Raw genomic sequence first — 144179 nt, 5'->3', positions numbered from 1 at the left:
TGCAAACTACCCGTCTGACAAGGGATTAATAATTAGAATATATAAGGGGCTGCAATAACTCAGTAAGAAAAAAAATAAAATAATCTGATTAAAAATGGGCAAAGAATCTGAATGGACATTTCTCAAAAGAAGAAATACAAATGGCCAATAGATATATGAAAAAATACTCAACATCATTAGTAATCAGATAAATGCAAGTCAAAACTACAATGAGATATCATCTCACCCAGTTAAAATGGCCTATATCCAAAAGACAGGCAACAATGAATGCTGGCAAGGATGTGGAGAAAGTAGAGCCCTCATATACTGTTGGTGGGAATGTAAATTAGTGCAATCACTATGGAGGTTCCTCAAAAAATTAAAAATAGAACTACCATATGACCCAGCAATCCCACTGCTGGGTATATATACAAAGGAGGTGATATCAGTACATTGAAAAGATATCTGCATCCCCATGTTTACTGCAGCACTATTCACAGTAGCCAAGATTTGGAATCCACTAAGTGTCCATCAATGAATGAATGGATAAAGAAATTTTGGTACATATACACAACGGAATATTATATAACCACAAGAAAGAATGAAATCCTGCCATTTGCAACAACATGGATGGAACTGGAGAACATCATGTTAAGTGAAATAAGCCAAGCACAGAAAGACAAATCTCACATATTCTCACTCATATGTGGGAGGTAAATATTAAAAACAACTGATCTCATGGAGACGGAGAGTAGAATGATGGTTACCAGAGGCTGGGAAGGGTAGTGGAGAGAGGGAGATAAAGTGGGGATATTTAATGGGTGTAAAAATATAATTAGATTTGCTGGGTGTGGTGGCTCATGCCTGTAATCCTAGCACTCTGGGAGGCCAAGGCGGGAGGATTGCTTGAGGTCAGGAGTTCGAGACCAGCCTGAGCAAGAGCGAGACCCCGTGTCTACTAAAAAATATAGAAAGAAATTAGCCAGACAACTAAAAATATACAGAAAAAATTAGCCAAGCATGGTGGGGCATGCCTGTAGTCCGAGCTACTTTGGAGGCTGAGGCAGAAAGATTGCTTGAGCCCAGGAGTTTGAGGTTGCTATGAGCTAGCCTGATGCCATGGCACTCTAGCCTGGGCAACAGAGCCAGACTCTGTCTCAAAAAAAAATATATATATATAGTTAGATAGAGTGAACAATATTTGATAGCCCAACAAAGTGACTATAAATCAATAATAAGTTAGGGTGTACTTTAAAATAACTAAAAGGGTGGAATTAGAATATTCCTAACACAAAGAAATGATAAATGACTGAGGTGTTGGATACCCAAATTACTCTGATTTGATTAATTCATGTTGTATGCCTGTATCAAAGCATCAAATGTACCTTATAGACATATACAGCTATTATGTACCCATAGCAATTAAAAATAAAAATTAAAAAAGAACAAAAAATTGTCTTGGCTATTTAGAGGTGGTGGTGGTGGTATTGACTCCATTTCTTCCTTTTCTTTTTCAAAAAACATATAATAGCTTTATTGAGATTTAATTCACATGCTATACAATTAACCCATTTAAAGCGTACAACTCAGGGTTTTTAGTATATTCACAAGCCTGTGCCACCATGACTGCAATCAATTTTAGGATCCCCATACCTAATAACATTCTAAAAAGAAACTCTGTACCTAATAACATTCACTCCCTGTTCTTTCCCTGACCCTTAGCAACCACTAATCTACTTTCTGACTCTAAGGATTTGCTAGAGTCATATAGTATGTGATCTTCTGTGTCTGTCTTTTTAACGTAATGGTTTCAGGATTCGTCTATGATGTAGCATGTGTCAGTACTTTATTCATTTTTATGATTAAGTAATATTCTATTGTAACATTTCATTTACCCATTAATCAGGTAATGGACATTTAGGTTGTTTGCACTTTTTGGTATTATGAATAATGCTACTATAAACTTTCATGCACAGTCCAAAAATATATCCATATTAACACAGACATTTGATTTTTGACAAAAGTGCCAGAACAATTCAATAGAAAAAGATAGCCTTTTCAAAAAATGATATTGGAACAATTGAAGATCCATATACAAAAAAACACCTTAAACTAAACTTCACATCTTATACAAAAATTAATTCAAAATGTATCATTGATAAATATAAAACAGAAAACTCTAAAACTTTGAGAAAATTCATAGGAGAGAATGTTTAGGATCTTAGGATGAGGCAGAGTTCTTAGATTTGACAACAAATATGTGATCCATAAAAGGAAAAATTGTCAAAGTGGACCTGATCAAAATTAAGAACTTTTGCTCAGCAAAAGCTTGTGTGAAGAGGATGAAAAGAGAAACTACACACTGGGAGAAAATATTTGCAAACCCCATGTCTGACAAGTCCATAAAGAACTCTCAAAACTCAACAGTAAGAAAACAATTCTACTAAAAAAAATGAGCAAAATATATAAACAGACATTTCACTGAAGAGGAGGCTATCCAGATGGCAAATGAGCACATGAAAAGATGTTCCACATTATTAGCCATCAGGTAAATGGAAATTAGAGTTATAATGAGATATCACACATATATCAGAATGGCTAAAATAAAAAAGAGTGACACCACCAAATGCTGGCAGGGATTTGGAGAAACTGGATCACTTGTACATTGCTGGTGGGAATGTAAGATGATACAGTCACACTGGAAAGAAGTGTGATGGTTTCTTACACACCTAAACATACAACTATCACATGACTTAGTCATTGCACATTTGGGCATTTATCTCAGAGAAATGAAAACCTATGTCCACACAAAATCCTGTACATGAATGTTTGTACCTGCTTACTCATGGCCAAAAGCTAAAAACAATGCGTATGTCCTTCCCTGGGTGAAGAGTTCAATCAAATGTGGTACAATCCATACTACGGAATACTACTCAACAATAAAAAGGAATGAACTATTGATACCTGCTTTTTCAACAATCCTGTGACTTACTCAATATTCAGTCAATGAACTTCATTTCTAAATAACTGTCCAGAGTCATCTCCTCTTGCTTGCAACTAAGAAAACTGATTGACAACCTGGGCAACACAGCAAGACCCTGTCTGTAAAAAAAAAATAAGAAAAGTTAGCTGGGCGTGGTGGCACATACTTGCGGTCATAGCTACTCAGGAGGGTAAGAGCTGGGAGGATGTCTTGAGGCCAGGAGTTTAAGAACAGTCTGGGCAACACCGTGAGATCCTGTATCTACAAAAAGAGAAGAAAAATTAGCTGAGAAAGCTGGTGTGTGCCTGTAGTCCTAGCTACTTGAGAGGCTGAGGTGGGAGGATCACTTGAGGCCAGGAGTTCAAGGCTGCAGTGAGCTATGATCGTGCCACTGCACCCCACCCTGGGCAATGGAGGGAGACCCTGTCTCTGAAAAAATAAAACAAAATAAAACTGTCAAACAGTTTTCCAAAGTGGTTGCATCATCTTACAGTACTATTAACATATATGAAAGTTCCACATCTTTGCCAACATTTGGTGTTGTCACTCTTTTTCCTTTTAGCTATTCTTGTGAGTTTGTAGTGGTATCTCATAGTAGTTTTAATTTTGATTTCTCTTTTGACTACCAATGTTCAACAGAGAACATGTTCAACATGTTCTTTCATGTGTTTATTGGATTTTAATTTCTCTGTTGGCTAAAATGTTCAACACTTTTTCATGTGTTTATTGGCCATTCATATATCTTCTATGTGAAACTTGTTTAAGTGCTTTGCCCCTTTAAAAAATTGATTTCTAGGCCGGGCGCGGTGGCTCGTGCCTGTCATCCTAGCACTCTGGGAGGCTGAGGAGGGAGGATGCTTGAGCTCAGGATTTCGAGACAAGCCTAAGCAAGAGCGAGACCTCATCTCTACTAAAAATAGAAAGAAATTATATGGACAGCTAAAAAATATATATATAGAAAAAATTAGCCAGGCATGGTGGCGCATGCCTGTAGTCCCAGCTACTCAAGAGGCTGAGGCAGGAGGATCGCTTGAGCCCAGGAGTTTGAGGTTGCTGTGAGCGAGGCTGACGTCACGGCACTCACTCTAGCCCGGGCAACAGAGCGAGACTCTGTCTCAAAAAGTAAATAAATAAATAAACAAATAATTGATTTCTGTTTTAATTATTGAATTATAGAAGGTCTTTATGTATTCTGGATACAAAACCTTTGCCAGATACATGTGAAACAAATATTTTTCCCAGTCTTTTGCTTGCCTATAAAAGGTATCTTTTGATGAGCACTAGTTTCTTTGTTTTAATGAAGTTCAATTTATCAGTTATTTCCTTGTACAATTAGTGCTTTCTGTGTCCTCTCTAGGTAGTCATTGACTATCCCAAGGTCATAAAGAAATTTTTCTGCTTTCTTCCAGGAGCCTTATAGCTTTAGTTTTTACCTTTAAGTATATGATCCCTTTCAAATTTATTTTGTGTATTGTGTTGAGTAGAGAGGTCAAAGTTCTTTTTTTTTTTAACTTCCATATAGATATCCAGTTTTTCCAATACCATCTGTTGAAAAGACTTTCCTTTCTCTCGTTGAATTACTTTGGGTTGCACACATTCTTAATTTCACTAGGCACTACTAGACTATTCTTCAGAATGGCTGCACAGGTTTAACCTCCCACCAGCAGAGTATGAGGATTTGCTCTCATCCTCCCATATTTTCAGAATCACTTGATTATTTAACTTTCTTTCTTTCTTTCTTTCTTTTTTTTTTTTTGAGACAGAGTCTCACTCTGTTGCCCGGGCTAGAGTGAGTGCCGTGGCGTCAGCCTAGCTCACAGCAACCTCAAACTCCTGGGCTCAAGCAATCCTTCTGCCTCAGCCTCCCGAGTAGCTGGGACTACAGGCATGTGCCACCATGCCCGGCTAATTTTTTCTATATATATTTTTAGCTGTCCATATAATTTCTTTCTATTTTTAGTAGAGACGGGGTCTCACTCTTGCTCAGGCTGGTCTCGAACTCCTGACCTTGAGTGATCCTCCTGCCTTGGCTTCCCAGAGTGCTAGGATTACAGGCGTGAGCCACTGCGCCCAGACGATTATTTAACTTTCTAACTTTTGACAATGTGATGTGTCCAGAATTATATCTCATTGTTGTTTTCATTTGCATTTCTCTGATTACTTGTGAGGTAGAGTCTCTTCAGACAGTTTTAGTCATTTTGGTTTCCCCTTATGTGATTTGCTTATTCAAGTCCTTTGACCATCTTTTTATGGTGTTGCCTATCTTCTCAAGTTGTTTAGGAAAAATTCCTTTTAAATTTTGAATATTAGTTTTTTACCAATTTTATACATCGAAAAGATCTCTCAGCCTATCATCTGACTATTAGTTTTATCTATGGTATCTTTTTTAGCTTTGGTTATTAAGGCTATAGTAAAAATTAAGGTATTTACTCAGTCCCATTTCCCATATTTCATAGTTTCTTCTGGTATTTATTTCTCTTTGTATCAGTCAGTTTTCTTTTCTTTTCTTTTCTTTTTTTCTTTTTCTTTTTTTTTGACAGGGTCTCGCTCTGTCATCCAGGCTGTAGTGCAGTGACACGTCATAGCTCACTGCAGCCTTGAACTCCTGGGCTCAAGTGATCCTCCAGACTCGGCCTCCACACCTGGCTAATTAAAAAATTTTTTTTGGAGCCGGGTGCGGTGGCTCACGCCTGTAGTCCTAGCCCTCTGGGAGGCCGAGGCGGGTGGATCGCTCGAGGTCAGGAGTTCGAGACCAGCCTGAGCGAGACCCTGTCTCTACTAAAAATAGAAAGAAATTATCTGGCCAACTAAAAATATATATAGAAAAAATTAGCCGGGCATGGTGGCGCATGCCTGTAGTCCCAGCTACTCGGGAGGCTGAGGCAGTAGGATTGCTTAAGCCCAGGAGTTTGAGGTTGCTGTGAGCTAGGCTGATGCCACGGCACTCACTCTAGCCCGGGCAACAGAGTGAGACTCTGTCTCAAAAAAAAAAAAATTTTTTTTAGAGATGGGGTCTTGCTATGTCACCCAGGCTGGTCTCCAGCTCCTGGCCTCAAGTGATCCTCCCACCTGGGCCCCCCAAAGCATTGGAATTACAGGTGTGAGCCACTGTGTCTGGTCTGACAGTCTCTTAAAAAGTTAAACATGTACATATGTTATGGCCTAGCAATTCTACTTCTAAATATATTTATTCAGTAGAAATAAAAGCTAACGTTTACAAAAAGTTTTGTATAAGCATGATTGTAGCAGCTTTATTCATAACAGCCCCAAACTAGAAACAGAGCAGGTGTCCATCACCAGAAAGATAAACTATGTTTTTTTTCATACAAATAGGACTCAGCAATAAAAAGGAATTAACTACTGATGCATGCAACATGTATGAATCTCAAAAACATCATGCTGAGTGAAAAAAGCCAGATAAAAGAAATACATATTATCAATTCCCATTTATCTGAAGTTGTACAATGGGCAAAACCTATGTACAACTACCTATGAAAGTAAAAATCAGATCAGTGGTTACCTCAGGGAGGAGAGCATGGGATTCACTGGGACGGGGCATGAGGAAACTCTCTGTGGTGATGGAAATGTTCATATCTTGATGGAGGTGTGGGTTACCTGAGCGATTGCATTTGTGAAAACTGGTCAAATCATACTCTCAGATCTGTGAATTTTCCCTTATGTAACTTATATCTCATTTTTTTTAAATATGAAAGTAAAACCTACTATTAGAATATAGACTATACCAAAACTTCACAGCAGTGGTTACTTGAGGAAAGGAAGAGAGGTAGAATGAGCTAAAGAGAGTGCTTTACCTGCATTCATAACTTGAAATGATATATACATATGTGCGTGTGTGTGTGTGTGTATATATATATATATGTATGTGTGTGTGTGTATATATATATATATATATATATATAGAGAGAGAGAGAGAGAGAGAGAGAGAGAGAGAGAGAAAATGCATGTTCATCCCCGGGGATTAGTACTACTAATATACTGTTTTTATTTTGTATTAAAGGATAACTTCCATACTGTAAATCTCAATGAATTTCTACATATGAATATACTTGCTTAATCACCACCCAGATCAAAATATAAAGCATTGCCATTAAGCTAGATGGTGCCCTCATGCCCCTCCATAGTCTATATCATTCACCAGAGGCAACTGCTATTCTGATTTCTATCACTATACATTAGTTTTACCTGGTCTTTAACTTTAATACCTGGAATAATACACTATTTACTCTTTAATGTCTGGCTTCTTTTGTTTGAAATTATGACTGTGGGCATAGTTCGCATTGTTGTATCAGTAGTTCATAACTATCAACAGTTTGATATGTATCCTTTCAGAAGTTTTTCTGTATACACTCAGTCACAACTAACTATAAACATGAGATCATACTATTTTATTATCTTTTTCTCCTTTTCATATCAGTATAGGTCTACATCATCTTAAAATTGTTTTGTTCTAGTTACAAAAGTAATACATGCTTACTGTATAAAATGAAATATTACTGAAATACATAACTAAGAAAGAAAAAGTCTCCCATAATTTCCCTAGCCAGCTACAATAGCACGAACTTAAAGGAGGTCCTGGAACTTTTGACTACCATTTATTCATTCATTCAAGAAGCATTTATTAAATGCCTTCTATGTGCCAGGCATTTTTCTTGACACCAAGAGTATAGCAGTGAACAAAGCAAAGCCGCTGATATCATGGAACTTACATATAGTGGGAGATACTAACAAATAAATAAATATGTAATATAGGCTGGGCGTGGTGGCTCACACCTGTAATCCTAGCACTCTGGGAGGCTGAGGCGGGTGGATTGTTTGAGCTCAGGAGTTAGAAAGCAGCCTGAGCAAGAGCCAGACCCTGTCTCTACTAAAAATAGAAAGAAATTATATGGACAGCTAAAATATATATAGAGAGAAAAATTAGCCAGACACGGTGGTACATATCTGTAGTCCCAGCTACTCGGGAGGCTGAGGCAGGAGGATCGCTTGAGCCCAGGAGTTTGAGGTTGCTGTGAGCTAGGCTGACGCCACGGCACTCTAGCCTGGGCAGCAGAGTGAGACTCTGTCTCAAAAAAAAATATGTAATATAATATCAAGTTAATGATAAATGCTGTGATAATAAGTAAAGAAACGTAAAGAGAGAGAGTGATGGGAAGATTTTCAATAGTATGTTCAAAATGTCTTTTAGAAGAAATGATATTTGTTAACAGAAAGAAAAGCAAGTGCAAAGGCCCTGAGTTTGGGACCTGTTTGGTGTTCAAGGAAGCCAGGGGGGCTAGAGTAGACCAAGCAAGGAAAAGTGTAGTAAGAAATGAGGTTTGAAAGTAGGCAGGGGGCAGATCATGTAGGGCCTAGTAGTCCATCCAGGTCCTTTGGATTTTATTCTAAATATGATGGAAAGCCGCTGGAGGATTGAGAGCAGGTAAAGGAGCTGACCTCATTTATGTTTTAAAAGAATCTCTGGCTCCTGTGTAGAGAGTAGCCTGTATAAAGAAAAGAACAGAAGTGGGAACCCTTGGTGAGGAGCTGTTGGCAGTGATCCAGGTGAGAGACAATGTCTCCTTAGACCAGGGTGGTAGCAGGGGAGGAGTTGAGAAGAGGATGGGTTCTGGACTTGTGTAGAGCTGACAGGACTTGGTTGCCTGGATACCAGATGTAAGAGAAGGAGGAAGTTAGGCATGACTCCAAGGTTTTTGGACTTGATGGTTTCAATATTCATATAGATCAGTCCAGCCCCTTTTCCTCTCAGTTCCTTTTTTTTTTTTTCCACTTTTTTTTTTTTGAGACAGAGTCTTGCTTTGTTGCCCGGGCTAGAGTGAGTGCCGTGGCGTCAGCCTAGCTCACAGCAACCTCAAACTCCTGGGCTTAAGCGATCCTACTGCCTCAGCCTCCCGAGTAGCTGGGACTACAGGCATGCGCCACCATGCCCGGCTAATTTTTTCTATATATATTTTAGTTGGCCAGATAATTTCTTTCTATTTTTAGTAGAGACGAGGTCTCGCTCCTGCTCAGGCTGGTCTCGAACTCCTGACCTCGAGCGATCCACCTGCCTTGGCCTCCCAGAGTGCTAGGATTACAGGTGTGAGCCACCGTGCCCGGCCACCTCTCAGTTCCTTTAGGAAGAACTGGCTTAATGTGTGCGTGGGAAGAAAAGGTTAGTTGCTTTATGTGAGTCATGTTGAGTTTGAGGTCATCTAAGTGGAGATGGTGAGTAGGCAGTTGAAATACAAGTCTGGAGTTCAAAGTAGAGGTCAGGGCTGGGGATTTACAGCGATGAAATTGGATGAAATCACCTGGGGAGTGAATGTAGATAGAAAGGAGAAGCTGCCCAAGGCCTTGAGCCCTAGGGCATTCCAATATTTAATAGTCTGAAAGAAGAGGAGGCATTGGTAAAAGAGGCAAACTTAAACCAGTGAGATCAAAGGAAAAGTGTGTGGAATCACAGAAGCCAAATAAAAAATCTGTCTCAAATATAGCCACTGCTAGGCCGTATTATTCCTTTGTGAAGACAAAACAAAACAAACAAAAAGCCCTATCTCTTCCTCAAGTAAAAATTTAATTTTCTATTTATTTTCCAATAAGAATGATTACAAAACCATAAATTCTTCCTGTATAGATTATACAAATCAAATATTGAACACATATAGACAACTGAAATATTTAATCACAATTAGGAACTCAAAGCCATTAGGATGTAATAGGATATGACAACTTATTATAAAATAGTTTCCCATATTGCCTTCATAAAAACAAACATCTATATGACAGCTTCAATGCTTACTTCCTCTATTTCTATTGAGTGGTCACTATATACGACAGTCTTTCTTTTGACTTAGATGTTAAGTAGTTCTTAATAAATTTTAATTTGGGGAAGCTACATTCTCTACTGGTGGCCAGTACTGACAAAATTAAATATATCCTGAGAGCTCCTGAACTATTCAGAAATGTACCTGGTAAATTATTGCTGCAAATATATGGTAGTTCCTAAATATGAGTCTTACTAGATTTTAGTAACCATCTTTTTAGTTCTAGATTTTAGTTTCTCACACATCAAAAACCATCAATATCACATTTATTTTATTTTATTTGTATAATTTTAAGCAGTACAAGTGCAGTTTTGTTACATGGATATATTGCAGTAGTGATGAAGTCTGGGCTTTTAGTGTAACCATCACCTGAATAATGTACATTGTACCCATTAAGTAATTTCTCATCCCTCTCCCTCCCCCTACTGTCCCACCTCTGAGTCTGCAATGTCTATTATTCCACACTTCATGTTGATGTGTACACATTATTTAACTTCCACTTATAAGTGAGAACATGTAGTATCACTTGATCCAGCAATCCCACTACTGGGTATCTACCCAAAAGAAAAGAAATCACTATATCAAAAACATATCTACACTCATATGTTTATTGTGGTGCTATTCACAATAGCAAAGATTGGGATTCAAGCTAAGTGTCCACAAACTCTTCTGTTGGATAAAGAAAATGTGGTATGTAAACACAATGGAATACTATTCAGCTATAAAAAGAATGAAATCATGTCTTTTGCGGCAACATGAATGGAACTGGAGGCAATTATCTTAAATATCACATTCTAAATATATTTTCATCAGTCATTTCAATTGTAAAGTTTCCATAGATGTATTAGCTTACTTTTATTATTTTATATTTATATTATTTTATAATAATTTTTATTTTTTTAGAACACTGAAAGGGCAACTGTACTAGGCTGAATAACGGTCAACCAAAGACATCAGTTCTTAATCCCTGGAACCTGTAAATGTAATATTTGCAAAGTGGATCTTTGTAGATGTGATTAAGTTGAGGATCTTGAGCTAAGGAAGTTATCCTGGATTATCAAAGTGGGACATGATGCCATCACAAATGTCTTTATAAGAAAGAGGCAGGCCAGGTGCGGTGGCTCATGCCTGTAATCCTAGCACTCTGGGAGGCCCAGGCAGGCGAATTGTTTGAGCTCTGGAGTTCGAGACGAGCCTGAGCAAGAGCAAGACCCTGTCTCTACTAAAAATAGAAAGAAATTATATGGACAGCTAAAAATATATATAGAAAAAATTAGCCGGGCATGGTGGCGCATGCCTGTAGTCCCAGCTACTCGGGAAGCTGAGGCAGAAGGATCACTTGAGCCCAGGAGTTTGAGGTTGCTGTGAGCTAGGCTGACACCACGGCACTCTAGCCAGGGCAACAGAGTGAGACTCTGTCTCAAAAAAAAAAAAAAAAAAAAAAAAGGAAGAGGCAGAGGGAGGTTACAGACACATGCAGAGGAGGTGATGTGAAGACAGAGGCACAGAATTGTGATTACAAGCCAAGGAATAAGGAATGCTGGCAGCCACCAGAAGCTGGAAGAAGGAAGGAATGTCTTCTCTCCTAGGATCTCTGAAGAGAGCATGGCCTACCAACACCCTGATTTCAGACTTCTGGCCTCTAGGACTGTGAGAGAATAAATTTCTGTTGTTTTAAGCCATTAAGTTTGTGGTAATTTGTTATAGCAGCCATAGGAAACTAATATAGCCCTATATTTTTTAATTACCATAAATCTTTCCTTTAAATATGCTATTTTATACAATATAGAAAAAAGTTGAATTTGAAATTGATCAAAGATGGACTCATCACAGATATACAGTTGAAATGCATGGTCTTTTTAGTTTTTCTAGTGTGTCTCCAATTAAAGAAGTTGGTGTCAATTTTGAGAGAACCTACAATTTGTTTAGCATCATTAATACATTTTTCTTAAACATCATTGTTCAGTTTTTGTCAAATAATTCTAATTTCCTTTAATGTTTTCAAAGGCACCTGTACTTAGATGACAAATAGGCTTTTCAATTGTGATGCTAAAAACTGAGCTCCTGATACTTCCTAAACTCACTTTTCAGAGAACCAAGAAAATAGGGTGTTGAACTGATCATGTACATGGAGATTGAAATCACCAGCCTAAATTCCTTGGGTTCTTAGAGTCTTTGGATTGTAAAAGTATGAAAATTTTCCAAATAATTAAGATGTCTATGATTGTGATTAGCACTCCCTTAGATGTGAAGCTCTTTTGCAGTGGACAACATGAACAACCTTATACAGTGACCTGAGTTTCAAGAAGGAGGGAATACAGTCAGCCCTGGTATCCACTGGACATTAGTTCCAGGATCCCCTGAGGATACCAAAATTTATGGATGCTCAAGTCCCTTACATGATATAGTATTTGCAAATAACCCACACACATCCTCATGTATACTTTATTTTATTTGATTTGATTTTTTTGAGACAGAGTCTCACTGTGTTACCCGGGCTAGAGTGCAGTGGCATCAGCCTAGCTCACAGTAACCTCAAACCCCTGGGCTCAAGCGATCCTCCTGCCTCAGCCTCCCAAGTAGCTGGGACTACAGGCAGGCGCCACCATGCCTGGCTAATTTTTTTTTTTTTTTTTGAGTCAGAGTCTCACTTTGTTGCCCGGGCTAGAGTGAGTGCCGTGGCGTCAGCCTAGCTCACAGCAACCTCAAAGTCCTGGGCTCAAGCAATCCTACTGCCTCAGCCTCCCGAGTAGCTGGGACTACAGGCATGTGCCACCATGCCCAGCTAATTTTTTCTATATATATTTTAGTTGGCCAGATAATTTCTTTCTATTTTTAGTAGAGACGGGGTCTCGCTCAGGCTGGTCTCGAACTCCTGACCTTGAGCAATCCACCCGCCTCGGCCTCCCAGAGTGCTAGGATTACAGGCGTGAGCCACCGCGCCCGGCCAGCGGCTAATTTTTTATATATATATTTTTAGTTGTCCACCTAATTTCTTTCTATTTTTTTTAGTAGAGATGGGGTCTCGCTCTTGCTCAGGGTGGTCTCAAACTCCTGAGCTCAAGCAATCCTCCCGCCTCGGCCTCACATCCTCATGTATACTTTAAATCATCCTGAGATTATTTATAATACCTAATGCAATGTAAATGTTATTAATATATGAATAATTGTTATACTGTAATGTTTTAAAGTTCATATTATTTTATTGTTGTACTGTTGTTTTTCTTTTCTTCCTGAATATTTTTGATCTGCAGTTAGTTGAATCCACAATGTGGAACTCACAGATACAGAAGGCTAACTGTAATCAAGTGTTGCAAATGCTGCTGAGAGGTCTAGTAAGGTGTCTTATAATTGACCACTAAATATGGTAACATGGAAGTTATGGGCTGAATTGTGTGCCCTCAAAATTCAAATGCTGAAGTCTTAATCCACACTACCTCAGAATGTAACCATGTTTGGAGATAAGGTCTTTAAAGAGGTGATTATGTTATAATGAGAGATTTAAGGTGGGCCCTAATCCAATATGACTGGTGTTCTAAGGAAGAGGAAATTTAGACACAGACAGCCACTAGACATGTACGCACAGAGATGACCATGTGAAGAAATAGTGAGAAGGCAGCCTTCTGCAAGCTGAAGGAGGCCTCAGGAGAAAACAAACCTAGTGACACCTAGACTCATAGCCCCTAGAACTGTGGGAAAATAAATTTTTGTTGTTTAAGCCACCCAGTCCGTGATATTTTGTTAGGGCAATCTGAGCAAACTAATATAGAGGTGTTGCAAGAAATATGGGGGATAATTGCAGAAGCAGAGTTCTTGTGTAGGTGAGATTGATATTAGATAGGAGCACAGACTGCATTATGATAGGAGGGAGGGCAGAGTAGATGCAGATAGGGTGGTTGATTTGGAAATGGAGAGATGAATGATTCTATTTTCTCAGTTAAATAAGAAGCAAAATCATCAGCTGAGAGTGAATAGGGTAGAGAGAAAATTGTAGATTCGATGGGAAAGGACTGTTTTTTTCTGTGCCAACCATAAGTCTGAAAATAAAGAAAGAAAAAAAGAGGGAGAACTGTTTTAATAATCATCTGGTTAAGTGAGTACTATAGTCTGAATGTTTGTGCCCTCCTAAAATTTGTAGGACAAAATCCTCACCCTTGAGGTGATGATATTAGGAGATGGGGCCTTCGAGAGGTGATTAGTTCATGGGGGTGTGCTCTCATCTCATGAATGGGAATAGTGCCCTTATAAAAGAAGCCTGAGGGAGCTAGTATGCCACTTCCACCATGTGAGGACCCAGTGAGAAGGTCCCATCTGTAAACCAGTAAGCAAGCCCTCACCAGACACTGAATTTGTTGGTGTCTTGATCATGGACTTCTAGCCTCCAGAACTGTGGGCAATAAATTTCTGTTGTTTATAATTTCTGTTGTTATAAGCTATATGTATTTTGTTATAGCAGCCTGAATGGACTAAGATGTCCGGAAGTAAATGAACTGAGGAGATGTAGTAAGATTGCTAGGCAGTGCTAAGGGCCTGATTGAGGTGTGAGGCAAAAAAATTAAAGTAAATCCAGTCACCACCAGTCATGTTCGGCTAGTGGAAAGTTGAATTTAGCTAGGGCTGGGATTTTGACAGATGAATATGATGGAGGGAGAGGAGAGCAAGAAAGGTGAAGAAATGTGCAAGGAAATTGTTATAACAATGGGCAATGGAATCTAAGCTGGTTAAGAAGGAAAGTGATGCTATGTGATGCTATAAAAGCAGTGATGGATAGTGACGAGGTGTTGGGTCAAGTGGGATCAAAGAATTGCTGGAATAGGGGTACTAAGGGAAATGAGCTGGAAAGATAAGAGATTGCATTTAGAGTATGGGATGTTTGAGATTTCAGGGGTAGTGCATTTTATTGATAATGATGTGAATATGGCTATGCCTATGAGAGTGGGTGGGTACATTCAAAGTCAAGAGAATTGGAAGTCAGAAAGTGAAAGAAGTCTGAGGCCAGGCTGTTGGACTGATCATCCATGTGGATATAGAAGTTACCAAGAATTATGGCAGGAGTAGTGGTGAAAAGAAAGATAGCAAACTTGATGCTAAGGATTATTAGGTTAAATAAAAAAAAGAGTAAGCGAAAAGGCCGGGCGCGGTGGCTCACGCCTGTAATCCTAGCACTCTGGGAGGCCGAGGCGGGTGGATTGCTCAAGGTCAGGAGTTCGAGACCAGCCTGAGCAAGAGCGAGACCCCGTCTCTACTAAAAATAGAAATAAATTAGCTGGCCAACTAAAAATATATATAGAAAAAATTAGCCGGGCATGGTGGCACATGCCTGTAGTCCCAGCTACTGGGGAGGCTGAGGCAGAAGGATTGCTTGAGCCCAGGAGTGTGAGGTTGCTGTGAGCTAGGCTGATGCCATAGCACTCTAGCCTGGGCAACACAGTGAGACTGTCTCAAAAAAAAAACAAAAGAGTAAGAGAGCGAATAAGATTTATAGCACAATATCATTTATGTAAATAAAGAATACACACAAAAGCACACTACATACGTTATGAGAAAACATGTATGCTTGATGACATTTATTGTGCATATTAGAATGGCACTGATGAGGGGAGTATGTTTGTGAATGAAGAAAAGTGTAGGAGGTGAAGTGGTGAGGAGGCGCCAGCACCCGCAGGGCTCCACTGGGCGGTTGCGATGCCTGCCTGCTGCAACTGGGGCGATCCACGGGAAGACGCTGTGGGGTCAGCTGGGGCCCCTGCTGAAGGTCCAAAGCCAGCTTGGAAAAGGCCCATGCGCATCCCCCCCCCACTCCGTGCCCGTTCCCCGCCCGGGCAACCGCCACACGGTGAGAGGGGCTGGGGAGGGCGTGGCTGGCTTCAGTCCCATGCCCACTGGGTTATGACTTGGAGGAGGGAATGGTCTCTCCTTCTAAAACCTGGCCGGAACTTAATTTGGCCAGAGGGAACATAGCTAGGGCAGGGCAATTTCCAGGACTCAGATGAGGAAGGAGGGCCCCTGGGGCCACCTGCCTCACTAGTGGCTCCAATCCAAACATCCCCACAGGAGCCCTGGGTGAAATTGACAGTAGGGATTCCATTGGTGCTGCTGAAGCCTACAGGAGACTGCCACTGCACGCATTTGAGTGGCAGGATCCTGGGACTAGGGTAGCCTTGTGGTGCTGCTGGACTGTGTTGCCTCGGGGGCTTAGAAAGGGCTCTCCTGTCGTTTGATGGGAGCTTAGCAGGGGACTTGTGAAACCTGCAATTGGAGAGATTTGTAAACAGCAGATTACTCTACTATCTGGGATTTCAAATTATTAAGGGAGCCCGTGGCAACTGTGCTGGTTCCTAGGAATGGCAGGGTTCTGTCACATCCAGATCCCAACCTTTTACTAATAGCAAAGCCCTTGTAATGGCCCTTAAATGGACAGATGTGGAGCCCCTGATCTGGACCACACACTGTCTAAGTGCCGCTGAAAAACTGAAGCAGAGTCTTATGACTGCCCCTGCTTTGGGGTTGCCTGACTTACAGAAAGTAATTAAATTATATGTTCATGAAAAACAAGGAATGAGCCTTGGAGTCGTAGTACAGGTGCTGGGAGACATCCCATAGCCAGTGGCATACTTGTCAAAGCCACTGGACAATGTTGTGAGAGGATGGCCTCCTTGCCTCCAGGCAGTAGCAGCTACTTGTGAGTTATTATTAAAGACTGTGGGTACTCTTGATCCTCCCACCCTGTTACTAGCTGAAGAGAATGAGCCTTTGCAGCATGACTGTTTAGAGGTTCTGGAGGCTGTCTATTCTCGCAGGATGGATCTGTCAGATCAGCTGATGCCAGAGCCAGATTGGGATCTTTTCACCGACGGGAGCAGCTTTCTGGACACTGAAGGGCTAGATATGTGGCAGTCACGAAATGTACTGCTGCCTGGGACTTCAGCCCAGGAAGATGAGCTGATTGCTTTAACCAGAGTTCTTCAGTTATCCAGAGGAAAAAAAAGGTAAGTATTTATATGGAATCTAAATAAGCTTTTATAATTGTGCGTGCTCATGGTGCCATTTGGAAGGAGAGGGGGCTCCTGACGGCAGGAAATAAGGATATTAAGTATGCCACTGAAATAATGGCCCTGATACAGGCTGTGGCTGAGCCCGAGAGGGTGACCATCATGCACAGTCCTGATCATCTAAGAGGGAGACACTTGTGTTGCAAAAAGAAATCAGGCCACTGGCAGAGTTGCTAAGAAGGCCACTAAAAGTGATCTGTTCCTCGGGACCTTGATACCCTGGCTAGATTTAGATTCCCTTTAAAATTAAAGACTGGGGCTCTGACATTTGGGATGCCACAGCTAAATGGAGACAAATTCTCATGGACTCATTCTCCTACCCGAAGCATTGGTTCAGCCTCTTATGAGGCACCTACATGAACGTACACACTGGGGGCATGATTACTTAATGGATTTGGTGGGACCTCATTTAAGAGGACCCCATTTGCAGCAAACTATTTATGTGCTTGAAACAATCCAAACACAGAAAAGTAACCTGCTGACCCAACATGTGGGGACCCATCCTTTCAGTGATTGGCAATTTCACTCAGATGCTTACACTTGTGTTAGTAGATACCTTTTCAGGCTGGGTAGAAGCTTATCCTACCCAAATGGAGAGAATGTCTGAAGTTACCAGAATCCTTCTGAAGGAACTCACTCCAAGATGGGCTCCTACCAGCTGCTGGCCCGGGTTGGGGCCTTCCCTGAGTTCCTGCACGTGTATGCCAGTGCAGAGCAGGAATAGGCCTCGGAGGATGCTGGGATGATGGATGTCAGCAGTCCAGGGAAAGAGGCCAAGCAGATGGAGAATGACATGCTGGTGATGGACATGAGGGGCAGGCAGCTACAGAGTCAGCTCAGCAGCTCCTTCTCCTATGGTGAGGACGTCAACAGGCCAAGCTGCAGAAAGCCAGGGCCAAGAAGGTAGAGACCTGGAAGCTGACGGAGGCAGACAAGGCTCAGACAGGGAAGGTCAAGCTGTCTGTGCCCTGGGTGGGACTACATGAAAGCCATCGGACTGTTCATCTCCTTCCTGAGCATCTTCCTCTTCTTGTGTAACCATGTTGCCACCCTGGCTTCTAACTATTGGCTCAATCTCTGGACCGATGACCCCATTGTATACAGGACCCAGGATCACACTCCACAGAGCCCTGGGCATTTTGCAAGGTATCACAATGTTTGGCTACTTCCTGGCAGTGCCCAGTGTCTTTGCTTCCCACCATCTGCACATGGATCTGCTGCACAATGTCTTGCAGTCACCCATAAGCTTCTCTGAGCAGACCCCCAGTGGGAACCTGGTGAATCGCTTCTCCAAGGAGCTGGACATGGTGAACTGAATAATCCTGCAGGTCATCAAGATGTTCATAGGCTACTTTGCTCCATATAGAATGATAATGGACCCTCCTTTGTAGCGGAGGTAACCCAGCAAGTAAGCAAAGCCCTACATCTAGAATGGAAATTGCATGGAACCTATCTAAAGTGGGATAGGGTGTTGCCGCTTGCCCTCCTCCGGATAAGGGTAGCACCTAGAAACAGGCTTAAGTTAAGCCCCTAAGATAATAGATCTGTAGTTATGTTGAAAATGTCCTTAATTTTAGGACAGACATGCTGAAGTATTCAGGGTGAACTGGTATGATATCTGCAACATACTTTCTTTGTTTTTTTGAGACAGGGTCTTGCTCTCTTGCCCAGGTTAGAATGTAGTGGCATCATCATAGCTCACTGCAACCTCAAATTCCTGGGCTCAAGCGATACTCCTACCTCAGCCTCCCGGGTAGCTGGGACTACAGGCATGCACCACCATGCCCGGCTAATTTTTCTATTTTTTGTAGAGGTGGGGTCTTGCTATGTTGAACTCCTGGCCTCAAGTGATCCTTCTGCCTCAGCCTCCCAAAGTGCTAGGATTACTGGTGTCAGCCCCGGTGCCCAGCCTGCAACTTATTTTTAAATAGTTTGTTTTAAAAATATAGCCACTGTACCTATGTAGGCAAACAAAACACAGCAGAATGTTACCAATTGTTGAATCTGGATGATAGGTATGGTAGAGATCGTCATACCATTCCTTCAATTTTTTAGTATGTTACAAAAATTTCCTAATAAACTGTGGGGGGAAGGGAAGGGGTGTCATTCATTTTCACCCTTCCTCCTTCCTGCTGGCTGGAATGCAGATATGATAGCTCAAGCAGTCATTTTTTTAAACTCACAATTGCCTTTCAAAAATAACAGGTTTATTGAGACATAATTGAGATAGTATATAACTCACCTATTTAAAGTGTACAATTCAATGGCTTTTTGTTCTTTTTCACAGATTTGTATAACCATCACCAAATCTATTTTGGAACATTCTTATCACCACTCCCCACCTCCAAAAAAAAAAAAAAAAAAACCAGAACCTCACACCCACGAGCAGTCATTCCCCATTTTCCCTTAACCCCAACCCTTGCCCTAGGCAATTGCTATTCTACTTTGTGTCTCTATGGATTTACCTATTTTGAATATTTCATATAAGTGGAATCATATAATATACGACCTTTCATGTATGGCTTCTTTAATGTAGCGTAATGTTTTCAAGGTTCATTCATCATGTAGCATGTATTAATACTTCATTCATTTTTCCCCCTTCATTCATTTTTATGACTAATATTTCATTGTAACATATTATTTATTCATTTATCAGGTGACAGACATCTGAGTTGTTTTGAATTTTTGCTATTATGAATAATGTTACTTTGAATATTTGTATGTAATTTTTTGTGTGGACACTTGTTTTTATTTCTGTTGGAGTGGAATTACTGGCCCATATGGTAACTATGCTTAACATTTTGAGGAAGTGCAAAACTGTTTTCCACAGCAGCCCCATCATTTTACATTCCCACTAGCAATGGATGAGGGTTCCAATTTCTCCACAATCTTACCAACACTAGTTATACCTGTCCTTTTGATTATAGCCATCCTAATGGGTATGAAGTAGAATCCCATTGTGGTTTTGATTTGCATTTCCCTAATTGCTAATGATGCTGAACATTTCATATGCTTTTTGGCCATTTGTATATCTTTTTTGGAGAAATGTAGATTTAGACAATTTGTCTGTTTTTAGTTATTTGCCTTTTTATTATTGGGTTATAAGCATTCTTTATATATTCTAGATGCAAGTCCCTTATCATATATATAATTTAAGATATATAAAATATTTTCCTCCCATTCTGTGGGTTGTCTTTTCATTTTCTTGATGGTGTCTTTTGAAACACAAAATTTTTTAATTTTGATGAACACCAATTTATCAATTTGTTTCTTTTGTTGCTTGTGGCATTGGTGTGATATCTATGAAAACACTGCCTAATCCAAGTTCATATAAACAGGCATTTTGAACTATGAGGTGACAGGCTAAGTGTGGCAAAGTAGCAGGAGAGTAGAATCCTGGTTCTCTGATGACTATGAAGCTGCATGGTAGCCTTAGACTGCCAAATTCTGGATTTATTTTACGTAAGAGTGAGATAAAGTATCTTATTTTTTAAAAATCAAGAGCTTTTAATTCCTTAAAATATACCGTAGAATGAAAAACAAGGGTATAAGAAGATATTTGCAAACACATAAAACTGACATAAGTTCAGTATCCATAATGTATTACGAACTTTCACAAATCAGTAACAAAAAGACAAACAACCCAGTAGAAAAATGGGCAACAGAAATGAGCAAGTATTTCACAGAATAGGAAACATATGTGGCTCATAAACATATTAAAAACACTCAACCTTATTAGTAATCATAGAAATATAAATTTCACACCCACAAAATAACAAAAATTTAAAAGTCTGAAATATCAGGTGTTACCTATGGTATAGAAAAATGGGAAATCATATCCTGCTTGTGAAAATGTAGATTTTTATAATCATCACTGTTTTATAATTTTTAGAAAACAGTGGTTTGGAGATGCCTATGAGGTCAAGGAATTATAGTGGGAGTAACAAGAAAGCTGGACAGCAAGGCGGAAAGATGGTAGGTTGTTTAGAAAATGTAATGTTTGAATTCATGATTTAGGAGTCAGAGAAGTTTGTGTTATGACAAAGTACGAGATGTAACTTTCCAAGTAGTTAGCTAAAGTGGAGAGGAAGTGTTCATTTAAGATAACAAAGTGTATCAGTTTGGGCAGTTTGGGTCCAATCAGGACAGAAAAACCGCACAGTAATATGAACAAGAAAAGTTTAACATAAAGAACTAACAATAACAGGGGATGAGAATTTTGAAGGATTGACTAGTAAGAAGTAAAGGAAACTCTAAGAGAATATAGGAGAGCAGATATATTAATATATTAGCAGACAATGCAAATAATGTATAATAACCAATACCCCTAGAGCTGTGATAATCTTCCTTTCCACCTACGGCTGAGATGCAGGCCTTGTTGAAGAAGTTGGTATGGTGTTGATTCAGTGGAACTTGCTGGACATCCGCTCTCTATAGCTTGTTGGTTCACATAGGAGGTGTCTCATCAGAGATGCTTTGCTACAGAACCACCCAAGAACAGTGCCAGGAGAAGCTTCTACCCACCGTGCATTGAGGAAACCAGTACTGCAGCAGGTGGGCACTAGGGAAGCTGGAAGCTCGGCAGGAGCCTGTGGAGTAAACACATAGGGAACAGGAAGTAAAACCCCTTCTTCCTGCAATGTCTCTTCACCACTGCCTCCTAATAAAACTCAATATCATGCCAGCTGGCAAAGTAAAAAATATTTTAAGGCCCCAGGTCCGTTTTCAAAAACAGATATAAAGGGGGATTGAGAGGTAATAAACTGATAACTGGTGGAGGAGGTCAAGGAACTGAGTAGCCATGATGTTGGATTGTTGTTCCTGTGGATATTAGAATGATTTAGATGTTTGCAGAAATTGACTTGATGTAGAAGGTTATAAACCAATTTGTTTCTCCAAGTGTGACCTTGGTCTATCTGTATCAGAATCAAATGGGGAACTTTAATAATACAGATTCCTTTGCCCCATTGTGGATCTTCTGAACAAGAGTATCTGGGAATAGGGCCCCCAAATCTTTTTAACAAGTGCCCCAGTAGATTTGAAATAAAAAAGTTACCAATATTTCAAACATGTGAAAGAAAAGAAAATAGTAAAATAGTTACCAGTGTTCCCAGCATCCAGTTTTAACAAATGTTCACATTTGCTTTATTTCCTGCAGATGTTTTTATTTTTTTATTTTTTATTTATTTATTTTTTTTTTGAGACAGAGTCTCGCTCTGTTGCCCAGGCTAGAGTGCCTTGGCGGCAGCCTAGTTCACAGTAACCTCAAACTCCTGGGCTCAAGCAATCCTCCTGCCTCAGCCTCCCGAGTAGCTGGGACTACAGGCATGCGCCACCATGCTCGGTTAATTTATATATATATATATATATATATATATTTTAGCTGTCCATATAATTTCTTTCTATTTTTAGAAGAGACAGGGTCTCGCTGTTGCTCAGGCTGGTCTTGAATTCCTGACCTCGAGCGATCCACCCGGAGTGCTAGGCCTCCCAGAGTGCTAGGATTACAGGTGTGAGCCACTGTGCCTGGCCTTTATTTTTCATAAAATGTTACCTAGGTTAGCTCAAGTTCCACTCTCATTCGTTTCTCCTTCATCCCTCACAGGAGGTGATTATTATGGACATTGTTGTTTGTCAGTCACTACTTTAGGCAATGGAGAGTCTTTGAGGGTTTTTGAGCAGGGGTATTAACACTAGAGGTGTTTTTGGAAAATCAACCAAACTGCTCTCCTAGAGAGTTCATTAGGATGAGAGGATGAAGATGGGAAAGCCCTCGAGGAAGGAGGTTCAGTGGCCCAGGGAATGTGTTACCAAGGATCTGAAGTAGAGTAAGAGACCTTTGCTTTTTTTCCCTCATGCTCTTGTGTGAAGCTCTTTGTGTCACTGTGACCCCCGGTCTTTCAACCCACTCCCCTCACTCCTTCAGTTCATCAGCTCTTTCCCATCTTCTCTGGCTGTCTCAGCCAGCCTGGGATCTATGGGTAGTCATTTCACCTATGTGCTTGCCACTGCCCCGGAATTCCTTGCTTTCTTGATATTGCACCATACCAGCTGTAACTTCCCATCTTTATACTAATAGAACTGTTTCTTCTGCCTTGACTTTTTGATTTTACTTTATTACTTACAGTAATATTTGCTATAGCCAGTGTCCAAAATGAGGCAGATTTTCATCCAGATGACCTCAGTGGGCTCAAGCTTATTTTGGACTAGGCCAGGTCCCTGAAATTATTCAGGCTTCGTTCTTCATCAGAAAATGTAAGTAATACCTCAATAATACTGCCAGATTTTGTTTGTCTATAGAGTAAAATTTGGATGAGCAATTGTGAAAACAATTGTTCAAATGAAAAATAAAAATGTGTTTCAGTAGGTCAGATTTGGAAATTTAATTTATCAACAAATAGATTCTATTTTTATTTTCATTACATAGATTTGGCCATCGGTCAGAGTCAATGAAAACTTTTGGTTGATTATACTTATTTTGCTTAAAGTATAAGTACATCAAACCAAAACACATGAAGGTCAAATCCTTGTGATAGAACTATGGATAGACACAACAATATGGATGAATCTCAAAATGATGGTACTGAGTTAAAGAATCCAGACAAAAGAAAGTACTATACTGTCTACTTCCATTTATAGAAGATTCTTAAAAATGCAAATTAATCTATAGAGACTGAAAACAGATTAGTGGTTGCCTGGGATTTGTGGGGGAGGGGAGGAAGAAGGAATTGAAAGGTACAAGGACATTTTTGGGGTTATGAAAAGGTTCATCTGGATTGTATTTGTGTGACTGTATCAAGGTGTATTCATGTGAAAATTCATTAAATCATACACCTTAAATATGTGTAGTTTACTATGTGTCAATTATATCTCAATAATATTTTAAAAAATCATTAGCAAGAAAATATATTTGTTTTAAACCATTAAAACAAACAAAAAAATCCTTGTTATAATCAGGTACTGTCTATACCAGGGACATCATCTGAGTTCATTCATTCATTCAGCATTTTTGAACATCCCCGGTGTATAACAGGCACTCTGTTGGCAGCGCAGTGTTAAACAAGATCAACAAGACCCCTACTCTAGGGAGCTTACATTCTGGTGGAGGAGACAGATCAACAAGTGATGATAGTAAAATGTGTCAGGTGCAGTGGCTCCTGCCTATAATCCCAGCACTTAGGAAGGCTGAAGCAGGAGGATCACTTGAGCCCAGGAGTTCAAATCCAGCCTGGGCAACACAGAGAGACCCCACCTCTACAAAAAAATTAGTCAGGTGTGGTGGCGTGTGTATGTAGTCCCAGCCACTTGGGAGACTGGGTCAGGAGGATCGCTTGAGCCCCGGAGTCTGAGGTTGCTGTGAGCTACGATCATACCACTGCGGTCCAATCTGGGTGACAGAGTGAGACCTTGTTGATAATACATAAATAAATAAATAAATAGTAAAGTGTAATAAGTATTGTGATAGGGCAAGAAAGAGTAGCTTTAAAATGCCTTAGTAGGTTTATCTAAGCTGATTATTTGGTAGTAGATGACTGAAGCTGTGTTGAAAAGGATTCTGAGGCTTAGCAGGAAAGAGCAATGATTGATCAGATATCTCCCATGCGTGAGGAGAGGTAACGATGGTGAGTGTCATACATTTGCCAACATAGGGCTATACAATTAAAGTTGGCTTTATCATAAACTTCCCAACAGTATGACTATTTCAACTGATTCTGAAAATGTTTGAGAATAATGAAGATCTCTTGTTATAGATGACGTTTTTTTTTTTTTTTTTTCAGAGCAGTATTTTAAATGCAAAATGTTTCTTGTTGGGGAAACATGAAACTTCCAGACTGTAGTGTAGACAGAAGACAAGTGCTCTTTTGTTCTCAAACATTCTGTTTTCAAGTGTATTTTACCCTCTTATGTGACTGTGTCTGAGCCTTTGCTAAGGGTACTGCAGCTGGATTGTGTAGTGGAACCAGGTCCAGAAAAAGAATTGCTAAAGAATGCAAGTAAACAGGATGTCAGATGTTATCCTTAGCCTATTTCCCTAAACATAGCTTTTTGGCTGCAAAGTAAAATGCCATTCTTCTAGCTTCTGCTTATACACAGTGATGGCTGACAGCAGGCACAATCTTCATTTGCTTGGCACGTTGTCACCACGCAACTCAACATGTTTTGCAAGGAACGATCGTGACACATCATCTCTGTGAGATAGTATGAGGACATTCGGCCATTTCTTGGAAGAATTTTCTCAGCGTACCTTCTTTGAGCCCTGTTGTGCCAGCACAGCGCCCCATGAGGCTCAGATCTGTCTGACCTAAGCGCCAGTTGGCATCTTCCTCCTAACAGAAGCCAGATTTTCACTGGGGCTAGACTATTTATTGACAGCGTTTTCCCAGACTGGCCCATGAGTGTCTCATTTCCAAGGTCCCCTGAAGTGCTGGCTCACCTCTGTTTTCCAAGAGCACTTGCTTCCTTCTCTCTCCCCACTCCCCAGCATCTTCCTCGCTTTCTTCCCTTAGAGCTTCTTGCATTATTTGAATGTGTGTGTATGTGTGTGTGTGTGTTCTTTTTTTATCCTAATGAATTTGTTTTGCAGGTTTTGAAAAAGAAAACCGGTGTTATCCAGGATTTTTACATTAATTCTTATCTGTTTCCACATCTTTGAGTGCGATCTTTGTGGTTTTAAAATCCCATATTTTGAGTGGGTTCCACTGTTGTCTAAGGAAAGTTGTTTTAAACCTTTGCTCTGCAAGCACCAGAAGAGAACTCAGAAAAAGGAAGACAACAGCAGATGCAATCACGGATGTGGCTTAGTCCTTGCAGCTGCCCCAGAGAGCTGTTCAGAGTGTACCGTCCTCAGTAATGAATCCAGAAGAGCGAATCGTGACATGGCTTATATCTTTGGGAGTTTTGGATTCCCCCAAAAAGACCATCTGTGATCCGGAGGAGTTTTTGAAGTCCTCACTGAAAAATGGGGTAGTGCTGTGTAAACTGATCAGCCGACTTATGCCTGGCTCTGTGGAAAAGGTAAGGTACATTCACAGTATCTGGGATTGCTTACCACCAGAGAGCTGCAATAATGTAACTCTTGCCATTTCTCTATTGCCCAGGTCATGGGAATCTCCTACATTAATATCTTTCAAAGAGTTAGACATTCTTACTGTTTTTCTTTTAGTTTGAAAAGTCAGAAAATGAAATGTTATCCTTTAGTAATTGGCCTCCAAATATTAGTATAGGGAAAACCTGTTACACCACTGGCAATAGGGGACAAGGAGAACACCCACATTGCAAGCTTGTTCTGTCATGGAGATGCATGTTATACTCCCTGTGTACTGAGGACATGTTTTGAACTTGGGGCACATATGAGTCTGTGGAATAATAGAATGATTTATAATAAAGCTTGATAGTGTTTTATGACAGTTTGACTAAAATCAATGCAGATTTCCTTTCAAAAAAATATCTATTAAAGGAGAGACTATTCAGCAACTAAAAGAAATAATTCAAAATGTCACATAAAGGTTGTAAAAACAATAGAAACCAGTTATACGTTTCGAATGCAATGTGGGTTCAAAGTGAAACTAACTTGACTCTCTTTAAAAAAAAAATCCAAGATTTTAAATGTTGGAAAGCCATGATCACGAGAATAGATAATTTCTAAAGTAGATACTTTAAGTAAGCTTAAAGTTATAGTTTTACAATTATTTTCTTAAAGCCGTCATGGAATGTGACTGTGAATATTGCTGTTTTGCCTTCTTGAACCAGTTTATATTTTTATTGAGCAAATAGATTTACTTGTAATTTCTTAAACTTGAGACAGAGTGATAAAATGGTGATAAAACGTAGAAAAATGTGATCAAATGTACAGAACAGCAAGGGGAAATATAACTTTAATAAATTATCATGGGGAAGGGCGAGGAAGGTAATAGCTATTGCTTTTTTTTCTTGAAAGCAAGAACCAAGCTTTAAAAAACTGTGTTACTGTCTCAAATTGGCTATCAGCACACTTGAGCAGAAGGCATAAGAAAAAGTTTGTAAGTAGACATGGCTTGGGACTAAAGGTTTGGTGACAATTTGAAACAAAGACCGACCGTTTGGATTTTTGCATCACTTCCTTCAGTGGTTATTTTTCTTCCTGGATTGATATCAATGTTGCCCCATGCCTTAAAAAAGCCTACTTTCTCTAGTTATCAGCGAATGACAAATATGGTTTGCTTGGCATGGGATGACAATCTCCAAGTGACATTTTGCTATGTTTCTCTAGTATTGCCTGGAGCCCCAAACCGAAGCCGACTGCATTAACAACATTAATGACTTCCTGAAAGGATGTGCAACCCTTCAAGTGGAGGTAAGCCTACCCAGGGTGCCTTCTTCGTTGTCATCATTTTTTGCTCTGCTAATCGAGATTGGTGGCAAAATTACTTTATTTTCACTGTCATTAGCCACTGAGTTAAACAGAGGTAACATTTTATGGAAACTGGAGTTGAGATTGGTAGTCCTCAGTAGTGGATTGCTAGTCTGTCTTTTCCAGAAACCAGTTGCAAACAAAACAAAACAAAACAAAATTAAGACTTAAAAAATGATTCCTTTTATATGCAGCATCCAAGGCCTGAAAACAGGCTTCAAGTGACAGAGCTTGTGCGGATGTGCTTCCCTACTAAAGGGAACCAAAAGTGGGCCACACTGGTTGTTGCAGAGGGTCATTGTAATCCCCCCCTCAAGCTGGGAAGACAGGAAAGGTCACTGTCACTCTTTCTCATTAACACTTTAGAACAAGCCGGGTGCGGTGGCTCACGCCTGTAATCCTAGCACTCTGGGAGGCCGAGGAGGGAGGATCGCTCGAGGTCAGAAGTTCGAGACCAGCCTGAGCAAGAGCAAGACCCTGTCTCTACTAAAAATAGAAACAAATGATCTGGACAGCTAAAAATATATATATATATATATATAAAATTAGCTGAGCATGGTGGCACATGCCTATAGTCCCAGCTACTTGGGAGGCTGAGGCAGTAGGATTGCTTAAGCCCAGGAGTTTGAGGTTGCTGTGAGCTAGGCTGACGCCACGACACTCTAGCCCAGCAACAGACCGAGACTCTGTCTCCAAAAAAACACAACAAACAAACAAACACTTTAGAACAGAGGTTTTGAAAACCTGAGAGAACCTATTTGTGAGGTAGAAATTGTATATTAAATTATGTGGCATCATTTTTAAAATTATTTATTTTAGAGACAGGGTCTCACTCTGTTGCCCAGGCTGGAGTGCAGTTGCTGGATCATAGCTCATTGCACCCTTGAACTCCTGGGCTCAAGCAATCCTCCCACCTCAGCCTCCTGAGTAGTTGGGACTGTAAGCGCACTATACCACACTTGGCTGATTTTTAAAATTTTTTGTAGAGACGGATTCTCACTATGTTGCCCAGGCTGGTCGTGAACTCTTGACCTTAAGAGATCTTCCTGCCTTGGCCTCCCAAAGTGCTGGGATTACAGGCAGAAGCCACTGTACCCAGCTGCATTATTTTATATTATATGGACCCCTACCATATAATACAGGTATACAACATGTTACTGAAAGAGTGGCGATACTTCCACCTGTGTGTCAAGTTATTTAACTTCTCTGGGCCTCTAGTGTTTTTATCTGTAAAATGGACACAGTAATAACTACCTCGTGGGGTGGTTTTAAGAATCAAATAAGATAGTACATAATAATTTAGAGTTAAGAGCTCCAATCTTGTAAGATCTATGAGATAACTTATGTGGATTCCCCAGCAAAGGGCCAGGGTCAGAAGAATTGCTCTATATTAGTAAATAAGCATTAATAGTATTATCTGTGGACAAGTAGTTGAGATTGGAGTATGTGCTGTGGTGCTAGACTTCTTGAAGTTCAAATCTCAGTTCTCTCTCACTAGTAGCTTTGTGACTTTGAGCATGTTACTTAACTATGCCTCTAGGCCTCAATCTCCCCACCTATAAAGTGGGAATAATAGAGGCACCTATCTCACGTGATTGGTGTGAGATTTCAATGAATTCCTACATGTAAAGCCCCCAGAAGAGTACCTGGCATGTAGTAAGTATTCTCCACAGACTAGCTATTATTATTATTAGCAGTACTAGTAGCTTTGCCCCAGATAAACTTTGCTTCTTTCACATTTTTTCCTGAGGTTAACCCTAACATCATGTTACACCTGTCTCTGAATATTTTATTCCAGTTTTCCCTATTGCCCAATTTGAGCATGCTCTGTCTCTGCCTCAGTTTCTCTCTTTCTCTCTCTCACTCTCTCTCTCTTTCTGTGTGTGGCTTTGAAGATAGGTGTGGCATGAGACCACCTCATATCCCTTATAGAATAATGTCTACTATGGAAACAAACATATCCTGGTATTTTCTTTATTTTTCAAATAAAAACACAGTGAAGTTGCTGATGATTTCTGCACTCTGAGGTTGCCAGAAGGTATACTGAGCTTCTTTGCATTTCTAAGAATACTAGATGACACAGAAACATCTCCTGAGTCTGGCATTGTTGGTGAGGTTTCTGATTACTAGTGCTTACTCCTTTAAGTACCAATGCTTCAAATTTTTTTTTCCACTTTGCATAGAAACCTTTCTTAAAATTACATCATAATTTTCTATCTTCTTAAATAAAAGGCATTGGGAATATTTTTTATCTCTTTGTGATAATTCAGGCTGACCCGAACATTGTATGAACATTGTAATGAGGCAGTATCTGGCATCGTGGTTAAGCACATATCTTCTCTAGTTTGATAGACCTATGTTAGAGTCCTGGCTTGGTCAGTTACTGACTGCGTGACTATGGAAACAGTTACTTGACCTTTCTATGCTCCTGTTTTCTCATCTGTATAATGGAGACATTAATAATGTCTACAGCATAGGATTGTTTTAAGGATCAGATGAGATAACACATCTAAGGCATTTAATATATCACTGCACATAAGACACGCACAATAGCTTTTTGCTGTCACATTATTACTAGGTAGTGCTCTTTGCATTGTTGTGTGGAAAATTCTGCCTGTAAGGCATATTTAGGAGCAATGTGGAAGCACCTCCAGAACCCTGAGGGAAGAGTAGTAACATTGATACATAAGGAATGAGAGACTGAAAGCTGAGCTGGGGAGCACCAAGCAGCCAAGAAGGCTGACCATCCAGTTTCAAGCTTCCAGGTAGCTAGGAGACAGACCTAAATACAAATATTTGCAAATGCCACTGTATAGAGTAATCTCTCAGGCCGAAAGTACCCAGCACAGTGCCTGGCATAAGACATGCCTAACAGAATTTTTGCTGACTCTATAAAGCTGTAAATGTATGAAAAGCAAGAAGAGCAGGGCTTGCTTGACTATTGCCCAGAACACACTGTTACTTACGTAAAGAACGAGTGCCAGCTTGAAACAGTCAGCTTGGAAATGCAGAAAAATGGAGCCAGAGATGCAGCGCAGCACTGATAAATTGAATATTGGGTTCTGGGGCATGGTGACCACATTAAAAATCTGCCATCTTCTGGCTCCCTGGGTGGCCACTTGGCCTCTCCAAGTGACCTCCATGTTTGTGTTTTCATATGGCTACCATGTCTTAGGGTCTCTAGAGGATCACACAGCTCATAACTGATCAGGGAAGTGTGCTGAGTCACCTGGGGGACAAAGTGCTCTCTGAGGTATCTCCCCAACTTTGATGGTGTCCTTTGAAATAAAAAAGTTTTTTTTTTCTTTTTTCTTTTTTCTTTTTTTTATTATTATTTCAGCATATTGTGGGGGTATAAAAGTTTAGGTTATGTATAGTGCCCTTGCCCCCCCACCCCCCTGGGGTCAGAGCTTCAAACGTGTCCATCCCCTAGACAGTGCGCATCACACTCATTATGTATATATACACCCATCCCCTCGCCCACCCACATTTGCCCGACACCCGATCAATGTTATTCCTGAATGTGTGCTTAGTTGATGATCAGTGAAACCAATTTGATGGTGAGTACATGTGGTGCTTATTTTTCCATTCTTGGGATACTTCCTTTAGGAGAATGGGTTCCAGCTTTATCCAGGAAAATACAAGAGGTGCTATATCACCATTGTTTCTTATAGCTGAGCAGTACTCCATCGTATACATATATTGCATTTTATTAATCCACTCATGTATTGATGGGCACTTGGATTGTTTCCACATCTTTGCAATTGTGAATTGTGCTGCTATAAACATTCGGGTGCAGATGTCTTTGTCATAGAATGACTTTTGTTCTTTGGGTGGATGCCCAGTAATGGGATTGCTGGATCAAATGGTAGGTCTACTTGTATCTGTTTAAGGTATCTCCATATTGCTTTCCACAGAGGTTGCACTAGTTTGCAGTCCCACCAGCAGTGTATGAGTGAAACACAAAAGTTTTAAAAATTTTTGAAATATTTTTTTCTTTTTTTTTTTTTTTTTTGAGACAGAGTGTCACTTTGTTGCCCGGGCTAGAGTGAGTGCCGTGGCATCAGCCTAGCTCACAGCAACCTCAAACTCCTGGGCTTAAGCGATCCTACTGCCTCAGCCTCCCTAGTAGCTGGGACTACAGGCATGAGCCACCATGCCCGGCTAATTTTTTTGTATATATATTTTTTAGTTGGCCAGATAATTTCTTTCTATTTTTAGTAGAGACGGGGTCTCACTCTTGCTCAGGCTGGTCTCGAACTCCTGACCTCGAGCGATCCACCCGCCTCGGCCTCCCAGAGCTAGGATTACAGGCGTGAGCCACCGCGCCCGGCCTATTTTTTTCTTTATTTACATCACAGGAGTACAAATTGCATAACGTTTTTAATTTTTTTTTTTTTTTGAGACAGAGTCTCACTTTGTTGCCCAGGCTAGAGTGCCATGGTGTCAGCCTAGCTCACACCAACCTCAATCAAACTCCTGGGCTTAAGCGATCCTATTGCCTCAGCCTCCCGAATAGCTGGGACTACAGGCATGCGCCACCATGCCCAGCTAATTTTTTCTCTATATATTTTTAGTTGGCCAGATAATTTTTATTTCTATTTTTAGTAGAGACGGGATCTCGCTCAGGCTGGTCTCGAACTCCTGACCTCGAGCGATCCACCCGCCTCGGCCTCCCAGAGGGCTAGGATTACAGGCATGAGCCACCGCACCTGGCCCATTTTAAAAATTTTGATAAAGTCAAATTCACCTATTTTTTCTTTTGTTGTTTGTGCTTTTGGTATCATGTCTAAGAAACTCTTGCCTAGTCAAATGTCATGAAGATTTACTCCTGTTTTCTTCTAAGAGTGTTATAGTTTTACCTCTTACATTAAGGTCTTTGATCCATTTAGAGTTAATTTTTGAATATGGTGGGAAGCAGGGGTCCAATTTATTGTTTTGTATGTATACATCTAGTTGTCTCAGCACCATTTGTTGAAAAGACTATTCTTTCCCCTATTGAATTGTTTAATGATTGTTTAATGTAGCTCTTTTTTTTTTTTTTGAGACAGAGTCTTGCTCTGTTGCCCCAGCTAGAGTGCCGTGGCATCAGCCTAGCTCACAGCAACCTCAAACTCCTGGGCTCCAGTGATCCTCCTGCCTCAGCCTCCCGAGTACCTGGAATTACAGGCATGCGCCACCATGCCCGGCTAATCGGCTAATTTTTTCTGTATATATTTTTAGTTGTCCATATAATTTCTTTCTATTTTTAGTAGAGACGAGGTCTCACTCTTGCCCAGGCTGGTCTCGAACTCCTGAGCTCAAACAATCCGCCCACCTTGGCCTTCCAGAGTGCTAGGATTACAGGCCTGAGCCACCGCGCCTGGCCTTTAATGTAGCTTTGTAATAAGTTTTAAAATCAGAAGTTATGTGTACTCCAACTTTTTTCTTTGTTTTCAAAATCATGTTAGCTGTTCTGGATCCCTTGCATGTCCATATATATATTTTTTCAATTCATGTTATTGATTTCTTTTATTTATTTTTTCTCCCTTTTAAATTTCAAAATATTAAGGAGGTACAATGTTTTTGGTTACATGGATCCCTTTTGTAATGCTTGAGTCATGGCTATAGGTGTGTCCATCACCCAAATAGTGTTCATTGTACCCATTAGGTACGTTTTTATCCCTCTTCTCCTCCACCCTCCCCTCTGCTTGAGTTTCACTGAGTTTTACTTCCCTCTGTGCACGAATTTTAGGATCAGCTTGTCCATTTCTGCCAAAAAAGCCAGCTGAGATTTTGATAAGGATCGTGTTCAATCTGTAGATCACTTTGGGGAGTATTGCCATCTTAATAATATTAAGCCTTTGAATCCATGAACATTGGATTTCTTTGCATTTATTTAGGCTTTCTTTAATTTCATTCAACAATGCTTTGTAGTTTTCAGTGTACTTATACTATTATTGTAAATGGGATTTTTTTTGTTGATTCAGTATTTGAATTGCTCATTGCAAGTATGAGTATGGAAATAGAATTGATGTTTTATATTCATCTTGTATGGTTCACCTTTGCTGAACTTATTCATTAGTTCTAATCATTTTTTGGTGGATTCCCTTATGGTTTTCCTATACAAGATTATGTCATCTGTGAATAGAGATATTTTTACTTCTTTCTTTCCAATCTGGATGCCTTTTATTTAATTTTCTTCCTTAATCTACCTGGCTAGAACCTCCGGTACAATATTGACTAGAAGTGGTGAGAGCAGACATCCTTGTCTTATTTCTGATCTTATGGGGGAAGGGAAGGTTTTCAGTCTTTCACCATTTTTTTTTTTAGAGACAGAGTGTTGTTCTGTTGCCCAGGCTGGAGTGCAGTGGTGCAATCATAGTTCACTGCAGCCTCCAACTCTTGGTCTTGAGTGTTCCTCCCACCTCAGCCTCCCAAAGCACTGGGATTACAGGTGTGAGCCACTGTGACTGGCTCAGTCTTTCACCATTGAGTATGTATGATATTAGTTGTAGGTTTTTGGTAATTTCCCTTAATAAGGTTGAGAAGTTTCCTTTATATTCTTGTTTGTTATTTTTTATTTGTTATCATGAATGGGTGCTGGATTTTGTCAAATTCTTTTCCTGCATCTGTTAAGATGACTATTGGTTTTTGTACTTTATTATGTTGATATGTTGTATTATACTGACTGATTTGCATATATTAAATCAATCTTGAATTCCTGGGATGTACCCCAGTGGGTCATGTTGTATATGCACATAGATATTTGTGCACATCTGTGATTCTTCCTTTTTTTTTTTTTTTGAGACAGAGTCTTGCTCTGTTGCCTGGGCTGGAGTGCCCTGGCGTCAGCCTAGCTCACAGCAACCTCAAATTCCTGGGCTCAAGCAATCCTTCTGCCTCAGCCTGCTGAGTAGCTGGGACTACAGGCACGGTGCCACCATGCCCGGCTAAGTTTTTCTATATATTTTTAGTTGTCCAGCTAATTGTTTTCTATTTTTTTTTTTTTAGTAGAGACAGGGTCTCACTCTTGCTCAGCCTGGTCTTGAACTCCTGACCTTGAGCGATCCACCCGCCTCGGCCTCCCAAAATGCCAGGATTACAGGCGTGAGCTACCATGCCCAGCCTGTGATTATTCTTGAAGCATCTTTCTTCATAGAAATGGAATTATTGTGTCAAATTTTGCTAAATAATGTCAAATTCCTCTACAAAAATGCTATACCAAGTCACACTCCCACCAATAATGTAGAACGTGTCTTGTTCCTCGTATCTCTGGCAACACTGGATATTATTTATCTTTAATGTTTGCTAAACTGATGGACGAAAATGGTATTTCATTTATTGCTGTATTTTTTTTTTTTTTTGAAACAGAGTCTCACTCTGTTGCCCAGGCTAGAGTGCTGTGGTATCAGCCTAGCTCACAGCAACCTCAGACTCCTGGGCTCAAGCAATCCTTCTGCCTCAGCCTCCCCAGTAGCTGGGACTACAGGCATGCGCCACCATGCCCGGCTAATTTTTTCTATATATTTTTAGCTGTCCAGATCATTTCTTTCTATTTTTTAGTAGAGATGGGGTCTCACTCTTGCTCAGGCTGGTCTCAAACTCCTGAGCTCAAACGATCCTCCCGCCTCAGCTTCCCAGAGTGCTAGGATTACAGGCGTGAGCCCCCTCGCCTGGCCTATTGCTGTATTTTGTATTTCATGATTCCTAATGAATTTGTACACCCTCTCACCCTTTTGTAGTTCATTTGTATATCTTTTTTTGTGAACCAAATATATCTTTCTTATTTTCTTACAGAGTGGAGAAGGCAGGGAAAATACTCAGGCCTCAAGTGAAAACTTCCCAGAACATAAAGGAAAATCCTCATGTCTAGGTAGAGTGTCACTAATATGACCAGGAAATCCCTTGACAACACAAGTTCTAGCAATGGTAGTTTTATTTTTGTGTTGCCTTTGAAGTTGATGGAAGTCAAGGGCACATACAATTTTTCTGATCAGTCAAGAATGGCCTTGGTGGTACCTCTCTGACTGCGTTGTCCTGGCTACAGCCACATGACCGACTGGTCTGTGAAAGCTCTGGCCCTGTGGTTTTCCTTCAGTCAGGCCTTTCCCCTGGTTCAGCCCCAGGAGGTACTCAGGCTTCATCCTCTGTCACCGTTGCTACCAACCCATGGCCAGGGATACACTATCACCTCCTATTCATCTCCTGGGCCAAGTTTATTTTTTTATTTTCTACCTGGGACAAGTTTGCTTTGTAAAAAGATATTTTATTCTTGAAGGATTTCATTGAATGTGTATGAGGTTCAGTTAGTACTTCTTTCACTTTCTTCCTCCCTCCCTCCCTCCCTCCCTTCTTCTCTTCCTCCTCTTTCTTCCTCTCTCTCCTCTCTCTCTCTTTCTTTCTTTCCAGTACCAGCTGGTAGCAGTATGGTTTTTTCCTCTGCCCCCACCCCCTCATTCCCTCCTGTCTCCCTGAGTCACTCCATCTGCCTTGTCACTGGAACAGCATGGGTGCTCTCCCCAAAGTGAGGCCTGTGGGACAGACGATTTGCCATTTCCCAGGGGCTGCTCTGCAGGGAAGAAGTTCTGGAAGTAAGACAGCTCTACTAATGATCAGGAGTCAAGGCTGAATCTTCAGGAGAGCAGCTCCTCCCTGGAGGACTTAGACACAAGACCAGGTAACTAACCAGCAGCTGTAATGGGTTATCAGCAGACCTTCCTTAGAGCCCTGACCCTGCCACCCAAGGGCTGTAATGGTTGTAATGTCTGTTTTTAACTGGCCCATTTCCCTCAGTTTCCGCTGGGCAAAACTTTGCATATTTAGCTGCTCAATTTGAGCTAGTGGGAAGACCAAAGAGGATCTTGGCAAGTTCTTTTTTTCCTGTTAAGCAAATCTGACACACCTAATGGAATTTCCAAGAGTCATATTAAATATCACCCATAACTCTGGCCATCCCGATCTTTTACTGACTACATTGTGTTTGTGTTTCTGCAAAAATAAGACTTTGAGTAAGGTTATACATACTTCCCATCTATCACGAACCTTTCCATTCCCTCCCAAAGAGACTATTTGATTTGGGGCCTGTTACCAGAGAGCCTAAGGAAAGACATCCAGGATAGTCCGGGGAAGGGAGGTATGTGAAGGGCCGCTGAAGAGGCTTCTCTGCCCGAGTGGCTCAGTGGCTCACCATAGAGCTTCTGGGTTCCGAGTTGCATCTGGGGATGAGGAAGGAGGTGGGCCACCAGGAAGGGCTAACTCGTGAGTCTAGGATTCCCGCCCGAGGCTTTGGGAGGGACCCGCGCAGGCCAGGAGCCGGCAGCCCTGGGCTGGGGGCTGAAGCAAACAGCAGCAGCATGCGCAGTGTGGCCGCCGCCGCTACACCGCGTCTTTTGCTGCTGCCACGGCTACCCGGGCTGCTGGTGCTGCTGGTGCTGCTGCTCTGCCCTGCGCCGCTGTCACTTCCAGTTCCTACTTCTGCGATCCAGGTCCGGGTCACTGCTTCCCCGCCGCTGGCCCAGTCCCTCAAGGCCGCTCTCCCTCCGGGGCTCTGGCTCCGGGCAGGAGGGGGCCAGCGCGGGCAGCTGAGCGGGGTCCGGAGGAGCCTGTCCGGCTGGCTCCCCGGGCAGCCGCTCCCCTCCCGCTGCCGCCCCGCGCGCCCTCGCCCGGCTCGCAGCCTGCGCGCCCAGCGAGGCGAGCCTCCCGCACCCCCCATTCGGCCCCGCGATCCTCCACCCGCCGAGCGGCGCGGCACTGGCAGCAAGAACTTGAGGGCAAGAATCTGACTTCCCTTTAGATTAAAAAACAATCCCTGGGCTGGAGAGGTTGCCGGCGCCGCACAGAGTTTGGAGACGGGCGCCCCCTCCTCGCCCGCGTCCAGGCGCAAAGTTGCAGCCGCCCCTCCCCGCTGGGGCGAGCCGAGCCCAGCTCTCCAGTTTCGCCCTGGTGGCGGCCGCGCTCAGGGCAGGGTCCCAGCTCCGGCTGGGTTGAACGGTTCCCGCAGCCTTGGCACAGGCTTGCCCGCCGCTCGTTGGCCCCGTGACTCGGGAGGGCGAGCCGCTTCCAGGAGGCGGCGGCGGCGCAGCTGGAGTGAGCGAGCAGCCGGAGGACAGGCGGGCAGCGGCCGAGCCAGGTGACCTGCCTGGGGGCAGGGGGTCAGGGGAAGGGGAGCACTCGAGGGCCTGAGGGTGGGTTCCGAAGGACATCCATGAGAGAGGAGCCGCCCTTCCTCCTCACTGCCGCGGATAGCCGCCCCAGCCGCGGGGTCCATTCTCTTCCAGGGCCTCGCCGTGCGCTGAGACCCAGGGTGCGGGGATGGGGGGGTGCGGGGGCTGAGGGCGCAGATCGAGGACGCGCCAAACTTAGGGGCTAGTTGTCCAGCTCTGGCAGAAGCTTTGCATCAGACCGATTCTTTCCCCCGGAACCAGAGCAGGAATCAACAGTAGTATTTTTGATACTCATTTGATGCCCTCCCAACCCTGGGCATCCGTACATTTGAGGATGTTTTCTACGTTGAGTACACAGGTCTGTCGCAGGAATGGTTTGTGGATGGGAAAGACCTGTCTGTACGAGCCTTTTCCAAGTGCCCATTGTTAATTTCAACTTTTCATTTTGCAGTCATTTAGGAACCCAACAGGTATTTGAGCTATTTCGTTTCTTAGTTCTAGACTGGAGAGCCCTCAAGTTTGCCTCTGTTCCCTCAAAGGTCTTATATTTTCATTTTTGGTTTCTTATTGTTTTTTGATATTGGGGTGACCGACACAATTTTTCCCCCTTAATGTGCAGTGGGAGTAAAACTACAGTAAAGGAATATATTTTTCTATACAAGTATGTATATTTTTGTCAATAAAAGCTTCACATAAACCAAAAAACCTTACAGAGTAGGATAAATTTCAGCTGATGTACTGTAAAATATTAATAATTTTTAAGGCAGAATTCAAAGGTCCAAACTGTTTTTTAAACTTATATTTGCCTGGAAAACCCATAGTTTGTCCTTGAACTTCCTATCCTTAATTTTGACATTGACCATGGTAAGAGGATCTCTGATGACATCATTTGCTTCAGCCACAATTCTGGTGTTCCGTAACTGAGAGCACCTCTCTCCAAAATGTGAGGCCTGGGCCTGCCCTTGTACTTCAGCTGAGGCATTTCCAAGGATTTCTCTTCAGAAAAGTATTATGCTACATTCCAGGCAGTGCTGCAGTCCCTTCTTACATAAGCCAGCTTCAGGCCGGTGTAGGCTCTGGGTGTGCTTTGAGCAGTTAAAACAAGGGAGTGTTCTGTCTCAGTCTGGGGAGATGATTGGGGTTTTGAACAAAGTAAATTTCCAGCTAGTAATCTCATCTTGCATTTCTTTGGTGCTTAATTTTTTTAGAATGCCTTCTACTTAATCTTTTCTGAAACTCACCGTGCCCTTGTAAAAGATGTAGGCGAGATGGCATAACTTTCATTTGACAAAGAAACAAAAGTTTAGTTAACCAAAGTCATACAGCTTACCAGTGGTAGGATCAAAACTCTAACCAGGATCTCTTGCTTTCAACCTAGGTTTTGTTTTGTTCGTTTGTTTTTACTCAAACGTGACATTTTATACAAAAAAATGTTTCATTCGGTACATTTTATGGGTGATATGTTTTCCAAGCTACTAATTTTTTCTATTCTTTTTGCCAACTCACATCTTGGCATGTGTCCTTTGCTCACGAATGGCTGGCACTGTTCTTAGAGGTGAGGGCAGGAGTAACATTTTCCAAAGGAGAGTCTGTGGTTTGTATTTACCTATAGCTCACTGCCTCCTCTCCATTCACATTCAGTGCTAGCAGGTGCTGAATAGAGTGAGAGGCCAGGGCCCAGAAATTTCTGATATTCATATGACATCATTAGTTCAAGTATAGTATTACTTCGGTCTTTACAAAGAAACTCATTCAGGAGGAGAAATTGGAGAGTGTGAGTTTTGTTCCTTTGCAGCAATTGGCTCATCACTGTGCTTAGGAACTTAGATGCAAAAGAGGAAAAGGAGTTGAGTATCTACCATTTTTCAAGCACCTACTATGTTCCAGGTACTAGGCTAAGTGCTTTAAGTATATTATCATTTTCAATCCTCACAATAATCCCGAGAGGTAGGTGGCATTGTACCCATTATACTATGGTGGAAAGTGAGGTTTGGAGATGATCCAGACAAACACTTCATGCTGCCAGTGCAAAGCAGAGCCAGAATGTAATCACTGATGAACTTTATTCCAGAACTCATTCCCTTTTCCCTGAGCCTGACTGTTGCCCCCAAGGAGCTATTGATAAATACAGGAACACCCAACCCTTTGGTTTTCAGACATGGCTATACATTAGAGTCACCTGGGGTGCTTTTAAGGAATACAAATGTTGGGGTCCCATAACACAGAGATTCTGGGTTAATTGGTCTGCAATGAGGCCTAGGCATTGGTATTTCTCTCTCTTTTTTTTTCTTGAGACAGAGTCTCGCTCTGTTGCCTGGACTAGAGTGAGTGCCGTGGTGTCAGCCTAGCTCACAGCAACCTCAAACTCCTGGACTTAAGCGATCCTCCTGCCTCAGCCTCCCGAGTAGCTGGGACTACAGGCATGCGCCACCATGCCTGGCTAATTTTTTCTATATATATTTTTAGTTGGCCGGATAATTTCTTTCTATTTTTAGTAGAGATGAGGGTCTCACTCTTGCTCAGGCTGGTCTCGAACTCCTGACCTCGAGCGATCCACCCGCCTCGGCCTCCCAGAGTGCTAGGATTACAGGCATGAGCCACCGCCCCTGGCCCAGTATTTCTCTTTTTAAAAAATGTTTAAGTGAACTTTATATTGAAGTATAATGTACATTCAGAAAATTGCACAAATCGCAAGTATATAGTTTGGTGAATTTGTACAAACTGAACACACCCATATGATCAGCACCCTGAATAAGAAACAGAACAGTATCAACACCCAGAATCCACCTTGTTCCCCCTCCCAGTCACTACCCTTCATTAAGAGGCACCATTACTCTGACTTCTAAGATAATAGATTCACTTTTTTTCCATTTTGGTACTTTCTATGAGTGGAATCATACAGTATGTACTCATCTGTATAAGGTTTCTCTCACTGAGCTTAATATTAGTGCAGGTCATCCATGTTGTTGCAGGTACTACTGGTTTGCTCTTTTTTATTGCTGTGTAGTATTTCATCGTGTGGATGTACCATATTTTGTTTTTCTATTTACTTGCTTTCTATTTACTTGTTTCCAGTTTTTGGTTGCTATAAACAATGCTGCTATGAATATCCTTCTCAGTGTCTTCTGGAGAACATACATGCACATTTCTGTTGGTTTATATGTAGCAGTGGAACTACTAGGTCATAAGTTGTGTGTATGTTCAGCTTTAGCAGGTACTGCCCAACAGTCTTCCAAAGTGGCCAAGCCTTGTGATTATTTTTTTTGGAAAGCTCTGCAAGTGTTCTGATGTGTATCCACAGTTGAGAACTATTTCCCTGGTTTATCCAGAGTTCAGCAGTCTAGCGACCTCAAGCGTCTACTACCAAGCTGAGAACTACAAAGAAGGAGATACTGGCCTCCTTCTCAGCTTTGGATATTCTACTTTTTTTTTTTTTTTTGAGACAGACTCTCGCTGTGTTGCCCAGGCTAGAGTGAGTGCCATGGCGTCAGCCTAGCTCACAGCAACCTCAAACTGCTGGGCTTAAGCGATCCTCCTGCCTCAGCCTCCCAAGTAGCTGGGACTACAGGCATGTGCCACCATGCCCGGCTAATTTTTTCTATATATATTTTTAGTTGGCCAGCTAATTTCTTTCTATTTTTAGTAGAGACGGGGTCTCACTCTTGCTCAGGCTGGTCTCGAACTCCTGACCTCCAGCGATCCACCTGCCTCGGCCTCCCAGAGTGCTAGGATTACAGGCGTGAGCCACCGCGCCCGGCCTGGATATTCTAAATAGTCTTTTCTGCTGAACTGAGCAGCTTGCATCCATTTTCCCATAATCCCTTGTGCTGAGCTACCTTTACGCTGCTCTTCCACTCTTGCTATGGTTTATCTGTGAACACATCTGCTAGTTTTGGAGCTTCTCAAAGGCAGGAACCATAGCCTGACCATTCTTATAACCCTGGCACCCAGTGTAGAACATGGCACACAGCAGGTGCTCATAAGTGTTTGTTAGATGAATGACTGATAGAATGACACAGTGGTCAGAGAAGATCTGGGCTGCAAAAGAGATGTGCCATCTTTGCACAAAGACTTGTGCACTTTACTCATAGGACACTGCCTCAGGCTGTCGCTCAGAGCCTAATTGCTTTTACTTACCTAAGCATGTTACCACTATGGGTAATCTGGTTGTTCACCCCAAAAACTGAGTAGAAATAGCAAATTAAATGAGAGGTACGTTGAAGCACTTTGTAAACTGGAAAATGGCATCTAAATAGAACATTGTGATAAAGGGAAAAGAGGGGCTACTGTAGATTAGATACTCTGGCAGTGGCAGAAAGTTTACATGTCCATGTATACCATGAAATCATAGCATGTCAGCAAATGGCACAGAAAAACTGTAAAAAGTAGACCGCAAACACATAACTAGCTGGGGACTTTGGGTGTGGGGTGGGGCAACCTAACACATACTGTGTGTTCTAGTGACTGGAATTTGTTCCTTTTTCTGCCTTGGTCTGGGTTTGATTCCTGGTCAGGGAAACCTTTTTTTCCTTGAGAAGTAGTATAGTAAGTAGTTCAGGGGCTAAGAGCTTGAGCTTTGGACTTGGACTGACCCGGGCTGGCCACTTATTAGGTATATGCTACCTCCTAGGGTTAAATGACAGAAAGCAAGTAAAGCACTTAGCACAGTGTGGGCACCGAGTAAACTCTCAATAAAAGCTAGTTCCTAATTGGAGTTTTTTTTTTGTTTGTTTGTTTTGTTTTTTTTTTTTTGAGACAAGAGTCTCACTCTGTTGCCCGGGCTAGAGTGAGTGCCGTGGCGTCAGCCTAGCTCACAGCAACCTCAAACTCCTGGGCTCAAGCGATCCTCCTGCCTCAGCCTCCCGAGTAGCTGGGACTACAGGCATGCGCCACCATGCCCGGCTAAGTTTTTCTATATATATATTTTTAGTTGTCCAGATAATTTCTTTCTATTTTTTAGTAGAGACGGGGTCTCACTCAGGCTGGTCTCGAACTCCTGACCTCGAGCGATCCACCCGCCTCGGCCTCCCAGAGTGCTAGGATTACAGGCGTGAGCCACTGCGCCCGGCCCTAATTGGAGTTTTAATATATCCCAGCAGATCAGTGTTCGTAAATAACACTGCATTATCAAAAAAAAAGTTCACTTAGTTCAGTTATGTTAAGCTGGCTTTAAGGAGTGAGTCATTGGTTTTTAGAAAGATTTCCTCTTGAAATTTTAATATTAAAAAAATCAGATGCAGGGAAAAGGTAAACTGAGCTCTCCAAGGGTTCTGAGGTTTTACACCAGTAACATTGTGAATTTAGACAGGGATAAAACTTGAAATGGGAAAAAAAATCTAGCCATCTTATCTCTCAGTTCTATGCTTTATTTGGCAGAGACCACTTATTTTTGGAAAACTGTTTTAAAAAATAAAGTCAAAAGTAAAATCCGCACATATGTCCTAATACTTAACTTGTCTCATTGGAAGGCAAAACAAAGTTGAATATTTCTGGGCATTTTAGATGAATGGTGATGGCAGGCTTGTCCTGTGTTCTCAAGGCTTAACAGCAGAAACTAATGCTGTCAACATTATAACCATCTTTTTCTGACTAATTGAAGTGCATTTTTTCCTGAACTTGAAATTCTCAGTGCCACTCATCATAGAGAATAATTTGAATTTAGATACAGTGTGTTGAAATGTGTTTAAAATTATTTATATATCATGTTTAATTTTTTTTTTTTTTTGAGACAGAGTCTTGCTCTCTTGCCTGGGCTAGAGTGAGTGCCGTGGCGTCAGCCTAGCTCACAGCAACCTCAAACTCCTGGGCTTAAGTGATCCTCCTGCCTCAGCCTCCCGAGTAGCTGGGACTACAGGCATGCACCACCATGCCCGGCTAATTTTATCTATATATTTTTAGTTGGCCAGACAATTTCTTTCTATTTTTAGTAGAGACGGGGGTCTCGCTCTTGCTAAGGCTGGTCTCGAACTCCTGAGCTCAAACAATCCACCCACCTCGGCCTCCCAGAGTGCTAGGCTTACAGGCATGAGCCATCGCACCCGGCCCATGTTTAATTTTTAAATATTTTATTTGGAAGACTACATAAAGTCCGTTTAAATTTCAGTGATATTGTAGCCCAGTGATATCCATGGAAGAGAGATTGGAATTTTTAACTATAGTTTCAGACAATATACATGCAATCTGAAGAGTTTCAGGAACTGGTTGTAAGAGTTCTTATTCTTTCTCCAGCTTATTGTCTTGCTGTTGTTCTCAACGCTTAGCATGGCCAATTTTCAACTCTGAGAACAATTTGTATATGGTTTCCTTTATAACAGCCCAGGACTAGAAATATGTTTGGGAATCCAGTTGTAAAGAGGATCTGGAGAAGACAAAGCAACTGAATTCTTCAGAGACGATGAATTATTCAATTGTTAACCACAGTAACTTCTTGAGCTACCACCATTTTGTGTTCTAATAATAGAAACGGTTTGGACGGATTCCTCTGGGAATTGAAAAATCAGGAAATCTTTTCATTCTTTTTTAGTCCATGCATAAACTAGAAGAATGTGAGAAAAGATTATTTTCAGTTTCTCATGTTTACCTGGATGAAATAGTTTAATTTTTGTGCCTTTTAAAACAGACATATTTATTTTATAATTAAAAGAGTTAGAAAATTTAAAATATACCCCAGAGCAAGATGCTTGTTGTTTTAGTTAAATTAAACAATTCAGTGAATGGCTTTTTATTTTGACTGATGACTGACAAAAACATTCTCCCTTGCCTTCAGGAAATAAGCAATAAACCTGATAAATTGGGCATAGTTGAGGGGGAAAATCAAAATCAATGGCCACTATTAAAAAAAAACAGTATGTAATATCCAAAAAGGAAAAACATTGTTTCTGAATTGGGTTGAATGTACCAAATACATACCAAAAGGAATGCATTTTGTTAGAAAATTTGTTCAATGGAATCTTCCTATAAATTATCCTGTTTTAAATCTAACTCACTCGCATTTACTTTTTTTTTTTTTTTGAGACAGAGTCTCACTCTGTTGCCCGGGCTAGACTGCCATGGCGTCAACCTAGCTCACAGCAACCTCAAACTCCTGGGCTCAAGTGATTCTCCTGCCTCAGCCTCCCGAGTAGCTGGGACTACAGGCATGCGCCACCATGCCTGGCTAATTTTTTCTATATATTTTTAGTTGTTCTGCTAATTTCCTTCTATTTTTGGTAGAGACAGGGTCTCGCTCTTGCTCAGGCTGGTCTCGAACTCCTGAGCTCAAATGATCCACCCACCTCGGCCTCCCAGAGTGCTAGGATTACAGGCGTGAGCCACCGCACCTGGCCTCTCATTTACTTTTAATGTTGACTCTAATCTAGGCTGTTTCTAGGGACAACAGAACATAATATACCTCTTTATTAAAACCACTTAGTCTTGGCCAGCTATCCCCTATTCTAGCAGCATTCTAATTTGATCATATGTTATCACTGAGGTGGCTCTAAAGATCAGTCTGAGAGGTGATAAGATGTTGCCAGCACAGCATAAGGTATGCAGAGCAATTGGTGATGACATTTGGAGTTAGTACCCAAAGGAAATACAGAGTCTGGCCTTTGAATTGTTAATGAAGAGATGTGAAGGCACTTGCCAGTTTTTTAGAGCCCTTGGTTACTATCTTTTTAGAGGGAGGTGTATGTCCACGTAGTCCAGAAGCTACTGTGTACCTGCATTTCAACATTTACATTGCCACTTCCTCTTTTGTCATTTGAAGAAAGAGTTACAACACCAGACGTCTGTCTGATTAGCTCCAGGCTTTGTCATACTCTGGAAGACTGGAGCCCACCACACAGAGAGATGTATGAGTTCAGAGATGTGGATCATCCAAAATAGTATATAGTCACACATCATTTCTATTTGGCTTCTGGCAGATTTACTTTCCTAATTAAGTTCTGCTTGAAAAATAGAATAAAATCTCAGCTTTATACTTTCTTGGGGACTTGAATATTATTACAGAGATCAGACATGTCAATTGAGGGATTGAATAGGGCGATAGGGAAAAGAAGGAATTAAATTAAGGTGAGACGAAATGCAGCAGTTTGCAAAGCAGTGAGTGAAATGGTTATTAAGGACTTGTCTCACCCTAGACAATAACAAAGACATTTCCTTACTCCTTGGAAGCCTGGACATTATTTTAAGAGGCATCTTTAAGGTGCAAGCTCGTAACATCGTTTATGAAGAGCCCTGCCTGTGAAGCAGGCCTGAGCACTAAGAAATATTTCATCTTGTAATTTGTATGTTCTTCATAGTGAGGTCTCCAGGCCAGGTGTGGTGGCTCACGCCTGTAATCCTAGCACTCTGGGAGGCTGAGGTGGGAGGATCCTTTGAGCTCAGGAGTTCGAGACCAGCCTGAGCAAGAGTGAGACACCGTCTCTACTAAAAATAGAAAAAAATTAGCCGGGCGCGCACTTCAAGTCCCAGCCACTGAGGAGGCTGAGGCAGGAGGATCGCTTGAGCCCAGGAGGGTGAGGTTGCTGTGAGCTAGGAGTGAGACTGTCTCAAAAAAAAAAAAGAAAAAGAAAAACCATAGTGAGGTCTGCAGCAAAATTGGGATATTTACCGATAATTTCTGAGAAATGTATACAGATCAAGAAAATGCAGTATTTCACTAACTAAAGAAATTTAACAACTTCTTTGGGATAATATACATTGTGATAATGGAAATAAACATTGACACTGTAATATAACCAGTTTACATTCTCTGAAGATGGGCTGGTATTTGGGAATATATTGTGTATTGGGAAAAGTGTTGATTTGAGATTTAACAATCGCCTTCAAAGAAAGACAACAGAATGGAAAACAATGGCTTAAGAGTTAGTGTACCTGTGAGTGACTTCTTCATTTGACAGACCTTATATTTTATATATATATGTAATAGTGTTCATTTATATATATAATAGTGTTTGTTTTATTTCTCATCTTAAAACGAATTTATGTATTAGTCCCCGGCATGCATACTAGGTGTTCAGTAAATATTTGTTAAGTGGATAATGACTGGATTTTTGAGTGGAAATGAATTTTTAAAATTTCACTTAGGTACCTTGTGTATCTAACTGTCTACATGTAGATCATTAAAGGTTGACTTTTATTCATAGAAATGACTCTTTAGTGGGTGATAATAAGGATAAAAAGAAATTTGGGTCTCCCTAATACAGCATTACTCAGTCTCTTTATGCCTAGCTAAAGTACCTGTTTACAGTTTTTTAAAAATTAAAAACAAAGAAAATTAAAGGTGTGAGAGACTAGCTCTCCCATGATGTCATATGGAAGTCCTTCTCTGCTTTTCCATTTCCCAGGCTACTTCTTACTTCTTACGCTACCCAAACTCTCTTGATTTCATTGGGTTTATCAAGGTGGGAGGGAGCTTGGCACATGAAGGCTCTGTAACTGTGGCTTTCTCCAAAGTGATACCAGGCAGTAACTCCACTTCCTCTTGTTGAGGTGAATGCTTTGTCAGCATTCTTTACTTCTTTCAATCATATGCTTCGAAAAGAAGAATTTATTTTACCAAGTGATTGAAAATATATGAGCCCTGATTTATCAGGTTCTACTAGAAAAAAAAATGCCTTTCCCCCTCTCTTTCCTTGTGGGAAAGGCATGCGCAAAGGAGAGGTATTTCGGGTGGAAGAAATAGGGTTTGAATTTTAGATTGGGAGGAAAGACTGACATTCAGCAAGTATTTGTTCACAGTCTACATGGTAAGCACCATGTCTGGCACTGTGGGCTCCTGCCTATTGGAAAGAGGCAACATCTACATGTGAATTTAATAGTGTATAGCAGTGTTTGCCTAGGTGTCCAAGTTAGTGGTTCCAGAGACTAGAGCCTAAAAATGCAAGAGGAGTTCAGAAATAGGGAAGCCTGTTGTGTACTGAGGTGTAGTGTTTGGGGAAAGCCCCATGGAGGGGGAGTGATTTAGGAAAGGCCCTGAGGGATAGCTAGGATTCAGATGGTTGAGGGAACTTTCTTAAGGAAAAGTATAAATGTCAGAGAGAGAGAACAGTGAAGAAAGAGGATTCTGGGGTACTTAAGGAGAGGATGGTGACAAATGATGGGGTTGCTAGGGTGAGACCAAATTTCTGCTTGGGAAGAAATTTGAATATTAGGCTGAAGAGAATGGACTTGATCTTGAGCTATATTAGGATTTGCAGAATGACGTTGCTGTGTTTTGAAAGACGTGGATGCTGAGAGCACCATTTCTGATGTCTCTAATATCTGAGCTCCTGAATGCTGACTTCACAGTGTTCGGATTGTTTCCTAGGCACAAATCCTCTTTGGAATAAGATGGAGCAAAATTAATTAATTAATTAACTGATTGATTAATTGACATCTGTTAGGCATTGATGGGCATCTCTGAAAATGACATAACCTTTGAAAAAGTGACTCACGTGGAGATATAAGCAAGGAGTGCCAAAAGTCTTTGCCAAATGAATCACTAAAGGTGATCTCTAAGTAAAGAAAGAAAATGATAATAACTTTGGCACAACATCCTTTCCTCCCAGATTAACTGGTGTTAGAAGGACTTCGGGTGCGTAATTTGTAGTCTTTCAAATTGCACGTTAGCCCTTCTTGCTGCTGGTGAGTTACTTTGCTGTGTCCCACTGTGCTCTCGCTGTAACTAGGAGCCAGTTTTAGCACATGTGTATGAACAGGTGAGTGTGGCATGTAGTGTCTGTCATTTATGCTATTTTACAATAAAAACAGTTAAAAATATAGCCAATTCCAGCAACTTGGTGAAATCCTACAGTTCTTTCCAGCTTCCCTTCTCTGTAACGATTAGGTCATGGTAGTTTGTGATGGGATTTAAAGGAACCTCTATTACTTGGGACAGGCCAGCAATTGTGAACTTTGCTCATACTCAGCACACAGCCCAAAAAATTCACAGCCATAGAATTTGAAGCACCTTTGGTTACCTCACAGTCACGGGGCTTAATTTTGCAGATGAGTACAGGTACATCTCATTTTAGATGACAGATGTTTCCTGGAAAGTTGCATGGAGATTGGATTCTTTCTTTCCTAAGTGATAGTTCTTTCTGAATTGATTATACTTTTTGCAATGCTTTTTGTTCAGTTTGATTAATCATGTATTGGCGAGAACATCTAAACTTTCACTAATTAATCAGATATCCATTGAGCGCCTGCCTACTATGTGACAGGCACTCTTCTATACAGTGAGGATACAGAAGAGAAAAAACAATTTAAACTGGTGTCGTGGGCTTATACTCTAGGTATAATGTACATTTAAGTCTCTTGTGTATAGAACATCCTATCGATCAACCAGTGAATGGTTATTTATCAAGTATCTTGTATATGTTGAACATTGGGGCCAGAGATGTGGGGGAATTTGGACTTCAAGGAGCTTAACCTTCTAGTTGGAAATCCAGAACTAATCTCGACACCCACAGAATGAATTAAGAATATTGCATTGATAGACTACTGAGAGCTTAAGTGTGCTGCATCTCTGCAGGCTGTAAGGCTGTAGCTGTTGAGAAGGAAGAAACGTGAAGGTAGGTCAGTGGAGGGCTTTATGGAGGGTAATAGGTGAAACTACTAGAGGAGCTGTTGCTGAAAGCCACCTGCAGTGACTTTTTTTTTCATGGCCTTCGTTTCTCCCTAGTCTTTCTATGGGGCTCATGTACCACCAGTCTCTCCTGTGTATTCTGCTGGGCTCTAGTGCTCCAACCCTAAATCCTAGTAGGTTCCTAGGAAAGCAGGGGCTGCAGGAGCCCTCTCTTCATAGGTGAGGCTCCTCCCTAACTGCCTGGACTGTTAAACAGGCAGAGAAGAGCTGTCAACTACTGAAATTTCTGAGGATATCCTCATTGTCTTCATATGTTTGTTTTTTTTTTTTTTTTTTGAGACAGAGTCTCACTCTGTTGCCCAGGCTAGAGTGCTGTGGCATCAGCCTAGCTCACAGCAACCTCAAACTCCTGGGCTCAAGCGATCCTCCTGCCTCAGCCTCCCGGGTAGCTGGGACTACAGGCATGCACCACCATGCCCGGCTAATTTATATATATATATATATATATATATATATATCTTTAGCTGTCCATATAATTTCTTTTTTTTTATTTTTAGTAGAGACGGGGTCTCGCTCTTGCTCAGGCTGGTCTCGAACTCCTGACCTCGAGCGATCCACCCGCCTCGGCCTCCCAGAGCTCTAGGATTACAGGCGTGAGCCACCGCGCCCGGCCTGTCTTCATATGTTTACCTTGATTTTCTCATCACGGAGAGTTCTAAAATAAATAATACTGTGAGTATCCAGGGCATTTGTTTATCCTTTATATGAAAGGACAAGGAAAAAGCATAAAGGATGTTGGATATTGATTTGGGAGCACACATCTGGGCACTCTTCAATATCAAAACAGATTATTTTCCAAACATTCATTTGTAAGTTACTCTTGGTAACAGAAAACATTTTCCCATAGAAACAAGATTCTACACGGTGATTATGTTTTCTGGCTGGCCTACAACAGCCTGTTTAATAATGTGGCTGAACATAGCACTCACAGAGACAAAGTGGCAGGTGTGATGCTATGTCTCTTTGACAATGTGTTCCACATTCCAATTTGGAACACTAGGAAGTCAGTCTCCTTCTCTGAAAGGAGGGGGTGGGGGCATTGGGGAAGACACCCCCAGGTCTGGCACACAGATGCTTCAGCAGCTGAGGCATCACTCGTTCACCTCCACCCCTCAAAACTGGCAGCCAATGTGACTCCTGCAAAGGTTCTGGTGACAGGAGCATAGGAGGAGGGGTGGGAGCAAGCCACAATGGCTGGCTGGCTGTGGGGCAGCTGGGTTTAGGCCTCCTGCTTCCTGTCCTTGCCTTGGCAAGTGCTACTGACAAGAGATTTCATCTTTTCCTTTTCCTTTATGCCCGTTCTCTTTTTGGTGAGATCATTCAAAACCAGTTGTTCTCTTTTGCTCTCTCTCTCTTTTTAATCCTGCGACTGGCCCCAGCAAGATGCCTATGTCATTCCTCATTCATTCCCCTCTTTCCTGAACACTTAGTACTCAAATAAAGATAAATCTCTGTCATGGAGAAAGTGGATTTTCCCCTAAAAGAGTGCTGACAAGGAAGAATGGAAGTCATAAGGTGTAATATGGTGATGCTGAGGTGGCCATCAGAAAGTAGATTTGGTGACTTTGAAATGAATGTGAACAGTGAGGGGTTAAGCTCAGATTTTGGCTCCTATCATAGGAGCTCTATGGAGATGAACTTCCTGGCTCTGAATTCTATGAGGTTCAAGTAATCTAGGAGTCCATATTAGTTATATAAAGTGACTCTCTAGAAATCCACACAGACAAAAACATAGAAAGTTAAAGCTGTCCGTGATCATAGTCCAAATGCCATTATGCAGTGGCAGCAAGATAGAGCCAGAATTTATAAATAAGTCATTTAAAAATGATATTTTGAAAAATCAGCTCATAAACAGGTGATAATTATGTTAAGCTACAATACCCCAGACTCCTTTTGCTCTGATTCTGTACTACCCACCACATTTATAATTATAATTTGGCTTACCATACTCTATTGGAAGAGAGTGCTCTGGTCATAAAACAGGAGTAGCTAGTCCTCTTAGTGGTTCATTTTTTTTTTTTTAGTAAAAATTAAGAAATTGGCATCTTGGTTTATGCATTGACCTTTTGTGAGCTTGGATAGTGTGAGTCCATTCTCAAGAGCCTCAAAAATTGAAGACCAGATTCTGGACCTTGGGGACCCAGCCAAGATGCTGCCTTTGAAAGCCTCTATTCAGATGATGGACCAGCAGGCCTCTCACTGAGCTCCCTTGGTCAAAGATACCTCTCACTTTCCAGATGGGAAGTGGAGCCTCAGAAAAGAGGTGTTGCTTTCCCAAGGTCCTCACAACTGCTCAGCAGTGACAAAGCTAGGATTGGAGTCAAGATCTTCTGACCCTCACATCACTGCTTTTTTCAATACACTGTATGCTTTTACAGCTACAGGTACAAGTTAGATCTTGTTCCCTAAATTGCTGAAATGGAGAAAAAGGGAGGAAACGAGTGGAGTAGACAGCAGGATTTGCTTTCTTAAGTTTGCTCCATATCAAATAGGAACAGTTATTATTTAAACCAGGCAGGGTACAAATGCCATTCGCTATATTCTAGTAAGTGGAGTGCCAGTGGGTAATGAGTCCAGTTTCTGAGCTAAGAGCACTATTTGTTGCTGACTTTGTCACTGCTTTTAGTAGGAGCTATGTGCAAGCATTCCAGATCACGTTCACAGAGCCAGGAGCGGTGCCACCCAGTGAAATATGACTAAGCAGCTCAGAGTTGCTTGCTCCGTTGCACTATGTAATGACATTTCCTCCAAAGTTCAGGGGTTAACAGAGGCATTGTGCTCAGCTGTGAGAATTAGAAAATGTGATTCAAGATGAGGTAAGTTAATGCGAGATTTTGCTCAATAAGAGCAATAAGAACAAGGAGGAGCTAGAATGTTCCTAAATATTTGGAATTTTTTTTATTTGAATGGGCCTGAAACATAAGCTATATGTCCTTGCAGTCCCACAGAATCAGTTACTTTCCAGTTGATTAAACTTTTAAGCTCTTGAGTGATGGAGGCTATTGTGATCACCCCCAACCCTAAATTAACTTTAAATGGAAGTTGATTGGGTGTTACTGAAGCCACATGACATTAACGACTAACAGTTCTAAACCAAAATAGGGTATGACTTCTTTTCTTAACCAGCATATGGCTGGGTTGCTGTGACTGGTTAACTCAGGTGGTTAGAGCATGATGCCAAGGAAATCAGGAGGCTGGATGTCATTGCAAGTGGCCCAGATGGTTTAGCCTGGGTCTGTAACCACAGGCGGACCCCCACCGGAATAACACCTCACAAATATGGACTGTGCCTCACAAGGTAGAGCTGGTTAAACAAATAGGAGGAGCTTAGTGCAGCCCTTGCCCACTTCTGGCAAATGTGGCCAGGGGCCTGCTGAGTCAGGGCTGCCCCTTGAAACGGGAAGGACAGCACAGGAACCGGGCAACGCCCCTGTGGAGACAATCTTGTCATATGGGAGATTTTCTCTTTGCTACGATTAGTTGAATTAGTCATTTTAGAGGTTGTAACAACCTCGCTGCAGATGGTACAGATGCTTCTTGTGTTGACAGTAGCAAGGGATTTCTTTTTGTTCTTTTCTTTTTTTTTTGAGACAGAGTCTCGCTCTGTTGCCCGGGCTAGAGTGAGTGCCGTGGCATCAGCCTAGCTCACAGCAACCTCAAACTCCTGGGCTCAAGCAGTCCTCCTGCCTCAGCCTCCTGAGTAGCTGGGACTACAGGCATGTACCACCATGCCTGGCTAATTTTTTCTATATATTTTTAGTTGTCCAGATAATTTCTTTCTATTTTTTAGTAGAGACGGGGTCTGGCTCTTGCTCAGGGTGGTCTCGAACTCCTGAGCTCAAACCATCCACCCACCTCGGCCTCCCAGAGTGCTAGGATTACAGGCGTGAGCCACTGCACCCGGCCGGGATTTCTTTTTGTATGCAAGCTCATGGATTGGTTTTTCATTTTTTTCTATGTCTCATGGAAACATGAAGTATGCATGCAGGGCTACAATGCCCCTCAAGCACTTTCTTGTGTATTTTTATTGGTTCCATCACTTTCCTGCTCTGTGACTTCACTACTCTGAGTCTTAGTTTATTTATCTATGAAATGGGGAAAATAATTGTACCCACACAGCAGTCATGCTGGGAGAATCAAATGCAAAGTATATATATATTTGTATCTTATGTCTGTTCAGGCTGCTCAAACAAAATAAAATAAACTGAGTGGCTTATAAACAAGAGAAATGTATTAGTATTTCTCACGGTTCTGGAGGCTGGGAAGTCCAAAGTCAAGGCACCAGCAGATTTAGTGTCTGGTGAGATCCTGCTTACTGTGGCCTCACATGGTGGAAGAGACAAGGCTCTCTGGAGCCTGCCTCTTTTATAAGGGTACTGATCCCATTCATGAGAGCTTTGCCCTCATGACCTAATCACCCTGCAACAACCCTAACTCCAAATACCAACACATTGGTGGTTAGGTTTAAAGAGGAATTTGGGAAGGACACAACCATTCAGATCATAGCATATATAATCTCCAAGCATGGTGCCAGGCGCATAGCAGGAGCTCAGTAAATCAGTAAGTGGTAGCTATGAGATTAGTGTGAAAATGGAACAAGAGATTGGGGGAGTTTCTTCTCATGTACTTCCTTGCTTTTGTCAGTTTACATGTTGAAACTGAGAACTACTCCAAAAGGTTCTATTTGTACAGCCACAAAAATATTAACTTCTATGCAATTTATGCTGGCAGATCCCAAATAGTTTGGAATTAACACCTGGTGTTTAGTGGATTGAAAATAGGTTTTGCTGTCATTGTGGATATCCAGAATGGAAAAATGTGAGGAAACATTTAAAAATTAAATATCTAGTCTGATTACATCTGCTGATGTAGGAATGGACCTTAGGTTGGCTTTATGTAAATACTTTTAAAAAATCTGTAACGAAGTTTAATTCTTGCCTCTTCTATTCCTTTCCCAGAGTAGAGTAAATGTTTTTGTTGTTGTTAAACTTAAACCTTGCCTCATCTGATTGCAAGAGTGGTACCTTGAAATCATCTAGCAATAGTCTAAGAAGTACTTTTTTTCTTGTCTGAGTCACAATAGTAGTGGTAAGCCAAGTGGAGGGAGGAAATCCTACTGTTCATCTGACCTTCACAGATCCAACTGGAACTAACTGGCTTATTTCTGGACCAAGATAGGTATAAAGAAAGTTCAGTTAATCTGGGACTCGGGCACATACCAGAGACACTAAACAGGATAGCAAGGCTTGTATAGGGCACTAGAAGATCAGTATCATCATGACTATGTCATGATTTGACTTTGATTTTGAAAAATTTCATTGAAAATAACTTTGGAAAATTGCATACAGCATAAATGTGCAGATTTGCATTACCTTTTCTTATTTTTTTATTTATTTATTTTTTGGAGACAGAATCTCACTCTGTTGCCTGGGCTAGAGTGCCGTGGTGTCAGTCTAGCTCACAGCAACCTCAAACTCCTGGGCTCAAACCATCCTTCTGCCTCAGCCTCCCGAGTAGCTGGGATTACAGGCATGTGCCACCACTCCTGGCTAAGTTTTTTCTATTTTTAGTTACCCGCCTAATTTTCTTTCTATTTTTAGCAAAGATGGTCTCATTCTTGCTGAGACTGGTCTCGAACTCCTGACCTCAAGCGATCCTCCCACCTCGGCCTCCCAGAGTGTTAAGATTACAGGCATGAGCCACCACACCCAGCCTGCATTACCTTTTAACAGGTTCCAGTGCTTTGCAGACAGAAAGGGGAATTGGATCTCCAGTCTGTCTGTATAATGAGTGGGATTAGTCCTAGGCAAATGGCTTATACTGTAATCTGCTTTTCCTTGGTCTTCTCACACCCTCTCCATGTTGGAGGATTCTCCTTTGCTTTCTCCTATTTGGGAACCAGAGCCCTTAGTCTTTTTCCACATCGTGCTCTCTAAACTTGGTTTCACACTTCTCATTTCCACTAAGGTATAAATGACTGATAATGACTTAAAGTGTTGTGTTCCCTCCAGAGATTAACAATATTTCCATTTTCTTAAGGGACCTATCTCAAGTCCCCTATGGAAGGAATTCTGGGGTGGAATTTTCAATATCATTGAATTTTGGGCTTAGGAGAGTGTAGTGTGGTGAAAGGTGTTTGTGGTTATATTGGATCTTCCAACTGCTCTGAAATAATAATCCTTAGACATTGCTTTCTCTACTGGTTCCCAGAGGCCTCTTCCAACTCCTTCCTGTGTAGTTCTAGTGCTACAGAATCGGCTCGCAATGAGAAATGTCTGTTGATAGATAAACTAGAGTATATTGAGATTTTTTTCAAAAGGGAATTGTGTACAGTCCAGGAAACTTCCCTCAAGCAGATGCAGTGACTCTTGCTGATGCACATTTCATTTTCTGATCAGTTTATTTGTTTTCAAATTCAGTCAAGTACCAGTACAAGTGAATAATACCGGTGTTGCTGTGTATAGGCAGTCAACAACCCTGGATAAGGAACAACTAAAAACAAAAGTAGGAGGTTTTTATCATAGCTTTTGTTCTCATGCTTAGACTCCACCCATCTCTACCATACCCACCAAATACACTTATCCACATGCACATACATATGTACACTCCCATTAAGAATTATGAACTAAAAACAAGTGAATTTCTTGCTTTTCTGTCATTTTGGCATAGATGTCATTAACACTTTCCCACTTGATCAGTTCTAAGGGGGACTCAGTAAGTCCAGAATCTCCTGGGATACTAGACACTCTCTCTAGAGTCTATTTATGTTGTTCATCCAGGCTTTGACAAACTAAAACAGAACTCCTGTCAATTTATTGCTGGAAAACTTTGAATTTTATATTGTAGTGTTCAGAAATATATTTAGATAATAGTGTTATTTAATCGTTTAGTAATATTAGCATTACTTTTAATAAGAAGTATATTAATTTCTCATTTTTAGATCCAATTGGGCTCTTTAGTCATTTTAACTTCGAATGTAAAACACTGATTGATTAAATGAATAGTAGAGTTGTGAATCCCAGAACAGGCAGACTTGTGTAGGCTCCCATTTGCATATATCTTTATTGACCACCCCCCTCAAACTTGAAAAAATGGATATCTATATTTTCATTCTAGAAACAAATTTTAGGTCTTCAAGAATATGTACAAAAAGAAGATGAAAATTTGTCTTGATGTGGCTCCCAGAAAATATGCAGATTAAAAATGGAACAAATGGCTCTGCCTAATGGGAAGACAGACCCTTCAAAATCCTAGGCCCATTACCAATCATGTCCCATATGAAAAGGTACATTTTATTCCCATCACCACATTTGGGGAAAACTGATGCCATCTGTTTTCTTCAGGAGATTTCTAGGCACCCTGAAACAAAATGTTTTTATTTTTTATTTTTTTTTATTTTTATTTTTATTTTTTTTTTTTGAGACAGAGTCTCACTCTGTTGCCCGGGTTGGAGTGAGTGCCGTGGCGTCAGCCTAGCTCACAGCAACCTCAGACTCCTGGGCTTAAGCGATCCTACTGCCTCAGCCTCCCGAGTAGCTGGGACTACAGGCATGTGCCACCATGCCCGGCTAATTTTTTTCTATTTTAGTTGGCCAGATAATTTCTTTCTATTTTTAGTAGAGACGGGGTCTCACTCTTGCTCAGGCTGGTCTCGAACTCCTGACCTCGAGCGATCCACCCGCCTCGGCCTCCCAGAGTGCTAGGATTACAGGCGTGAGCCACCGCGCCCGGCTACAAAATGTTTTTAGAAGGGGCATTTCCATCCAGAAGGTGAGCATCTGGTTACCTATAGATATGTATATCTACATTATTGGCTGGCAAATTAATAGGTTGTGCCTGTGCTTCAGAATACTTCTAGTCCCAAATATGTATTTTTGAGACTAGAAGAAGTCTCAGTACATTGTAATACATTGACTACATCTTGAACTTAACAATTAAATTGTATTTAAAACAACAACAACTGATTGGTGTCTTCCCTACGGACACTAGCTTATCAGAATGGTAGTTGAGACTGGCAAAGTGAAATGTTTATTTATTTAATGTGTTTTTGCTGAGAGTTGAGTAATATCAGGAAGGCCAGAGGTCATATCTGGAAAAGTCACCTAATGCCAGGAAGAACCTATAGGCTCAGGTGGGCAAGGATTCAAATCCATGAAGATGAGCTGAGAGGGGGAAGATGAAGCGGCAGAAACCAGGAACTGAGGCTGGGAGCAAAAGGTAGACCTGGGCAGAAGGTTTGGGCAGCTTGGAGTCAGGATCCCAGGCAGGCGGGATCCAGTGGGCAGCAGCAGGGAGGAAGGGGAGCAGAGAGAAAGGCACTCCTGACAGCGCCCCAACTTAGTACAGTGAATAAACTGTGAAGATGAATGTGTGTCAAAAAGGCTCCACCTCCTTTTTTTGTGGACTACTGAGGACATTCTGTAGGTGACGGGCATTAATTGTAACTTATGCATATGAGCTTCCTGTAACTGGGCTGAGAGTATCGATATGCTCAGGGCAGAAGTGTGGGTCTGAGCATGCATTGTGCATTTCCTGGTGGGCGCTGCCTTCTCAGCTTGGCTCTCATTTCCCATTACTGCTCCGCTCTGACTCACTGATGGCCCGCCACATGTCATTAGGCGGCTCAGCTGCCGCTCTCATTTCTCCCAAAGGTATACCGAGGTTTGTGTCTTGGCTTTTACATTTTTTCTTCTGAGAGCTGGAGGAAGTGGGCCTTTGATAGTTTTGTTTGTTGAGTTGAATACTTATAGTGTCTTACAGTTTCAATTTTCCTTTCTCGTAGGTATTTGATCCTGATGACCTTTATTCGGGGGTCAATTTCTCTAAGGTTCTGAGTACTCTTTTAGCTGTAAACAAAGCGACAGAAGGTAAGCAGGGCTTGTGATTTATGAGTTTTGGGTGACATTTTTGCATCCATATGTTTCTGATTACCCTAGGAGCCAACTATGGCCAGGATTGTTTGATTGGTGCAAATTTCCCCAGTGCCCCCAGATAAAGCCCAACAAGCATCAAATGCTTTAATTTTTGAAGGTTTAGGATTTAGACATACTTATGGCAGATGTTCTCCTAATGCCCTTAATATAATGAGAAGAACCAAGAAAATATTTCATTCAAAGCTCTTGAATAGCAAATTGAGTATAATAAGACAGAAAATAAAAAGGAGAAGACCAGTTCCCTTTTTCATAAAGTTTAAAAAATACAGTCGTCACTTCCCTTTCCCCACTAGAGACATATTTTTTCATTGTTTTCCATGTCTTGTCCATATAAAGGAATCCCTTGGTAACCTTGCACCAGAAATGAAGCCTTGGGTTTCTAGAGAGTGAAAAGAATATCTTTTATTTAAATGTTTAACACTCATTACTATGTAGGTATTAAATATAAATCTTAAGTGTGAAGAAAATGATGATAAATAGTATAATTTTACTCCTTCTGTGATACAGTATTTTACCAACAGCTGTGTAGTAATAGTCACAGTTAAAATGCTTTGAGCTCTTACCCTGGGTCTAGGCTGTCCTAAGAGCCGTCGATGATTTCAGTCAATCTCTGAAACAACCCTGAGAGGTAGGTGTTATTATTATTAGGTCCATATTACAAATAAGGAAAGTCAGGCCCATAGTTGCCCAACTGGAAAGTAAGTGGCCGAGGTGGGATTCAAACCCACATTTGACTGACTCCAGAGCCCTTCTGCCCAAACACAGGTCTTGCTGCTCAAACTGTTGGAGAGACAACTGGCTGTGTACCCAGTACTGCCAGGTGCTACAAAGGAAGTGGCAGATATGGTCCCCACCCTTGAGAAAATTACTGCCTATTTAGGGAGACTCAGCTTACCCACGTGAAACAATTAGAGAACAAGAGCAGACAATGTAATCAAGTGCCAAATAGGATGGAGCATCTAGGAAGCTATCAAGTAATTATAGTTTTAGTTAAAAGAGCTGTATATAATAGCAATACATGTAAAAATACTTCTCCAAAGTTGTTCTTTTGCTTTTTGGGGAAAACATGCTTTTGAGCTATTATAAGGCATATAGCAGAAAGTACAGCTAATTCAAGCAACTATATTTAACACACATGACAACTATCCAGTTCTAGGCAGGGAAGATCGTGTAATTCTAACATTATGCCACACAAATTATATGTTCCTTTGCCAAACTCTTCTAGCAAGTTTTACAGTCTCTTCCCTTGCCACAGATATTTATAAAAATACAAGGAGGTGAAAGTTAAAACCCACAGCATCAAGGAAATTACTTGGATACTGAGCTTGTCGCCTAGGGAATGTTTGGGCTTTAGACTTTTGCAGTTTATGTCTTTTAAAAATAAATGGAGAGGAAAAGAACCCTTATTTGAATTTGTCAAGAAGCCAACTTCTCTCTTTTGTGTACTCTCAGCATACCGAAAACATCCAGCTCAGCCCTGGCCTGATCAAATTTCACTAGGTTTCAAGGAAGAGAAGACTCCTGAGTTTGATTTTAAAAAAATAAATTGTTCTACTAGCGAGATTGCATCTTTCCCAGACACACACTCTCTCTCATTCTCATTCTCCACCCTTCCCCACACACATTGGGGAGATTTTACATTATATATGCCACACGTATTGTTACATGTGAGTAAGAAAAGAACTATTGAGTTATGGGCCAAAAAACAAAGAGAGAAATTTGAAATATTTCAGAGTAATAAGAGCCACAAACAGCTGTTTGGTACCCAATATAGTTCTGCCTTGGATAACAGGGCATGCTACTGCAACTGGTTCAGGAAGGAAGAGTTGTAGGGAAATGGGTTAAGAGAAAATGTGGTTCTGTCGCTGTTTTTCATTCTACTGGAGAGCAATGGCCAGTAAGGTTAAGAACAAGAAGTTGGTCACCATAAAAGGATGGGGTGGGGGCAAGGGGGCCGGAATACACTTGGCATGTTCATAATGACAACAGAATTACGCCAGGATGCCTTAGATAATGTCCCATGAAAGATAATGTTATGTTGTAGATGTTTTTCTGCCCGGAGTGCTTCCTTTACCATGCCTTTTCCTCTTTTCACAGATCAACTATCAGAAAGACCATGTGGACGTTCCTCTTCTCTTAGTGCTGTTAATAGTTCTCAGACAAACCCACAGGGAGCAATTTCTAGCACAGCTCCAGGGCTGCAAAGGCAGTCAAAGGCAGTGGTAAGTATAGTCCCCAATTCCCTCTGTCTGTTTTAAAATCCATAAAATTAGATCAATATCCTAGTTGCATCTCCATATGTGGGGAGACAGCCATCGTGTTTGTTTTGGATGTCACTGAAAAAAACAGTTAGAGACCCAGCACCAATTCAGGCTGGCCTGATGGAAAAAATCAAAGGCATGTGGAGCGGAGAGTCAAAAAAGTCCAAAAAATTGGGGTGGAAGTCTCAGCTCTGTATCTTACTAGAATTGGGCCAGTCACTTAACTGAGAATGCTGTGCAAATGTAAGTCATTATGGCTACTTCCTGATGGCTGTTTGCTGGGATTTTCCTTATCTGTTGTTTTATTAGGAGAACTAAATGGTGCCTGACACATAGTAGGCAATGAACAAATATAAATTACTATCCTCATCGTTGTCATTTTTATTTTTCTCTTTGCATTCCAATTGAACAAGATCCAACTTTAAATATCAGTCTATGATGAAGTTCTATATTGAGATCTCCCAGTTGTCTTTGCATTTGGTCTTATTGGGAGCTTTTATTTGGGAGGAAACACCTCATCTTCTGCTTGTTGGGTGGAACCTTTATTCCCTGTAAGCCACCATGAACTATTACTTCCAAAACACTTAAATGGGGGGTTCTTAACCTTTTTGAGATCACAGATCCCTTCGAGAGGCTGATGAACACTATGGCTTTACATCCCTTGCACTGTCTCAAATTGTACACAGAAGCCCACGTGTATAAACTCATTTGGGCAAAGATTCATTGTGCTTATCAGATTCTCAAAGGGATCTGTGACCCTCAAAAGGCCCAATGCATACATAACAGGTTAAGAACTCCCCATTTAGATACCTATGGAGTATAATCTTTGCATATGTATAAGTCTTAGCCAAATTAAGATATTCTTAGTAATTTGGGGATGAGAGGCAGATTTTATAAGAGTAGGTTAGTACATCTTGGTCATATCATTATGTGGACAATGTGTGTATGTTGAGCAGGGGCAGGTAGAATAGTTTATCACTCTACTTTGTTACCTGGCTTAGTTAAATAGATATGCTTAGATAATTGATAGAGGGAGAGGGAAATGAAAACTATGACACCCTCCAAAATATACATTCTCACAAATGCAAAAGTTTGCACACAGTTTTGAAGGGTTTGTTAATCTCTCCGAGACCCATTTATGGACTCCTAAGATAAAAAGCTAGGAATGGGATGGACCTGGGATTTTATCCTTGGTTACCCCACTTTATTTGCCTAAATCCATATCATTTCTACCTCTGCTTCATTTAGATGAGTGCTTAATCTGGTGTGGATTTTGTTTCTTTAGGAGATGACGGAAAATGGAAGTCACCAGTTGATAGTAAAAGCAAGATTCAATTTTAAGCAGACTAATGAAGATGAATTGTCAGTCTGTAAAGGGGACATCATTTACGTCACTCGAGTTGAAGAAGGAGGCTGGTGGGAAGGTACATTAAATGGGAAAACAGGCTGGTTCCCTAGTAATTATGTCCGAGAAATTAAATCCAGTGGTAAGTGAAGTTTTTAAAAGCCTTTTTGCATGTGACTCTTGTACTTTCTTGGTGTTCTTGCTAAAAATCTTGTAGTTTTAATTGGTTAACAGAAACTGTTTATAGTTGTATGTGTATGTCAAAAATAAGACCAGAACAGAACTGGAAAGAAATCTGTGATTAGATATTTTGAAACAAAGTTGTATTTAGATTACATAGAGACAGCAAAAAGCTAAAAAAGCAAAGGAATTCAAAGCTTAAACAACTGTTCCATCTTAACTATGTCCCTTTATGTCTACTAATTCTAGCTCATGTAATATAGTACATAGTCCTTCCTGCTACTCTAAAACTCACCATGGCAAAATATAATAATAAGAGAGGCCATGTGCTAACTTCCCTTTTTAGCCCTAAGCCCTTTAAGCAGACGTAAGACTACACGCCTCAGAGATGTGTGGAGAGATAGCAATCATAGGGCTGCAGGAAGCTGTCTGGCCTCTGATTCGGAACAAGATTGCCTGCCCTTAACTCATTGCATACTGCTAGCCGCTTGCCCTTTTTCTGCAACAATATCCAGAGAACGAAATCTAATTGCTCTTCAGTAGTCTTTCTTAGAGTTTTTTTCTTGTAACTCACTTGCCCTTTATTATTTAAGAAGGTAGGCTCTGCTTATATTACAAAAAAAACCCAAACTTTTATACATAAAAATATGTTACAATATAGATAAAAGAGTGTTCAGTCATTCACGTTATTACATCTCTTCATTTTTCAAAAATATTTACACCAGGGCCCTTTGAGTGAGTAGCTCCTCAGTGCATTATTTCTTTTGTTGATGTCTTCATTGCTTCTTTAATGCCTCAAACTGATACAATTAATTAATTCATTAAATTATAGACACGCTGCAAATAAAATGAAACATTACAAAAATATATAGTTGACCCTTGAACAATGTGGAGGTTAGGGGTGCCGAGCCCCTGCACAGTCAAAAATCCTTATATAACTTTTGACTCCCCAAAACTTAACTAATAGCCTACTGATGATCAGAAGCCTTACTGATAACATCAAGTCGATTGAAGACATACTTTGTATGTTATGTGTATTATATACTGTATTCGTACAATAAAGTAAGCTGGAGAAAAGAAAATGGTATTAAGAAAATCACAAGGAAGTAAGAGAAAATACATTGACTATTCATTAAATGGAAGCGGATCATCATAAAGGTCTTCATCTTTGCTGTCTTCACATTGAGTAGGCTGAGGAGGAAGAGGAAAAGGAGGGGTTGGTCTTGCTGTCTCAGGGTGGCGGAGGTGGAAGAAAATCTGCTTATAAATGGACTTGTGTAGTCCAAACCCATGTCGTTCAAGGGTTAACTGTATAATGTAGATAATAAAACTTCCTCTTCCCTTTGCTCCCTCCCCCAGATAACCACTGTTAGGAGCTTTTCCCTAAAGCATTTAAAATGAAATTTAGTTTGCAGAGTTTTCTGTGTTCTGTGTTGGGTGAAAAGGGACCTCTCCTTTAATGTAATATGTTTACAAATAGATTTATTTATGTGGAGACTTCTTAGCGTTTTTATTCTTTTATTTTTATTTTTTGTTGTTCAAAACTTATACTTCATTTTTCTTGAATATTTATATTTATGCTTTTTGTCACTATCCACACTGGTTATTTTTTTAAAAAAAGCTTGAGTCACTTTGTGATTTTAGTCCCAATATAATAATCATCCCCTCACTCTTAAAATTCCTTTGCCTTTGTCACTTTGCCTTCTTAGCATTTTTGATTACTGGGCATTGAGAATTTTCTTTTGAGCCCTGAAGTATTTTCACAGGCCTTGCCTGGAATTTTCTTGGTTCTGATGATTTTCACAGATGATTTTTACCCCTTGCTACATCTTTCAATTGACATAATTTTGTTGTCAGAATCCTTACATTATTTTTCAGATTCACTCTAACATTATTCCCTGATTTAGTGTCTTCATGTGCAAAACTATAATAAAAGGAGCCACTCTTGTTGCTTTGTTTGGGAACTCCAGGCATTGTTGGGGAGACATGGGAAGTAAGTGGACAGCATGCCCTCAGTTTTATGGCCCTCGTTACAATGTCCCTCACTGTTTGCTTGTAGCACAATCTGGCCACTCTCTTATGGACTGCCCCAGGCTGTTTGTCCTGGTCTTTGGGGCCTTCCCTTTAAATTTCTCCTATACTCTCTTTGGTTTAGGACTCAGTTTAGGACTCATATGGCAAGCTCCAGCTCTGATTTGAGCACTTAGGTAACCCCTAGAAGCATCTAACCCAACTGTCAGGGAAAGGTCTGGGATGCTTGGGTCAGGGAAGCCCTGGAACTAGAAGTGTAAGGAACAACATCTCCTGTAGCTTCCTAATTGGCATCCCTGCTCCTGTCCTTGTCACTCCTATACTTTAATCTAAACTCAGTAGCCAGAGTGACTGTTTGAAAATGCAACTTGGGTCATGGCTCCCCATCTCAAAAAGAGTAAACGCCAAGGTCATCACAATAGCCTACAAAGTCCTCTAAAATCTGGCCTCCTGTTGCCCCTCTGGCCTCTTCTCTGACCACTTTCTTCCTCTGGCCTCCTCTCCCCCATGTTCATTTCACTTTAGCCACACTAGCCTCTTGGCTGCCTGTGTCGGAGGCCAGGCTTGCTGTCCTTCTCTCTGGAACACTCCTTCCAGCTATCAGCATGGCTGGTTTCCTCATCTCCTTCAGGTCCACTCGTTTGCTTTGTGGGGGGTCTTTCCTGGTCACCCAGGAGAAAATTGAACCCTGTCCCCACTGCCTCTAATTCCCCTTCCCTGCTTTATTGTTTATTTATTTATTTTTTTGAGACAGAGTCTCACTCTGTTGCCCGGGCTAGAGTGGCATGGTGTCAGCCTAGCTCACAGCAATCTCAAACTCCTGGACTCAAGCGATCCTCCTGCCTCGGCCTCCCGAATAGCTCGAACTACAGGCATGCGCCACCATGCCCGGCTGATTTTTTCTGTATATTTTTAGTTGTCCAGCTAATTTCTTTCTATTTTTAGTAGAGATGGGGTCTCGCTCTTACTCAGGCTGGTCTCAAACTCTTGAGCTGAAACGATCCACCTGTCTCGGCCTCCCAGAGTGCTAGGATTACACCCTGCTTTATTTTTTGCTTATCATTTCTTTCCATCTAAAGTACTATACATTTACTTATTTATTTTGTTTCCTTTCTATGTCTTACCATTAGAATGTAAACACCACAAGGGCAGAGAATTTTTTCTATTTTGTTTATACTCAGTAAAATAAATGAATATTGTGAGATAGGTAATTAAATTCTGTTCAGCTTGTACCTCCTAGGCACTCAGGGGTCTATAACAATCTATACCTCATGTACTCTGTACCCTAGGGCCTTACATACAGTGTGGTAGTCAAGACAGCTTTGTACACAACCAACCGTAACAGTATAGGACAGAGTAAGTAATACAGACAAAGGGATAGGTAAGATGCTGTTAGAGCAGTGAAGACACAATTTTATCAACAATAATCTAAAGAGGGGGAAGCACTTGAATTGGGTCTTGAAGGGTGGAAGAAATTTCTGACTGGTAGAAGGAGTTTGTAAGGTAAAGCACGGAAGTAGGAAAGCATGGAGTGGGTGGCAGGGTGATTTCGATTGAGAATCAAGTGTGTGAAGAGAAGGAGTGGGACCTTGAGCTGGAGCTACATTAAGAGGGGCATCGATGTCAAGTTTTAAGCAGGGGATAATGTGATTTAGGAAGATCCTTCTAGTGGTAGTGTGGGGGATGGATTGCAGGGAGGTTGTGGGGATAACCAACAAGGATGTAGGGAAACCAGTAGAGGCTACTGCTGAGGTCCAGGCAACCCAGATAGTGCTGTGGACTACTCTGGTGATAGTAGGGAGGAAGTGAATGAATGCAGTAGATATTGTTGAAATAAAATCAGAAAACTTGCTGATGATTAGTTATGCAGGTAGGAGAAGAGGTAAGGATAACTCCAAGTCTAGGGGTCCCGCTTGATGGTGAGCTCCTTAAGGGCATGCACTGTTGTCCACCTACTCAGCCGCAAAGGTTTATTTTTCATGGTTAGGGTATCAGTCTCTGTCCTAGGCACTGGTGCAGCAGAGAAGCGCAAGACATGCCTCTGGCCCTCATGGTGCTCGTACTCTAGTGGGGGAAGACATCATTAGAATACACTGTGACAAGTTTAATGATAGAGCTAACTACAAGGTGCTGTGGGGAGGGGTTAGGAGAAGAGGGGCACCTAACTCATCTTGATGGGGAGGTCAAGGGGGACTTATTCATCTTTGTATACTTTTCTCTCTCCATAGTGCCTAACAGCGTGCTTTAGACATAGGAAATGTTTGATATGTGCTGAACTGCATTAATTGAGACGATAGGAAGAGGAGGAGGAGGAGGAGGAGGAGAGAGAGAGAGAGAGAGAGGGAGAGAGAGTGTGTGTGTGTGTGTGTGCATGTGTTGTGGGGGTGGTTGGTACTGAAGATGATAAATTGTTTTGGACTTGTTGCATGGAGGCAGAGCGAGTCATAGGCCTGAAGATTTCCAGCAAGTAGTTGGTAGTTATGGATAATGGAGCACAGGAGAGAGATAAGAGCTGGAGATGACACAACCGACAGTATAAGATAGTGGATGATGAAGTGTAAAATCTATAGTCGATTATCAGTGTTCATAGGCAGAGAATGCATTATGGCTAAAGAGGTTAGAGGAGGCTTAATGGAGGATATAGATAGGGCTTGAGTTGAACACTGAAAGACAGCTGTGGGGACAGGCCCAGAAGAGAGACAGGGACAATCTAAGGCATAGTCATTGGTCAGAGAAAACAAAAACCATGAAGATTCTGTAGTCGGACTGAGCAGAGTGAGCTTGGAGGAAAGTGGATGAGATTAGCTTGGTGTAATAAAAATGTCTTGCTGGAGAAGCAGGTGCTCAAATAAGTCTTTGTTGATTTGAATTCTTTCCCACCCCAACTCTTGCTGCCTCCACAAAATAGTGAGTAAGCCACACCTATCTAGGATGCTGCTGAGGGACATTATAAATTCAATGCTGTATTGTGTTATGTTTGATCTAGAAAATGCTTGTCACTTTTTTTTATGTCTTTCAATAAACTCCATACTGATGTGTAAGCTTAGGAAAGAAGATTTGTCTTTAAGGAGATTGAAAAAAAGTGATTCATAGATGAAGTGCATATTTCATAGAAATGAAACCTCCAATTTAGAGTTTTAATTCTCACTGCAATGCAGTCTCTGAGCCATTTATGAACTTGAATCAGGCATGGAAATGAAGAACTTCAGTGATCTCTGTCTGTTTCCTGTTGGGTCAGACATGTAACACTGTGGTCACTGGAATAGTCAGTGATTCTGACAAATTCATACATGCAGCCTGGGTGAGGGGACTATTCCACCTGATACCACACATCCTTTTGTGATGCCTTGAAAGCAATACAAATTCCAGAGCTGTACAACCCTCACCCTGCAGATTGCTGTTCCATGGGAGTGCTGTGCATAGTTTTCTTCCCTTGAGCCTGTCATTGACAAGAGCACTTTGTGCTCTGGTAAATTTGCCCTTGGGGAGTGGCATTTTAAGTTTTGGATTCCACTGTGGTTCTCATCTAGCGATAATTATGGCCAAAGCTCTGGGGACAGCTTTTTTCCCACTGTTTGAGATGAGGCTGATTTCAGAGGAGGTACAGCATAAAGAACCACCTACCTGATACTATAGAAAGTTAAGAAATAGAATATTTGAGTATAAATCACACACACACACACAAATCTCCTTTCAACATCAGCTTGAGGCTGAAGGTAGAGTAGGTTTTTGTGACCATGATGATCAAAACCTCTCTCCAAGCATGATGGAACTTGGACATTGGTAATATCATGAAGCCATTATTACCAATTCTGTTTGCCTACCTCTGGGTTTCATATTACATGAGAAAAGTAAATGATATTTTGAGTAAAATTATATTTTTTCAAAGATCTTGAAAAATACGTGCATCAATAACTTAGTCATTTATATAAGCTACAGAAGATATATTAAGGGGCTTTGCTCCTTTATTTGAGTCAGATACATTATAAATAAGAAAATTAGCCATTTATACAATTTTCAGTTCACTTTTCACCTGTAAGTTAACTTGTTATTTATACATCAGAGTAATTTCTGCCAATACATTGGTAACATAGTAACATATATTTTTTATTTTTGTCTTTTCTCTACTTTCTAGAAAGGTTAAGGGTTTTGTTAGGACTTTGCATTAAAAATTCCCTGGCAAAACTTTAAGCCAAGAAAATATTGAGGCAAGTATGATTGGAGCAGATATTTTAAGCAAATTCTATTTTCTCCAACTGATTCCCTTAAGAGGTCATTAAATCCTTCTTCTAAAAGTTCTTATGATTAGCAGGTAAATGTAGGTATCAATTGAGGGGATTAGGTACATGGTTAATTAAATTTGTATTAAGGCAGATTAAGAAATCACTCTTCCTGCTCATTATAAACCAAAGCTAGGACTGAACTTTATATTTAGACTTCCTATTTTAATCCCTTGGGTGTATCACATAGATGTTTCATGTCCAAAGAAACTATTTGTCATTAGATTTCTTTTTGTCATATCACCACCAACAGGCAGTAGCAATCTCTACACCAGCAAGGAAAGGGAAAGGATTCAAAGTTAATTGGAAAGGGGTCTGGTCTTTACATTAGGATTAGGAGGGTTTCTTATACCTGTATCTATGTGACACTGTTGTTGTTTGAGATATATTATGCCAAACAACCCATTTGAATTCTTCTTCACTTTATTGACTGATTTTTTTCTCCACTGGTTGGATTGAATTGACCAATCTTTTCATTGCCTTAGAACATCACCTGAAAGATTTATGTTTTTCTGTTTTTCTGGTTAGGTCACTTTGAACCACCCCCAGGTACTCAACTTGTCTCCTTTGAACCTCCACATATTTATTCCTTTTCTCTGCATGTTACGGAGTATGGGTTTCAGAGAGAACTTCACATGGCTGGAACAAGCAGTGGAAGGGGTGGGAGTAGGAAGCAAAGGAGGAACAAGCGGTAGGAAACTGTTACTGAGGTCATAGTGCTGGTGTTTTTCTCTTTGGACTCCCTCTTGAATTTTTTCATGGGGCTAGTCATTTGCAAGGGCTACATTTTTTAGACTTTCCAAGTTTATCCATCCAAATCTGTCTTCATTCTGTTCTTTGTGTTTATCCCCCATGCTAGACCAAGTCTATAGGGAGAGCTAGAACTTCCAGTACCGTGCTGAATTAATAGTGGTGACAACATATGTCCTTGCCTTCTCCTTGATCTTAGAGGGAGAGCATTCAGCATTCAGTCTTTCACCATTATGTAAGATGCTAGCTGCAGGTTTTTTGTAGATGCTCTTTATTGAGTTGAAGAAGTTCCTCTTTATTCTCCTTTTTTTCTGGGAGTTTTATTTTCTTGAATGAGTGTTGAATTTTGTCAAGTCCTTTTTCTGCATCAATTGATATTATCATGCGATTTTCCTTTTTAGACTGTTATGATCATGGATTATATTGATGGATTTTTTAATATTTAACCAACCTTGCATGCTTGGAATGAATCCCCTGGCATACAATTATTTTAAAATATTGCTGGATTCTATTTGATAATATTTTGTTAAGGTTATTTTGCATTTATATTCATGAAGGATATTGGTCTGAAGTTTCCCTTTTTTGTATTGTCTTTGTATGGTTTTGGTGTCAGCGTAATAGTGATCTCATAAAATTATTTGGAAAGTGATCTCTCCTATTTTATTTTCTGTAAGAGATTGTATAGAATTGGTATTGATTCTTCCCTTAAACACTTGATAGAATTCTTCAGTGAAACTGTATGGCCCTGGTGATTTTTATTCCAGAGGTTTTTCTTTTTTTTTTTTTTTTTGAGACAGAGTCTCACTCTGTTGCCCCGGCTAGAGTGCTGTGGCATCAGCCTAGCTCACAGCAACCTCAAACTCCTGGGCTCAAGCGATCCTCCTGCCTCAGCCTCCCAAGTAGCTGGGACTACAGGCATGCGCCACCATGCCTTGCTAATTTTTTCTATATATATTTTTAGTGGTCCAGCAAATTTCTATTTCTAGTGGAGACGGGATCTCACTCTTGCTCAGGCTGGTCTCGAACTCCTGAGCTCAAACGATCCATCTGCCTCGGCCTCCCAGATTGCTAGGATTACAGGCGTGAGCCACCACGCCCAGCCCAGAGTTTTAAATTTACACATTCGATTTCCTTAATACTTATAAAGCTATTTAAATTATCTGTTTAATACTGGGTGAGTTGTGGTAATTTTTGTTTTTTGAGGAATTGGTTCTTTTCACATCTCTTTGTCCCATTTATGTGTGTAGAGTAGTTGTTTTAGTATTCTCTTATTATCTTTTTGATATCTCCAGGGTCTGGAATGATGTCCCCTGTTTCATTCCTGATAGTCATCATTTGTGTCTTCTCTCTCTTTTTCTCCATCAGTCTCACTAGAAGGGTGACAATTTTATTGATCTTTTCAAAGCACCATCTCTTTTTGCATCATGTTCAGCCATTCAGGAATCTCCAAGGCAGCTGTTTCTTTCTTTTCAATTCATGCTTCTCCTCTGTTCTACTTTACATAGTTAACATTTTGTTTCAATTGCCATTCCCTATTCCTGTGGGCTTTCCATTCCCCTGCCGTTTCTTGGCAGGCACTCCATTACTGTTTACCCTTCCTTTTGGCCTTGCTTTTGAAAGGTGATTACATCTTGCTGGTATTTCTAGAAAATTTCATTTTTATCAAGATTGGTTTACATCATAATTACACAAAACAACTGTGAATTCTAATTAGAACCATTATAGCTATCTTGTAGAAAACTTGCCTAATAAAACCTAAAAGAATTTGGTAACTGTTGATTTTGAATATGCCTAAGAGTGCAACGCTGTGGTGTACTGCAAAGAACACTAGGCTTGGCAATACGATACTTGGGTTCAGGTCCTGGCTCTGCCACTTGCAATCTCAAGTAGTAGGCAGGGTGACTCTGCATTGCTCAGGTTTGCTCATTAAGGCCTTGTGAACCACCAGTGGATCCAAGTGGATCTTGAAGTAGCATAAAGCTTCTAGAAACTGGCCATACCCCACTTGTCATTCCTGGGGAGTAACAGAGTTGGCCTTCATTGCTGCCTTTCTGCCTTATTTCCACTCTGCCCAACCTGGCTCAGCTGGAAAATTTACTGTTACAGGAACAGAACTGCCTTGAACAGTACCATTTCTACAGCTGTGCTTCTGAAATCCTCCCTCCCTAGAAATCTCTTTGCTGTCTTCTCTGCCTGTCTGAATTCTAGCTCCCTTCCAAGGCCAGATTAATACCCATTTCTCAGCTAGGTCTTCTCCGGCCATCTCAGATAAAACTGATGGCCCCTCTGAACTCCAGTAGGAACCCTTGCCCATGCCATCCACCACGCCCTTCAGTGGCTTTATCTCTGGTCATCATATTGGTTGGGAGCATGGACTCTTGTCAAGACACACCCAGGCTTCAGTCTTGGCTCTGTCATTTCCTAGCTGCATGACCTTAGGCAACTGGCTTCACCTCCCTGGACCTTAGTGGACTCCTCTGTAAAATGAGAAGATAATCTCTGCCTATTAGGGTTGTTGTAAAGATCAAATAAAATATCTTAAAAGCTATTAAGTGTGAAATAAATATTTTTAATACAATAATAATTAAAATCAAGGTTAAATGGGAAAATATTCATGAAACAATGTTTAATAGAAGAATTACAAAACTGTAGGTAAAGTAAGAAAGATCCAGGTGTGTGTGTATGTGTGTGTTCACAAACAAAAAGAATGGGAAGACACACTTCAAAATGTTACTCTGGATGACGGTTAGCTCTGGGTGATGGGATAATTGCTGGTTTTTCTTTTCTTTTCTATATTTTGAATTTTTTATGATGAGATTGTCATATATTTATAACTTGAAAATATTATTTAAAAAAGAAAAATCAAGGTCAGTTGATTTATTCTTATTTGGTTATTTATACTCTCCTGTAATTCAGAAAGGGTTTAAAGTAACATACAATATAGTAAGATAAAAATGATAGTATAAAGCAAAATAACGCAAAGGAGAAAATACAGGTAGGAAAGATGGTATGTAGTGACACTGTTAAACATTTCTTGTGACTGTCTCATATTTTATTAAGTTTTTTTAAAAAGAAAGGATATCCTAGGATTTCCTTTAGTCATGAGTTTAGTAGGTAAGATTAACTTTGTAAAAGAAAGGTAGCATTTTATAATAAAATAAAATAATGTTAAAATGATACCTAAAATAGAATAATTTTCTGCTAGTTTTCAGTGAGTTAATGATTCTAATTATTTTGTTGTTGGCACAGTAGGCAGCCCCAAGAAAGCCACAGTTGATATTATCTACATTATATTATGTTTGTATGGTAAGTTGCAAGTTAGAAGCACAGATACTCCTAGACTTATGATAGAGTTACATCCTAATAAAACCATCATAAATTGAAAATATCATAAGTCAAAAATGCATTAATACACCTAACCTACTGATCATCATAGTTTAGCCTAGCAGACCTTAAATGTGCTCAGAACACTTACATTAGCCTACAGTTGGGCAAAATCATTTAGCACAAAGCCTATTTATTTTATAATAAACTGTTGAATGTCTCAAGTACACAGTAGTTTGCCAAGGCAGGAAAACATCAAAATTCAAAAGTTAAAGTATGGTTTCTGCTGAATGGGTATAACTTTTGCACCATTGTAAGTTGAAAAATCATGAATTGAACCATCATAAGTTAAGGACTGTCTGAATACATTTGATTAGCATTGGTTTTGCTTATCTGTTTTGAATAAGTTGAATGGTGAGGCAGACTAGAGTGAAAAAACAAATCCAAAATGAGAGTGTAGTTCTTGCCCTGGCCCTGCTGTTACTTAGCTAGATTTTAACTTCTTGGTTTATTCTTCTCTTGGAAATTGAGGGATCTGGACAAGAGGATCTAACTTTGACCATCTATAGTTTTGTAAAGTTGTAGTTTCATTTGTTTAGTAATGTGCATTTCCATTGATCCTTCTACTTGGAATCTTCATAGTATGTTAGTTGACTTATGTTATAAAATGTTCATTATAGACTTGTATGATATTAACATAATTTAAATCTTTTTCACAGAGAGGCCTCTCTCCCCCAAGGCTGTCAAAGGATTTGAAACTGCTCCACTTACCAAGAATTATTATACTGTGGTGAGTGTTCAGATGATGGACAAAAATTTTTTTCACTCTATATGGAGTATTTTCACTTGTCAAACCATTGATGTATTGAGGTGACACAAAGGAAAAACTGAATAAAGTTGCATGCAAGGGTCCAGTGTCATTTGCATTATAAAGGAGCTCTTCTACTTGTAAGCTTCTTACAGATGTCTAGAAGTCTTACATCTACCATGCTGAAAAATGCAAGGGTAGCACAAAGAGTCAGAGCAAGGCCTATGAAACAGTAGTGAAAGAGAAATTGGTTCATATGTAGGCATTATGGTGAAATTCAGCAGTTAGAGGTAGCCTTACCAGATATTTAGAAGGTGAATTCCCAAGTTCCTGTAATGCAATAAGTTTTAAGTGATTGCATTCTGTGATTTTACTTCAGAATCAATCACTCCATTATTATATCCTCTGGAATATTATGAGCCTTGTTCTTGAGGACAGCCCAAAAGGAAAACTGCCCTTCGGCACAGCGGGAGGAATGAAATGGCTCTGGCTTGAACACAGATATGTCAAAATATATTAGCTATAAATAGGGCATGTGCGATACTCAAAATAAGTTCCTATTTGAAAAAGAAATCGTATCATTCTCCTTAATCTACTCTCTGCTTCCCTTCATGTCTTCTTTCCAGACTTGGCCCAGTTACTAATGAAAAGGTCAAGTCATCATTACCTCTAAGTTTCCCCGTCAGTCTTGTCATCTCCCCCCACCTCTGTTGAAATAGAAGCTTCAGTTTTTACCCAGTGTTCTATGTGCATTTGTACTGCATACTCATTTCATTTTGTGCATGGATAAAGAGTTTTCAAACATCTCTACACAGGTATGTGAATGTCATTTGGTTTCAAAAAGTTGAATTTCACTCTTCAGTGAATTTGCTCCATGATGATGACATGACCAGTATGTGATATGAAAAATCAGGAAGGAACTTCCTAGGTCACCTGAACAATAATCATTGGGGATTATTTTGTCAGTATTTTCCCTCTTAAATTTCCGAGGTTAGAATATTATCATCCAGCAGAATTAAGCTCTCTTTTCCCTTCCTTCCTCACCATTTCATTTGGCTTTTTAGGTGACCCCTAATTTTTAAAGAAAGGACATAGTTGAATGATGGATGAAAATGTTACCATAGCTTCTTTTCCCTGTGGATCTGGAGCATATCATCTCCCTGTTTTGGATCTCTCTCTGCTTCTGCTGATTCTACCAATTTAAAATGCTGTTGAGCTTTATGTAAATTCTATGTATATTATGTTCAAACTCTGGATATTCTGCAGTTCATGTAATCCGCCTCCTATTGGAAGACATGTGCATTGTTTCTAGTCCCTTGCTATTATAAACAACTCTACATTGAGCAGTTTATACATATAACTGCCAAAGTATAGTATATGGACAGTGGAAGTTAAATTGTTCAGTCAAAGATATATATGTTCAAAAAATTTTGATAGGTATTGTCTCGAATCTTATACTCAAATCTTAAAATGGAAGGTCTTGGGGAGCTCATGGTGGCCTGTGAAGAACCTGTAGAACTTTGGTGTGGATATAGCTGAATTATTGAATAGAGACCAATTGGACGCATTGTTGTAACTGGTTATGGATGTGAAAAGATTTCGGTTGGTTGTTGCTGTTCCTATGAAATCTACATTTCTTTGGCTTTGTGTATTTAGGAAAATTTTTAGTGGCAATTAATTCAAAATATGTTCTGAGTGCTCTAATTTTACTCCTAATCTGTGTTGAATACTTGGACAAATAAAAAAATTTCTGTCTCACCCATAGGATTTGGAGACTTGGAAGATGAATTTCACTCACATGAAAGGGGTCCCTATCTGATCTTATATTAACTTTTCTTCCCTCTAAGAGTCATTAATTGTAGACATTTTCTGTTGCTAGATCTATAAGAATACTAGTGACTGAATTACTCCACTTTAGAAAAAAGAAGTAACATTTTTCTAATAAGTGATTATAAAAATAACTTTTCTTTTTTAAAAAAAATCAATGTAAGCCGGGCGCGGTGGCTCACGCCTGTAATCCTAGCACTCTGGGAGGCTGAGGCGGGTGGATCGCTCGAGGTCAGGAGTTCGAGACCAGCCTGAGCAAGAGTGAGACCCCGTCTCTACTAAAAATAGAAAGAAATGATCTGGCCAACTAAAAATATATATAGAAAAAATTAGCTGGGCATGGTGGTGCATGCCTGTAGTCCCAGCTACTTGGGAGGCTGAGGCAGTAGGATCGCTTAAGCCCAGGAGTTTGAGGTTGCTGTGAACTAGGCTGATGCCATGGCACTCACTCTAGCGGGGGCAACAGAGCGAGACTCTGTCTCAAAAAAAATAAATAAATAAAAAAAATAAAAAAATCAATGTATAAAGAGTTTAAGAGAGAAAATAAATATCACCTATAATCCCACCACTTAGAAATAATCAATATTATAATAACATGTTGGTGAATCTCATGCCAAACTTTCTTTGAAGTAGTCATGTATGTGCATATATATGCACATATATAGCCTATAATATATATGTGTGTATTTATGTTTTTAAATAAAAACAGTAAACTGTGTATTATTTATTTCTCTTTCATGAAGATTTTTCTATCCCTATACCCCAACAATACTTGTCTCTGACCAGACTTGTTCTTATGCTCTTCCATTTAGTGAGTCTTTGCTAATCCAAAGCTCCGTTTATTTTGGTACTGTGTATTGGTCATGTTCTCCAGACAAACAGAACCGCAGAACCAATAGAAGAGAGAGAGAGAGAGAGAGAGAGAGAGAGAGAGAGAGAGAGAGAGAGACAGAGAGAGAGAGAGAGAGAGAGAGAGAGATATTTATTATAAGGAATTGGCTCATGTGACTATGGAGGCTGAGAAGTCCCACAATCTGCTGGACTGAAAGCTGGAGACCATAGAAAGCTGATGGTATAATTGTCCAAGTCCAAAGGCCTGAGTACCAGAGAGCTGATGGCATAAGTTGCATTCAGAGGGTAGGAGAAGACCAATGTTTTAGCTCAAATAGGCAGGCAGAGAAGACAAATGCTCCCTTCCTCCACCTTTTTGTTCCATTTAGACCCTCAGTAGATGGGATGGTGCCCACCCACTTTGGGGAGTCAACCTGCTTTACTCAGCCCTCTGAGATGGAGTTTCCCTCTGTCACCTGGGTTACAGTGCCGTGGTGTCAGCCTAGCTGACAGCAACCTCAAACTCCTGGGCTCAAGGGATCCTTCTGCCTCAGCCCACCGAGTAGCTGGGACTACAACAGGTACACGCTACCATGTCTGGATAATTTTTCTATTTTTAGTAGAGACAGTGTCTTGCTCTTGCTCAGGCTGGTCTCGAACTCCTGAGCTCAAACGATCCTCCCGCCTCGGCCTCCCAGAGTGCTAGGATTACAGGCATGAGCCACCACGCCTGGCCGCCCATTGTTGCTTGATGTTATATGCCAGGAAGGATTAAAAAGTAAAAATCAGGAAAAAGATTCTATGCAGCTTAGTTGTCAGGCTTAATTTGTATGTAGCACTTAAATCTTGGCACCCATGGTCTCATCGGGAAGGCAGGACAGACACGACAGTGTAAGCCACATGGTAGAGAATGATGTGAAGTTGTAAAGTGTCATAAGATGAGTTTCTCAAAATGTGGTTAGGGGATCCTCTGCATCAGAAGCACCTGGGGAGCTTGTTAAAACTACAGGCATATAGGCCTCACCCCTGACCTGCTACGTCAGAATCTCTGGCCATAGATCCCAGAAAACAGCATTTTTAACAACTCCCCTCACCTCTTCCTCAACCTCTTTTCCTCAACCCACAGGTGGTTCTGATGCTCATTTACACTAAAAGTTGAGAACCAATCAAGGCAAAAGTTGAATGGAGGAGGCAGGATTCAAAGCGAGTCTTCAAGGAAGGTCAGAACTTTAGACGAACAGAGAAGAGCTGAAAGGAAATTCAGGCAGGAGGAACTATCTGAGCAAATTCCCCCAGGAAGAATGTGCGTGTCTGCAATTAATCACTGCAGGTCAGAGAGTAGACCCCACTCTCCTTGCCCCATTTCAATGTCCCTTGGAAGATGGAATTCTTTAGTTACTGTAACTATTGCAGCACATTGTTTTTTTTTTCTTTCTTCATACTTTCCCATTCCATGCAGCACATTGTAATAAAGCTATCCTTTGTGCTGTCACAAATAGGCCAGATTCACAGTAATCCTAATAATCAACAATGCGGACGAGCATCTGTCTGCAGAGTGAGAGGTGATATTTCCCTGCATTCAAATAGGAAACTATAATCAATAAGGACCAGTATTATTTACCTTGTTCAAATTTTTTTCTACTTTATGTAACTTACAGTAGATGCCAAAAGGGCATGTTTATGGAACCTGTACTCGGTATAGGGAAGGTGGAGGAAGGCTGTGGCTTTCTTTTTCTATGGCTTCTCACCGTCTGTTTTATTCGGAATTCAGGCAAGGGTTAGTTGAGCAAAAGGATGCTCAGTTGTCCTTGTGGAGACAGAGCTGGGAAGGCAAAGGCAGTATGTGGACAGAGTCTATTTTAGTGAGTTTGAATAGATTTCCTCTCGATCAAATTGTACTGCTCTGAAGTTGGTTGGCTTGCCAAACTCCTTGCCTTCTGACTCACCACTGAGGCCTTCTGTTTGGGAGCACATAGCCTTCTCTGTCTGCCTCCCTTCTTATCCTTTTACATTAGATGCCCTGTGGCTGGAAAAATAAAGAACCAGTCTCAGAAGTTCATCAGTTGGTCTTTTGAGATTGAGGAAAGCAATAAAGTCCAAGTGAATTTAGGAAAGAATCCCAAGCATCCACGCTGATGAGTATTTCTGCTAATCTAACCACAGCAAGGGCAGTTCTATTTAATATATTACCATTCACATGTTTTGGGGGCACATAATTTGATGAAAAATACTTATTAATCACCTTCATCATTTAGTTTTGTAAAGTCATCATTCTGCCACCCTCAAAACTTGCAATAATATTAGTTTACTTTATATTTCGGTTTAGCTCTCCAGAACTCGCTCCAAGGCACCAGGAAGTGTCTGCCTGCCTCCTTCCCATGGGAAGTATTTGCCCTATGCCAGTGGCTCCAGCAGAGATGGCACCCCTAGAAAGTGTGCTGCCTCACCTAGCAGATAAACCACTGCAGCAGAACACTTGGCACCTTTCTTGAAGAATCTTAGCAATTTCATTTAAATGAGCCCCAGATGATAGCATTTTAAAGGAAGTTGAAATAGTAAAGCTATTTCAGTTGAGACAGGGAGGTTGAATTATATCAACCATGGAATTAAAGTAATGTTTAATTGTTTTAAAAATGACATTTTCGGATAAAAATAATATCTGTGATTTTTTAATTTAAAAATTTCCTTCAGACAATGACTGGTGTTGTTTTTCTTTATTTCAAAAGATATTATAATTCAGATAGTGTGACAGTTATAGACAATAATACTAGAAGGGAGGGTGAGGATGTGAGATGGCTTGTGCCCGGACATAGTCTTTCTAGAAAAGTGTGACCAAAAAGATGATTAGAAGATTTCATTCCCTCCTGAATATAAGAGGGAAGGCATGGCCCCATCCTTTTTGACTCCTAATATAAGTACTATAGATAACCAAATAAATATTTTAATAAAGCAATCCCCATATGAGTCTTACCTCTTCCTTGTACTCGATAAAATGTTACCGTTGAATCCTAGTGTAGTTCTCTCCATTTCTATGAATAAAAAAATGAATATTAGTGCTGAGCATAAGTGATTACTTGAGGTACTGCAGTGAAAAACAGCCCAGTAGAGCAGAGAGGTCTGATGATAAACAAACTTGAGTTTGGGGGAACACAATACTGGATAAGGACTTGGAGTCAGAAAAAAAAGAAGAGTTTTTAATTAACAGATGGGAAATTTGTGCTTTGACTGTTTTTTCTCTTCTTCTTTTTTTTTTTTTTTTTGGAGACAGAGTGTCGCTTTGTTGCCCTGGATAGAGTGAGTGCTGTGGCGTCAGCCTAGCTCACAGCAACCTCAAACTCCTGGGCTCAAGCAATCCTACTGCCTCAGCCTCCCAAGTAGCTGGGACTACAGGCATGCACCACCACGCCCGGCTAATTTTTTCTATATATATTTTGGTTGGCCAGATAATTTCTATTTTTTTAGTAGAGACGGGGTCTCGCTCTTGCTCAGGCTGGTCTCAAACTCCTGACCTTGAGCGATCCACCCACCTCGGCCTCCCAGAGTGCTAGGATTACAGGCGTGAGCCACCGCGCCCGGCCAGACTGTTTTTTAATAACAACTTTATTGAGATATAATTCATATACCATAAAATCTGCCATTTTATTTTATTTCTTTTGAAACTTTCTCTTCTTTTATTTGGGAATCAGTTTGCTTACAGTTTTTAAAGTTTACAATCTATCTTTCCTTTCAATTTTTATTTTTTAAATTTTAAATGTTTAATTATTATGGGTACATAATGGTTGTATATCTTTATAAGGTATATGTGATGTTTTGATACAGTTATACAATTTGAATTAATCAAATTAGGGTAATGGGGGAGTAATCCATCACCTCAGGCATTTATCATTTCTTTGTGTTAAGAACATTCCAATTCCACTCTTTTAGTTATTTTAAAGTATACCCTAACTTACTGTTGATTATAGTCACTTTGCTGTGCTATCAAATGTTGTTATTTTATCTAACTATCTAATTATATTTTTGCACCCATTAACCATCCCCACTTTATCCTTCCCTCCCTGCTACCCATCCCAGCCTCTGGTAACCATCACTCTACTCTTTGTCTGCAGGGGATCAATCTATTATCTTCGTTCTCTTCTGTCACATGCAAATCTTTCCATTTCAGGATTCTCTTTCAAATAGGTGTCCCACAGGTTTTGATTTAGCTGATCTAGGTCCAGGCACAGACCTATTCTTTACATGTCTTCTAAATTTTTATCATATTCTGGAAATTGTGTGTAAAGTGACAGTAAAGACTAAAATAAAAAAAAATTTACCTCCCACATATGAGTGAGAATATGTGAGATTTGTCTTTCTGTGCTTGGCTTATTTCACTTAACATGATGTTCTCCAGTTCCATCTATGTTGCAAATGGCAAGATTTCATTCTTTCTTGTGGTTATATAATATTCCATTGTGTATGTGTACCGAAATTTCTTTATCCATTCATCCATTGATGGACACTTAGTGGATTTCAAATCTTGGCTACTGTGAATAGTGCTGCAGTAAACATGGGGATGCAGATATCTTTTCAATATACTGATATCACCTCCTTTGTATATATACCCAGCAGTGGGATTGCTGGGTCATGTGGTAGTTCTATTTTTAATTTTTTGAGGAACCTCCATACTGTTCTCCATAGCAGTTTCACTAATTTATATTGTCACCAACAGCATATGAAGGTTCCCCTTTTTCCACATCCTTGACAGCTTTTGTTATTGCCTGTCTTTTGCATAAATACCATTTTAACTGGTATGAGATGCTATCTCATTGTAGATTTGATTTACATTTCTCTGATTACTAATGATGTTGAGCATTTTTTCATATATCTATTGGCCATTTGTATGTCTTTTGAAAAATGTCTATTCAGACCCTTTGCCCATTTTTTAATTGCATTATTTGATTTTTTTCCTATATTTTAGTTATTAATCCCTTGTCATATGAGTAGTTTGCAAATATTTTCTCCCACTCTATGGGCTGTCTCTTCCCTTTGTTGATTGTTTTCTTTGCTGTGCAGAAGCTTTTTAGCTTGATGTGATCCCATTTGTCCAATTTTGCTTTGGTTGCCGGTGTTTTGGGGGATATTACTCAAGAAGTTCTTGCCCAAACCAATGTCCCTGAAGCATTTTCCCAAAGTTTTCTTTTAGTAGTTTCATAGTTTTAGGTCTTAGATTTAAGTCTTTAATCCATTTTGATTTTATTTTTGTATATGGTGAGAGATAAAGGTCTAGTTTCATTCTTCTGCATATGGATATCCAGTTTTCCCAGCACCATTTATTGAAGAAACTGGCCTTTCCCCACTGTATGTTCTTGACACTTTTGTCAAAAATAAGTTCACTATAGATGTCTATATTTATTTCTGGCTTCTCTATTCTGTTCCATTGGTCTATGTGTCTGTTTCTATGTCAATACCATGCTATTTTGGTTACTACAGCTCTGTAGTATAATTTGAAGTCAGGTAATGTGATTCCTCCAGTTTTGTTCTCTTTGTTCAGGATGACTTTGGCTATTCTGGGTCTTTGGTGGTTCCATATAAATTTTAGGATTGGCCGGGTGCAGTGGCTCACACCTGTAATCCTAGCGCTCTGGGAGGCCAAGGCAGGTGGATCGTTTGAGCTCAGGAGTTCGAGACCAGCCTGAGCAAGAGCGAGACCCCATCTCTACTAAAAATAGAAGGAAATTAGCTGGACAACTAAAAATATATAGAAAAAATTAGCCAGGCATAGTGGTGCATGCCTGTAGTCCTAGCTACTCAGGATGCTGAGGCAGGAGGATCGCTTGAGCCCAGGAGTATGAGGCTGCTGTGAGCTAGGCTGATGGCACGGCACTCTAGCCCGGGTGACAGAGTAAGATTCTGTCTCAAAAAAAAAAAGTTTATTCCTAGGTATTGTATTTTATTTGTAGCTTTTATAAATGGGATTACTTTCTTGATTTCTTTTTCAGGTTGGTTACTGTTGGCGTATAGAAACGCTACTGATTATTGTGTGTTGATTTTGTATCCTGCAACTTTACTGGATTTGTTTATCAATTTCAATAGTTTCTCTGTGGAGTCTTTAGGTTTCTCTAGATATAAGATCATATATTCTGCAAACAAAGATAATTTGACTTCTTCCTTTCCAATTTGGATGCCTTTTATTTCTTTCTCTTTTCTGATTGCTCTAGCTAGAACTTCCAGTACTATATTGAGTAACAGTGGTGAAAGTGGGCATCCTTGTCTTGCTCCAGAGTTTAGAGGAAAGGTTTTCAGTTTTTCCCCATTCAGTATGATATTGGCTATGGGTCTGTCCTATATGGCTTTTGTCATGTTGACATAAGTTCCTTCTATACCCAGTTTTTTTGAGAGTTTTTATGATGAAGGGTGTTGAATTTTAGTGAATGCTTTTTCACCATCAATTGAAATAATCATATTTCTTTTATTTTTGACACAGAGTCTTACTCTTTTGCCCTGGCTAGAGTGCCATGGCGTCAGCCTAGCTCACAGCAACCTCAAACTCCTGGGCTCAAGCAATCCTTCTGCCTCAGCCTCCCGAGTAGCTGGGACTACAGGCATGTGCCATCATGCCCGGCTAATTTTATATATATATATATATATTTTTTTTTTTTTGGGACAGAGTCTCACTGTGTTGCCTAGGCTAGAGTTTTTCTATATATTTTTAGTTGTCCAGATAATTTCTTTCTATTTTTTAGTAGAGATGGAGTCTCGCTCTTGCTCAGGCTTGTCTCAAACTCCTGACCTCGAGTGATCCACCCGCCTAAGCCTCCCAGAGTGCTAGGATTACTGGTATGAGCCACTGCGCCCAGCCCAATCGTATGTTTTTTGACCTTCATTCTGTTGATATGATGGATGACATTGGCTGATTTGCATATGTTAAGCCATCCTTGCATCCCTGGGATGTATCCCACTTGATCATGGTAAATAATCTTTTTATGTGTTGTCGAATTCTATTTGCTAGTATTTTCTTGAGGATTTTTGCATCTGTGTTCCTCAGAGATATTGGCCTATAGTTTTATTTTTTTGTTGTGTCTTTGGTTTTGGTATCAGGGTGATAACAGGCCTCATAGAATGAGTTTGGGAGTATTGTCTCCTCCTCAATTTTTTGGACTAGTTTCAGTAGGATTGGTATTAGTTCTTTGTTTTTTTTAAAGTTTCTTTAATTTCAAAATATTAAGGGAGTACAAATGTTTTAGGTTACATGGATCGATTTTGTAATGGTTGAGTCCAAGCTATAGGTGTGTCCATCATCCAAATCATGTTCATTGTACCCATTAGGTAGGTTTTTGCTCTTCCCCTCATCTCCCCTCCCCCCAGGTTAATTTCCATTGTGTTTTACTTCCCTCTGTGCACATGTGTGCTCATTGGTTAGTTCCAATTTAATAGTGAGTACATGTGGTGTTATTTTTCCATCCTTGCAATATTTCACTTAGGAGAATGGTCTCCAGTTCCATACAGATTGTTGAAAAGGTATTAATTAATCCTTCTTTATGGCTATGTAGTACTCCATGGTATACATATACCACATTTTATTAATCCATTTATAAATTGATGGGTAGTTGGGTTGACTGAATTGTGCTGTAATAAATATGTGTCTTTTTGATGAAAAGTCTTCTTTTCTTTTGTATAGATACCCAATAGTGGGATTGCTGTATCAAATGGTAGGTCTACTTTTAGTTCTTTGAAGAATCTTTATATCATTTTCCATAAAGGTTGTACTAGTTTGCAGTCCCCCCCAACAGTGTATAAATGTTCCTTTCTCTTCGCATCCATGGCAGCATCTATTGTTTTTGGACTTTTTAATAAAAGCCATTCTGCCTGGGGTAAGGTGATAGCTCACTGTGATTTTAATTTGCATTTCCCTGATGATTAATGACGTTGAGCATTTTTTCATATTTTTATTGGTCATTTGTCAGTCTTCTTTTCAGAAGCTTCTGTTCATGCCTTTTGCCCACTTTTTAATAGGGTTGGTTTTTTTTTCTTGCTGATTTGCTTGAGTTCTTTGTAAATTCTGGAACAGAGAACCCAGATATAAAACCATCTACCTACAAACAACTGGTCTTTGACAAAGCAGACAACAATGTACACTGGGGAAAAGAAGCCCTATTCAATAAATGGTGCTGGGAAAATTGGATAGCCACATGCAGGAGAATGAAACAGGACCCCTACCTTTCCCCACTCACAAAAATTACTTCAAGGATAAAAGACTTTAATCTAAAGCATGAAACTAGAAGAATTCTAGAGGAAAATGTAGGAAAACTCTTCTAGATATTGGCTTCGGCAAAGAATTTATGACTAAGGCCCCAGTGACAATCATAGCAACAACAAAAATTAGCAAATTGGATTTGATTAAACTAAAAAGCTTCTGCACAGCTAAGGAAACTATCAGCAGAACAAACAGACAACCTATAGAATGGGAGAAAATATTCGCAAGCTACACGTCTGATAAGGGACTAGTTCTTCTTTGAATGCTTGGTTGAATTCGGCAGTGAAGCCATCAGATCCTGGGCTTTTCTTTGATGGGAGACTTTTTATTACTGCTTGTATATTGTTACTTGGTATTGGTTTGTTCAGGTTTTTGATTTCTTCCTGATTCAATGTTGGTAGTTTGTATGTGTCTAGGAATTTATCTATTTCTTCTAGGTTTTCCAATTTATTGGCACATAGTTGTTCATAGCAGTCACTAATGATCCTTTGGATCTCCGCAGTATCTATCAGTGGTAATGTCTCCTTTTTCATCTCTGATTTTATTTATTTGGGTCTTCTCTCTTTTTTTTCCCTTAGTTAGTCTGACTAAAGGTTTTATTTATCTTTACAAAAGACCAACTTTTTGTTTCGTTGATCTTTTGTATTGTTTCAATTTCATTTATTTCTGCTCTGATCTATATTATTTCTTTTCTTCTACTAATTTTGGGTTTGATTTGCTCTTATCTTTCTAGTTCTTTGAAATGCATCATTAAGTTGTTTATTTGAAGCTTTTTGAAGGTTTTCTACTTTTTTGATGTAGGCATTTATTGCTATAAATTTTCCTGTTATTACTGCTTTTGTTGTATCCCATAGGTTTTGATATGTTGTGTTTTCATTTTCATTCGTTTTGAGAAATTTTAAAATTTCCATCTTAATCTCTTCATTGACCCACTGGTCATTCTGGAGCATGTTGCTTAGTTTCCATGTGTTTCTATATTTTCCAGTTTTCCTCTTGTTATTGATTTCTAGTTTTATTCCATTTTGGTTAGAGAAAGCACTTGGTATGATTTCAACTTTTTTGATTTTTTCAAGACTTGTTTTGTGGCCTACCATATGGTCTATCTTTGAGAATGATCCATGAGCTGAGGAGAGGAACATGTATCCTGCAGCTGTTGGATGAATTATTCTGTAAATATCTATTAGGTCCATTTGGTCTATAGTGAGGATTAAGTCTAATGTTTCCTTATTGATTTTCTGTCTGGATAATTTGTCTAATGCTGAAAGTGGGGTGTTGAGGTCCCCAATGATTATTGTATTGGGGTCTATTTCTCTCTTTAGCTCTGGTAATATTTGCTTTATATATCTGGGTGCTCCAGCATTGAGTGTATATATGTTTAGAATTGTTATAGCCTCTTGCTGAATTGACCCCTTTATCATTAAATAATGACCTTCTTTGTCTCTTTTTACAGTTTTTGTCTTGAAACCTATCTTATGTGGTAGAAGTATAGCTACTCCTGCTATTTCTTGGTTTCAATTTGCATGGAATATCTTTTCCCATCCCTTTATTTTCAATCTGTATGTATCTTTATAGGTGAAGTGTGTTTCTTGCAGACAGCATATAGTTGGCTCTTGTTTTTCTTTTTTTTTTTTAATCCATTCAGCCACTCTATGTCTTTTGATTGGAGAGTTTAGTCCATTCACATTCAATGTTATTATTGATAGATAAGGACTTACTACTGCCATGTTTGTTATTTGATTTTTGGTTGTTTTGTGGTCCTCTCTTTCTTTCTTGCTTCCTTCTTAGCTTCTTTTGTTAAAAGTAATTTTCTTTGGTAGTGTGTTTTAATTTATTGCTCTTTATTTTTTATGTATCTGTTGTAGGTGTTTTTTTTTTTTTTTTTTTTTTTTTTTTCAGGCAGAGTCTCACTTTGTTGCCCAGGCTAGAGTGAGTGCTGTGGCGTCAGCCTAGCTCACAGCAACCTCAAACTCCTGGGCTTAAGCGATCCTACTGCCTCAGCCTCCCGAGTAGCTGGGACTACAGGCATGCGCCACCATGCCAGGCTAATTTTTTTCTATATATATTTTTAGTTGTCCAGATAATTTTTATTTCTATTTTTAGTAGAGACGGGGTCTCGCTCAGGCTGGTCTCGAACTCCTGACCTCGAGTGATCCACCCGCCTCGGCCTCCCAGAGGGCTAGGATTACAGGCGTGAGCCACCGCGCCCAGCCAGTTGTAGGTTTTTTTTATTTGAGGTTACCATGAGGCTTGCAAAGGACATTTTAAAACCAATTATTTTAAAAATATACAACTCTGCTTATAAACAAACAAATAAACAAGTAATAAGAAATCTAACAGAAATTCTACTCTTTAATTGCATCCCCTAGCTTTTTTTGTTGTTTCCATCCATATCTTTTTATGCTATCTATCTCTCAAAAAACTTATTGTAGTTATTTTTGATAGATTTGTCTTTTAGTCTTCCTAATCAAGATATAAGTGGTTTATATACCACAGTTACAGCAATAGAGTATTTTGTATTTGTGTACTTATTGTTACCAGTGAGTTGTACACCTTCAGATGATTTCTTATTGTTCATTAATGTTCTTTTCCTTCAGATTGAAGAACTCGTTTTAGCATTTCTTGTAGGACAGGTCTGGTGTTGATGAAATCCCTCAGCTTTTATTTGTCTGGGAAGGTCCTTATTTCTCCTCCATGTTTTAAGGATATATTTGCAGGATATAATATTCTGGGGTTAAGGTTTTTTTCCTTCAGCATTTTGAATATCTCATGCCACTCTCTCTTGGCCTGTAAGGTTTCCACTAGGAAGTCTGCTGCCAGACGTATCAGAGCTCCTTTATATGTTATTTTTTTTCTTTTTTCTTGCTTCCCTTAGAACCTTTTCTTTATCCATGACCTTTAGGATCTTGATTATTAAATGCCTTGTTTGGATAATCTTGTTTGGGTTCATCTGCTTGGTGTTCTATGACCTTATTGTATCTGAATATTGATATCTTTCTCTAGGTTTGGAAAGTTCTCTATTATTACTTCTTTGAATAAGGCTTCTTTCTACCTCCTCTTTAAGGCCAATAACTCTTAGATTTGCCCTGTTGAGGCTATTTTCTAGATCTTGTAGGTATGCTTCATTCTTTTTTATTTTTTTTTCTTTTCTGACTGTGTTTTCAAATAGCCTGTCTTCAAGCTCACTAATTCTTTCTTCTGCTTGGCCAATTCTGCTGTTGAGAGACTCTGATGCATTTCTCAGTTTGTCAATTGAATTCTTAAGCTCCAGAATTTCTGCTTGATTTTTTAGATTATTTTAATCTTTTTGTTAAATTTTACTGATAGGCTTCTGCATTCCTTCTCTGTGTTGTCTTGAAGTTCATTGAACTTCTTCAGGACAGCTATTTTGAATTCTTTGTCTGAAAGGTCACATATCTCCATTGCTCCAGGATTGGTCACTGGTACTTTATTTAGTTTGGTGAGGTCATGGTTTCCCGGGTATTCTTGATGCTTGTGGATGTTTGTCAATATCTGGGCATTGAAGAGTTAGATATTTATTTTAATCTTTGTAGTCTGGACTTGTTTGAATCCATCCTTGAGAAGACTTTCCAGATATTCAAAAGTAATTGAATACTGTGATCCAAGTCTTTTGTCACTGCGGCTGTATCAGCACTGGGGGTGCCCCAACCCCAGTAATGCTGTGACTCTGACAGTCTCCTGCCTTGGTGGACATGGGTAAGATATAGGAGAATTCCCTGGATTACCAGGCAAAATCTCTTACTCTCTTCCCTCACTCTCTGTGCTGGGCTGCTGGAGTTGGAGGAGGAGTGATGTGGGCACTCCCTCATGGACACTAGCTCCAGGTCACACCTGAAGCCAGCCCAATCTCACCCAAAGCCTGGGGTGACTGTCACCTGGATACCTCTGGTGTTTATTCAGAACCCAAGGGCTCTTTAGTCAGTAGGTGGTAAATCCTGCCAGGACTGGATCCTTCCCTTCAGGGCAGTGTGTTTCCTTCTGGCTTAGGGTGGGTCCAGAAATGCCATCCAGGAACTAAGGCTTGAACTCAGGGGCTTCAGGAGTCTGCTTGGTACTTTATTTTACTGTGGCTGAGCTGGTACCCAAGTTGCAAAACAGAGTCCTCTAAACTTTTCCCTTTCTTTTCCTCAAGTGGAAGGAGTCTCCCTGGGCCACACTGCCTATAGTTCGGGGGAGGTGACACAGGCATTAATTTGGCCACCATTGCTGTTGTCTCATTGGGTCACATGTGCCCCAACTCCACTGGTTCTGAGCCAGCACAGCTGCAGGAATTGCCCAAGGACTGCAGCCTTTGTGGCCTGACTACCTTATGAATGTAGTCCAGGCCCCAGGCTGTTTTTGTCAGCCAGTGGTGGGGCTAGCTGGAACTGGGTTTGGGGGTGGAGGATTTCTCTCTGGCCAGGCTGGTCTAAGTGCTCCCTCTGTGGACACTGGCAGAATTCTGCCCTGTGCTGTGTTTCCCTGTGCCAGGGTGGCCCTGAGTTTCGATGCAAAGTCCCACAGCTACTTTCCTTTCCCTCCCTTGGGCACATAGATTCTTTCTCCACTCAGAGTGCTAGTGCAGCACTGCCGGGGGATGGGGGAAGAGTGGCGATGACAATGTTATGAAATTAGATGAGGTAGTGGTAATCACAGCACAACTCTGTGAATATACTAAAAATAGTGCAATGTTGGTACTGATGTCCACTGTTTGATTCCTGCTTTTAATAATTTGAGTCTTATCTTTTGTTCTTGGTCAGTATAGCTAAAGGTTTGTCAATTTTATTGATCTTTTCTAAGACTAACTTTGGTTTCCTTGCTTTTCTCTGTTGTCATTATATTCTCTATCCCATCAATTTCTGCTCTAATCTTTGTTATTTCCTTCCTTCTGCTTTCCTTGAGTTTAGTCTGCTCTTCTTTTTCTAGTTTCTTCAGGTGGAAGGTAAGGTTATTAATCTGAGATCTTTATTTTTTTTTTAAATGGACTTTATTTAGAGCAGTTTTAGGTTCACAGCAAAACTGAAGTGAAAGTATAGGGAGTTCCCATTATACTCCTAGCCCCACACATGCATAGACCTCCTCCATGACTGACATCTTTTCTAATCTGTATACCTTTTTCTTGTCTTGTCTTATTGCATTAGCTAGTACTTCAAATATGATGTTGAAAAAGAGTGATGTGGGGAAACATCCTTGCCTTGATCCTGATTTTAGTAGGAAAGTATCTAGCTTCTCACCATTAAGTATGATGTTAAGTGTAGGATGTTTTGTGGTTTTTTTTTTTTGTAGGTATTCTTTATCAAGTTGAGAAACTATTCCTAGTTTGCTGAGCATTTAAAAAAAAATCACTGAGTGCTGTATTTTGTCAATTTTTCTTCTGCTTCTATTGATAGATCATGTGATTTTTCTTCTCTAGCCTATTGATGTCATGGATTACATTAATTGATTTTCTTTTGAATGTTGAAACAGTCTTGCATGCCTAGAATAAATCGCACTTGGGTATGGTGTAGAATACTTTTTATCTATTGCTAGACTTTATTTGCTAATATTTTGTTGAGGATTCTACATCTCTGTTCATGAGAGATATTGGTCTGTAGTTTTCTCTTCTTTTAATGCCTTTGTCTGGTTTTGGTATTAGGCTAATGCTGGCTTCATAGAATGAGTTAGGAAGCATTTTCTCTGCTTCTATCTTCTAGAAGGGATTGTAGGGATTTGGTATAATTTCTTCCTTAAATGTTTAGTAGAATTCACCAGTGAGCCCATCTGGGCCTGGTGTTTTCTGTTTTGGAAGGTTATTAATTACTGATTCAATTTCTTTATTAGATATGGGCCTAATCAGATTATCTATTTCTTCTCTCATGAGTTTTGGTGGATTGTATCTTAAAGGAATTGTTCCATTTCATCTGGGTTATCAAATTTGTAGGCATAGAGTTGTTTATAGTAGTCCTTTATATGATTTCCTTTATCCTTTTAATGTCCACAGGATCTGCAGTGATGTCCTGACCTTTCATTTCTGATACTAACAATTTGTATCTTCTCTCTTTTTCTCCTTAGTTAACTTGGCAAGAGGTTCATCAATTTTCTTGATCTTTTCAAAGAGCCAGCTTTTGGTTTCATTGATTTTCTCTACTGATTTCCTCTTTTCAATATCACTGATATTTGCTCTAATTTTTATTATTTCTTTTCTTCTACTTATTTTTGGATTTAATTTCCTTTCCTTTTTTGAGTTTTCTAAGGTGGAAGCTTAGAGTTTTTGTTTTAGACCATTCTTCTTTTCTAATATATGCATTTAATGCTGTAAATTTCCCTATAAGTGCTGCTTTCACTGCATCCCACAAATTTTTATAAGTTATATTTTCACTTTCATTTAATTCCAAATATTTTAAAATTTCTCTTGTGATTTATTTTTTAGAAAAGAAATGTGTTATTTAGAAGTTTGTCATTTAATCTCCAAGTATTTTTCTGTTATTGATTTCTTTTTTTATTTCATTGTGGCCTGAGATCATACATTGTATGATTTCTATTTTTTCAAATTTGTTAACAAGTGTTTTATGGCCCATAATGTGGTCTACCTTGGTGAATGTTCCTTGTGGGCTTGAGAAGAATGTGTAATCTGCTGTTGTTGGATGATGTAGTCTATAGATGTCAATTATATCTGGTTGTTTGATGGTGCTATTGAGTTCTAACATGTCCTTATGTATTTTCTGCTTGATGGATCTGTCCATTTCTGATAGAGGGGTGTTGAATTCTTCACCTATAATAGTGGATTCATGTATTTCTTCTTGAAGTTCTATACATTTTTTCCCTTATGTATTTTGATGCTCTATTGTTAGGCAAAATACACATTAAGCATTGTTATGTCTTGCTGGAGAATTGACCTCTTTATTATTATGTGATGCCCCTCTTTATTTCTGATAATTTTCCATACTCTAAAGTTTGCTGTGTCTGAAATTAATATAGCCACTCCAGCTTTCTTTTGATTAATGTCAGTATGGTATCTCTTTCTCCATCTCTTTACTTTTAAACTATAAGTGTCTTTATATTTAAACTGTGTTTCTTGTAAGCCACAAATACTTAGGTCTTACTTTTTTGATCCACTATGAAAATATTTGTCTTTTAATTGGTATATTTAGCCCATTGACATTTAAATCATTTAAAGTGATTGTTGATATAGTTGGATTAATACGTATCATATTTGTTAGTTTTCTATTTGTTGCTCTTATTCTTTGTTCTATTTTTATCTTCTATATTTTTCTGCTTTTTTATTTTATTTTTTTATTTTTATTTTTTTTTTATTTCAGCTCTTCATGGGGGTACAACAGGTTATATACATTGTCCGTGTCCCGCCCATCCCCCTGAGTCAGAGCCTCAAGCGTGTCCATTCTCCAGACAGTGGAGAATGGCACTCACCATGTAGTCATACCTCCATCCCCTCCCCCCACCCCCCACCTCCCCGAGACAGCACCTTCAAGCATGACTATTCCCCAGACGGTGCGCAACGCACTCATCATGTAGGCATACACCCATCGCCACCCCCCCCCCACCCCGTCTCAGTCTGATATCCAATTGGTATCCTTCCCCGATGTGCATTTAGGTGATGATCAGGGAAACCAATTTTCTGGTGAGTACATGTGATGCTTGTTTTTCCATTCTTTGGATACTTCACTTAATATAATGGGTTCCAACTCTCTCCAGGAGAACCAAAGAGATGTCGTATCACCGTTATTTCTTATAGCTGAGTAATACTCCATGGTATACATATACCACAGTTTACTAATCCATTCGTGGATTGATGGGCACTTGAGTTGTTTCCACATCTTTGCGATTGTGAATTGTGCTGCTATAAACATTCGGGTACAGGTGTCTTTGTTGTAGAATGACTTTTGTTCTTCTGGGTATATGCCCAATAATTGGATTGCTGGATCGAATGGTAGGTCTACTTGAATCTGTTTAAGGCATCTCCATATTGCTTTCCACAGGGGTTGTACTAGTTTACAGTCACACCAGCAGTGTATGAGTGTTCCTGTCTCTCCGCATCCACACCAACATGTGTTGTTTTGGGACTTTTTGATAAGGGCCATTCTCACTGGAGTTAAGTGGTATCTCATTGTGGTTTTGATTTGCATTTCCCTGATGATTAGAGATGTTGAACATTTTTTCATATGTTTGTTAGCCATTCTTATAACTTCTTTTGAAAAATTTCTATTCATGTTCTTTGCCCACTTTTTGATAGGGTTGTTTGATTTTTTCTTACTGATTTTCCTGAGTTCTAAATAGATTCTTGTTATCAGTCCTTTATCTGATGTGTAGTATGCGAAAATTTTTTCCCATTCTGTAGGTTGTCTGTTTACTCTCGTGACTGTTTCTTTGGCTGTGCAGAAGCTTTTTAATTTAATCAGGTCCCATTTATTTATTTTTGTTGTTGCTGTGATTGCCTTAGGGGACCCTTCAAAATAGCAACAAAGAAAATAAAATACCTAGGAATATATTTAACTAAGGAGGTAAAGGACCTCTATAGGGAGAACTGTGAAACACTGAGGAAGGAAATAGCAGAGCATGTGAATAGGTGGAAAACCATACCATGCTCGTGGATGGGAAAAATCAACATTGTGTCTATACTGCCCAAAGTGATCTACAGATTCAGTGCAATCCCTATTAAATTACCAACATCATTTTTCACAGATATAGAAAAAATAATTTTATGGTTTGTATGGAACCAGAGAAGGCCCCGTTTAGCAAAAGCAATTTTAAGCAACAAAAACAAAATGGGAGGTATTAATTTGCCAGACTTCAAACTATACTACAAGGCTGCGATTATTAAAACTGCTTGGTATTGGCACAAGTGCAGGGACACAGACCAATGGAACAGAACAGAAAATCCAAATATAAAACCATCCTCATATAGCCATCTAATCTTTGACAAAGCAGACAAAAACATACTCTGGGGAAAAGATTCCTTATTCAATAAATGGTGCTGGGAAAACTGGATAGCCACATGTAGAAGACTAAAACAGGACCCACAGCTTTCACCTCTCACAAAAATCAAATCACAGTGGATAACAGACTTAAACCTTAGGTGTGAAACTATTAGAATTCTAGAAGAAAATGTAGGAAAGACTCTTACAGACATTGGCCTAGGCAAAGAATTTTTCTGCTTTTTGTTGTTTCAAATTCCATTTTCTCTCTTTTCTTAACATATCATTATATTTCTTTTCTTTTTTTTCTGTTTTTAGTGGTTGCGCTAGAGTTTGCAATATATATTTACAACTAGTCCAAGTTCACTTTTAAATAACACTATACAAAGGTATACACTATATTCACAGATAGTGCCAATACCTTATAATAACATAATATTCCTAATTATTCCCTCCCTTCCCTTGTATCATTGCTGTCATTTATTTCACTTACACATGAGCACACATAAGTGTATATACACACATAATCAAATACATTGTGGCCATTATTATTTTGAATAAACTATTATCTGTTAATTAAGAATAAAAAAATAAAAGTTTTTATTTTAATTTCACTTATTTCTTATCTAATATTCTTTCCTTCTTTATGGAGATCCAAGTTCTAACCTATATCGTTTTCCTTCTCTCTGAAGAATTTCTTTTAACATTTCTTGCAAAGCAGGTCTACTGGTGACAATTTTCCTCAGGTTTTGTTTGTCTAAGAAAGTCTTTATTTCGCCTTCATTTTTGAAGAATAATTTCACAAGAAACAGAATTCAAGGTTAGTGGGTTTTTCTCTCAACACTTTAAATATTTCATTCCACTCTCTTCTTGCTTGCATAGTTTCTGAGAACAAGTCAGATGCAATTCTTATCTGAGCTCCTGTATAGGTAAGCTATTTGTTTCCTCTGGCTTCTTTCAAGAATTTTTTCTTTATCTTTGATTTTCTGGACTTTGAATATGAAACACCTTGATTTTTTTTCTTTTTTTTGCCATTTATCCTGCTTGTTATTCTTTGAGATTCCTGGATCTGTGGTTTGGTATCTGACATTAATTTTGAGGGGTATTCTCAGCCATTATTGTTTTAAATATTTATTGTATTCTTTTTTCTCTTTCCTCTCCTTCTGATATTGCTATTACATGTACATTATACCTTTTGTGGCTGTCTCACGGTTCTTAGACATTCTGTTTTGGTTCTTTTCCCTAGTCTTTTTTTCTGTTTGCTTTTTGGTTTTAGCAGTTTCTATTGACATATCCTTAAGCTCAGAGACTCTTTCCTCAGCCATATTCAGTCTCCTATTGAGTCCATCACAGGCATTCTTCATTTCTGTTACAGTGTTTTTGATCTCTAGCATTTCTTTTTGAGTCTTCCTTAGAATTTCGGTCTCTCTGTTTACAATCCATCTGTTCTTGCATGTTGTCTACTTTTTCTGTTAAAGTCCTTAGCATATTAATCATAGTTATTTTAAAATCCTGGTCTGATAATTTCAACATTCCTGTGATATCTGACTTTAGTTCTGATGCTTGTTCTGTCTCTTCAAACTGTGTTTATTTGCCTTTTAATATGCCTTGGAATTTTTTGTTGGAAACCTGACATGATGTACTGAGTAAAAAGAACTATGGTAAATTAGGCCTTTAGTAATGTGGTGGTAAGGTGTGAAGGAAGACGAAGCAGTCTACATTCCCTTGACTAGGTCTCAGCTTTGTAGTTATCCTGTGTCCCTGGACTGTGAACTCCACTAGCGCTACTCAGTCCTTCTTAGATGGAACACGATGGCTAGCGAGGGCTGGAGTTGGGTACCTCCCTTCCCCCACGTGAAGGCTAGAGCTGGCTGGAGGTGGATATTTCCCTTCCTCTATGTTAGTTATGCTCTGATAAAACTCCAATAGGTTATGCTCTGGTAAAATAGTTTCTCCTGAGGGTCGGCCTTATTAGGAAGAACAGAATGCTCTGGTGCATTTCAAAATGCCTACATTCCCCCCTTCCCCTGCCTGAAGCATGAGAGGGTATTTTCCTCTAACCTTCACTGGGAGAACCTGGTAGAGCTACTGGAGGTAAAACTCAAAGTGTGGGCATGCTCTCCTATAATAACATTGGACCCCCTGGAGCTCCCAACTCTCAAACTTGTCCACACTGAGCCCTCAACAATTTGTCCACTGCAGTTTAGGTTTCTCTACCCTGCTACTAGTTCCCGTGGAGGTTTCTGCTTGTGGGTCTCTGCTCTGGTAAGTTTGTGATTTTCTGTATCTGCCTGTCTGTCTCACCAATTTTTGGAGCAGCAGTTTTCCCTATGACCTCAATTCTCTAAGGGATCTAAGGAAAACATGTCTGTTTGTTTCAGTGTGTTTAACTGTTTACTTCTTGTTAGGATGGAGTAACAACTTTTAAGCCCCTACATGTAGACTGGAAACTGGAAGTCCTCTTTCTTCTTTTTTCATATCAGCATTTACAACTATATATTTTTCTTTAAGCACTGTTTAACTGCGCCCCATGATTTTTTGTAATGTGTTTTCATTTTCATTTATCTCAAAGTAGTTTCTAATTTCCTTTGTTGTGCTTGAACTTTCTATTGGGGGTAACATTTTGATTCTATCACTAGATTAATTTCAGAGAACCTCAGTACCTCCAGACCCCTGCATTTATGCTTTGAGAGGGTAGTTTCTGAGGAATAGAGGAACTGAGAGTAGACATGAGTGGCTGGGAGTAGGGGTACAACTTCACCCCCAGCTTTTGCCTGTGGCCTTCTATGCCTGTGATTCTCAACTGGGAGTAATATTGCCCTTCAGGTGACATTTGGCAACATTTGGACACATATTTGGTCATAACAAGGGTGGGGGTGAGATGTAACTGGCACCTAGTGGGTAGAGGCCAGGGATACTGATAAATGTGCTACAATTCACAGAGTATTCCATTACAGCAAAAAATTATCTGGTCTGAAATGTCAATATTGCTGCCATTGAGAATCCTTTTCTTAACCCCTTAAATTAGTGGGACTGTTTCCCACTCACCCAGCACCTGCCTGTATAGTGTCTCACCACCTCTTCACAATGGTCCCTGAGGTATGTGAAATGTCATAATCTGAGTTGAGGTGAGTGAAGCCTTAAAACTGAAGCAACCTGTCAGTCAGTAGCAAAATCAGGACCACCATCCTCCAGTCCATTTGTTTCCCAGAAAGCCCACAGTTACCTGGGTCTCTACTTGCTTTGACTATTCCACCTTCCAAAAGTAAATCATCATGCATTGTCTTGTGAGTATATATGTCTGGCATATACCGGTAAGCTAGTGCATTTCTCTTAGCTAAGGATGTTTGACTCTGTCTTGTAATCCTCTGTTTAATGTTGCCCTCTGCACATAGAGTGGGAACTCCCTGTGGGCAGCACAGCATTTGGCACAGAGCAGGCACTCAGTAAATTTTGCAGAATGAATTAGAAGATATGAAATAAAATATACCAGAATGTTAACTTAGTTATCTCTAAGAGCTTGAAATGAAGGTTATACTTGCCTCCAGAAGAGGCTGGGAAATGGGGTGTGACTGGCAGGGGGAGAGAAATTATGGACCCATGTATTGGTTGTTTTGCCTTTGGGATTTTAATTGTTATTTATAATAATGATTGGTATTATTTCCCTTGTTAAATGTCTCGCATTTCAGCCTCCTTTTCTCTTTGAATTGTTCACAGTAGCACATTTTGCCTTTATTAAAAGACTAGTTTTAACTCTGCTTAAAAATTCACTGTATCCTCAGATTTTGTTCCCTAAAGGTCTTATCAGAAACATAAAAATCTTTTGTGATATTTGACATCACAGTTATCCTTAAACTATCCCAACATGGAATTTCTATGCCTTAATGTAGCTGACCGCAATTTTCTCATCCATAAAATGGGAATAATGATCCTTTGTTAATTAACCGAGACCTTTCCTCAGGGTAAAGTGATTTAAAGCACATGAAAGCATTTTAAAGAGTACTGTGCAAATGTCAAGACCCCTCCAGTTATGGGTAACTGAAAAATTGTGATCTTGTGAGTTATGCAGTATAACCAGTTGTCATGCAATTATTAAAGTAGTTCACTGAATGGAAACAAAGTTCATTCAGATTTTGTGCTCTTTACTTACAGTGCTAACCTGAGTAAATAGGACCTTTTCCCCCCTAATAATTTGGTTAAAATATCTAAAGCCATATTTTACCTTGGGCTGTCTTGACAATTATAGTATGTTGACCTTTGTTTCTTCATAGGTATTACAGAACATCTTGGACACTGAAAAAGAGTATGCTAAAGAACTTCAGTCTCTTCTTGTTACTTACTTAAGACCCCTGCAGTCCAATAACAAGTAAGATTTTTATTTTAAACCCCTAGCTAAATAAAGCAAAATAATGTCGGCATATGGAGTCATTACTTTTATGTCACTGAATAATTGATTTTGCCCTTTAGAAGAATTTCCACAGATCATAGGTTGCCAAGAACATGGTCAGGGCAGCAGAAAGTATGCAAGATGTTGCTTTTGGAGAGCTTGGATTTTTTTTCTCTTCTTCCTGTAAAAGGAATGAGCAGACCTGTGTTTCTGCCTGTTATAATTTTTATTTCGTGCTTTTTAAAAGTGATGTGTCTGGTTTTACCTTACAGAAAAAAATAGGACTCTCTCTCTGGTGCTTTTATTCCAAAAGCACATAGACTGGAAATTCTTGTGCTCACTCTGACCTTTGCTTGCCAGGGCAGAACCTCTTTCCCATGCTCTGAGAGTGGAAAGAGTGTGGCATTTTGTGAGTACTCATAAGAACAATTCAAGCCAGTATTTCTCCCAAGCAAATGTGAATGATAAACAGATGTTAAAGTATTTTTTAAAACAAAATGTTCAGACCCCATTCTGGTCTTAGAAATCTGAAATGATTGTCTAAGGCCTGAATTGAAAACTTTAGTTTTCATGAAAGAAAAATATTGACCATTTTATTATGCTTATAGGCAAAAAACATCTTTAACAAATAGTGGCTAGCTGCATTTATTTGTTTTTATTTTAAGTGATTAAATTTCACTAGAGATCATGATCTATAAGTCAAATAGAAAATTTAGCAGCCAGCCCGTATAATGGAAAACCAAAGCCTCTCCTTTTACCTCAGTAAGAGTTTACTTTTGCTGGACAGTTGCCTAAACCATCAACTTCAGGCTTAAATAAGTTTAACATATTTCACTATTTTTTTCTGTTTTTCCAAATTATGCTTGTTTAGCTATAATGTCCTGCTAATTTTTCCACTTGATTATTTTCCTGGCACTGTGGGAATCTTACTTCAGTATGAAAGGATTTTGTATTCCTGTGTTGTAAGAGTTTGAACATGATCAACAACAAAGTGTTTTTGTTGTTATTATGTGAAATATGAAGTGTTCTGTGAATCATAGTTCTTAGACCTGAATGGAACCTCAGTAAAGCATTGGGTCTAGTGCCCTGGGAAAATGACTATCCTCACTGAATAGCGAAGAAACTGAAATCCAGAGTTCACTGTCTTGCCCATTACACAGCCAGTAAGTGGCCAGGTTGGGTCCACTGTATCTCCTGCCACCGAGGGAAATGTGCCTTCTGTTTTCTGGAGGTGACAGAGGAGGAGAGGGAAACTGAAGTGGTAAGCCTGGGAAGGGAGATGGTAAAATTTCAAATGAAAGCAGGGCAGATTAGCAATCAAGAAATAGTAAGAGGGGCCAGGTGCAGTGGCTCATGCCTTTAATCCCAGCACTTTGAGAGGCCAAAGCAGGAGGATCGCTTGAAGCCAGGAGTTGGAGACCAGCCTGGATGACATAATGAGACCACTGCCTCAACAAAACATAGATAAATTAGCTGAGCGTGGTGGTACCCACCTGTGGTCTCAGCTACTTGGGAGGCTGAGGCAGGAGGATTGCTTGAGCCCAGGAGTTGGAGGCTGCAGTGAGCGATGATCGTGCCACAGCACTACAGCCTGGACAACAGAGTGAGACTCTTTCTCAAAAAACAAACAAAAAAATAGTTAAGAGGAAAAAGAAAAGAGCCAGGGCGGAGGAGGTGAGAGACCTGAGTCAGACCTGCACGGTTCCTAAACAAGTTCAGAATGCAATTATATTAATAGTAAGTTTCCATTCGTTCTGACTATCTTTTTGGCCCCAAAGTGATTTGAGCAAACTAGACTGATTATTGGCTGACCCTGAAGGGGCCAAATAAGCCCCAACTCAGGTTCTTGCTGCTCTCAGAGAGCAACAGGCAGGGAAGCTGGCTGGCTAAAGGTTTCACTTTTGACACACAGAATAGGGGTTTTCCAGCTTGTGGTTCAGGAGGGCATTACAGCAGAGGAACTGGGGGGAGCTTTTTATTCTCTAGGGGTTACTGGTAATGTTTGTTTGGGTCTTCCCTTTATTAGTCAGCAAAAATTATTCTCTTGGGAATATTGCAATAGTATTATTATTGTATATTATTAAGGAGAAAGAACATGTGGCAGACACTGGCCTTCTAAGCAAATCTTCCAAAACGTTTTCTCCCAAAAAGTGGTTAAGAGCATGGACTGTCTAGCTAGAATGTTTTGGTTCAATTTCTGTCTTTGCGATTTACTGGTTTTGTGGCTTTGGGTGATCTGCTTCACTTCTCTGTGCCTGTAAAATGGAGCCAGCAATAGGACCTATCTCATAGAGTTAATATAAGATTAAAACGAGTTTTTATTTGTAAAATGCTTGCATAAATGTTCAATGCTGTATGAGTGTTGGCTTTGGCTACTATTATCACTTACAGTCTGGTAGGGATGAGAACATTCTTCATACAAGGCCCTGGATAAAATTGTTCAGTTTGCCTTTTATTTGATGCCACTCCACTCCAAAAATAAGCAAACAAACAAAATCAGTACTATTTTCTTCCCTTCTGCTTCCTCTCATAAAGATTTCCTGTAGTTGATTCATGAGGATTTTAGTTTAGGTGAAAGCTGACTTTGCTATTTTTTTCCTGTGCATTATGTGAGCATATATAATGTCCTTCAATTACTTTTCCAGTTCCTCTAGAGGAAGGTACTCAAAAGTTTTTTATGCTTATTCACAGCTATGAGGTATTTTATCTCTTTAGATACTTAGATACTAAGCACTTGTCATTAATTTACTCATTCCTTTATAAAATACCTAAGTGTCATTTATGACACTCACTTTCTTTAGGATAAGTATTCTTATTATATAAGAGGAAAATAAAGGAAAGGAGCTCAAGAAATTTGCCTAAGACCATAGAGCTGGTGTAAATTAAAAAGCAGAAGTTAAAATATAGGAATTGCTTCCGTTATATTTGTCATATGTTATCAAACTATCAGCTAACTAGACAGAGATAAATAACTAAAGTCATCCTCAAGTTCTGTTAACTACATGTACTTTGTTTTTTTTGTTTTTTTTTTTTTTTTAGTCTAAGTACTGTGGAGTTTACATCTTTACTGGGAAACTTTGAGGAAATATGTACATTTCAACAGACACTCTGCCAAGCCTTGGAAGAATGTTCAAAGTAAGTGTGGCATATTTCTGTTAAGACAGCCAGCAAGGTTCTTTGTGTTTTGTTTTTCTTTTAGTTGTTGTTTTAGATAAGAGCACTTTATATTTATACATATGTTACAGCTTTGATACATTGTCCCAGAGCAAAGTAACAATACAGAGACAATGCACTAGGTGGTGGTGTTTACAGCGTGGAACAACTGTTAGCATTACCACCAGGGCTCTACATTAGTAGGTGGAGATATTAGAGCTATTTTTGGTGGCTAGAGTTTAAAGCAGTGGTCAAGAGCCTGCATTTCATGGGTAAAATAGTTATAGTTTCTCTTTTAATGTTGGGAAAACTTTCAAAAAGTTTTCATGCTGCCAGCTTTAATTGGAATCATTTTCCTTTACCTCTTGCTTCCTATTTTACATTCTGTGTTTCATTTGTTTTTGTTTACAGGTTTCCAGAAAACCAACACAAAGTAGGAGGCTGTCTACTGAGTCTCATGCCTCATTTTAAATCTATGTATCTGGCTTACTGTGCGAATCATCCTTCAGCTGTAAATGTGCTCACCCAGCACAGGTAAATCATTAACGTTTCTCCAACTAAGCTGTTTTGCAATGAGATTTTTTCTTAGGACCACCTTATTTGGAAATCCAGGGGCTCCCCTTGAGCTTTTGATTATCACTGTTCATGATTCAAGGCATTGATTCATTGTTACATGGATTGATCATCCATTAATACAACAAATAATTTATTGAGCACCTATTGTGTGCAAGACCCTGTACTAGCTGATGGGGATACAGTAGTGAACAAGGAGGAAAAGGTCTCCACCCTCATGGAGCTTAGAATCTTGAGGGCAATGCAGATATTATTTTAAACATGTTGTATTACAAAAATGTAATTAAAAGGATGCAGTGAGACTTTGCAATGTGGTATCAACTAAGTGGGGTGGAAGGAAGGGTCAGGGAAGGGCTTCTGAAAGCAAAATTCTATTTAGATCCAATGGTTTAGGCTTCCTCTGCCCCAGTGAATGTTGTATCAGAGTTGCTGACAAATAGCTAACCTACATAGCTTCATCTCTTTTCGCTTTCCCTCCTTGCCTGGGTAGAGGAAGTCTCAAGTAGTGACATGGCTAAAAGGCAGGGAAAGGTGGAAGGAAACCAACACTTACTGTGAGCTGTGTGACTAGTACTTTAAGCAAAGTGCTCTGATAATACTTATACGTGGATATAAATCGTTTCATATTCATGATGTACAATACAATAGTGTCTCCTTTAAGAATAAGTGTCCTTGTAAGTTATAAAGGCCACGTCTCTCCCACCCTTGCTTAACCTCTGGCAACCCATCCCTGACAATATTCACAGACACATTAATCTGGACCAGAAAACTGTATGATAGGCTTGAAGATGCAGTTTTACCTTTGAAGTCACATGCTGGAAGTCAAGGTGGGACAATAGTAAGAACAATACACAGAGACTCCATTGACTTAACTTGGAGACTAGATTCACAACAGGCATGGATTCTGGAGGCTGCTCAACACTGAAAATAATATTCTTCTCAATCTGGCCTAGATTTGAACTCCCAGAGCCAGGCTAGAACATTAGTTGACACCAACCCTCATAAATGGTAGACCGGGCGTGGTGGCTCACACCTGTAATCCTAGCACTCTGGGAGGCTGAGGCTGGAGGATTGCTTGAACTCAGGAGTTTGAGACCAGCCTGAGCAGGAGCAAGACCCCCGTCTCTACTAAAAATAGAAAAATTAGCTGGGCGTGGTGGTGCATGTCTGTAGTCCCAGCTACTCCGGAGGCTGAGGCAGGAGGATCACTTGAGCCCAGGAGTTTGAGGTTGCTGTGAGCTAGGCTGATGCCATGGCACTCTAGCCTGGGTGACAGAGTGAGACTCTCTCAAAAAAAAAAAAAAAGAAAAAAAAAAGAAGTGGTAGAAATTTTGGTTCTTGTCCTGGCTCGTTTTTTTCTTTTTTTCTTCTTTTTGAGACAGAGTCTCACTCTGTCACCCAGGCTAGAGTGCCATGGCATGAGCCTAGCTCACAGCAACCTCAAACTCCTGGGCTCAAGCGATCCTCCTGCCTCAGCCTCCCGAGTAGCTGGGACTACAGGCATGTGCCACCACGCCTGGCTAATTTTTTCTATATATATTTTTAGTTGTCCAGCTAATTTCTTTCTATTTTTAGTAGAAACAGAGTCTTGACTTGCTCAGGCTGGTCTCGAACTCCTGAGCTCAGACAATTCACCCACCTCAACCTCCCACAGTGCTAGGTTTACAGGCGTGAGCCACCGTGCCTGGCCTGTCCTGGCTTGTTAGGAGGTTTATTTATTGACATTATAGAGGTGTTTTGTGAGGACATTTTAAAAGTTGAATTCAGTAAGTTCTACTTGAAGGTCAATTTTATTCCCCTAATTGAAGTTTTGAACTTTTATGAAATAACAAATATGGAAATTAGAGTTTAAAGAGAGACACCATGAACCTGGGATTTTTAGGCAAGTGGTTGAACTGCTTGTAGCTAACGTTAGCTAATAATAGCACTGACAATGTGCCAGGCACATGGTGTAAAAACATCTGAGGGAGTCACTACTATTACTGTCTCTGCTTTACAGATAAGACATTGGAAGGCTTAGGTTAAGTAATCTGCCCAAGAACTCATAGCTGTTAAGTGTTTGAGCCAGAATCCAGGTCTGTCAGACTTCTAAAAAATGTTTTTATTAAGATACTTATTTTATCCACAAAAAGAATAATCTAAATGCAAATTTAAAGAACTATAATAAAATGAGCACCCATGTACCCATCACCCAGCTTAAGAAATAGAATGTTACCAATTCCTTTTTTTTTTTTTTTTTTTTTTTGAGACAGAGTCTTACTCTGTGGTCCAGGCTAGAGTGCCATGGTGTCAGCCTAGCTCACAGCAACCTCAAACTCCTGGGCTCAGAAATCCTCCTGCCTCAGCCTCCCGAGTAGCTGGGACTACAGGCATGTGCCACCATGCCTGGCTAATTTTTTCTATATATATTTTAGGTGTCCATATAATTTCTTTCTATTTTTAGTAGAGACGGAGTCTCGCTCTTGCTCAGGCTGGTCTTGAACTCCTGAGCTCAAACGATCCGCCCGCCTTGGCCTCCCAGAGTGCTAGGATTACAGGCATGAGCCACCATGCTCGGCCCCAATTCCTTTTTTATATATAGCTTTATTGAGGTATAATTCACATACCATGTAATTCACCCATTTAAGATGTACAGTTAAATGACTTTCAGTATATTCGCGGAGTTGAGCAACTAGCACCATGATCAATTTTAGAACATTTTCATAACTCCCCAAACAAACTGATACCCATTAGAAGTCACTTCCTTTTCCCCCCTCAACCTCACTAGCCCAAGGCAACCCACACTACAATACTTCATGTCACTATGGATTTGCTTATTCTGGACATTTCGTTTAAGTGGAATCCTACAACACATGTCCTTTTGTGTCTGGCTTTGTTCACTTAGCATAATGTTTTCAAGGTTCATTCCCATTGTAGCAAGTATCAGTACATCATTTTCTAAATTGCCAAATATTCCATGGCATGGATACCACATATTGTTCTCCCAGTCACCAGCTGATGGACTGTGACTAGTGCTGCTATGAACATTCATGTACAAGTCTTTGCATGGACATATGTTTTCATTTCACCTTGGAGTGGAATTGCTGGATCATACGGTCACTCTATGTTTCACCTTTAGAGGAACTGTCAGACTCTTTTCCAAAGTGACTGCACCAATTTATTTTCCTACTAGCAGTGTATGAGGGTTCCATTTTTCTCCATATCCTCACCAACATTTGTAATTGTCAGACTTTGTGTTTTTCTTTTCTTTCTTTCTTCCTTCCTTCCTTCCTTTCTTTCTTTCTTTCTTTCTTTCTCTTTCTTTCTTTCTTTCTTTCTTTCTTTCTTTCTTTCTTTCTTTCTTTCTTTCTTTCTTTCTTTCTTTCCTTCCTTCCTTCCTTCCTTCCTTCCTTCCTTCCTTCCTTCCTTCCTTCCTTCCTTCCTTCCTTCCTTCCTTCCTTCCTTCCTTCCTTTCTTCTTTCTTTCTTTTTTTTGCAGACAGAGTCTTACTCTGTTGCCTGGGCTAGAGTGAGTGCCATGGCATCAGCCTAGCTCACAGCAACCTCAAACTCCTGGCTCAAGCAATCCTTCTGCCTCAGCCTCCCGAGTAGCTGGGACTACAGGCATGTGCCACCATGCCCGGCTAATTTTTTCTATATATATTTTTAGCTGTCCATATAATTTCTTTCTATTTTTAGTAGAGACAGGGTCTCACTCTTGCTCAGGCTGGTCTCGAACTCCTGACCTTGAGTGATCCTCCTGCCTCGGCTTCCCAGAGTGCTAGGATTACAGGCGTGAGCCACCGTGCCCGGCCTGTCAGACTTTTTGATTATAGACATGTTACTGGGTGTGAAGGGTTTCTCATTGTGAGATTGATATGCATTTTCCTCATGAATAATGATGTTGGGCATCTTTCATGTACCTATTGGCAATTTGTATATCTTCATTTGGAGAAATATCTATTCAGATCCTTAGCCTGTTTTTAAACTGGATTGTCTTTTTATTGAGATATAATTTACATACCATAAAATCCACCATTTAAAAGTGTACAGTTCAGTGTTTTTTAATATATTCACAAGAGTGTGCAGCCATCACCACTGTCTAGTTCCAGAGTGTTTTGATTACCTTTCCCCGCAAAAAAACCCTGTAGTAGTCACCCCCCAATTCTCTAATGGCTAATGATGTTGAGCATATTTTTGTCTTGCTTATTGGATATATTTTTTGAGACAGATGCTCTTGCTCTGTTGCCCCAGCTAGAGTGCAGTGGCATCAGCCTAGCTCATAGCAACCTTGAGCTCCTGGGCTCAAGCGATCCTCCTGCCTCAGCCTCTTGAGTAGCTGGGACTACAAGCATGTACCACCGTGCCCAGCTAATTTTTTCTATATATTTTTAGTCATCCAGCTAATTTATTTCTATTTTTTAGTATAGATGGGGTCTTGTTCTTGCTCAGGCTGGTCTAGAACTCCTGAGCTCAAGCGATCCTCCTGCCTTGGCCTCCTGAGTAGCTGAGATTACAGGTGTGAGCCACCGCACCTGGCAGCTTATTGGATATTTTCATATCTTCTTTAGAAATATGTCTATTCAAATCATTTGACCATTTTTAAAATCAGGTTATTTGTCTTTTCATTGTTGAGTTGCAACAACTTTTTAAATATATTTTGGATATTATAATATGTTCTCTTTTTTTTTTTTTTTTTTTGAGACAGTCTCACTGTAGCCCCAGCTAGGGTACAGTGGCATCAGCATAGCTCACTGCAATCTCGAACTCCTGAGCTCAAGAAATCCTCCTGCCTCAGCCTCCCTAGCAGCTGGGACTACAGGTGTGCACCACCACGCCCAGCTAATTTATTTCTATTTTTAGGAGAGAGGGGGTCTCACTCTTGCTCAGGCTGGTCCCGAACTCCTGAGTTCAAGTGATCCTCTCACCTTGACCTCCAGATTGCTAGGATTACAAACATGAGCTATGCAACCACCTGGATATTATATTCTTATCAGATATAAGCATATCTTGGAGATATTGTGGGCTCAGTTCTAGACCACCACAATAAAGTGAATATTGCAATAAAATAAGTCACATGAACTTTTTGATTTCCTAGTGCATATAAAAGTTATGTTTATGGACATACAGGGTGGAATAATAGACATTGGAGACTCCAAAAGGCGAGAAGGTAGAAGGGGGGAGTGAGGGATGAAAAATTACCTATTGAGTATGATTTGTACTATTTGGGTGATGGGTACACTAAAAGCTCAGACTTCACTACTATGCAATATATCCATGTAACAAAGCCATACTTATACCCCCTAAATCTATAAAAATAAGAGAGAGATAAAGAGAAAAGAAAAAGTTATGTTTATACTATGCTATAGTCTATTACGTGTGGAATAGCATTATGTATAAAACAGCAATATATATACCTTAATTTAAAAAACTTGATTGCTAAAAATTGCTAATGATCATATGAGCCTTCTGTGACTCATAGTCTTCTTACTGGTAAAGGATCTTGCCTTGATGTTGATGGCTGTTGACTGATCAGGGTGGTGGTTGCTGAAGCTTGGGGTGACTATGACAATTTCTTAAAACAATGAAGTTTTCCACATTGATGGACTCTTCCTTTCATGACAGATTTCTCTGTAGCATACAATGCTGTTTGATAGCATTTTATTTATAGTAGAACTTCTTTCAAAATTGGAGTCAATTCTTTCAAACCTTGCCACTGGTTTATCAACTAAATATATAATATTCTAAATCCTTTGTTGTCATTTCAACAATGCTCACAGCATCTTCACCAGGAGTAGGTTCTATCTCAAGAAACCACTTTCCTTGCTCATCCATAAGAAGCAACTCCTCATTCATTTAGGTTTTATATGCTTTTGGTATTATATCTAAGAAACTATTCCTTAATCCAGGTCATGAAGATTTATGCCTCTCTATTTTCTAAGAGTTTTCTATCAAATTGGTACTAATTGATCAACACTTATGTGCATATATGGAAGTAACATTCATTGGGTATTGGGCAGGTGGGAGGAGGGAGAAGGGGATGGCCATGTCCACACCTAATGGGTGCGGTGTGCACTATCTGGGGGATGGACATGCTTGTAGCTCTGACTTGGATTGTGCAAAGGCAGTATATGTAACCTAAACGTTTGTACCCCAGTAATACTCTGAAATAAAAAGTTTTATAGGCCGGGCGCAGTGGCTCACACCTGTAATCCTAGCATTCTAGGAGGCCAAGGCGGGAGGATCACTTGAGGTCAGGAGTTTGAGACCAGCCTGAGCAAGAGCGAGACCCCTGTCTCTACTAAAAATAGAAAGAAATTATATGGACAGCTAAATATATATATATATATATATATATATATATATATATATATATATATATATATATATATATATATAAATTAGCCGGGCATGGTGGCGCATGCCTGTAGTCCCAGAGACTCGGGAGGCTGAGGCAGTAGGATCGCTTAAGCCCAGGAGTTTGAGGTTGCTGTGAGCTACGCTGACCATGGCACTCTAGCCCGGGCAACAGAGCGAGACTCTGTCTCAAAAAAAAAAAAAAAAAGTTTTATAATTTTAGCTTTTATATTTAGGTCTTTATTTTAAGTTAACTTTTGCATATAGTGTGAGGTAAGGGTCCAACTTTATTCCTTGCTTGTGGATATCCAGTTGTTCCATCACCATTTGTTGATTTCTATTCTTATAAATTTAAGTTATGTTTTATGGCTCATAATGTGGTCTATGTTGGTGAATGTGCCATGTGAGCTTGGGAAGAATGTGTATTTTGCTGTTGTTGAATGAAATAGTGTATAAATCTCAATTAGGATCACTTTATTGGTGGTGCTGTTCAGTTCGACTGTATCCTAACTAACTTTCTGCCTGCTGCATCTGTCAATTACTGGTAAAGGATGTTGAAGTCTTTATCCATAATAGTGGATTTATCTGTATATCTTTTCAGTTTTATCAATTTTTGTTTTAGGTATTTTGATACTCTGTTGTTAGGTGCATTCACATTAAGGATTGTTATGACTTGTTGGAGAATTGGCCCTTTTATCATTAACACATTAACTGCCATGGGAGTTGTATTGAACTCATGCTAGTTTTGAGCCCAGGGCTTCATGAAGCATATGTAACTCACACATTTCTTCAGCTTGGGAGCTGCAGGAACTATTTTTCAAGTTGCATATAACTCATGCACAGAACATAATAAAAACATGCACAGAACATAATAAAAAATAACACATTTTTCATTAAATTAGAAAGGATTGTTTTGTTTTTGAACTTTTTATTCTGTTTTCATAATAAAACACTGTGGCCCCAAGGAAAAAATTTTTTTCTAGTGTGGCAGTCAATGTGTTAAATATCTATTAATATATATGTCAAAACAATAATACACAGTTATATTATTTAATATAATTTTATGTCTATTGATGAAACAGAAGAAGGAAAGCAAGGATATACTTAAAAGTGTTTGTTATATTAACTTTCTTATTTACTATTTCTGTTTGTCTTTATTTCTTCCTGTTAATTTGAGTTATTATTTGGTATCATATCCTTATTCCAATAGACCTTTGTTCCTACCCACCTCTTTTGTGCTGTGGTTGTCAAATATATTAAATTTCTGTATATTATTGGCCCCAGAATAAAATTAGAGGAAAGAATAATTGGGATGATAGTTGTCATTAAGAGGATTTCTACCCAAAGCAGTGTTTTTATTCCACATTTGCAGACCATTGTAATCTGAGTAAACTATAGAGGCAGAAGGCTGAAGCAGGTTTCCACTATTGTGTATCCTACTATTGGACAATTTGCATTCATAGAGCTTAGTGGAGTCCAAGGTGGAAGTCAGGTCAGCCAGATCGGTGGTTCTCCCCAAATCTTAACTTTTGGAGAAGGGTAAGCAATCATTTAGTGAATTCTACTGGGGAGTGTGAGCTATTAAACCTCCACTGTAACTACCAGGCAATCAGATGCCTTCCTGGAAAGATCAAGTCAAATGTAAACTTCCCTGACTTTGTGTTTCACCTGGGAGAGACTTTGTCTCTGGGCTTTTTTTCAGGTTCAAGGAGATAGAGGAGGACACTGTGGGCTTTCTTCATGGCTCTTCTTGCCTTGGCTTCCAATTTAGTTTCTAATTTTCAATAATCATCCTCTCCCTTTGACTGGAAAAATATAAAATGTCTGTTGTGCCTCCAGAACTTGGTGACTGGGAGCCCCTCATGGCCGAAGCAAGGAATTAGCTTAAGGGGCCCATTATAGTTGGGACAGTGTTTCTGCTGCTACTTTTGCTGGGCTTTGTCACAGATGGCAGGTCTCAGGTAGGTAGATCTTGTGCCCCTCCTCTGCAGAGCAGTCAGGCCACACAGCACCACAGCCGGGCAGGACTTCTTAAGGATGAGGAAGTTGTGTTTGTTCGTGTTGCTTGTGCATGGCTCAGCTGCTCAGGGGCCCCTGCTCGTTCTTGTCCTCTGAGCTATAGATGTGCTTCATGTAAGAATCTGGCCCCTCCTGAAACCAGTCAGTCTTTTTGACATTCCGTGGCAGTTTCAGATCATTAATATCCCAGCTTAACATATCTTTGTCTTCAGAATCAAAGTCATCAGGACCATGATCAAGCCACCCAAGGTTTTCATCCATTCAACTCCCCCCATAAGTGCTTGAGAATTTTGCTCTCAAAGGTTCTTTTTATTTATTTATTTATTTTAGTGGTTGGGTTTTTCTTTCTTTTTTTCTTTCTTTCTTTCTTTTTTTTTTTTGAGACAGAGTCTCACTCTGTTGCCCAGGCTAGAGTGCCGTGGCGTCAGCCTCGCTCACAGCAACCTCAAACTCCTGGGCTCAAGCCATCCTTCTGCCTCAGCCTCCCGAGTAGCTGGGACTACAGGCATGCGCCACCATGCCCGGCTAATTTTTTCCTATATGTATTTTTAGTTGCTCAGCTAATTTATTTCTATTTTTAGTAGAGACGGGGTCTCACTCTCGCTCAGGCTGGTCTCAAACTCCTGAGCTCAAACGATCCACCCGCCTCAGCCTCCCAGAGTGCTAGGATTACAGGCATGAGCCACCGCACCCGGCCTCAAAGGTTCTTGACATAATTGGATCCGTCTACTCAAGCAGCTTAGACCAGGAGACTGTTTTCTGAGGTTTTATTGGGTATAAAGATTTCCTTGATGGAATTATGGTTGGAGAAAATCAAGATGAAGTTGATGAGGCCTGATTGGAGGTTTGGGGCAAGGGAAATTGATGGAGAATTTTTTTTAAAGAGTGAAGGAAGATGAAAAATGCAGAGGAAAAATATTACCTAAATAACCTGGACAGGCCGGGCGCAGTGGCTCACGCCTGTAATCCTAGCACTCTGGGAGGCCGAGGCGGGTGGATCGGTTCAGCTCAGGAGTTTGAGACCAGCCTGAGCAAGAGCGAGACCCCGTCTCTGCTAAAAATAGAAAGAAATTAGCTGGGCAACTAAAAATATATAGAAAAAATTAGCCGGGCATGGTGGCGCATGCCTGTAGTCCCAGCTACTTGGGAGGCTGAGGCAGGAGGATCGCTTGAGCCCAGGAGTCTGAGGTTGCTGTGAGCTAGGCTGACGCCACGGCACTCACTCTAGCCTGGGCAACAGAGTGAGACTCTGTCTTAAAAATAATAATAATAATAATAATAATCTGGACAGATGACATTCCTTAGACCAAGACTCCGATGGTCTCAGAGAATCTTCCTTTGTTTTTTAAGAAGTCTGAGGACTATTCAGCATGTGCTGCCTTTGCCTTCAGGAAAACCAAAGGCTATGGTCCAAATAAAGATTATCTTTACCTAGAAGAAAAACCAGGAGAAAACCAGTTGGAAAGCTGCTACCCCGTCATCCCTGGATCTCTCAACCCAAATCTCTGATTCCTTCTTCTGCCATTTCAAATCTACTGTGGAGCCCCTCTAATGAAATTTTAAATTTCAGTTATTATACTTTTTAATTTCAGAATGTTCATTTGGTTCTTTTTTATAATTTATATCTCTTTACTGATGTTCTGTATTTGTTGGGACATTGTCGTCATAGCTTCCTTTACTTCTTTAAGCATGGTTTCCTTTTGTTCTTTGAACATATTTATAATGGCTACTTTGAAGTCTTTGTGAAGTCTGACATTTTGTCACTCTCAAAGACAATTTCTGTTGTCTCCTATTTTCCTCCCAGTGTACGGGTCACAAATTCTTGTTTCTTTGCATTTCACATAATTTTTTTTTTTGGTTGAAAACTAGACATTTTAGGTAATTTTAGGTTTCACAACTCTGGATGATGATTCCATTCCCCACTCTCTGGGGCTTATTTTTGTTGTTTGCTTATTTATTTAGTAACTCAATTGGACCGTTTTTGGTGAAGTCTGTTTTCCCCACAGTGTACAACCTCTGTTGTCACTCCTCAGAGGGCACAGCATTGGTCAGGCATGCAGTCACCCTCAGATGATAGTGGTTTTAGCAGGACTCCCTTTGACTGTCTATCTCCCTGATCTCTCTGGTAAGCCGCTTATGGTATCACATTCAGCTGTTAGGCTCTACTAATTTCAAGCTGATGGCTCTAATGTTTTTGACAATTCCCTGCAGCATAAATTGCTCCACCACCTGATCTAATTAAATTCAAGTAGGGATAGTTGTTGAGACCAGACTTTGAGATTTGCTCTGACTTTTAGCACTTCCTAGCTGGTTCTCTCCGGTGACCTAGCTAGCATATGCTTTAGCTTATTGCTCTTAAATCAGAGGAGCTACTAGCCTCCTTTTATTTGCTTACTACCAAAATCTTCATTGTTTTTGAAAAAGTCCTTAGGCTTGAATTTTTCTCTTTGCAGAGAGCTTTAGAGCTCTCTGTTCCTATAGACTGCCTCTCCCCCTGGGCAAAATCTCTCTCCTCTGAGGGCTGGGCAGTGTAGTAGCCTTTGGTCTTAGCTTGCGTCTTCCAGCAAGGAACCTCTGCCCTCAGCAGAGCTGGGGTGAGGTGATTTAGCCCCAGTATTTTTTTTGTGTGTTTTTGAGACAGAGTCTCGCTCTGTCACCTGGGGTAGAGTGCCGTGGCATCAGCCTAGCTCACTGCAATCTCAAATTCCTCGGCTCAAGCGATCCTCCTGCCTCAGCCTCCTGAGGAGCTGGGACTACAGGCGTGCACCACCATGCCTGGCTAATTTTTTCTATATATTTTTAGTTACTCAGCTAATTTATTTCTATTTTTAGCAGAGACGGGGTCTCACTCTTGCTGAGGCTCGTCTGGAACTCCTGAGCTCAAGCGATCCTCCTGCCTCAGCCTCCCAGAGTGCTAGGATTACAGGCGTGGGCCACCGTGCCCACTGAGCCCCAGTATTTTCAAACTGCCAGTGCTGAGGTAGAGCCTCCAACCTATGTATGAGGGGTTGGGTGAAGGGAGTTTTCGGCCTCCCAGCCACACTCACCAGGAATTTACCCTCTTTTACACAGAGTTGAAAGGAGTGTGATGTGCTGGTGGCCTGTCTCTCCTGGTGAGAAATCATATTTTTTGACTGGGGGCGAGGGAGGCCTCTCTTCTTGGCTGCAGGTGCCTGGAGTGGAGCTTCTGTCAAGCTGAGCTGGGAGGGAGAGAGAGTGGAAGAAAGCTTGTCAGGCATGTCTTAAATGGTATAAACTCTCCCTGTTCTTACTGAGTTTTAGTGGATTTTCTTGATTAATTTTTCTTTCACTTATCGTATTCCATTAGGACAATTTCTAGAGATTTGAAATGGTTGTTTTTTATAGTTTCCACCAGCTGTCCTTGTTTCCCTGTGGAGTGGGTCCAATGAGCATCTCATGCCCCATTCTCAAAAGTGGAACTCACCATTTTTAGTCCTTCTGCACCCCTACCTGATCTGAGCCTGAACTGTTTTTTACCACTTTTATATTGTGTCAGTTCACAATTCTACCACCTAGAAGCTGTGTTACCCAAGGTAATTTACTTAATTTTTAAGCCTTAGTTTCCTCACTTGTAAAATGAGGATAAAGCCACCTACTTTGCAGGGTTGCTGTGAGGACTAAATGAAATAATGTATACAAAATCTCCAGCATAGAGTATGAGGTAGGTAGTTGTACCCATGCCCCACGTCTACTTTATTCATCTTCTACCTACCAGCTACTAGTTGATTTTTAGAAAAAAAACTATGAAATATTTTAAGCATACAAAGAACAGAATTAATATAACATACACCCACGTACCTACCGTTCAGCTTAAAAAACAAATTGTAGATGGAAAAGTCCTGTGTATAGTCTCCAATATTTCCTTCTCCTCCCTCACTCACTAGAGGGAACCAAAGTCCTACATCTGTTTTTGTCATTTCCAGGAATGTTTTCATACTTTACTCCATATCTGCAATAAAGAAAAAATGGTTCACAGACATTTTTCCTTTGATGGATACATAAACATCCTGTGTATATAAGGGTAAATTCTTTAATAATAATAAAATGAAATCCCCCTCATATTAGCTCACTATTTATATGAGCACATGTTCTTTACCTTTTGATGTGAGAACAGCAATTCTGGATGAATACCAGAAAGACATGGTTTACCTCAAATGGCAGACTTTCTGTGATGTTTACAGAGTTTCCGTTGTAACTCTACGTGTTAAAATGTTACTGACTGCATTTACCTATGTTAGGAATTTTATTTTATAAATAAAATTAAGTCCAACATTTAAAATGTGTTACACAGTTGATTTAAAGATTCTCAACTTTTAGGGGAATTATAATACCCTGTTTACTTGATTTTGGTTGGTGGTGTTTTTCTGAGAATTTTATAATATCCCTTGGAATGATGGAAGACTCACTGGACTCCTCATAGAACTAAATTTTTACCTTACTGGTTTATTTACATGTAAGGGATAAAAATTAAAATACTTGAGGTTTTCCTCAGATGTGCTTCTAATATAACCTCAGTTGTTTTACATGCATTTTGCAGTAATTTACGCTGACGTATTAAAATAAAAGCATAGGTGAATGAAATTCACAGAAAATTCAGGTTCAAATTTTGTTTTACATGAAGGTTTCAGCTGAAATAGGGACATTGGTGGGTATCCGTTTGTTCTCTGCTGAAGTTGTCACGTTCAGGTGAACTTCTTCCTTTCGGCCTGGAGGTGGCAACACCACACCAGAAATGCTGGCAACAATTGTCCATTAAACCGCATCCAGCCTTAAAATTGTATGACTGCCGCAAGTCCCTTGTTAAAAATGCTGTAATGTATTGCCTGAATTTGGATATGTAATCAGACCCCAACCTTGATGTTACCCATATTTGCATATATTTGAATGGCTGCCACAATCTCTTGCTATCCCCTGGGTGAGGTCTTTTGGGATTTCCCCTGTCTCTCCCCTGCCGGCTTACTGTGGCAGCTCCTGTTTCTTCCTGGGAATAACCTCTCTCTTACAAAAATACCCACTTCTCTCCCGTGCTTGCTTTGGTGTCGCATCCATCCTTTTCACGAGGGAGAGGGTCAGCACAAAGAGCAGGGAGAGGAGGGGTTGGTGCTAAGACCAATCTGGACCTCACTTCTGCTGTGGTGGTGACAACCCCAAGCAGCACTGTGTGCTTTTCCTCTTGTTAGTTCTCTTCACTCTCTGTTTGCCCTTGTTGCCAGCAATGAAGACTCTGAGAGATCCCCAGAGAGCTGTAGACTTGCTTCCGGGACAAGGAGCATAGGAAAAATTCTGAACCTCAGTTCCATTCTGTTTCTGTCTTTGAGGAACCAGGGAAGGGAGCAAGTGAGACTGATCACAAACAGAGGTGGCAGAGGATAAACAAAGAGCAGACAGGCTGGGTGTAGTGGCTCATGCCTGTACTCCCAGCACTTTAGGAGGCCAAAGCAGGAGAATCACTTGAGCCCAGGAATTGGAGGCTGCACTGAGCTATGATGATGCCACGATGCCGCTGCACTCCAGCCTGGGCAACAGAGCAAGACCCTGTCTCAACAACAACAACAAAAAGGAGCAGACAGTCATATCTCTGGAATTGGATAAACATAAAAAGGAAAACAGGGATCCACCCAACCCAGTGTGAGCAGCATCCCTGGGATTTTCCAGTGGTCAGAGGCTGGGGTCTCCCCATTTGGGCCACAGTGATTCCCTCTGCTAGGTAGAGTCATGAACATTCAAATTAGAAATCTATACGAAGATCCCACAGAAACACTGTTATATGAGATAGTTAAGCTCTGTAGCGTTATTATAATGTCCATAGTTTTTTCTTCAGCTTTCCATCATAACCCAGTTTGTACCAGAGCCCCATCCATCATGCATTCTATGAAGCAAATGTGCTGAGTTTTAAACAGCATTCATACATTAAGAACTGCTTCTATTGTATCACATCCCATATACAGAACATGCTAACCTTGAAAAGCAAATCTTAGCCCATTGCCATTTTGAACTGGCTGTATAAAAATTGCATTTTAGGCCGGGCGCGGTGGCTCACGCCTGTAATCCTGGCACTCTGGGAGGCCGAGGCGGGCGGATCGTTGGAGCTCAGGAGTTCGAGACCAGCCTGAGCAAGAGCGAGACTCCGTCTCTACTAAAAATAGAAAGAAATTATATGGACAGCTAAAAATATATATAGAAAAAAAAAATAGCCGGGCATGGTGGCACATGCCTGTAGTCCCAGCTACTCGGGAGGCTGAGGCAGGAGGATTGCTTGAGCCCAGGAGTCTGAGGTTGCTGTGAGCTAGGCTGACGCCACGGCACTCACTCTAGCCTGGGCAACAGAGTGAGACTCTGTCTCAAAAAAAAAAAAAAATTGCATTTTAAAGACAGATCATTCTTTGGTATAACAATATATATTTGTGTATTACATTTATTTGGCTAAGTGAAATGTCTTTTAGAATTTATTTTATCATAGATAAATGGGCTTTATAAGACAGTTTTGTTCTTTTTTTGCAGTAGTAAAATTTGCTTTTCTTTCCATGAGCCAGTGTTTTAATCTAAAATAGTGATCTCATGCTATGTTGAAAATTTTTTGAATTTTTTATAATATGTAGCAAACCTAGAAATTGGACTGCTGCATGAAAAGTAATAACAAAGTGCACATTAACATATGCTTTTAATTGCTGTAACTCTTGAATCAATTAGAGCAGAACGTCAAAAATACAGGCAGTTATTTAGTCATGGGGAAAAAAACAAGACTTGTTTACCAAATTGAAAAGAAATTAGGAAAGTGATTTTCTCCAAATTACATTTCTACTCAAATGCACTCTCCAAATCTGAGCTATTTCCCTAATTATATTTAATATGCCATGAATTTGTAAACCTCTTTATGCACTTTATGCTCTTGGTTGGAAATTAAACATCAATTCAATTTTCATTAAGTTGGAAATCACAGGTACTGGTAGTTTTTAAAGATGTGATGTTAACAAGATATTTGTGTGGAATAATCATAATAATAGTAATAAAAATGCATCTATTGACTATAAAGTTTACAAAATACTGTATTCTCCTGTAGAGAGGCAGTATGGTATCATGACGAGACCCGAGGCTTGGCTTCAGACCTGGGTATGAATCCCACCGTAGCCCCTTGTTAGCTGTTAATCACCCTTCTTGAGTCTCAGGTTTCTCATGTGTAAAATGGGGGGAATACCTATGTTAAAATGTTGTTGTGAATATTAAACAAGAACGAATGCTTGTAAAATTCTTAATATGAAATAGTAGCCCTTAAAAACCCCAATATTTAATCTTCACACTTTTATTAGGAAGTAGGTTTTATCTCCTTTTACAGAGGACTCCGTTGAGGCTCAGGCAATTCATCCAGGGTCACCAAATCTGTTTTATGACTCCAAGTCTAGGGCACTTCCCTCCCCTCAGCTGCTTCCAGAACAAGACTGCAAAAACTGATAAAATGGTCAGCGGCGATTGTTAGATGTGACCACTCAGATATGATCTAGCTTTCATTAAAGCAGCCATTCCCAGCGCTTTTTTCCTCTGTCATATGTGTGATACTGCATGACTCAAGCTGCTGCTACATTAGCTAAAACTACCTCCTTTTCTCTGCTGCTCACAAAAACCCAAGGAGGGACAGTGTCTATTATTAATAGGGATAATTTGCAATCCACTTCATTCCCAGCCCACTACTATTTTGTTACTGATAGCGAGTTTCTTTGAACATACTTCACAACCTATAGCAGCACAGCACAGTTGGGAACCATGGCATATGATGAGTTCTAGGGAGAATAAGGAGGTCACTCTATAGTAGAGGGTCCTGAGGTGGAGAGGTGGAAAACGTTGGTGGGGCCAGCAGGAGTCTAAAAAGTTAAGACTTGATCTAGTAGGCACTCAGAGGTTCCTGAGTGGGAAAGCGATGCGACTAAAGTGGTGGTCTGCAGGGCTCGGAAAAAGCCTGGAAGTCAGGAGACCATTTGGTCTATTGAAGTGAGCCAGGTGGGATGAGCTGGAGGCCTGAACTAAGGCAGTGGCAGTGAGAATGGGAAGGAATGAACATATTCCCAAAGACTTGTGACTGATTGGATATGCGTGGCCAACCAAGGAGGTGATCAAGCAAAAGTTTCAAAATTTGCTGTCAGTTAAGCAGCAAGTTTTCTTCTCTAATAATATTTTGCTCAAATGTAAAATGATCTTGCAGCCCCAGGATTCGACACCCTTGTTGGTGGAAAGGAGGCAACCTGGAGGCAGAGAAAGCACCAGCTTAGAATTAGACATTTATAGGACATAGTTCATAAAGTATTAATAAATTTTTTCACCATGTTGCTGTCTTGTGGAAGGGTTTGGGTAACCTGCTGCACTGGTTTTAGATCCTAGGCTGAGTGAGTTTGTGGTTAGTCATGCAAACATGCTGCTATCTGAATGTAGGACTTGATTCTAGAACATTACAAGTGGGTGATAGGGAGCACTTGGTGAATTGAGACCCTTGACACCTGACCAGCCAGTAACTAGCATGTTTGAAGTGATTAAGAAAATCTGTTTTTTAAACCTGAAGTTGAGGTCATCTGGTAGGCTGTATACTCCGTGCCCATGGGTGCAGGATCCTTAAAGGTGGGGACTTTTTTGTTTGCTGCTGTATCCCCATCAGAAAACAGAGCCTGCCACTTAGTAGATGCTCAGTCAGTAATTGTTGCGTGAGTAAATGACACCAGGGATTAGCAGTGTCTGGCTCACCACTGAAGCCCTGGTGCTGGGCACAGTGCTGATTGCATAGGAGAAGCTGAATAAAGCCTGATTGAATTGAGTTGAAATGGATTGAACAGCATTTGGACTAGTGAAACACATTTTTATTTGGTTTTATACTGTGTGAAATACAGCAAAATACGGATAATTCTTTACATGGGATATTCAGCAATAACAACGCTGTATTCATTCTTTTGCTAGTGACGATCTGGACAAATTTATGGAAAATCAAGGTGCATCTAGCCCAGGTATCCTCATTTTAACAACAAGCCTCAGCAAACCATTCATGCGACTGGAAAAGTATGTTACTCTCTTGCAAGAGTTGGAACGGCATATGGAGGTAAGGGAAGATGAGCTTTTTCAAGCTCATGTGCCAAGTATGTTCCTCTGCTCTGGAGGAAGCAGTCAGTCTGCCTCCAAACTAGCCTGGCAGAGGAATCCAGAATATGCCTAGGTTTCAAAATTTACTGTATCTGATCTTCCCTGTTTTTGGTCTTCTAATTTTCTTCTTTATGAAGCAAAATAAGATCTCGTTCTTTCTTACCAAATGTACATGATCATTCTCCCTCCCCTCTCTTCTCTTCGAAGCTTTGGTCCTGTTGCTTCCCTTAAATTTGTACTTACTTGTTGACTTAGTTTTCCTTTTGCCCTCTTATCTGTAGATAGTGTTTCAGTCAAAATCAGACCAAGAAATCTTCTGTTGTTTGATATATTAACCAACTTTATTGTGGGAGATAAAGCAAACCAACATCAGAAAAAACAAAGAACATGTTCATTATAGACAGGAATATTTATCTCTAGAATACTGCAATCATTCAGCTTCCTGACTGCATTATAATGGAAGATTCTGGTACTCCTGAGAGATTAATAAATGGTATACAATATTAGTGGTATCTCTCCATACATCAATGCATCCCTATCAAAGTCCCCTCACATTTTTGTTTATCCAATTACACTTTACTTGTAACAGTTGTGGCACAGCTGTAATGCTTTCTAAATATTAAGATTTTGCAATGAAGCCTGATAATTGAATATTTTTTCATCAATAGCCCAAATCCTCTTGTTATTAAAAACCAATAAAAAGCACTAGCTCTGTGAGCTGTTCTTTCGTGATAGTGCATGGGGGATTGAGTGTGGGTGGGAGAGGAGGGCCCACTGGGGAAGGCTGCATTTACCCCAGTTGCTCTTCCTGTGTCTGGGGAAAGGTTTTGAGGTTTTAAAGGGTTTGATTATCTTTAAAGAAATAGGGTGCATTCTACAGGGCTTGTCAGTGTTTGTAAGGATTGAAAGCATGTACTCTGAGCGAAACCACATTCTCAGGGTATTTGACCTGCCTGAAAGCTGGAGGCAGTGGGGACCTGGTGAGTAAAGCCTGCCAGAATGAAATTTCAGTTAGGGCTCTGGAAGGTGTTGACCTCTGGATGCCTTTCCATAAGCTAAACCAGTTGACTGAACCGTTTGAGGTTTACCCCTCCTTGCTTATCACAAAAATCCGGAAATTAGTGGCCTTAGTTTCTGTTACTGCTCAGTGCTGAAACACAAATATGCAATTAGTTGGGGGAGAAAAAAAAATCCCAGATGTTCCTATTGCCTGGAACACTTGTATCTTGGCCCTCCCTGTAGTGGAGCCTGCTTCTACTCCTGCCTCCATTTGCTGTTGGTCACATGTCTTTGGCTGCCTTTCACTTCCCACCATCAGATAATACACACCCTTCGTATTAGTTCAGCACTGAGTAAGACACTTTCTCCAGATTTCTGATCATGTGTCATGGCTTCTGGCTAATAGTAGAATAGAACCTGAAATTCTCAGTTGTCAGCTGATTTTGGTAAGGATAAATTTTACTATAAAGGAGTACAGCCTTTCTTTTCATGAGCAATGCCATCCTTGGCTTGGATCAGACACCTAATTTGTTCACTTCTGTATTTCATCACCTGAGTCTAGTTGAGCAGGAGATTTGGTCTTCCCATTACTCTAGCTGAGTTCCAAGAGTTAGGCGTTCGTACATGCCCAAGGTTAGGTACACCTATACACCCCATGTGCCCCAATGTTAGATACACATCTACCCCCCAAGAATACTTATCTTCCCTTCATAAACAGTTATGAAGTTGTGGGTTTCTCAAAGCCATTTTTGAACCTGTCCACTTTTCAGGGTTGCAAGTACCATGGAACTGCAGATGGTATGTAAAATCCTTGCTTAAGAAGGAGCACCTGGTATGAAAATTGGAATTTTTTTCCCCGTCTGCTGTGTTGATACTGCTGAGAGAAAATGGAGGCATTTCAGGAAATGATATTAGATTGATTTTTCCCTAACTATCCCTCCATTTCCACAATTTCCTACCTCCTATCATCTACCAACAACATGACCTAATGATGTCCCCCAAATAATTATTTAGTTACTATATTTATTATGAAATATTTATTATCCATAGTATAATAACAAAAACGGAAATGGGAACTCTTGTCTCAGTAACCACACTTGCTATGTTACTAAATATATCATGTGTGATCAACTGTCTTAATTTCTTAATCACCTAATAATTGGGTGTGTTGAGATTCCAAATGTTCAACTGCTGTTCTGTTTTTTAATTTTTAAATTAGCGTATGTAAAATTGACTTTTTTTTCCTAGTGCACAGTTCTATAAATTTTAACACAGGTATAGTTTCTTGTTACCACCACCACAATTGAGATACAGAACAGTTCTATCACCCCCCAAAATTCTCTCTTGGTGTCTCTTTGTAGCCACACCTTCCTTGCCCCCCAACTCCTGGCAACTACTGATCTGTTCTCTTCTAATATTGTTTTCAAATGTATTCCTTTGATAGGATACTCATCCAGATCATCAAGATATTCTGAAAGCAATCATAGCATTCAAAACTCTCATGGTAGGTGATGCTTTAAAATTATAATTCTCCATTTTGTATATTTTGTTCCGGAGAGAGTGATTTGTGTGTAACATTTCTTTCCTTATGCAAAGGTCTTTGGAATGGAAACAATAAGCTTTCATGACAGTATCACAGTGATTGTTTCATTTAATTTTGTGCTCCAAAAATCATGCTTACCTATGAAAGGTTGCCAGGCCGAGGGTATAAAGCAATCACATTTACAGTCTCGGCCACATTAAGCATTGGTGTGTAGGTGGGGGGTTTCCTTTCGTCTCTTTGTCTTTACCCCCGTTGCTCACCTTATGTCTGTGTAACTCGTCATTCACTGATTGACATCAATACTGGATTCAACTATCTATGCTAAAAGGTGTGAGTTTGTTCTTTGCACATGAGGAAGAAATCCCTCATCAAATCTAAAAGGAAAAAAAAACCCAAACTACTAAAATACAATTGCTTTATCTCGGTTGCTATCAAAGGTACCTGTAATCTTGTATCTTCAGCGTGATGGTTAATGTGTCTTCTTGAACCCACTGATGTGAAACCACTTGGTGCCATTTTAGAAGGAAAGAAAACTTTATTTGGGGTGATTGATGAAGTTTAGCTACATTTCAGCTATTTCTGTAGCATTCTAAGTGATTTGGGTGAATGTTAATTATTGATCCTTTCTGTAAGGTTATGATGCAACATTCACTATCACCTCATTTTCATTGCTGTTGAATGATCAGTAACTGACGTGTCCATGGTTAAACGGCAAGTTGAAGACCAGAGTAAGGTATTAGGTTAAAATTGCTGTTGTTGTAGGTCAAAACAGTCCAAATATTGGCAGTTTTGCATGGCTCCAGTTAATAGAACAGCATTACAATTTGTGGCTGTCTTATTTTTTCCTATGTAAAGGGGAATATAAAATGCCTCTTTTTGAAAAACCTGTATTCCTTTCTGATTATGTTGTAAAACTTGCTTTGATAGTTATAGTATATTTATTCCTACTGTAGGTGCTTCCAAAATATGTATACAGTGAATTTATTTCTTCAAGTCTCCATTTAGCTGAAAGGGCAGCAGACATTTTTTATAGAAAACACACCTCAAGACACTATTACATTATATTCATTTGGAAACAGTAACATAGCTAACCATGTGCTTATTTTTGCACTCAATTTGGAACGCATGCTCTTAAAGTACTCTAAGATAACCTCACACTTTCTGAAGCACTGATTTAAAAAATATATATATTACATATATATACCCAAATATATATATATATACACACACATATATATATAGTATATATATAGCATTTATATTCCACATAGTGTTGGAAAACTCTAAATTGTTTCTTGGTTTGAATTTTCAGTTTGTCACCATGAAATCCAGTTGTATCTCGTTTTCCAATCCTTTTAGGAATACAAATTAATTTATTATTTTTTTCACAGCAATCTACTATTGGTCCCTAAACAAAGTACAGCAGTGCCTGTGTTTCATTATAAGATCAGTGTGATTCACTGTGGCATAAAGAATTTAATTTTCTCTTTTTCTATTACTCCTGGAGTCTTGTTTTTGATTTTTGTTATTTTCAGGATGTTACCTTGTCGGAAACTGAGCATATGCTAGAAAAATACAATTGCTTTGTAACTAAAGCCCTCTTCATGCAAAGACAGACAAGGTGGAGAAGGGCTTGAGCAGGGAAACCAACCAGCACATCTGAAGCTACTGGGTGCTCTCCTGGCTCTGGCTGATGTGATTTGGCTACTTGCCTTCCCATGCCTTTTACAGGGAGGGAGAAATAAACCCCTTCTGGCATTTTGTTTTGCTGCCTTGGCAAAATAAAAAGTAGCCGTTTCTGATAAAATTTTTGGGGGATCAAAGCTAGACATTTAGGGTAGTGGATCTTTCTGTCTGTCAGGAATAGATCTAGTTGTGGGATTCATGGTGAGGAATAGAGACTCAGTGGGAATCCAAGAGTCAGAAGCCACATCTTACTTTGATCTTGTCTTAGGTCTGTTTCATAAGAATTCCTATTCCATCATGTTCTGCTTTGGTTCTGTAGGGGCAGTGCCAAGATCTGAGAAAGAGAAAACAGCTGGAGTTGCAGATACTTTCCGAACCTATTCAGGCATGGGAAGGGGAGGATATTAAAACCTTGGGAAACGTGATTTTTATGTCACAAGTAATGGTGCAGTATGGAACATGTGAGGTAAGGTGTTTCAAATCTCAACATCATTTCTTCTGTCTTTCATATGTTTCTTCCTATATTCTTCCATCAAGGTCAAATGCTAGAACATTCAAATCAGAAACTGAGTGTCTATTCTTTGCCCAACACTCTGCTAAGTGCTGTGGGATATAGGAAGAAAGAACAAGCAATGATCACTACTTTCAAAGAACTCATTAAAAACAGATTAAAACACATATTGCAACTAGAAAACAAACCAAATAGCCAGTGTCTGATTTTGTGGTCTCAACGGTAGAGTCCATAGCAATTCAGAGAAGAGAGAGATCAAGAGGACCTTATGGAACTAGGACTTGACGAGGGTAGGCATGAAAAGGAAAGGGGGGCATCCCATAAGGCAGAGGTCATTCCTTGCTCAGGAGAGCATAGAAACGTGCAGGACAGTAAGGATACCAGGGAGCGCAGAAAGCATGTTGGGTATAGTGAAAGAAAAGGTTGATCGAGTCAGGTAGAGTCAGGCTATGCAAGACCTTCCAAGTCAGCCAAGAGTAGTTCAGATTGATGCTGTAGGCAGTAGGAAACAATGAAAGAGTCTGGAGTAGTAGAAAGGGGTGTTTGACACTATCTGACAACCATACATGACAGGTAAACTGGAGGGGATGGGACTAGAAACAAAGGCCAGCAGGGATGGAAAGTGAGACGCAGCCCGTGACCAGGGTAGTGGCAGAGGGAATGGAACAGAAGGAGCAAATCCGAGATACCTTTAGAAGATAAAGTCAACAGAAGTCATGGCCCATGGGCTAGAGGAGATGATACATACAACTTCAGACCTGTTAACTTTCAAGTGACTGTAGATATCCAAGTGGAGATGTCCTGTGGGCAGCTGTGAAAGTACTGTGGAAATGTGGGTGAGAGGTCACAGTTAAAGGCAGAGATTTAGATGTCCCTGACAGATGTGCCTTCCTAGGAAGTAAATATTCAGAGAGAAGCACAGAGGGCTGAAGATGGATTATTTCTTTTAGGAAGGGGCCAGGGTGAGGGAGAAAGGTTGATTATGTCACCTGATATGATTTATGGGGTATTAGAATTGTCTCCTCTCTCCCAAAATGTCTTCCTATGCTCCCTGACATATCTCTGGCAGAGATTCATGACTTTAGGTTAATAAGCAATCTCATTTAAAATGCAGATACCCCAGGGAAGGTTAATGCAGTGAGTCTAACTATTAGTCATTCATTCTTTTGGGATAAACCTCTTGGGTGAAGGGAGGAAGAATCAGTGCCAGAAAATAAAAAGACAAAGAGGATGGTAGAGAACTGTGGAGTGTGGTGTCATGGAAATTCCAGGAGGAGCATTTGAAAGTGGTTAGTGTGCTGAGTGCCACAGAAGGTTCGGAGGGCAAGGGGTGTGACGACCAAGAGGAAGCCATTGGATTTTGCTAGAAGGCAGTTATTGATGACTTAGAGAGAGCAGTTGGGGGTGCAGTTAGGGACGGATCAATGGCAAGAAAATGAAGACAGCAAGTATTTTGGCAATAAAATGTCAAGAAATGGGATATTATGTATAAGGGGCCACATGGGACAAGCAAAGGCCTCTTAAGACAGGAGATGTGCATATGTTAAAAGCAAAAGAGGAAAAGCTAGTAAAGGAGGAGAGGCTGCTGGAAGACGGAGGAGAGGAGATGTCTGTAGAAGGAAACCAAGCAAGAGGAAGCTGTGAGAGATTCAGAGCACTTGTTAGAATAGTTAGCCTCGAAGGGTTGCTCTTCTCAAATGGGAAGAAGGAGACGGAGACAGGTATAAGGATAACTGTAGCTGAGATGGTTGGGCCTATAAGCCACATGTCATTTTTGCATATCTGTCTAAGGGGCTCAGAGCAGCCTTCATATAAAAAGGCTTCTTTTCTTTAGTGGCATTGAAAAATATACTTTTCTATTTTACATGAGTCCAATAATTATCTTGTTCTTAATGATTAAAAATAATGTTATGAATAAGACTTTAACATACTTGTAGAGCATAATAAATTTCCCATCACCTGAAAATGCTTTCATTTTGCCATGTTTTCAAACTAAAATATATCTTCATTTTTGTGGACCTAGAGACTTACTTTGTGCCCTGGTCTAGCATATTTCACTGGCTGTGTAAACTGTGTGACTTCTCAGGCTTCCATGCTTGGGAGACAAGCATGACTATTTGTATTTAATTGTTATATATAGGAAGGAGAGAAATAAACTGTGAATGTCTATGTCCAAGTAGAATTCAACTAGTTTTGTGTTGTTAAGTTGGATATCAGTTTTTAAAAATCACTGTTAATGTCTCGGTTAATCATATGAGATCTGTGTTATAAAGCAGTGATTCTAGAAATTCTTAACAAACAAATGTTCAATCTCTATTCTCCGTTTAATATTGTTCATTTCCTCTCAGGAAAAAGACGAGCGGTACCTTATATTATTTTCAAATATCTTGATAATGTTATCTGCAAGTCCTCGGATGAGTGGCTTTATCTATCAGGTTAGTAAATTTAATATAAAACAAATAACAGGACCCATAATGAAAACAGGTTTCCATCCAGATGCAATATCTCCACTATAGCATTAAAAGCTCAAGCGAGAAGAGGCAGAATGTTCTGACCCTTCATTGTAATTAAACAGCTTATAAGAGCAGATGTTCCTTAGAAAAAAGACCTTTGTATTAGTATAATGAGTTTATCTTGAGTATCCACTGCTCTGGTTATGAGCTGGGTTTTGGATGTATAAATGGAAATCTCAGTCTACAAGATAAATTAGCAGCAGCATTTTACAGGCTGATGTTATTATTGCTGGGAAAGTATGAAGCTGGGATCTCCTCCTATCATTGTGTTATTACAGTCACATCACATGGTTCAGGTTTCTAAGATGTAAGTTATTAAATTCCTCAGAAATTAAACTTCCCTCAGTCTGCTCCAAAGATATAGAGTATCATAAGTTAATTTGCTGTTATGTCTTGACCTGCCAATTACTCATTTTTATAAAATCTGAGGCTTTACATTATTTACTGATTCTCATGAAAATGTGTTAGAAAAGTATACTGTTTTATAAATCCCCATCTTATGGCTTAGGGTGTTTTAGCCGAATAAAACCCACATTTTCCCCTTGCTTTCCTGTCTGATTAAAATTTAGAGCAGGGACACATTATCTATTGACAGACTGGAGAAATATGTCTAGCCATAATTCAGCAGTGATTGCTGAGAGGGTCAGAAAATCTAAGTGAAATAAGTAGAGACACGTATAACCATAGAATTAATGGGAATGTTCTTTTTCTGATAGGGAAAAATGCCAATAGGAGGAATGGTGGTGACTAGATTAGATGAAATTGAAGGGAATGACTGCACATTTGAAATCACAGGTAGGTAATTTTCACTTTTTATGTAGCTACTTCAAATCGTTTTTGAAATGAAGTGGAGTTTAAATAAATAAATGCTATTATTTTCTGTGATATAGTTTATGAGTAAGTTTTACATGGCCATGGCAAAGTCTATTCCATTTCCTGGGATAATTAGGGTACAATGATAGAACAGAGAAATCTGGCCATTCAGAAACCTCGGCTTTGCCATTAGTTTCAATCTTCTGTTGCATAAGAGCTGCTTTCAAGAGCTGAGGAACAACGAAATGGACTGATGTAAATGTCATTTTCTCCCCGTCTGTCCCCTGATGACAGAGGAGACAAAGATGTGGACTTTTATCAGCAATCTTATCATCAGCCTGTGAATTAGCAAGATTTGGTTGTGTTTCTAAAAAGTGCTGAAAAGCCGTGAAACTGTCTTCACAAATTGAGCAAAATGCCAGGCCTCAGTAATGGCCCCTGACATTTTGGCCTGTTAGCCCTTTTGCCAGGCCTGTGTGATTTACATGCAATGGCTGTACTGTTTGAGCTGGCCGGACACAATGGGTGAGACTGAGGTCATGGCCCCAGGCCTTACCTGCTTCTTTCCTAATAAAAAGCCTAAGGTTTGATGTTTGCCCCAAGATTGTAGCCAGTCTTAGTTGAATCTTGTTCCTAATATCAAAGTTCAATATTCTCATTTTAGACTATGAACTACTAAATGGCTATATGCTTAAATTTTCAGTTTGCAAGTTCATGTATAGTGAAGTTTTACACTATTTCTAAGATTCTGTAAACAGTTGAAATCCAGGACGGTTTTCTAAATCAGACCTGAATATTCCTTTACTTTACCATCACAGCGTATCTGCTCCTGATACAGAAGTTTCAACAGGGTTACCCCATAGGTGTGAAACCCCCCCAAAATTAGACCCCAAGTCCTAGTTGTGTGAAGTATATTTATGAATGAAACAAGCTCAAGGTTTTCCTGGCTTTTTGTCTTCAAATGCTCATAATTGGGTGATGTAGGTAACACAACAGAGAGGATTGTGGTCCATTGCAACAACAATCAGGACTTCCAGGAATGGTTGGAACAGCTGAACAGACTGATCAGAGGACCTGCTTCTAGCAGTTCATTATCCAAAACATCATCATCATCATGTAGTGCTCATTCTGTAAGTAGTCCATTTGTTCTGTCAAGGGATTATTGAGTCTTTCATCAAATCATGCCTGCTAAAGACTTACAGGAAGTAGTGAGCACGCCCTTAGTTTTTGGGTAGTCTATATTTGTAGATTTTAAAGTACAGTTAAGCCTCACTAATTCTGATTTCTCTTTGTGAGGTCCATCCAGATTAATAAAAAGTTTTACATAGAGGTGTGCAGTTTTGTTTGACAGTATTCAGATACTCCAACTAACTGCTAGCAAAGTATTTCTAACCAAAAGTCCTGCTAAGATGTTTTAGTGATAAATAAGATTTATTTCAAGGAGCAACCATTATTCTCATATTAACAATGTGCTAAGTCAAAATGAATAATTTTCCTCCCTAAGTACTTAAAACATCTCCATGCCATCTCATTCACGCTCTCACATTTGCTCAGTAAACTTCTTCAAAGGCAAACCTTTCGCATTGTCTTCTTCTGAGTTATCACAAATATAGAATTCATGGAATTTGAATTGAAGAGATTTTACTGTGCTTGCTGAGTGAGATGGAAGATATTCTGTGTTGTTTGTTAACATTCAAACCTGTGATGCCAAAATTCCAGTTTTGAGCACTGTGTGTTGTGGTGGGAAGAACATAGGCTTTGGCATCAGATCTGGGTGCACATCTTGGCTTTGCCAATTACTAGTTAGTTCCTTCACTTTGCTGAGTCGCTGTGTTAGGTAGTTCTGATGAAATAACCTATTTAAGTACCTAATAGAGCACCAAACACATCACTGAACTCAAATGGTGACTGTTACTCCACTTTCCTCCCTTACAGAGGAAAAAATAAATCAGACTTTAATGAAATTCCAGAAGAGAAAGAGAGGACAGTATCATGGGATGTTGAGTCAATTTTGTGCTGTTCCTTAGAGACCCCATAATCTTGACTGGAAAGTGCCAGTTCTCAAACTGGAGACTTTTGTTTTTCCATCTTTCCCTTTCTATGGCTGACTTTGCTGATCGAATGAAGCTATTGTTGTTCTCTCACTGTGTGGCACAAGGTCGGGTTCAGATGGCAGATTGCCAACATCTCATCAGACATTTTCCCAGTCTTTTAGCTCTACTGGACAGCCCCGAGGACCCCTGGAACCTCCTCAAATTATAAAACCGTGGAGTTTAAGTTGTCTACGACCTGCACCTCCACTTAGACCATCAGCAGCACTAGGTTATAAAGAGGTAATTTTGCTACATATGGTATAAAATGCTTCTGACAAGTTGATTTCGTAGCTTATTGCAAGTAGTTCTGTGGGAATGTGCTAGAATTTATGATAGGTGATGTATGTCAGTTAATATGGAATTGCTAGGCTCAGAGTAGCTTTTTTGTTTCTTAATTTTCCATTTTTCTGTTATCCATTACAAATATTTATTGACTATACACAGGGTCTGTGTGCACTGTGTGAGTTTCCCCAGTCTCTTCCTGAAGCACCTCTGGTTTACCTTTATGATTATTAGGATGATTCTCTAACTTAGTAAATGATGTACACATACCTCAAACAAGAGCCACTTCACTGTGCTTGAATTTCCAACCAAGCAGACCCAATTCTGTATTTTAGATCATTTTGATCTTTTAAGCCATATCAGTAAAGTGTTATCGAGCCAAGCCATGAGTTTGAACTATTAAAGTGATATTTGCTGCAGTTGGAAAGGGAAGAGAATTTAATGAAAGGAATGTCTTTTGAAAAGAGGCTTCTCAGAGACAACCTTAAAGGCCATTTGATATTTGGTTAGTGTGGGGATTTCAAGGTTTTGTTTTTCCTCTCGAAGTTGAAGTTAGGAAATGTCAGTCACTAGCTTCTGTAACTGTGTGGAGCGTTACTTTTCCATCGAAACAGTGGCTTTATCCCTAACCTGTTTCAATCATTTCAGATTTCAGAAAAGATTCTCATTTATTAGTAACTTCTTTAAATAGGCCTTGTTGAGTGAGGATGAAGTTTCTGACAGTTATGAGACAAGTCTTAGAATTGTTGTGCAAAGGCAGCATATATTTCTACATCAAATGTGTGTTTTGATGAGTGATGCAGACTTAGCCCAATTTTGAGTGTGTTTTGATTTAAACCACCATGCTTCTGTTTCGATTAATTGTTGCCACCAGCTCTTAGTGCAGTAAAAATAGAACAATATTTGGACACTGGATGATTTTTTGATCCTTTCACCATGTGATAGGAGAAATAACTTTTGAGCTGAATCTTTATGATGTTACTCTATTTAGAATTTGGCCAGAAAACAGTCCCACAGATTTGCTTTGGAAATTTACCTGCAATTCTTACAATCATCCAATTTTCTTCTTTGATTACCTAAACCAGGAGTGCTACTTCATAGTTACCTAGGTCCCCTTTTTAATGATGGATATTTTGTAATTGTCACTTACTAAATTCAAATTAAGGTGAGCTCTGAAGGGTAAAGTTGACTTAATCCTTCACATAACTAATCTATTAAAACTAAGGCATGATCACTTTGTTTCCACCGGGGAAAGAGAGTTATTAATATATTCTTACTATACAGTGTTTATTTCAGTTATTTTCAGCATTTGTTATTCTGCACAGAACTGTATTCCTTGGGCTTTTGCATGATGATATTGCATCTGAAACTAATGTGGGAAATGTGATGATATTCTCGCTGTGTAATTTATGATAACACTAACATTTCGAATGTTGTTTTAGAATTATTGATAAATGAATTTGGTCATTATAACCATCGACCTCTCACGCTCATCTTCTCTTTCTTTACATATTCATTTTAGAGGATGTCTTATATCTTAAAGGTAAGGGTAGAATGATATCTTTGGCTTACAGTTACATCATAATGCTGTGCTGTAACCTTTGATGAATGAAGCTTTCCTTTATGCTTGTTTTGTCCCTTGTTATAATTGGTGGCTAAAATATGAAGATGCAATTGTGACATGTAAGTATTTTCTTCAAAAAGTAGGCTTTTGTGGAAAACATATGAAAATATCATCTTATAATGCCTTAAAATGCTCATTTTCCTGTTTTTTAAGTGCTGCTTCTTCCTGTTGTTTATGTCACATGAATTTTTCATATCTGTCTGTTTTTAAGTCTGAGTGGATTACTGTGGCTAAGTGAAAGAAATTAAGTTCTTTGTTTTATATGTTTTTAGAGTACTAATTATTATCCATGCTTCATGTATATACATTGAATGGAAGATTGGGATAAGATGATCAAGAGGGTTTTTTCCTAAGATCCTAATCTATTTACTTGGATATTGATCATGAGCACTTTCTCCGACCTACTAGTTATTCATAAGACAAAAGCAAATTCGATAATTTCCATCTCTTTTATCTATTAATTAAAAATACAGCCTTGTATTATGTATGGTTAAGCTTTGCTGTGGGTATGTTACTCCTAACCCAAAATTATTTATCAGGAAATCCTTCATTTGATTTCTCTCTGACTGCAGGAAAATTACTTAGTTTCTGTGTTAACTTTCTCATCTGACAAATGGAAATTATATTCTCTGTGGGACTGTTGCTAAGGAGAAATTATTTAAATAGTTTTGAAGGTCTTTGAAAAGTGATAAATACTATATTAGTAGTTATAATTGATATTTAATTCCCCTAAAACTGTATCAGTGGAGAACATAAACCAAGTTAGAAATGCTTTTATTTTTCTAGGGTTGACATCTATTACTTTCTCTGCAGATGGTACCCTAAAGGCATTTGGCCTCCTGGAGAAGCTGCCACATCTTCAGTAGGCACACTCCATTCTTATTCTCACTCCTATGGAAACCAAGAGGATAATGTCATTGCCTCTGTTTTATTTAACCCTTTTGAGTTTACTGGGGCCATTTTTGATGTGTATAGCATTAAATTTTGATGTGCTCCTAACTGAGATTGTCAAAATAAGAGAGAGGCATTCTATTTAATTTCATTTGCTCTTTTAAATTTGTTTTGGGGGAAGAATTTTAATTCACTAAGAAACCTCTATCCTTACAGGAGTCTAGTAAAAGCCCCAAAACGATGAAGAAGTTTCTTCATAAAAGAAAGACTGAGAGAAAACCATCAGAGGAGGAATATGTGATTAGGAAAAGTACGTGTTTTCTACTTTCTGAAAGTTGTTTATGGATGAACTAACATGAGAATCTTTTTTTACCTGAGAATTTTTTTAAAAGCAGATGATTAGAGCAAGTTTTTCTTGGCATCATCTGTTACATTAAAAAATGTATGGAAAGGTTTGGTCACCTCTTAAGACTTTTGAATAAGCTGCTTCCTGCTGCATGCACTTCATGTCATCTTAGGCAGACATCCTCTGTGCCATTTTTGTGTTGAACATTTCACTCCAACTGATTTAGAACCTCTAAAGGGACCCATTTGCTATGGGTACATTTTTTTCCCTTGTTCTTTCTTTCTTTCTTTCTTTCTTTCTTTCTTTCTTTCTTTCTTTCTTTCTTTCTTTCTTTCTTTCTTTCTTTCTTTCCTTTCTTTCTTTCTTTCTCTCTCTCTCTCTCTCTCTCTCTCTCTTTCTTTCTTTCTTTCTTTCTTTCTTTCTTTCTTTCTTTCTTTCTTTCTTTCTTTCTTTCTTTCTTTCTTTCTTTCTTTTTTTTGAGTCAGAGTCTCACTCTGTTGCCCAGGCTAGAGTGCTAGAATGCCGTGGCGTCAGCCTAGCTCACAGCAACCTCAAACTCCTGGGCTCAAGCGATCCTTCTGCCTCAGCCTCCCGAGTAGCTGCAATTACAGGCATGCGCCACCATGCCCAGCTAATTTTTCTATATATATTTTTAGCTGTCCAGATAATTTCTTTCTATTTTTAGTAGAAACGGGGTCTCACTCTTGCTCAGGCTGGTCTCGAACTCCTGAGCTCAAACAATCCACCCGCCTTGGCCTCCCAGAGTGCTAGGATTACAGGCATGAGCCACCGCACCCGGCCCCCTTGTACTTTCTGATGCCTGAGATATTTTCCTGTATAGAGACAGACTAAATAGACAGGAAGGCTAAAATCCTTCTGGAAGTCTGATGCTCAGTGCTATTCTCAATTAGCCAAGGAACTAGACTGTTGACATCTATAACATGGCTTGATTTAGAGGCAGACTACAAGATTGCTTAGCCAATCGATATGGACATATTTGGCTATAAGGCTGTGACCAAGGTTCTTTGGGATACATGTGAAGGAGTAAGTGATGTATCACAGAGAGGTGACAGAACTGTGTGTATCACTTGAAAATATAGGTAAGGCCGGAGGCAGTGGCTCACGCCTATAATCCCAGCACTTTGGGAGGCCAAAGTGGGAGGATTGCTTGAGCCCAGGTGTTCAAGACCAACTGGGCAACATAGTGAGACTTCATCTCTACAAAAGATTTAAAAAAAGAAAAAATAAAATGTAGCTTAAATAAATCTTTGCTTGACTACAGCTTTGGCATGCCCCATCCCCCATCCTCCACCTAGGTGCGCACATCGGCATGTTAATAGGGTGCTGACATCCAGTCATTTCAAAAGTGAGTTGGGAGGGGGAGAAAGGAGGAGGAAGAATCAGTGACTCTGCTGACTGGATGGAAAAATGGGTGGGGTTAACAGGGGAAAGCTTCCTAGAGAAGGTGAGCCTTGAAATGTAGAGGAGGAGAAGGCTGTTGTGTATGAGAGCTGAAGCCAGCACCAAGCCCAGTGCTGTGATTTTGGCCTCCAAGAAACCACTGACAGGACCCCCCAAGTTGGAGCTCTGGGCTTCGAGATCAAGTCCCGCTTTGTGCTGAACTTGCTGGGGCTGACCCCAGAGCTCTGTGGGGATGCTGTCACTGGGGTTGGACAGCTCTTTCTCCTGCCTTTCAGAAACACTACTGGTCAGAGAAGCCAGTCCCTGGCAGTAGGGTAGTGCACTGCATCATTTTGAGGGTCTAAGAGGCATATACCTATGAAAAGTCATTATTAATTAAATTTGACAGGTACAGCTGCCCTTGAAGAGGATGCTCAGATTCTTAAAGTGATTGAAGCCTATTGCACCAGCGCCAATTTTCAACAAGGCCATGGCTCAAGTAGGTGCCCCCAAACAACTTTCTCTAATGAGTGATGTTTCTTCTTTACTGCTTACTGCCTCTTAGAAAAAGAGAACAGCGGCCCAGATGGGTTGCAGGGTGTGGAAAGCAGGTGACTTGGTGCAGAGGAGCGGTGCAGGACTGCATCTTTCAGATAAGGTGGTTTTAGCTACCAAGCGGTTTGTTTACCCACTGTTGTTTTCACCCAGAAAGAGAGATGCAAGAGTAAAAATGTTGGAGGTGATAGAAATGAAAAAATTTTTTTAAAGTCATTCTCCTTTGAAGCACGCAGATACCTTCACCAACACTAGTTAGGAATTAAAGAGCCCAGAGAGTTCCTGTGTCTGTGAACTGATGCTAATCTCTTCTTATAGGCAGATTTGGAAAGGAAGTCAAAATACTATCTTTGATCAGCTGCATATTTAAGCGAACAATGCTTCACCAAACTCAAGTTTCAAAGTTGCTCTGAAAATCTGGAAATGTAGCTGCTTAGCAGGGCTTGTTCAAAATGTATAAAATTTATCAGGGAGCTATTAGGTGAGGGTATTTCCCCAAACAACTTTCAGGTTACAAAGTGAAATCGAGATAAAGTTTTCTGATTCATCCTTGTGCTTTTTAAAAGCCAGGTCACATCAATTATGTCTTTTGTCTTCCATTAACTATAAACGTTCAGGATACCTTTTGTGAGGTTTTTGCATCTGCATCAGAAATGAATACTCCATAGCACTCCATTTTGGGCAGCCACTGACCAGTCTCTTGAGTGTGGGAGGGGATTTGTTAGGTTACTTTGATATATTCTTTCAAAGCAACACACTTCTCTAAGGCTGACATGAGGAAAATGTTCGATGTGAAAGTTGACACTTTTGACCGTGAAGAGGGGACTGTCACACTTTCTGCTTCGCAGACAAAACCTGCCTGTGGCTTTGGGCATGCCCCGGTCTGATAATAAGTTTCGAGGAGCCAGGAGAGGAAAGTGAGAGTGGTTTTTTATCGTGAAAACTTGGACAGAGAGCGGGACAAGCAGACATCACAGGAAGCATCCCTCATGCAAAATCCCATCTCGCCTCCCTCCCCATCACCTCTTTTCACATCGACACAGTTGATGGATCTGCTCAGAGGTGCAGGGAAAGTGTTCTAGCTTAAAGATGCACATCTTCAGCTCTCCTCCCTAGCCTGCCTTTGTCGTGTGGAAAGTGTCTAGCACCGTGCTTGGCACACAGCAGGCCATTTAGCATCACAGTGACCTGCTACCCTGTCTCCCTCTCCAGCTAGAAGTCCTGTTTCCCTAGGACTGCCTGCTCTCAGCTCTTGCTGCATTCATTCCGTGGATCAGTCAGTCACTCTGCTGTCCACTCACAGCTGGCTCTCAGTATCCTGAGGGATTGGTTCGCAAATCTGAGGATGTGCAAGTCCCTGATATACAATGGCGTAGTATTTGCATATAACCTATGCACATCCTCCTGTATACTTTAAATCATCTCTGGGTTACTTATAATACCTAATATGATATAAATGCTATGTAAATGGTTGTTAGACTGTATTGGATTTTTAATTAGTATTATTTTTTCTGAATATTTTCCGTCCACGATTGACTGAATCCATAGGTGTGGAGCCCGCAGATATGGACGGCCAACTGTGTTAAGCACCTACAAAGTGTTGGGCCCTGCGAAAGGGAGAGAAACATCTGACTTCAGGATAGGGGAGGTGATTAAGTGAAGGCGTGAGTGTACATTTTGCTGAAGGAACTTGGCCTAGAAGAGAGGAGGCTGGAGGCTCAGGGAGAGCAAAGATTAAGCACTTGAGCTCTGAGAGGAAAGATTCAGAGTGAGGGGCAGGTTGGAAGTGCAGGAGAGCTGTTTAGTCGAGGACTCGTATCTGTTTTGTCACCTCTTCTGCCCCAGAGCCTGGAGACATTCTGAGCAGAGAGCAGTGAGGACACCTGCGTCTTTGCCAACCCCACTCTACCCTGATCAAAGTGGTCTTAAGTGACCCTACTTTATCCTATAGGACTGTAAAGAGAACAACTGAGCATGAATGATGCTTCTGAGCCCCTTTAAACATCTATTCCAGTGTGGTGCTACTCTCCACCTGACGTTTACCACAATTACAGAGCACCATAGTGTAGGATGTGGTGTGTCATTTCCTGGAGAGTTGCAGGGAAGGGCGATCTCTGGTCAGCTCTTTGCTCTGGAGGAGGCAAAACAGGAATGAGTGGAGGTCTTGGTTGAGGACAGGTATTACAGAGGCCCTTTCATGTTATTTCTCTGAGTATGAAATGCTCCCCCTGACCAACATACACACACAAGAAAATTGAATCAATATATTTGGCCATTTAAAATTTCTCACGTCAGGAAGATTTAGTCAGCAAAGGTTGGGTGACTGCCCTCTGGGTGCAATGTAGCCATATGCTATGAACAAAGACCCTTCTATAACAATGGTGGAAGGGAACTAATACCTATAAAATGCTCTTCACTAGTAACTTTTCCCTCTCCTCCCTCTTGCAACCCTTGTCTGTAGGTACTCGCAAAGATTCTGTCCCACAAGTCTTACTCCCTGAGGAAGAGAAACTCATCATTGAAGAAACCAGAAGCAATGGCCAGACCATCATGGAAGAAAAGTGAGTAGAGCAGACTAAACCTTGCCTGGTTTGTCGGGGGGCTGGCGAGAAGGTCTGGCCAGGCAGCCCCTCCACATTTGGGAAAGTGACCCTCTTTGCTGAGCACATGCAGTTGGGAGCCTTGAGAGGGCTACTGCCCCACAAAGGAAGGGAAAAAGGACAGGCAGCGGTGCCAGAGCCCTCCAGAGCAGCTCCTCCATACGCTAAGCTACTTCAGGGCACAGGAGAATATCGGTGCTCCGGATGGGTTTAGGAGGTACCAGAGAGATATCGCTTACATTTTTTGAGTCAGGAGCTATACTTTCCCATAGCTGACCTCATTTAAAATCCTCCAGCAATCCGGTGAGGTAAGCATTACTCTCACCACTTCTACACATAAGGAAACTGAGGTTCATGGAAATTATGTCTCTGCCTTACCTTTGCACAGTAGTGAGTGTGACCTAAGGGGGGAAAATCAGGTTAAGTACTTTATGGCTCATAAAATAAACACAAAGTAGCCAAATAATTCATTTGTTTAAACTTGAGTCATTTCTGAAGTCAGGCCTAGATTTGCTTAGGGCAGCATATTTCAAGATGCTTGTCTCAATGTATTTTTGCATCTGGTGTATGAAGTGATATGGTAAAAGAACTTAGACTTGAGAGAAGAACAGTCCTGGTTCAGCTCCCAATTCTCCTACTCATTATCTGTGTGACCTAGAGCAAGTTCCTTCACCTCTCTATGCCTCAGTTTCCTCATCTGTAAAATGGGGATGATAGTAATAGTTCAGAATTGTTGTGAGGTTAAATGGAATGATAAGTATAAAGGCTAGCACTCAACAAATAACGATAATTATGCTAATTATTATTATTATAGCTATATTAATCTTCACAACTTTGTGAGTTTTTCAGGGAATGTGATATTATACCTATTTTATATGTAATGAAATTAAGACCAAGAGAGGATCAGAAGGAAGGAAACTGGTTACCCAAGGTTCTAGGACCAGTAAGTGGCAGGATCAGAACTGAAACCTAGATCCCTAAGGTCTTGTCCAGGGAGAGAGCCAGAGAGGAAAAGGCTGTTCTACAACCCACCCAGGGGACTTCATTCTTTTTTTGTAATATACAGGATCCTCCAGAAATGATGCCCCTGACTTTGTGTCATGTGGGGTCAAAGAGCTGAGAAGGGCAATGCCATAGAACAGATATGGTAGAATAGGCAGAGCCCTGTGATACCTCTCCTTATACATTAGGTGGGGTAGGAACATTTGTTCCTGCCCCAAAGCTAGAGAAATCAAACTCTTATGATGGGAATCTCAAAAAGTCAAACTCATAAAAACAGAGAGTAGAATGGTGTTTCCCAGGGGCTGAGAGGAGGGGAAAAATGGGGAGATGTTGGTCAAAGGACACAAAATTTCAGTTATGCAGGATGGACAAGTTCTGGAGAGCTAATTAATGTACAGCATGGTGATGAGAGTCAGCCCTCTGTATACATGGGTTCTGCATCTGTGGATTCAACCAATCCTGGCTCGAAAATATTTGGGAAAAAAATGGAGGGTTGTGTCTGTGCTGAACACGTACAGAATTTTTTTCATATTGTTTTCTTAAAAATATGGTATAACAACTGTTTACATGGCATTTACATTGTATTAAGTATTATAAGTAATCTAGAGATGATTTAAAGTGTATGGAAGTATGTGTTTAGGTGTATGCAAATACGATCCCATTTTATACAAAGGACTTGAGCATCCTTGGACTTTGGTATCCATGAGGGGTTCTGGAACCAATCCTCCATGGATACTGAGGGACAACTGTATAGTTAGCAGTACTGTATTTTATATTGATGTTTGCTGAGAGAGTAGTTCTTAAGTGTTCTCACCAGACTCACAAAAAATGGTAACTGTGTCAGATGATGCATGTGTTAATTACCTTGATAGTGGTACTCATTTCACAATGTATCATATATCAAAACATCAAATTGCACACTTTTGTCATTTATACCGCAAAAAGCTAGAAATAAAAACCTTATAACAGACCCTAGTCTCTTGGTTTTTTTTCTTACCAAGCTGGAAAGCGAGTAGCAAAGGAGGTGGGAGGTAGAGAAAAGGTGCAAGGACGTGGCGTTTGAATAAGCATGTGTGGTGGTGGTGGTTCTCCCATCAGAATAAGGAAAATAAGGACCATTCAGAGCAGTACCATTCCTGATTACCTAGAAAGTCCAGAACTTTTGAGGATCTTCATTTTTATAAAGCTGCTTTTATTGTTAAGTATTATGTAACAATACTTCAGTGCTAGACATTCGTCTCTGAATCTTATCCTTGTGTTCTAGGAGCCTTGTCGACACTGTTTATGCCTTGAAGGATGAGGTCAAGGAACTGAAACAGGTAATACAATGTGAAAGTCATTTTCTAAGATAATAGAACCACTCCCTGTTCCTTGCCACACACTGGTAGTGCTGTCAGGAAAGGTCCAGGAGCAAGGTTGTGAAAGGGGATTTTTATTTTCCTTGTGTCAGCAAGGTAGGTTTTGTTGATTTTTCCACATAGCCTTGGGTTTAAATTTCTGAAGCTTGATTACATTCATATTTAGTAGTTTGCAATACGGTTGCAAATTTAGTTACAACTTTCCTTTTCCCTGTTATCTGTAAACAGACCTTAAGAAAAGACATACGATTTGTGGGTGTGTGTTTGTGGGCTTTTCTGCCGATATAGTCCAGTGCTCCATTGTGCACGCTCACCTTGTGTGCGAGGACTGACTGTACCTGGTGACAGGGTGAGGGCTGGATGGGAGGGGAGAGAGACCAGGGACTGGAAGACTATTTAGGAGGTTCTTACAAAACTCAGGGTGTGACATGTCAAAGTCCTGAACTGAGGCAGGCCAATGAGGTCGTATCGTGGAGGAGGAGGACGAATGTAAAAGGGCTGCACATCACAGGATTTGAACCGATGGAATATGATCAAGAAGAGCCAGGGATTAAAGATGGAGCTTCTTCCCTGGGTATCTAATTTGGTATGGTGGTGTCCTTCATGGAGATCAGGAACCACAGGAGGAGGAGAAGTTTGGAGTGTCAGAGGAGATACTGAGTTCACTTTAGGACCTAATGACTTTGAGATGCTTGTAATGTATCTAGGTGGAAATACCAACCTGGCATTTGGGATTGTGGACCTGGTGCTCAGGAGATGAGGTCCGTACCAGAGATATTTGGGAGATGCCTTAATAGACACTTGGGTTGAAAGAGAAGAGACACTACGTGAAAAAAAGTGTTGAATTAGAAGAGGGACAGGGCAGGAGAAAAGAATGCAGAAGGCTTGCCAGAGACAGGTAGGAGAATCAAGAGTCTGCCTTGTCTTAGATGCTGAGGGAGGGGAGGTTGAGGAATGAAAGCGAGTGGGTGGTGAAGGCTGCTGCGAAGATGAGTAGGAGGAGCCCCAGGCAGGGCCTCTTCTGTGTGGTAATCTACATGTCTTTCCCCATTACAGGAGAATAAAAGGATGAAGCAATGCCTGGAAGAAGAATTGAAGTCAAGAAGGGATCTTGAAAAGCTGGTCCGGAGGCTACTGAAGCAAACAGATGAGTGTATTCGAGCTGAGTCCAGTAGCAAGACCTCGATTCTTCCATAACCATCACTGTGCTGCTAGGCAGAGAGTGCCTTCAGGGCATCTTGAAATGTCCCACAGAATGATTTGACTCCATTTGCTCAGTTCTGTGGCTTTTATTTTGTGTTTGAGTCTCTCTCATTCTCTCTCTTTCTCTCCCTGTGTGTGTGTGTGTGTGTGTGTGTGTGTGTGAGCTTGGGCATTTGTTGTTTGGTTATTGGTTGGTTGTTCATTTTTGTCAGCAGAGGAAAAAGCAGGAGGTGGCAGAAGTGGCCCCAGAATCTTTTCCATTCAGTAAGAAAAGGAAAGTGAATGCAGGCAAATGACTTCAAAGGTTTTCAGATGGCTTTCCGCCATTGCCCTTGGGTCACATTCTTTGGGCAGGCTGCTGTTGCAAAGCAGACGACCATGGCTTATTAAATGAGAATCCAACTTTCCCGCCAATGCCTTCCTGTACCTCCAAGCCCCACAGTACCTAATTACTGAAGGCAAAGGTTCTTGAGCTATGATGCGAGTAGGGTGAAAGATGAGCACGTTGGCCCAATGACCCAGCTGCCCTTTCCTAGACCATCACGTGCCATCCCTCAATCACACTTTTTTTTGTTACTGCCTTATGTTGTCAATAAGACCAAGAAAACTGTAGTACCCTTATTTTTGTTGTGTTGGTGTACATTGTAACTCAGTGGGGCAGAAGCTCGGGTCATCCTTGCCAACACCAAATCCATCAGCAAAGTGTATTGGACAATCTTCCCCTTCAACAGCAGAGTTGACCATTTCTTCCCTGTGCATGATAGGTTTTTTCCCAAGCCTTCTGCCTAATGTGTAAGTTTTCTATTTCCCCAGTGCTTTTAGCCAACCATATCAAGTGGTGTGTAAACTAGTATGTATGAGCTTTGCTAATTTTAAAAAAATGTAGTTAGACTGTGAACAGTTACTTTATCTACATTGCATATTCAAACTGCGACCTTTTGTCCTTTGAAACAATCTGCATCGAGGAGATATCATGCCTAGTAGACGGCTTTCATTCATTGTATTGCTCTCTCATATATGCTGTGAGAAGTTGTAATATTCATTGGCCACTTTGAGTAGGACTCTATGCCTTATTTGCAGAAATGTGCTGTTGATCAAGTGTGTATATGCAGAACAAAAGGGCCCCTCTAGTAGCTGTGTGCTAGTTACTAGTGAAGCTGATTATTTGGAACTGGCTTACTCAAGTTGCTCATTGAATCAAACCATCAACTTTGTAAGTATCCCAGAAACCAGAACTGTGAGAAACCAGCTTCAGAAGAGAGTCACAGAGCAGCGCACAACCAATCCAGTACAATTGAGAATTGGCCCAAGGCCCTAGGACAGAGCAGCGCAATCTGCCCCTCCCTCCCCCAAAGACAAGGGAAACTGGCAGGGTGGGGAAGGTGACTGGAAGAGAGGCCAAGGGCCAAAGAGCTGATCAAAATTGTCTTCCAGATACATTTGATCAGTGCCTGTAAATATGGGTTTTGCAAATGTTTAGAAACCAAACTTGAAGCTTGAAACCCCCAGCTTGCTGAGGAGCCCTTTTTCCTTCTGGTACTGAGGGTCTCAATGTCCCATAGCTACAAGGTACGGGGCTGTTGTTTGCTTTCTGCACAGCAGAAATGACACGATCCACAGGAAATGGACTATTCCTGCAGTCCACCATCAGCCAAGCACTTACAGCTGTCATTGGAAGCTGAAGAGTAAAGACGATTTCTAGGAATGGCTGTTGTTCTGTTCTTAAGCACAACAGTTTAGATATGACATTCTTCACTTAAAAATTAAAAGCACCACCACCAATAACAACAGCAACACAGATCTTCTCATCTGCCCTGCCTGTGGTTAGTCAATGGCTTGCAATAAATGTGCAAACTATATCCATAGGAAACATTTTTGTGATTACAAAATACTTTAGCTGATTGCTGAAAATATTGAAAGGTCTTTATTTTAAAGTGATGTGTACATATGCATGGGACTTAGCCCTTCTGCTGAGAGGCCCTCGGTACTCTGGGTAATGAAGCTTGTGCAGAGTGGTATCCGTGCTTACACACTAAATAATAATATAAAGGAAATGAAGCCATGTTAACCTGAGAGCAATGTCTCCATAGTTGTGTTGTTTACAGTACTCTATAAATGGGTTCCTGTCACCCTGTAATTAAACTGCTGCCCTTAGAGGCCTTTCAGTTCCTTTTTGGTCATGTCCCTTCTTACACAAGCTCAAATTTTCTAACTTGTTTTTATTTTGAAGACTTTTAAAATTGACATTTTCAATACGTAAGAATAAACAGTGCTTTATAAAAATAAGTCCTTTGTTTCTTTTTTTGCTAGCTGGGGTGCAGAAAGATCTCTTGTGCTGTGTCAGCTTCCTCTCCCATTTCCCTCATTAGCTAGTCCACTCTCACTAGGCCCTCTCGCCAGTCTCTACCTCTTTCACTTGGGGCAGATGACATTTGCCCCCTACTTTACAGAGATAATCCATGCCACGAGATAGAACCTTCCTTAACTTCTCCACCTATCTTCTTCTGGCCCCAATTTATAAACTACCTATACTCCTTCTCACCATTTTCCTTCCAATATTAGAGAAAGATATATCCATTTTCCTGTTCAAGCTTATGCTTTGATTTTTACTTTTTTTCCCCCATTCCTCTTTGTATGTTGTAGGATTTTGTCAATCAGTGATAATCTTATACTTTGACCACAGTTGGAATGCTGGTGTCGGCGGTCAGGATGCAAATATTTGCTGTACTTCAAGATAAATGAGCTGGATGTTATCTGCTACTCAGCACACATTCCTACCCCTTTTATGTTTCTCCCCCAAAACATAAAGGCTAAAAAATACATTTCCCAGACTCTTTTGCAGCTAGGGTTTTGGAAACAACGTGGGTTCCGATACATTCTCACTGCTGCCAACAAGGTTTGGAAGGCTTAAATTAGGCAGAGGCTATCTTCTTGGGGCCTGGTGGCCAGCAGGCAGTTCTAAAGATGTGTTTGTGGCTTCTGTACTCCACATTCCATCATGTCTACTAACAGCTTTGTGGGTGAGAGGCTGTAGTAGCAGCAGCAGTGGCTTCCTAACATGCGGATCCCAACTGCAGTGACGTGACTTTGAAGCCATTAGTCCAGTGGCTGCTCCTGACTTCCCCTTGACTTCCACTTCTCTAGCCCAATGGTTTTGTAGACATCTAATTACTTTTCTGCCTGAGATACCTTCAGTGGTTTGTTTCTTGCTCTGAACCAGTAGATATAACATTGCACCTCATATGTGCTAGGCTCTGTACTAAGTCAATTACATGGTTAAGCTCAAATAAGCCTCACAACCACCCTATGAGGTATTCACTGTTGTTTTCTCCATCTCAGGAATGGACAGAGACACAGAGATGTTGAACAACATGCTAGTACATGGTGGAGCTGGCGTTTGAAACCCTGGTCTGTCTGCCTCTAGGACACATGCTCTGTCTACCGCATTTCCTCCTCTGCATTTGGCACCTGCTAACTAAGGCTCCTACCTCAAATATCCACCCTCATGAAATAACCAGTAAGCTCTTAATTCCAGGAAATGGTTTTAATACCCATCTTGACCTCTCTGCAGTATTTGGCCCTTGTCTTCTTGATCAATCTCTCCCTTCCTTGGTTTTCATGATCCTGTACTTTCTTTGCATTCATTCAATCACCCCTCAGTCTGCTTTGCTGGACCTGCCTCCTTTGCCTGTTCCCCGAACTTTGCTGATCCTCCACACTCTTTTCCTTGTCTCTTCCATTCTACAGCCTCTTCCTGAACAACCTTGTCTACTCCTATAACTTCATTTATCAAAATGCAAATATGGCTGGGCACGGTGGCTCACGCCTGTAATCCTAGCACTCTGAGAGGCCAGGGTGGGAGGATTGCTTGAGCTCAGGAGTTTGAGACCCAGCCTGAGCAAGAGTGAGACCCCGTCTCTACCAAAAATAAAAAAATTACTCCAGCATGGTGGCCTGCACCTGTAGTCCCAGCTACATGGGAGGCTGAAGCAGGAGGATCGCTTGAGCCCAGGACTTTGAGGTTGCTGTGAGCTAGGCTGATGCCACGGCACTCTAGCCCAGGCAATAGAGCAAGACCCTGTCTCAAAAAAAAAATGCAAATGCCTTCCATGTTCATGTTTTTCCATTCTGACTTTTCTCCTGAGCTCCAGACCCATGGATGCAGTTACCTTCTGGACATCTCAGCTTGGATTTCCTACAGCACCCCAAACTCAACTAGTTCAAAACCTCATCTCTGTTCCCAAAACTGCTCCTCCAATGTTTCCCATCCCAGTAGACAGCACCCATGGCCACTTAGTTGCCCCAGCCAGAAACATGGGCATTATCCTTCATTCCATATTCTCCCTCAGCCCTTCATAAATTTATACATTAACCTTTATAATTCTAGTCATTAAGTCTTACTATTTTAACTCTACCATATCCCCTGAATTTCTCCTCTCCATCCTCAATGGCCGTTGC

At 40.2% G+C, this 144179-nt stretch overlaps 1 protein-coding gene and 1 pseudogene across 5 annotated transcripts; one reads left to right on the top strand and one right to left on the bottom strand.

The window, feature by feature from the left end:
• Nucleotides 1-24930: 24930 nt before the first annotated feature.
• Nucleotides 24931-142004, top strand: ARHGEF6 (Rac/Cdc42 guanine nucleotide exchange factor 6). 5 transcript variants are annotated; one of them, XM_045538845.1, is made up of 22 exons: nt 24931-25853; nt 27088-27171; nt 57767-57851; nt 60015-60139; nt 61464-61665; nt 72808-72878; nt 96968-97062; nt 100123-100218; nt 100648-100770; nt 118122-118260; nt 120745-120804; nt 122849-122995; nt 125389-125475; nt 126270-126348; nt 127351-127496; nt 128574-128699; nt 130264-130284; nt 131473-131566; nt 133413-133502; nt 136020-136119; nt 138425-138479; nt 139575-142004. In XM_045538845.1, the coding sequence occupies exons 1-22, from the start codon at nt 25689-25691 to the stop codon at nt 139713-139715; spliced, it is 2331 nt and encodes a 776-aa protein (XP_045394801.1). In that variant the 5' UTR covers nt 24931-25688; the 3' UTR covers nt 139716-142004. The 5 variants fall into 5 exon arrangements, with proteins under 5 accessions (XP_045394801.1, XP_045394800.1, XP_045394803.1 ...); XM_045538847.1 differs by lacking the exon at nt 24931-25853 and adding an exon at nt 35772-35887 and having other exon boundaries at nt 27111-27171; XM_045538844.1 differs by lacking the exon at nt 130264-130284 and having other exon boundaries at nt 25590-25853.
• Nucleotides 108436-109424, bottom strand: LOC123628805 (annotated as a pseudogene).
• Nucleotides 142005-144179: the final 2175 nt, after the last annotated feature.

Source organism: Lemur catta, chromosome X, assembly GCF_020740605.2.
Source record: "Lemur catta isolate mLemCat1 chromosome X, mLemCat1.pri, whole genome shotgun sequence".
In the NCBI taxonomy this organism is placed as follows: Eukaryota; Metazoa; Chordata; class Mammalia; order Primates; family Lemuridae; genus Lemur; species Lemur catta.
Note: the sequence above shows the minus strand (reverse complement) of the source record. Positions and strands in the feature narration are given on the sequence as shown.

Excerpts from the sequence above, each read along its gene's own strand:
- ARHGEF6 (XM_045538845.1), top strand. The coding sequence starts at position 25,689 with ATGAATCCAGAAGAGCGAATCGTGACATGGCTTATATCTTTGGGAGTT. Across the intron at positions 122,996-125,388 it reads TGCAGTATGGAACATGTGAG|GAAAAAGACGAGCGGTACCT; the intron begins GTAAGGTGTTTC and ends ATTTCCTCTCAG. Across the intron at positions 136,120-138,424 it reads CAGACCATCATGGAAGAAAA|GAGCCTTGTCGACACTGTTT; the intron begins GTGAGTAGAGCA and ends CTTGTGTTCTAG.